Source organism: Crotalus tigris, unplaced genomic scaffold (genome assembly GCF_016545835.1).
Source record: "Crotalus tigris isolate CLP2741 ecotype Arizona unplaced genomic scaffold, ASM1654583v1 scf7180000023746.1698619, whole genome shotgun sequence".
NCBI classification, from domain to species: domain Eukaryota; kingdom Metazoa; phylum Chordata; class Lepidosauria; order Squamata; family Viperidae; genus Crotalus; species Crotalus tigris.
The window spans coordinates 1,585,001-1,698,619 of NW_024100155.1; the positions used below are offsets into that span (position 1 = coordinate 1,585,001).

The 113,619-nt window shown below is 43.8% G+C and overlaps 2 protein-coding genes, 2 long non-coding RNA genes and 1 pseudogene across 12 annotated transcripts in view; 3 read left to right on the forward strand and 2 right to left on the reverse strand.

Annotated features, from left to right (window-relative positions):
* The window catches only part of MEGF9 (multiple EGF like domains 9), a 33,537-nt gene extending 28,308 nt beyond the window's left edge, over positions 1-5,229 (forward strand). Inside the window, exons 3-6 of the mRNA XM_039321472.1 lie at positions 270-409; positions 982-1,125; positions 2,389-2,661; positions 3,741-5,229. Coding sequence (XP_039177406.1) covers positions 270-409; positions 982-1,125; positions 2,389-2,661; positions 3,741-4,186 — 1,003 coding nt within the window. The 3' untranslated portion in view covers positions 4,187-5,229. The remainder of the gene's footprint in view (positions 1-269; positions 410-981; positions 1,126-2,388; positions 2,662-3,740) is intronic.
* Positions 5,230-8,696: 3,467 nt separating this feature from the next.
* On the reverse strand, positions 8,697-10,721 carry LOC120298114. Its single transcript, XR_005553953.1, has 2 exons — positions 10,587-10,721; positions 8,697-10,303 (listed from the first exon to the last, which is right to left on the reverse strand). It is a non-coding gene; the product is annotated as an uncharacterized LOC120298114 (long non-coding RNA).
* On the forward strand, positions 10,674-73,209 carry CDK5RAP2 (CDK5 regulatory subunit associated protein 2). Of its 9 annotated transcripts, XR_005553952.1 has the most exons (38): positions 10,674-10,984; positions 12,484-12,551; positions 13,584-13,651; positions 15,110-15,220; positions 15,464-15,540; positions 16,258-16,381; positions 17,429-17,622; positions 18,464-18,599; positions 19,440-19,493; positions 19,985-20,104; positions 20,722-20,814; positions 21,912-22,130; positions 31,121-31,291; positions 31,494-31,667; positions 32,316-32,413; positions 34,854-34,981; positions 36,074-36,192; positions 37,057-37,185; positions 41,798-41,893; positions 43,074-43,258; positions 44,416-44,869; positions 46,250-46,484; positions 47,580-47,690; positions 49,331-49,892; positions 51,879-52,108; positions 53,279-53,327; positions 54,178-54,296; positions 56,283-56,408; positions 57,879-57,995; positions 59,124-59,337; positions 60,274-60,395; positions 63,005-63,256; positions 65,658-65,893; positions 67,569-67,703; positions 68,412-68,550; positions 69,591-69,637; positions 70,540-70,947; positions 72,576-73,209. XR_005553952.1 is itself a non-coding variant. In XM_039321463.1 (37 exons), the coding sequence occupies exons 1-37, from the start codon at positions 10,932-10,934 to the stop codon at positions 70,594-70,596; spliced, it is 5,622 nt and encodes a 1,873-aa protein (XP_039177397.1). In that variant the 5' UTR covers positions 10,674-10,931; the 3' UTR covers positions 70,597-73,209. The 9 variants fall into 9 exon arrangements, 8 of the variants coding, with proteins under 8 accessions (XP_039177397.1, XP_039177400.1, XP_039177399.1 ...); XM_039321463.1 differs by having other exon boundaries at positions 70,540-73,209; XM_039321466.1 differs by having other exon boundaries at positions 59,127-59,337; positions 70,540-73,209.
* A 22,577-nt stretch (positions 73,210-95,786) lies between these two features.
* Positions 95,787-100,279, forward strand: LOC120298129. Its single transcript, XR_005553958.1, has 3 exons — positions 95,787-96,983; positions 98,013-98,055; positions 100,020-100,279. It is a non-coding gene; the product is annotated as an uncharacterized LOC120298129 (long non-coding RNA).
* Positions 100,280-106,057: 5,778 nt separating this feature from the next.
* On the reverse strand, positions 106,058-110,846 carry LOC120298109 (annotated as a pseudogene).
* Between the last annotated feature and the right edge of the window lie 2,773 nt (positions 110,847-113,619).

Consider the following 113,619-nt stretch of genomic DNA (forward strand, 5'->3'; position numbering starts at 1 on the left):
CTACCTATCATTATCTACCTGTCACATGGCAATTCACGTCTCCCCACAATGTACCCACCAGTCCTCCTCAACGGAATACAACTGATCATGCTGCTTGGCCATTTGGGGGGAGTTGTAGCCCGGCCCTTCTGGGTGTCAATGGCACTGAGAAGACTCCATTCCCCACCCTCTTCCTTCACCCCAGATTTCATTAGTTGCAACAACGCTGCTTTCGGAGGACCCTCCACAATGCCTTTGAGTGCGATCTCTGCTTCTTTGTTTCCAAACAGCCTTGGGAGATGCCAGTGCAAAGCTGGAGCCACGGGGATCAAATGCCTCCAGTGCCAGGAAGGATTTTCCAAGTTCAACGGGACCACGTGCCAACCATGCCAGTGCAACAATCATTCTTTGCAGTGTGATCCTTTGACAGGTAAAACGGGGGTGCCGTGGGGCCGTTTTGTGTGTATGGGGGGGGTGCTCCCTAAGGAGCAGGGTTTTCCAGGAGGAACAACCACATGGCAAAATCTAGCTCAGATCATACAGGAGGAGAAGGCTTCGCTCAAGGCAGGACTGTCCTTCCTTTGGTCATCAGAGGTCCATCTCACCATTCTCTGATGGAACCTAAAGCAGCTTAGATTGGCGAGAAGGACTGAGAGTCTTAGCCTGAGGAACCTCAACCCAAATCACGATAAAAACCCATAATTTAACTGGTGGAACAGCTTGCCTCCAGAAGTTGTGGGTGCTCCAACACTGGAGGTTTTTAAGAAGCATTGGAAACAACCGTCAGTCTGAAATGGTACAGGGTTTCCTGCGTGAGCAAGAGGTTGGACTAGAAGACCTCCAAGGTCCCTTGGTCCATCTCGGTGATTCTGAAATAAAGAATTCAGAGGCGGATATTTTCAGCTCCTTTCCATGGAATGTCTCTTCACCTCCAAACTGCTGCATCATTTCTGTTAAGATTTTGTTTGGTATTTTTTTTTCTTTCTTCTTTTTTGCACGTAGGCGCTTGCCTTAATTGTCATGGAAACACCGAAGGCACTCACTGTGAGAATTGCAAAGGGCAATTTTATCGCAACCACTCCCAGCTCCACGAATGTCTCCGTTGCCCTTGCTCCACGGAGTTTTCCAGCGGCAGCTGTCAAATAAGTAAGGGGGTTTTCTTACAAGGTTTGAAGGGTGGTGGGCTTGAAGAGGTCTTCTCCTGTCTGGTTGGCACCTGATGAGAAGCTGTGGGGATCTGTGCTGGCCACGATGGGCTTTGAGGCTGATCTAGTTTGAGCTTGTAGACATTTAAGACGTCACTCGTACTCTCTGGGAGAAGTAAGTCTTGTGGACAAGTTACTGTGTCCACTCTGTGGGCAGAATAGTCCTTAGCCTCAACAACACGGTGATAGGCTGTTGTGTGGTGCGATGGCTGGATCTTCATCTCCCTCTGCCGGTCATTTGCTCTGCTTGCATTGACCAATCGGGTGGCTCACCCTGGATGGAGAAAGATCTCCCTCTTCTGGCTGGCCAGCTCAGCTGTGTAGAGAAGGATCAGCCACCATTGGGTGGCTGAGACCCAGCAGGATATCCTCACAACATTTTGGTCCAGAGACCTTCTTAGGATTCTTCTCTTGTCAGTTATCCCATCAAGTTCATGTTCAGATCTGGTCTTGGAGTTTTGGGTTGACTCCTCCTTTTCTTTCTTCTATACCCCTCCTTCTCCTTTCCTCTTCCATTCTTCCTTCATTCTCTCTCCGTTCCTCCTTTCTTCTTCCATTCCTCCTCCATTCTTTCTTCTTGTTTCCTCCATTGCTCCTCTATCTTCCTTCTTCCATTCTTCCTCTTCCTCCATTCTTCTTTTTTCCTCCATTCTCCTTCCTTCTTCCATTCTTCCTCCTCCTCCATTCTTCCTTCTCTTTTCCTCCATTCTTCTTCCTTCTTCCATTCTTTCTCCTCCATTCTTCCTTATTTTTTCCTCCATTCCTCCTCCTTTCTTCTTCCATTCTTCCTCCTCCATTCTTCTTTTTTCCTCCATTCCTCCTCCTTCCTTCTTTCATTCTTCTTCCTCCTCCATTCTTCCCTCTTTTCCTCCATTCCTCCTCCTCTTCCTCCTTTCTTCTTCCATTCTTCCTCCTCCTCCATCCTTCCTCCATTCTTCCTTATTTTTCCCTCCATTCTTCCTCCTCCTCCACTTTTTTCCTCCATTCTTCCATTCTTCTTCATCATCCATTCTTCCCTTTTCCCCTCCATTCCACCTCCTCCTCCTCTTTTCTTCTTCCATTCTTCTTCTTCCATCCATCCTTCCTCCATCCTTCCTCCTTTTTTTCCTCCATTCCTTCTCCTTCTTCCTTCCTCATCATGGAAACCAGCATGGAAAGCTCTCCTGGAGCTGTTGAACTAACTAACATCCTCTTCCCCAATCAGAGCCTGGTCAGCAGACCCCAACCTGTGACCAGTGCCGGCCTGGCTACGTCGGCCCTCTCTGTAATCAATGTGACAACGGCTACTACAGCTCGGACAGCGTCTGCCTCAAATGCCAGTGCAATGGGAACGTGGACCCAGCCCTTTCACCAAGAGTCTGCAGGGCAGATACGGGGGAATGCCTCAGTTGCCTCCACCACACAACTGGGCCTCATTGTGAGAAGTGTCAAGAAGGATATGTCAAACTGTTGGAAGGAGGGAACTGTACCAAGGAAGGTAGGGGTTTTTTTTTCTTCTCCCATTGAATTCACACATTCTAGGAGTGTGCTTAAATTACTACAGGGAAGTCCCTGGCTTACGACTATTTGGCCATCATTCAAAGCTACAACAACACAGGAAAAATAGCCACTTAACAACTAATCCTTGCACTTATGACCATCCCAGCGTGTCCAAAGTCGTGGGATCAAACTTCAGGCGCCTGGATTCACTTAACGGCCGTGAAAAGAAAGGTTGTAAAAGTGGAACTTGGCTCCCTTAAGCATCCCCTCACTTACCAATGGGAATCCTGGCCCCCATTTGTAGTCGTAAGCTGAGGACCGCCTGCATGGAGTTGGATGGGTGTGTTGAATAAGCAACAAGGGTACGATTCTAAACAAAAGAGGGGTTTAGACAAAACCGTATTCTACTTTAAAAGGATTTGTGAACCCAGGTTTTGAATGTCTATGGAGATTCTCAGTCACCCAGGTCATGGTTATCCCAAAGATGCTTTTTCAGGAGGCAACTGGACTTTCTTGTTTTTCTTTGAAGAACATTTCACTTCTCATCTAAGAAGCTTCTTCATCTCTGACTGGATGGTGGGGAATGGAAGGATTTATAGTCCTTGCAGACAGCTGGTCATTTGCCTTCTTTGAGAGAGTCGTTGAGGCCACTTGGTGGTTTATCTGTGCCCTCAGGGTCACCTGAGTGGTGCAAATGGATGTGGCGCTTTCTCCACCTACAGGGCAGAAAACATCCTGCAACCAAGAGGGCTCCACACCCATTTGCATCACTCAGGTGACCCTGAGGATACCGGTAAACCTCCAAGTGGCCTCAACGACTCTCTCAAAGAATGCAAATGACCAGCGCTCTGCAAGGAACATAAATCCTTCCATTCCCCACCATCTAGTTGGAGCTGAAGAAGCTTGTTGGATGAGAAGCAAAACGTCTTCAAAGAAAAAACAAGTCCAGTGCCTCTTGAAAAAGCACCTTGGGCCCAATCCCTGAACGTGAATCCTCCGTTGAACGGCTGAGCTGAATGCCTGGTTATCTGCCTTGCCTAATAACCGTTCACTTGTTTTCTTAAAAAAAAAATGTAGAATCTACTCTGGCCCCCAGGCTCATCCCTGCAGCTCCAAAGGTCAGTGCATCAACCATCTCACCTACAGTGGTCTTGAACAGCACATCGGGGCAGACCCCGGTAGAGACGGCTTTCCCAAGTCCATCTTCTGAAAACAGCACCTTGACGTTGGGGGAGGTCTCTTGGGCCCAGTTCAACATCATTATCCTCACCGTGATCATCATCCTGGTGGTGTTGCTGATGGGCTTTGTAGGCGCCGTCTACATGTACCGTGAATATCAGAACCGGAAGTTGAACGCTCCTTTTTGGACCATCGAACTGAAGGAGGACAACATTAGCTTCAGCAGTTACCACGACAGCATCCCCAACGCGGACATTTCCGGCCTGTTAGAAGATGACGGCAACGAGGTGGCACCCAACGGGCAGTTGACGTTGACCACGCCCATGCACAACTACAAAGCGTGACAAATCCAAAGCTGGCAAGCTTTCTAACTTGAACAGATCAGTGCTTTGGGAGAAGACTGGATGATTCCCGCGATTCATGCAGGAGGAACGAGATGTTTTCCTTTTTCCTGGGTTGACCTAGCTTCCGGTCGATTGTTCAACAAGAAAAAGAGCGTCGGGCAACGATGGAGGCGAGTCAAATGAGAAGTACGGATGGGGTTCGGCTCAGCCTTTCTGAGGCCACCGTGGGTATTTGCTTGTATTTTTTTAAAAGAAGCAGCTGCTTGAATAATATATTTTTGTACGGAAGCGTTGGAGATGTCCCTCAGAAATCCTCTCATTGCTACTCAGAAAACCCAGAACCGAATTTTTTAAGCGCTTATTGGAAACGCGATCAACGACAAGAGGACAAGCGGTTTGGGAAAAGAAGAATTTTTTTTAAAAAAAAAAAACGTTTCCCGGTCCGAGTTTTTGCTATTTAAAACGATTGACGGATTCAGACGGAAGAACAGCGACCAAAGTTTTGCCTAAGTCTTTCGTTCTCTTTTCTCTTTTGGTTTTAAGAAAAGGGACCGAGGCGTCCTCTTTCCCTCCTTTTGTGAATAGTTCCTTTCCAAGCTAGTAACCTTATTTAAAAAGTTCAACGTGGCTCTTTGTTTTCCCGTCTTGCTTCGACCTGGATTCCTTCCCCGATAGAAAAGGTGAAAGAAGAACGTCAAGATTTATTTCCAGAGCAGAAAACGGTGTGTATACAGAATGTAAACAATAGATTTCTTCGGCTGCATTTGTAACTATTGTACAAAAAGAAGAAGAAGAAGAATCAGGCGTCGAATTTTAACTGTTTTAAGATTTTTATCTGTACAGGGGTTTGTGGCGTTGTTAAAAAAAAAAAAGCGAGGCCAAATGAAACCAAACCCAAGCTAAGAATTGGGGTGGGAGAAAGTAAGTATTGTATTAAAGTGCTGTAAATTTAGAGGGCGAATGTCTGGAGCTGGGACTCCAGTCAAAACAGGTTTGTGGCTAATATTTCCTCTTCTAATAATACAAGTTGTTTGCAGCTTCAATTTTCAGTTTCCCCTGCTTGTTATTTCAAGGATTGGTACCCTAACGAGACTTTTGTGATGGGGGGGGGGGCGCGCAAGGCTTTAGCAACAAAAGTGCATATAGTCCAGGCCATGGTTTTCCCAGTTGCAATATATGGCTGTGAAAGTTGGACCATAAGAAAGGCTGAGCGCCAAAGAATGGAGTCCTTTGAACTCTGGTGCTGGAGAAGATTCCTGCGAGTCCCTTGGACTGCAAGGCGTTCAAACCGGTCAGTCCTAGAAGAGATCAACCCCGACTGCTCTTTAGAAGGCCAGATCCTGAAGCTGAAACTCAAATACTTTGGCCACCTAATGAGAAGGAAGGACTCACTGGAGAAGAGCCTAATGCTGGGAAAGATGGAGGGCAAGAGAAGAAGGGGACGACAGAGAATGAGGTGGCTGGATGGAGTCACTGAAGCAGTAGGCATGAGCTTAAATGGACTTCAGAAGATTGTAGAGGACAGGAAGACCCGGAGGAACGTGGTCCATGGGGTCGCGATGGGTCGGACACGACTTTGCAATTTAACAACAACAACAACAACAATAGAATTGTTCCCCTGAATACAAAGTCAGTCTAGGACAGTGATGGCGAACCTTTTAGACACTGAATGCCCCAAAACCGCCCCCTGCTCTGCCTCCCGCCCTGCCTGCACCGTCCCCACCCACCCCCTGCCCTGCTGCTGGTGAGGATGGGGCTGCGGGAGGAGGCAGGCCTGGGGTGACGTCGTGTGTGCCCACAGAGACGGCTCCAAGTGCCGCCTCTGGCACGTGTGCCATAGGTTCGCCACCACTGGTCTAGGATATGGAAGGAGAATTCAGATTTTTTCCCATGCTGATTTTAGAATCCGGATTGAATTTGGAATTCCGTCCTTTTGTCAAGTGTCTGTCTTATTTGGTCATTGCATGAAAACCCACTGATCAAAATCAACCCGTTAACGTCGGAATAAAATGAATTATTATAAGAGTGGAACATCTGGCTTTTCCAATTGTCATCTGCTACTTTTTGGGTGGGAGCTTACAGGCTGGCTTGGATTACCAGAAGTTTCTTGCCTTAAAAAAAGAAAAAAAAATCAGGGTTCAAGAGTTCCTTATTCCACTAGACTAGAGGCATGTCATCTGGATTACTTTTTCCTGGCTTGAAATTCTTGACCGAGATGTTCTCAGGATTATCATTAGAACGTCTGTAGAACATGAACTAGAACAGCGGTCTTCAAACCAGACCCTTTTATGACTTGTGGACCAACTCCCAGAATCCCTCAGCCAGGCAGTTGAAGTCCACAAGTCATGAAGGGGCCATAGTTCCCTCATGCTGGCTCAGGAATTCTGGGAGTTGAAGTCCGCAAGTCATAAAGGGGCCATAGTTCCCCCATGCTGGCTGAGGAATTCTGGGAGTTGAAGTCCACAAGTCATAAAAGGGCCAAGTTTGATGACCCCCTGATCTAGAAGAGTGATCTAGAACAGAGCTTGCCATCTGTGGATCTCACTGGATGTGACTTGGTCTCATTTCGTTTCTCTCAGCATTTCTATCCATTGGCAACACTGGATCAAGAACTATTAGCCCAAACCCTCTTCTCTAAAAAGCTGGTTCCTCTCTCTAAATAAATCCAAATAATATTATCTTGAGCACTAGTCTGAAAGTCAATACTCTGAAGGGTCCTTGGTGCTCTCTGAGCTTGGTGATTTCTTGCAGACGTTTTATTACCTAACCAGGAAACATCATCAGTGGTAGAAGAGAGTGGAGTTTGCAGAGAGGAAGAGGAGGAGGAGGAGGAGGAGGAGGAGGAGGAAGACTGTGGGGTCCTTGGTGCTCTCTGAGCTTGGCTGTTTTCTTGCAGATGTTTCATGATCCAACTAGGGAACATCATCAATGATGGGTGATGACCAAGGATAATTATTTTCTTGCAGACGTTTCCATGCACAACTAGGTAACATCATCAGTGCTAGTCAACAATCTTACAAGGTTGGAAAGAGACTTACAATATCTCAGGAATACACACCAATTAAAACACCCACCAGTATTTTATCTTCTTTATCAAGAGCTTTTTTTTAAATAGCTTTCTTCTTGGAGCTGAGAGTTCTGTGTGAATGCACGCATTCGGAGTTGGGTAATCTTATTTGCTCCGTGCACACATCTTATTAACTTAACTGTTAGGCTTCAGGGAGTGCAGGAATTGGACAACCAGATTTCCTCCAGGGCTTGGAGAAAGAAATTGCGTGAAATCACTCCCAACAAAGCATCGCACTTGTTCGACAAAGGAACAGCAACTTATATCAACACGGTTGGTGAAGAACTCATGCACTGTAGACGGCCTAATTGGAATTTGATATTTGGAAAGGATCCCAGATCAAAGCCGATTGGATTTCAGTTGACGGAGCAAGAAACGAAACAAAAATAGACCTTGGGCAAAGATAAAAAACTACTCTTGAGCATTAATTTCTTCCCTCGTAGATCAAAGGAGGAAATATGTTCTTCAAACGTTGAGGCTCACAAAGTAGCTGAGATAAATGAATAAATGATATCTGAAAAGGACGAAGGGGACAATTTAGACTAAGGATATTTTTGTTCTGCAGTTTCAGCGTCTGCGAAAATGAATCCGGATGCCCATTTTGAGCATTTCCTGCTTTGAAATTCAGAGGCTATATATACCATATTTGTGGGGTCCTTGGTGCTCTCTGAGCTTCGTGGTTTTCTTGCAGACATTTCATTACCTAACTAGGGAACATCATCAGTGCTAGAAAGGAATGGGGTTTGTGAAGAGGAGAAGAAGGAGGAGGACTGTGGGTCCTTGGTGCTCTCTGAGCTTGGTGGTTTTCTTGCAGATGTTTCATTATCCAACTAGCAAACTTCATCACTGCTAATGTTTTCTTTAGCACCAAAAAAAAGCAAAGTACCAAAACTCTTCTCTTCAAAAGACTTTGAAAAGCTGACAAGCGCCTCTTTTTGAAAATATTGTAACGGCGCCTCGAGCTTAGAAGTTGAATCAGCCCAAATCATCTTGAACGAGTCTCATGCCAAGAAGCCATGAACACGTTTACTCTCATGGGACCAGAGAGTCCACAAGCAGGCGGTGTCTCCACAATGCAAAAACGGTCACAGTTCCTTAAAGAAGCTGTGAAAAATTAAATAATTTGGATGAGTATCAGAGAGGCGTGCTTGAAGAATGTCACCAGATATAGCTCCAAGAAAATGTACGCAGAGTAAAAACAAACGGGTGAATGATGATTTAAATCATATCCACGAGAACCACGGGCCATTTCAATCCCCGGGGTTGTGGGTTGAACAAAGGGTGAAGTTCCCCGCGACAGCGGTAGCAAAATAGTGTTCAAAATGTAATTTTTACGATTCACGGAAATGGGCCAGTTAAGGCGTGAAGTAGTGACTCCATCCCATGAAGCCCTGGGAAAAATTGTGTCCAAACATAAATAGAGAGGCTTTGTGTGTATGTGTGTGTATCTTTTTTTTTTTCCTTCTCAAAAGCCCTTAAGTTTAATGAAGTACCCCTAGCTAGAAATAATTGCATGAAGTTTTAACTGTAGAGAGATGGCATGACACTGTATAATGAAATAGGTACCGCGATAGACCAGGCCCCAAAAAATATGTTTAAATTTACGAAGCGAGTATGATAATTTTAGCATGATTCGCCAAGCCCTTTTGACACTTAAGGATATGCAAAATAGAGTGTGCGTCCAACAGACGTAATCCATTTAAAAGAAGCTTGAAATACATATCTGTTAATGCAGATATCTTGCAATATTTATGCCTCTGATTCTTTGCATTAAGAGTGGGACTTGCAGAGCCTGAATGCAAGTTGTATGTGCTCTAACATGGCATGTCAACTATATTTTTCAGCATTTTTATCCCAAGCATTTGTTCGGCTTACGAAATGCATTTATTTGAGGGAAAAAAAAATATCCTTCTGTATGGAAGTGCGTGTATGTTTGTATATATTGGAGGAGTGAGAGTATGATCCGAATTTTCCTGGAATTCATACGGAAGATTGTTATTTAAAAAAAAACAAAAACAAATAAAATGTAGACAATTTGTTCCTAACCCAGTTTTGGCTGTTTATAGTTTATTTTGTGGCATGCAACTTCGTCTTCATATCTCATTTCTAGAGGAAGCGGTAAACTGCGTCCAGAGAAAGAACGTATAAGAGGCAAACGGAAAACTGCAACAGTTAAAAAAAATTGATTTTGTCTCTAATATTAGAACCACAGGGAGTCCTCATTTAGTGACCACAATTGGGATGGCAAGTCAATTATGACCCGTTTTTGCCACAGTTAACTGCAGTTCTTACGTGAATTGTATGATTGTTGAATGAATCTAGCTTCCCCCGTTTTGCTAACTGGAAGCTGGCTGGGAAAGTTGCAAATGGGATTCACACGATCCCAGGATGTTGCAAACCATTATAAAAAAATCTGTGCTGGTTGTCAAAACACCTAAATTTTTATCGCACAATCGGGCGAGTGCTGCAATGGTATTAAATGAAGGACCAGTCGTAATTCAGTTTTTTCAGCGCTGTTGTAAGTTCGAACGGTTGCTAAATGGATTGTAAATCAAGGACTGTCAGTTCATATAGAATAGAATATAATTAATACATACTGTATATAAAACATATATTGCACCTCTGGAAGGCTACACAGTTTCTCCTCTCTGTTTGATGATAAATAGAGACTGCTGGGACCAACTGTGGTAGGATGAAACTGTGTCATTCGGATATAGTTAGCTTGAGAACAGTGCCTCTAGGCATGTCAAGAGTACCCTGGCCTTGTAAAATACCAGTTCTGGGCAGTCAGGAAGTGACATTTTTTATTATCATTATCTATTATTAAACTGTTAATGCTGTCCATCTCTGAGCTGCTTACAGGTTGTAAAACAAATAGAAAAAACAATTTAAGCGTATTAAAATGTTGAAACAACACAGATTAAAACTTTTTTTTTTTAAAAAAAAACCACGATATAAAGATGATTTTCTTAGAGAAGATGCCAAAGCTGGCTTTGTTTCTCCAAAGATGAGATGCGTTCTTCCAAACTGGAGATTCAAGAAGCGTTCACCTGAAATAGGAAAAAGACAAGTGAACTCCGGGTCCCATCAGGCTGGGCAGCAGAACTAGAGAATGGGAATTGTGGTCCCGCTCCTGGACTTGATGGACTTGCCTGCTCCCCCCCCCCTCCAGTTTTGGAGAGCTGTCCACATCCAACCTAACTTGAATTCGCATCTCCATCTCCCAAATCTTAATTAGCCCATCATCCTTTTAACTCGGCTTCCTCCCATCCCTGGGTACCAAAAGCCCTCGACAAAGATGGCGCCCGCCTCCCCGCCCTCGCTCCCTCTCACCGCGCAGGCGCGCCCGGCCAGTCAACAACCACGTCCTCAACACGCCCGGCCCCCATCTTTTCTTTCCCTCGAGCGAGATGGCGCCGGGGCGGGCTTCGAGGCCAGGCTTCCCGTCCCTAAGATGGCGGTCGCGCCCATAGGCAACGCCTTGCGCTTCCCGCCTTTGCCCTTCTCCGGGCGACGTCGCCGGCGTCGCCAAGATGGCCGCCGGGGCGGTCCCAAGCGCCTGATGCGGTTGTTTAAAATTCCGAGGCAGCCGCCAAAGTCGGACACGAAGAAGAGGCGCCGCCGCCGCCGCCGCGACCCGTCAGCCGCCTCCCTCTCGCCGCCTCCCGGGGCCGCGCCATGGACTCGACCCCGGGCGAAGACCCCACTTTGCCGCTGGACATCCACAGCAGGTAGAGCCGTTAGGGCCGTTGGCGGGAGGAGGGAGGGGGGAGGAGGAGGAGGAGGAGAAGGGAGGGGGGAGGAGGAGGAGAAGGGAGGGGGAGGAGGAGGAGGAGGGGGAGGAGAAGGGAGGGAGGAGGAGGAGGAGGAGGATGAAGAAGGGAGGGGGGAGGAGGGGAGAGGGGAGGAGGAGGAGGAGGAAGGGAGGGGGGGGAGGAGGGGAGAAGGGAGGGGGGAGGAGGAGAAGGGAGGGGGAGGAGGGGGAGGAGAAGGGAGGGAGGAGGAGGAGGAGGAGAAGGGAGGGGGGAGGAGGAGGAGGAGAAGGGAGGGGGGAGAAGGAGGAGAAGGGAGGGGGGAGGAGGAGGAGGAGAAGGGAGGGGGAGGAAGGAGGAGGAGTTAACCCCTCCCCTGCTGGCGCGCGGCAGACAAAGCGAGGGGGCGGGGCTGAAGCGCCTCTCTGGCTCCTTCCCTCCCTCCCTCCCCTCAGTGGAGCCTCCAGCGCCCGGCGCAGTCTATATTGAGTGGGTGGGAAACGAGCAAGGGCTGCTTGGCCCCGCCTTGCCAGTCTTTGGACCACCCTGCAAGAGGGTTGTTAAGAGGGGTGGAGGGTGAGGAAGGGGTCAGAAGGCATCCTTGCAAGGGGGATGAGGATTGGGTGTGGGCTGTAGATGGGGCTCTTTCCTCACCTCGATGGGGTGTACTACAACTCCCATCCCCTGAGCGTCTGGTCTTGGTTGCCTTTGCGGATCTGATGAGCGATGCTGCAGGAGGGTGGTTAGAGGGGAGGAAAGGAGGCAGAGGGGATCCTTGCAAGGGGGATCCAGATAGGAGTGTAGGTTCCCTGCTGGATAGGGTCCTGATCCCAATGGGGTGTACTACAACTCCCATCTCCTGAGAGTCTTGTCTTGGCTGCCTTTGCGGATCTGGTGGACGGCCCTACAGGAGGGTAGTTAAAAGGGTGGGTGGGGGAGACACAAGACCCATCAGGCCTGGGGTTCATGTTTCTGGCTAGATCAGATTGGGGGACATCAGCAAACCGGGGCGGGGCGGGGAGGGGCGCTTTCCTCATTCAGATGGGGACACACTACAAGCCCCATCCTCCCCAGGTGGAGGAGACAGAGAATCTGGGCTCTGCTAGCCTTAGATAGCTGCAGATTCCCTCTTCCTGGCTCTTACACTCTTTCCCCTCCACCTTGTCTTGGACTACAGTTCCCATCACTTGATTTGGACTACAGTTCCCATTGCTCACCTTCAGTGCAGGGGGGCAAAGCGGAAAGGCGGAAAATTCATTTTTATTTATTTAAATGCACGTATGAAGAAAGATGGAGAGATATTGAATATTGATCAGAGACTGGATAAGCCACGTGCGTCTATCCAGATATTCTCAAAACCCATTGGCACTACCGCTGATGGGACATGTAATCCAGGGCTGTAAAAGCGGGTGGGGGGGGGCACATCTGACCTAGCCTGGGGCCTGCAAGTTTATTTTTTAAAACTTCTTTCCTCCCAGCCTCAATTTTTCCCGGCTTCCAGACGTTTCGGGAGATGAGATTCGCAATCAAGTGGGAGGCGGTGGAGGTAAAAAAAATAAAATAAATCAATCCCCCAAAACTCTCTTTAAAAAAATCCCTTAAATGCAACTTAAATCAAACTTTATAGACTGGCATATAAATACACTGTTGCATTTCAAGCCATGTATCTAAGTAAGTAGGAAAAAAAAACAAACACCCAAATACTTGGAAGAGAAACAAAAGGGAAGTAATTAAGTCTGCACCGGAAAACTTTGTTGCATTCAAGTTTCTTTTTCTAAGTGATTGCAAACAGCCATCCAAGGGAAGAAAAAAAAATAAATAAATTCTTGGAGAATTACACAATCCCTTTTGCAAGCCACAAACTGTGTGTGTTTAATGCCCTTGAATTCTGTTTTTCTTCCCCCCCCCCAGAATTTATCTTGTACTAACTACATTTGTTGAAAATGGATGGCGATTTCTGTCTCTATTTTCAAGCTAGAAACAAAAATGAAAAGATAGTATAGCTAATGTAGTTTAAACCCAAATCTGGGCTTAATGTGTTTTATTAACATTTTCCCCAAAGCCAGGAAAACAAAACCTTTATTGGGGATTTTGGTTCAGCTCCAACGTATTTCTTACTTTGCCAAATTGTTCCACAGTTCAGTTTCTTTTATGTATTTTTGCACTATAATTTGGTGCCTCTGATCTGAAAAAAAAAAAACACTAACAGGCAATTATTTAATCCTTCATAAAAAGCAATTTCTAGATATGAAATATGCAGCACACCTAAAAAAATTATTTATTTTGGGGTTCTTTGAAAACAACTTGTGAAAATAGTCGGAAGTTTTTTTTAAAATGCAAATTTATTTGACATTTCCACTTGAGTTCCTCTCTTTGTACTTTCCTGTTATAAATTTAAAAGTTTCTCAATTAAAAAAAAAATACTGCTGCTCCTTGGGCCTCGTGTTGCATTTTTAGGGGATGTGTGCAAAGAGTTTCTTTTGGGCATGATTTAGTTCAGCGTGAGGTTTATTTATTTATTGTACGTGCATGTACGTGTCTTCGCCAATATTTGCTCTTTATTTGGATTATTTGGCAGCGTTACTTGAGGTGGCCGAAGACACTGTTTCACCAACTAGGGCGCGGACTATGAAGGATTTTGAAAATGTAAGTTGGTGGCTGGTTGTTTGTTGTGTGTTTTTTTTTTTAAGCTATAAAGGTAATCCTCGACTTACAACAATTATCTTCAAGGAAAAACCAGAAAGTCCAGTTGCCTCGTGGAAGAAAAAAGCACTTTTGGGACAACCATGACTTGGATGACGGAAAAACTCCCTAGACAAACCTCTAGGGAAGTTTGTTATGCTAGGCTGCTTTGTAAGCTGAGTAGTTTTTTTATAATAGGAAGGTGCAAGCATCAATATTTGATTAGCAACAAAGGCTGGCAAAGATGGGGAAGATATAGTGGTAGCTGAGTGGGACTGGGACAGCTGCTTTACTTAAATGAATGTTTTACACAGGTCGTTCTCGAACTTACAACAAAACAGTTCATTTAGTACATTGTATATAGTTGTAAATGTTGGATCTATAGTAGTGTGGAAACCTTTTGGGAAAAGTGTATAGTAGAAATGCCACCTTTGGCTAAGTTTCCACCCATTTTTCTTCTAATTTCTTTATAACGGTAGCCTTGTTCGCTTAATAATACTATTTTACATTGCTTTCTGGGCGACCCGTCGACTCTTTGCACCATGACTTTAATTTTATTACATCTTACAAGCTCAAGGAAAGAACACCAAAAAAAACCCAACCAACTTAATAGCCATCACATAACACACTGACAAATGTCCTCCTCTCAGCTTCAATACAGGAGATCAATAACTGGATCCTACTGTGATCTGATTGGCTCATGGCCAAAACAAGATGACACCTGATTGGCTCTCTAAACACTCATTGTACCTCATTGGCTACAGTCAGATGAAGGAAAGCTACCTGAGATCAACCTAAGCAAGTTGTGCTTCCTGTTTCTGGTTCTTTGGCTGCAGCTTTTCATAGAACACAGTACAGATAATTGAACAAACTTTGTTGCATTACATTCTTGATTAAATCACCTTTACATTGATATATAATTTTATGGTACTACTCCCCCCCCAAAAAAGTGGTGTTATTAGCCGTCAAACCTCAAAAATACATTTTTTTCTAAAAGGTTTCTACAATTTTGGCCACTACTGTAGTATGGTTTAAATGTGTGTGTTATGTATGTGTGCACCTTGAGAGCAAGCAACTCAATTTCATTTTTAACGTGTGCCGTCGTGCCCACAGGGGGGAAAAAAATGACGATAAAGGTTAGCTAATCTAAAAGCTAACGACGACACTGAAAAAAGTCACTTGTGACCGTTTTTCAGACTTAACGGCCGTCGCAGCATTCCCCAGGGTCACGTGATCTGAATTCGGACGCTTGGCAACTGACTCATATTTATGACGGTGGCCGTGTCCCGGGGTCACGTGATCCCCTTTCGCAACTTTCTGACAAGCAAAGTCAACGGGGGGGGGGGGGAAGCCAGATTCACAACTTTACAACTGCAGCAAAATTCACTGGTTGCTTGGAAAACCCTTCCCTTCTTTCGCCAGCAAATCACGGAGCTGCGGAAGGAGAATTTCAACTTGAAACTTCGCATCTATTTCCTGGAAGATCGGATTCAGCAGAAGTTTGAGGGTCCCCATGATGACGTCTACCGAATTGTAAGTGTCGGGTGGTGTTCTTTGCGGTTCCTAGTGTCCGTACGGGCCCCGGGGCAGAACACAAATGTGTACCTCCCTTGCCTTGTGTAGATTGTCCCGGTGCCTGCTCAGAGTCTGTCCCTCACCAGTGCCAGCCAAAGTTTGCCCTCCATTTCGGTTGTGGGAATAGGAAACTGCCCTGCACAAATTCCTTGTGGGAGAAAAAAAAACCACCCAAGTTTTTACAACTTTTCTTTCTGTTAGAACATTGAGCTCAAAGTCGAATTGGAGAGTGTGAAACGGGAGCTTCAGGAACGAGAGCAGTTGCTCCGGAAAGCTTCGTGAGTATTTCCCTGCCGTTAATGTGTGGGTGGCCCTCCTTGTTTAATTGTGTTTCTGGTGCGTGTGCCCAGCCTTCCCCTCGGGTCTGTGACAATTGCAGCCAACTCGCCATGGGCAACCCGCCACGGGATGAGAGTTACGCTAAGATCAACGGAAGGGTGGAATAGAATCCTTCAAGAAAGAATGCCAAAGGAGGGACAGAATGAAATGGGAATGGCAAAAATTAAAACAATGTTTAATTTATTTAAAATGATTTAATAGAATTGTTAAATTGTCCTGCAACAAGTTAGCCATGGTGAGGTGGCCGTGGTGAGTTGGCCATGATGAATTGGCCATAGTGAGTTGGCCTTGGTGAATTGGCCATAGTGAGTTGGCCTTGGTGAGTTGGCCTTGGTGAGCTGGCCATGGCGACCTGCCCATAGTGAGTTGGCCACGGTGAATTGGCCATAATGCGTTGGTCATAGTGAGTTGGCCTTGGTGAGTTGGCCATGATGAGCTGGCCTTGGCGTGCTGACCATGGTGAATTGACCATGGTGAATTGTGAATTGACTATGACAAATTGTCCCCTTCCCGTCTGCCAGCCAAGCTGGTGAGGGAGGAATCTCCATCCTAGGCGGAGAAGGGTTGAGAAGGAAGGTCCAGCTGGACAGCAGCTCCCTCCTTCAGTCTTCTGCTGCGGTTCGTCTCCTCGACAGTCCTGTGTTTGGCCTTTGCAGGAAAGCCGTCGAAAGCTTGGCCCAGGGTGGCGATGCTGAAATCCGGCGTCTGAAGCAAGACGCAGAGAAGAAAGTCCAGGAAGTAGAAGCAAGCTTGACTAGCAGGATCCGGCTTTTAGAGGAGGCAAGTCTTGACATTTCCTGGAATTTATGGGAATTTTGAGCCTTTGGGAAGCTTTGGCTGGAGTTGGCCAGCAATCAGAATCCCAAGGAAAAGTTGCAGGTGATGGCCACTTCTTCCATCCTGAGTTTTGGACACTAAGGACGGGGCACTTTCTAAATAGGGGTAATCCTCCACTTACGAACACAGCTTGAGCCCCACATTTCTGTGGCTAAGTCAGACAGTTGCTAAGTGACTTTTGCCCCATTTTACGACCTTGCCACAGTTGTGAATCACTGCTCTTAAGAGTTGTTGTGTGAACCTGCCTTCCCCATTGACTTTGCCTGTCCGAAGTTTGCAAAGGATGATCACGTGACCCACGGATGCTGCAACTGTCCTAAGTACATGCCAGTTGCAAAGCATCTGAATTTTGAACACAGAACCACGGGGATGCTGCAACGGTCATAAGTAGGAAAAACGGTCCTAACTCCCTTTTTTTTTTCAGCACCGTTGTAACTTTTGAGCGGTCACTAAACAAACTTGCAAATTGAGGACTAGCTGCATGAAACTGTGGCCAGTGTGCATAGGACCTCCCATAATTTTTTGGGTCCCAAGGGCTGTGCTCAGTACGAGCGGCGAACTCTGCAGTTATTCCCGACAACGGACGGGGCAAAATGTGTATTTTTATTGTCCTTTTTACGAGGCTTGAGCTCTTAAGATTGCACTGCCTCTGTTTGAAATTGTATTATTTATCCTAGTATGCCATACAGAGGTGGATTGGTTTTTTTTTTTATTGCATTGCCTTTTGATTGCGATCAAACATTTCCTACTTTTATTTTGTTCGGTGTTTATAATAGCTGAGCTTTTAAGATTGCACTGCCTCTGTTTGAAATTGTATTATTTATCCTACTAAGCCTGGCAGAGTCTTTTGATGGAGTCAGAACAGAAATATATTCAATTGGGTGGTCTTTTCTGAGCTGGGTGGTGCAGACTGTGAGCTGGCTTGAAAGATCCCTTGGTTTCAATATCCCACCCCCCCCCTTTTTTTTTTTTTTTGCTTTCCGAGCGCAGGATGTTCGCACGGCCCGGGAAGAAGTAGAGAAAGCGTTTGCTTTGACGGAGCGCGAAAGAGTCCAGCGCCTGGCTGTGGAAGAGCAGCTCTCTTTGATCCTCAAAGATCTGGATGTCGCAGCAATGCTGGAAGAAAAGGACAGGTTGAATGCCTGTGGAGCTTCTGGATCGCCCAAGCCGTGGTTGTCCCTAAGGTGCTTTTCCCAAAGCCAACTGGACTTTGTTGAGGTTTTTTTTGTTTTTAAATTCGCTTGAAAATATTTCGCTTCTCATCCCAGAAGCGTCTTCGGATCCTGGATGAAGAACTTCTTGAACTGAAGAAGCTTCTGGGATGGTCCTGGTGATCCCAAAGGTGCTTTTTTTTTTCAAGAGGCAACTGGACTTTCTTTGTTTTCCTTCGAAGACGTTTCGCTTCTCACCCAAGAAGCTTCTTCAGCTCTGACCGGATGGTGGAGAAGGGAAAAATGTACATCCAGCAGTTCCAAGAAGGCTCCACGCCCATTTGCACCGCTCAGGTGATCCTGAGGACACAGGTAGACCTCCAAGTGGCCTCCAGGACTCTCTGAAAGAAGGCAAATGACCAGCGGTCTGCAAGGAGTATAAATCCTTCCATTTTCCCACCAGCCAGTCAGAGCCGAAGAAGCTTCTTGGAGGAGAAGCGAAACGTCTTCAAATCAAAAGTCCAGTTGCCTCCTGAAAAAAAAAAGCATCTTTGGGATTTGGATGGGAAGAGAACCATTTTTAAGGAAAAGAACCAAGAAAGTCCCAATTGCTTTTTTTTGGAAAAGTACCTTTGGAAAAAGGACAGGTTGGGCTGCTACTTGTTACCCCAAAGGTTTGCTGTCTTTTAGCTAGGTGGGTTTATTGGTTGGACCCTCATGAAGTCAGCTTGGGCCATCCACCCCCATCCCCTCTTTGCAGTCTAGATGGGGAGGCCCTAGCAGGAGAGACTCTTATCCTGCGAGCAAATCAGCCTTTGGGCTCTGCTCGCTTTCTTCCTGCCCGTGGTGTAAGAGGCTGGTGTTGTGCTTGTAGGTGCATAGAGCAACTGAGGCTCTCTCTGGAAAGGAAAAATGCGGTCCAGCTCTTGGAGGAAGGACAGGGGAGACCGTCAGGAGAAAGCCAAGCTCCTAGTGATGCATTGAATGAGGAAGAAGACAAGGCCTTGGAGGTGAGGAAAACATGGGAGATTGCGAAGGAGGGTCTGTAAATTGGTCAGTAAGCTGGATGTCCATCCATCCCATCCCATCCCATCCCATTCACCCCATCCATCCCATCCCATCCATATCATACTATGCATCTATCCATCCATCCCTCCATCCATCTATCCATCCATCTCTCCATCCCTCCATCCATCTGTCGATCCCATCCATCACCATGCATCTATCTTTCCATCCATCCCATTGATCCATCCCACCCATCCACCTATCCATCCATCTATCCTTCCATCCATTCTTCCTATCCAGCCCATTCATTCATCCATTCCATCCATCCATCTCTCCATCCCTCCATCCATCTGTCGATCCCATCCATCCCATACCATGCATCTATCTTTCCATCCATCCCATTGATCCATCCCACCCATCCACCCATCCATCTATCCATCCATCTGTCCTTCCATCCATTCTTCCTATCCATCCCATTCATTCATCCATTCCATCTATCCATCCCTCCATCCCTCCATCCGTCTGTCGATCCCATCCATCCCATCATCCCATGCCATGCATCTATTCATCCATCCATCCATCCTATCCCATCCATACTTCCATCCATCCCATTGATCCATCCCATCCATCCATCCATCTATCCACCCATCCATCCATCCTTCTTATCCATCCATCCATCCATGCTGGGATTATAGGATTCTAGTCCTCATGAATTCACAATACGATTCTCCTCTGTTCCCATTCCTCAGTGTTTTCTGTGCTGATGTGGCAATAACAAACAGTCATCTCTGGTTTTTTTTTTTTTTGTTATTTTGCTGAAGTTAAAAATGTCTTTATTCTTGTAGGTTCCCAGGACTGAATTCAGCAGTGAAAAAAAAGACCTTGAAAAAAGGATTGAGGTATGGCACTTGCTCTGCACTCAGAACTCTGACATGTCCGGAGGGGTATTTTAGATAGCTTTTTCTCTTACAATTCAAATTTCTAAAAGCAAGGAAAATGTTTTTCCTGAAGCATTTAGCTGTGATTCATTCTTCTGCAGCCCCAACATTTTCCTCTTGTCTATTCTGGAGCAATGATAGCAAGAGCACTTAGACTTATAGACCGCTTCACGGTGCATTACAGCCCTCTCTAAGCAGTTTACAGAGTCAGCCTATTGCCCCCCCCCCAACAATCTGGGTCCTCATTTTACCCACCTCAGAAGGATGGGAAGCTGAGTCAATCTCGATCCGGTCAGGATCGAACTCCTGGCAGCGAGCAGAGTTTAGCCTGCAAGGCTGCATTCTAACCGCTGCGCCATTCTGGCTCAGCAACAACGCGGCGCCATACCACGTGTGCATGTTTAACATTGAGTTGCCTTTTGCATTCACATTTTCCCCCAAAAAACTTCCAGCATCTCCAGAACGACCTTCGCGAACGGGAAACGGAGCTTTCTGCCGAAAAGAGAAACGCGCTGAAACGAGACAAGACCATCCAGGGACTCACCCTTGTTTTGAAAACCAAGGAAAAGGAGGTAGGCGTGGCCTTGGAGGTTGAAGAATATATCAAAATATAGAAGTATATTTGGCTGCATCTGACCGAAAGTCCCCTTTGTGATCACTGCTGGTTTCCATCTATGCATATAAGAACGTTTTTCAGACAGACCGGTCTGATTGATTGCACCTTGGCATTTTGACTGCTATACTGCAGCTCTACTTCTTTATAATCTCTTTTGCCTTGCAGCCCCTCCCCCAACTAGGGGCGTTAAGCAGGCTCACGTCACAACTGCGATACGTTACAAGTTCAGATTTCTTTTTGCTGACAAAGAGTTAAAGATTTAAGTGGGAGACTAGTATAGCTATTTCGGACTCATTAGTTCTCATCAGCTACCCACACCCTTTATGGGATTCGAACCAGGGCATCTTCTTCGTGCTCCTCATTCTTCAAGGAGCACGAAGCTGAAAACACCAGCCTGAAGATGACGAATGGGACTTCGTCGAAACGTCGCCAAGACACTTCCAATTTTACACGGGAGAAAACCCGAATAACCAAAGACCTACATACAAACACTCGCGAAAACCTCAGAATATACATACATACATACATACATACATACATACATATATATATTATTCTTTCATCTTGTTTTAGAATGCAGAACTCGCTTCTGAAATAGAAGGCCTGAAAGCGTTGTGGGTCAAGCCTGGAGAGTCCAGTCCCCAAGATCAGATGCAGAAATTCAAGGTTGGGCAAAGGAGACGGAGTAGATAGTCGTATCTGTAGCTCAGGGTGGAATTGTGGGGCCTTTGGTGCTCTCTGAGCTGGGTGGTTCTCTTGCGGACGTCTCAAGACCCGATTAAGTAACACCATCAGTGTTAGAAGGGAGTCGAGTTTGTGGAGTGAAAGGGAAGAGGGGGATGGGGAGGGGGAGGGGGAAGAAGAGGGGCATTGTGGGGCCCTTGGTGTTGTCTGAGTTTGGTTGTTTTCTTGCAGACATTTCAGGACCCAACTAGGTAACGTCATCAGTGTTAGAAGGGAGTGCGGTTTGTGGAGAGGAGGAGGAGCAGGAGAACTGTGAGGTCCTTGGTGGTCTCTTAGCTTAGTGTTTTTTCTTGCAGATTTTTCTGACCCAAATAGGTAACATCATTGGTGTTTTAGAAGGGAATGTGGTTTGTGGAGTGGAGGAGGAGGAGGAGGACGACGACAATGACCTTGGTGAGTTTATTTGTTTTTAGCAGACATGCCATGACCCAGTTACACCATCTGTTCTAGAAGGAACTGTATATAAACAGAGAGCAAACCCCCTCCCTTCTAGCACTGATGCTATTACCTAGTTGGTTCATGAAATGTCTGCAAGAAAACAACTCAGCTCAGAGAGCACCAAAGAGCCTACAGTTCTCCTCCTCCTCCTTCTCCTCCTCCTCTCAGCAAATCCCCCTCCCTTCTAGCACTGATGATATTACCTAGTTAGGTCATGAAATGTCTTCACGAAAACAAGCAAGCTCAGAGAGCACCAAGGAACCCACTGTCATTGTCGTCGTCGTCGTCCTCCTCCTCCTCCTCCAACACTCATAATATTACCTAGTTGGGTCATGAAACGTCTGCAAGAAAGCCACGCAGCTCAGAGACCACCAAGAACTTCATGGAGTTGGCCCACCTTACGAGGGGTCTATACCGCTTCTGATGTAAGAGAAAAGAGTGCCATCCCAAGGCACAACGTTTAGTCACGCATCTATTAAAACAACACCAACACCAACCACCAGCTTTAAAACCAAGTCTATCTACGGGGAAAAGGCTGTCGTAACCTTTTATTTTATTTTATTTTATTTTTTTTCTCCCAGGGTGCCGAAGAGTCTCGGGAAGTGCTGATGGAGAAGGAGAGTCTGCTGGCGGACCTGCGCTCGCAGAACCTGACCAAGGACACCGAGAACCGGAAGCTGCAACGGAAGCTGAAGAGGACCGAGCAGGAGCTAAGCGAGCTTCTTCTTGAGAAGGAGAAGCTGAGCAGAGAATTAGAAGAAGCTCAGCTGCAGAAGAACCAGAGTGACAAAACCATCCACGTGAGTGTGGGGCCACTTTTTTTCTCTCTCTTTCTTTTGCACTTTGGAATAAATAGGATTGCAAGGTTGGCGCCGTTTGATGCCCAAAGCTTCCGGGTCGAAAGTGGACAGTAAGAAATATTTTGGATATCGGAATGTTCTCCTGTGTTCTCTGAAGCACCAAACAGGCCTTTGTCCCATCAAAACATCTTAACACGTTCCTGGAACTTGGGGGACGGTGGGGGTGGTGGTGGTGTTAAAATAAAACACCTCCAAAACAGTCCTTGAATTACAACTGTTCGTTTAGTGATGAAGAAAATAGTGACTTACGACCATTTGCGGTGTCCCTATGTGATCCCCTGCCTTAAAGGACTTTGTTGTTGTTAGTTGCGAAGTCGTGTCCGACCCATTGCGACCCCATGGACCACGTTCCTCCAGGCCTTCCTGTCCTCTACCATCTTCTGGAGTCCATTGAAGTTCATACCTGCTGCTTCAGTGACTCCATCCAGCCACCTCCTTCTCTGTCGTCCCCTTCTTCTTTTGCCCTCCATCTTTCCCAGCATTAGGCTCCAATGAATCCTTCCTTCTTAGGTGGCCAAAGTACTTGAGTTTCAACTTCAGGATCTGGCCTGCCCCAGAGCAGTCGGGGTTGATCTCCTCTAGGACTGACTGGTTTGATCGCCTTGCAGTCCAGGGGAGTCTTCTCCAGCACCATAGTTCAAAGACCTCCATTCTTTGGTGCTCAGCCTTTCCTATGGTCCAACTTTCACAGCCATACATTGTAACTAGGAAAACCATGGCCTTGACTATACGCACTTTTGTTGGCAGGGTGATATCTCTGCTTTTTACTATGCTGTCTAGATTTGCCATAGCTTTCCTCCCCAGAAGCAAGTGTCTTTTAATTTCTTGGCTGCATTAAAGGACTTAGATTGAGCTAATTCAAGAGCTTTGGGTGGGTCTAAAACACAAAAGGCAAAAATGGGCCGGGGAGCTGGAACCCGAGACTCTTATGGCTACGCAATGATTCCAAACCGATGACACATTTGACTCCGCCTTCCTGCTCAGCCTGCTCATCTTCTACAGCAGATGTCCCCAACCTTTTGGGTACCAGGGACCAGTTATGTGGAGAGAAGTTTTTCCGTGCATGGTTTTGTGTGCTGCCTGCGTCCTGCAGATGGGGCTTTGCTTGTTTGTGCGGACCAGTTACTGGCCTGCCACGGACCGGGTGTTGGGGACCCCTGTCCTACAGGATTAGCTATTCCTACGTTGAGTGCAATTTAGGAAAACCCAAAGTCCCATCTTGTAGATCTGCTGCTGTCATCCTACTTCAAGCCAGCAGAGGGGTGTCTCTCTCCACAAATGGCCACAACACGTTCACCCTCTTTTTGCGTGATCTACTTACATATGACTGAAGTACGGGCGCAGTGTTGTTCCTTACTGCAAAGGTTCCCAATCTTTTGGGCACTGGGGACCGGTTCTGTAGAGAAAGGTTTTTCCATGGACTGGAGGGTGTGTGGTTTTGTGTGCTGCCTGCATGCATCTCACAGATGGGACTTTGTTTGTGTGGTTACTGGCATGCAGTTGCTGGCATGCTGTGGCCCGGTACCGGTCCACGGACGGGGTTGGGGACAGGGTTGTTTTTTTCTTTGTTCTGTTTGGGTGAGCCTGCAAAAGGCCTTGAGAAGGTCTGGCCTTTCCTGCAGTTGTGGGCAACAGGAACCTAGGAGCCCATTTCCAGCATCTGAAACGAATCTTTTATCAATAGAGGTCGTCCTTGACTTAAAAACAGTTCAGTTAGTGACCATCCGGCTGAAAAAAAACTGACTTATGACCAGATTCCACACTCATAACCGTGGCAGCATCCCCAGGGTTACCTGATTTACCTTTGGATGCTTAACCACTGACTCACATTTATGACGGTTGCAGTGCCCCCGGGGGAGGATCACTGCGATCCCGTTTTGCGACCTTCTGACACACACACACAACAATAGGGAAGCCAGATCCACTTAACAACCGTGTTACTAGTTTAACCTCTGCGGTGATTCGCTTAGCAAGCCTGGTGTCAACGCTGCTAACATCGGGTGTCAGTTTTCCTGACAGAAAAAGTCGTCGCAAAATGGGGCAAAACCCACTGAATGCACTTAGCAACATAAATTTTAGGCTGGGTTGTGGTCGTAAGATGAGGACTACCAGTGGAGAAGGAAAACTTCAGCTTTAGGAAAACCATCATCCCCTTCTTAGCCACATTGTCTTCCGATGTAAACGGCTTCCCTTGCCAGGGTTTATGAATTCCGAAAAAAATATATGATTATTTTGTTTTGTAAAACTCTTGACGGGCCTAAAGTGGATGAGGAGATAATCCTTGATTTATGACCTGAGTTAAGTCCAAAATTCACATTGCCAAGCAAGGCGATTGTTAGGTCTGAGTTTTGCTCCATTTTACGACTTTTCTTGTCACGCTTATTAAGTGACTCACTGCAGCTGTTAAATCAGACACACGGTTGTTAAGTGAACTGGGGTTCCCCCCCTTGACTTTGTGTGTCAGAAGGTCGCAAAAGGGGATCACTTGACACACACCCCCCAGGACACTGCGACCGTCAACGTCTTCATCAACGATTTGGACGAGGGGATAGATGGGGAACTCATCAAATTTGCAGACGACACCATGCTGGCAGGAATAGCCAACATTCCAGAAGACAGGCTTAGGATACAGGAGGATCTGGACAAACTGGAACACTGGGCGCTATCTAACAAAATGAAATTTAATGGTGAAAAAAGTAAGGTTCTACATTTAGGCAAGAAAAATGCACAGGTGTAGTATAGGTGATACCTTGCTGAATAGTTGTAAGTGTGAGAAGGATCTTGGAGTCCTAGTGGACAATCACTTAAATAGGAGCCAGTTGTGTGCTGCAGCTGCCAAAAAAGCCAACACAGTGCTAGGCTGCATTAACGGGGAGGGAATCAAGATCACGTGAAGTGTTAATACCACTTTACAAGGCCTTAGTAAGGCCACACTTGGAATTTAGCATCCAGTTTTGGTCACCAGATATAAAAAAAGTTATTGGGACTCTAGAAAGAGTCCAGAGAAGAGCAACAAAGATGATTAGGGGACTGGAGGCTGAAACATACAAGGAACGGTTGCTGGAATTGGGTATGTCTAGTTTAATGAAGAGAAGGACGAGGGGGGACATGATAGCAGTGTTCCAATATCTCAGGGGCTGCCTCAAAGAAGAGGGAGTCAAGCTATTCTCCAAAGCCTCTGAAGGCAGGAGAAGAAGCAACGGATGGAAACTAATCAAGGAGAGAAGCAACCTAGAACTAAGGAGAAATTTCCAGACAGTGAGAACAATTAACCAGTGGAACAACCTGCCTCCAGAAGCTGTGAATGCTCCAAAACTGGAGGTGTTTAAGAAGAGACTGGACAGCCATTTGTCTGTACAGGTTTTCCTGCCTGAGCAAGGGGTTGGACTAGAAGACCTCCAAGGTGCCTTCCAACTTTATTATTATTATTATTATTATTATTGTTGTTGTTGTTGTTTTGTTGTTTTGTTGTTTGTTGTTGTATTATTATCATTATCATGGATCATTGCACAGTCAGCCAGATGTTCAGACTGAATTTGGCATTTTGTCTACCTATCAAGTCCTTACCCAGGACCTGGGATAGGCAGATGTGGATGTTTGATGATATTACAGATATTGTCGCAGGATGGAAGCAGTTCCTAGTAAGGCTGCCTTTTGCAATTGACTAATAGCGAATTTGTCAATGCCAATGATGTTCAAGTGGTGCTCCAGTTGTTTTGGGATTGCACCCAAGGAGCCTATCACTATTGGTATTATTATTATTATTATTATTATTATTATTATTAAATATGAGCCAGTTGCAAGCGTCCGGATTTTGATAATGGGGAAGTGCTGCAATATGTTTATTTTGAGCCTTGATTTTCTGCTTTGGGCTTTTTTATGAATTCTTGGAGGATGGAAAGTTTTGGGCATGGAGAGCAGCTAAGCCAGGAGGGCATTGTAAAATGACTTCCACGGGGGAGTCAGCTTGGTGCCGCGGCGTTCGAAGGACTTAATTCAGTCTTATAGATTTTTTCGCCCGTCTCTCTCTTGGCAGCTGGGAAGCAAAGACGGCCCCGAGTTCAAGTTTAAAAATAGCTCGGGGACCCTGTTTGTTCAGTCAGCCTGCCGAAGTGAAGATTGCTTTTGTGGTGTCACTATTGCAAAACTACAGGGGGGGGGGTAGGACCGCTTCGTCTCCTTGGCACTAGGTGTGGCTGAGAAGAGGCCGTTTGGCTTGGCCTATGTACGTGCCGATGCTATGCTGCTCGAATAAAGATTCTTTAAGGTAAACAATACCTCGAAATTCTTTGAAGAGGTTCATCTGTCGGAACCATGACATCTGAGTGCAGAGCTTCCAAGAATTCCCTAGTGCTTTTGGATTTAATGTGAGCAAACAGAGAGCACCGAGGACTCCACAGCTCAACCCTGAGCTCTATAAATTCTCTAATATTGATATTTAGGATATTTGGGGCTGGAAAGGACAGCTGTGTAATTCGCCCAGCCGTGATGAAAAGCTACCAAGTGGCAGATGAGCGCCATGCTTTACAGCCAGGTGCATCTGTGTTTGTGTGCGTACAGAAATCTAATTATATCCAGGATAGAAGCTTCCCGATTATTATTATTTTTTTCTTCCGGGGTTGCTGGGTCTTTGGGTTTTGAAGTGAAATTAATTTTTGAGGGAACCCTGGCCGATAATAAAGTGAATCCAGGATGATAAAAGTTGCAATAATTTCGATTAAAAAAAACACGGTCACCACTAATAAAAGTAACTGAAACAATTAATACAGTGTTGAATTCTCCCATGGAGAGTTGGCTGCAGTGAGTCGTCCTAGACCCAAATCCAATATTTGATCCTGTTCTGTTCTATTCTATTCTATTCTATTCTATTCTATTCTATTCTATTCTATTCTATTCTATTCTATTCTATTCTATTCTATTCTATTCTATTCCCTATTCCCTATTCCCTATTCTGTTCTATTTTACTCTACTCTACTCTACTCTACTCTACTCTTTCATTCTCTATTCTATTCCCTATTCCTTATTCCCTATTCTATTCTATTCTATTCTATTCTATTCTATTCTCTATTCTATTCTATTCTATTCTATTATACTCTACTCTGCTCTGCTCTATTCTTTCATTCTCTATTCTATTCTCTATTCCTTATTCCCTATTCTATTCTATTCTATTCTATTCTATTCTATTCTATTCTATTCTATTCTATTCTATTCTATTCTATTCTTATTTATGGCCTTTGTCTTCTAAGGACCAGCTTGATACCAGAATCTTGACCTCATCAAAGCAAGTGGGCAAGTTAGAACTTTTGAAAAGCTAACGAGACACCCGCCCACTTCTCAGATTTTTCTGTCTGGAAAATTGAACAATATTGCTAGGTTGGTTTCCATGGGTTGCACGCATGTTTTTGGAAAATACACACAGGCAGTCCTCGGCTTAAAACAGTCCATTTAGTGACTGAAGTTACAACAGCACTGAAAAAAGAGACTTGGGACTGTTTTTCACGCCACTGTTGCCACGTTCCCAGGGTCACGTGATCAAAATTCAGAGGCTTGGCCACTGACTCACATTTATGACGGTCGCAGTGTCCCCGAGGGGGGGTGTCACTGATCCCCTTTCGTGTTCTTCTGACGAGCAAAAGTCAATGGGGGGAGATCCCCGACTCATTTAACAACCCTGTTGCTAATTTAACAACTGCAGTGACAAGACAAGTCGTAAAATGGGGCAGAATTCAACTAACCTCTCATTTAGCAACAGAATATTTAGGCTCCATTGTTGTCGCAGGTGGAGGACCGAGCTCCCCACTTGTTTGTCGAAGTGTGCAAAATGCACGCACACGCACACACAGAGTTCCTGATGTTAAATACATTGCAGCAGAGCTCTGGGTGTGAAATCTCTGCTCATTCCGCAGGCAAGGGGAGTTAAAAGCACGCCCCAGTGTTTCCTTAACGGCAATCTCTTTTTGAGGGCTGGTTTTGTGGGAAGCTTCTGTGAGCGAGCCGCGTCGCGTTCCCATTCTATTAACGGCAGGCGAGAGATACAGCTGCTCCGCTGGGTCGCCAGTCCATAAAACTCACAAAATGAACCGTACCCAATTTTTGCTCCTTTACATCTAATTCGGAAGACGGAAGGGAGTCTAAGCCCCAAGTTACAGGCTGGGAAATTAAATGATCTCTGAAATAGAATAACGGTAAGGATGGCAGACTCCATACTTGGTTAGATACAGCAAGCGGCTCCGGTGAGCTCCGAGGATGTTAAGTCCACCTGTGGTTTAATTGTGGGTAGCAGTCGGCGCAGATTCCCTTCCACGAGTCACGTGTGGCTTTTGCTCCTCCAATATCTTTGCCCACCCGAGCAGGTGGACGAGAGGGTTTTGTTCTGCTTGATATTGTTTTGATTTATGGACAATTTCTATCAAACCTTTACTCCCAGAGTGGCAGGCAGAATATAACAGAATAACAGAGGGACCTTGGAGATCTTCTAGTCCAACCCCCTGCTCAGGCAGGAGACCCTACACCATTCCAGACAAATGGCTGTCCAGTCTCTTCTTAAAAACTTCCAGTGTTGGAGCATTCACCACTTCTGGAGGCAGGTGGTTCCACGGATTAATTGTTCACACGGTCAGGAAATTCCTCCTTAATTCCAGGTTGCTTCTCTCCTTGATGAGTTTCCATCCGTTGTTTCTTGTCCTGCCTTCTGGTGCTTTGGAGAATAGGTTGATCCCCTCTTCTTTGTGGCAGCCCCTCAAATACTGGAATATTGCTCATCACGTCCCCCCTAGTCCTTCTTTTCTCTAGACTGGCCCTGCTTCGTATGTTTTAATCTGCAGGCCTTTAATCGTCTTAATTAATTTAGAGAAACATCAAAGCAAGATGCTCTAGCTTGGATTTGTAAAAATCCACGAACATCTTTCCAGCTGGATCATCACATATGTTAAAGCTTATCAGCCCGTAATTATTGGCAGTTTCTGACATTGATGGGTTGCAGATCTGATGACTTGACACTTGTAGAGAATGGTCTGGGTGAATTTGAAATCCACCCTTTAAAATCGGGCAGCAAAGGTCACCCAATCAGAGATTTATGTGGCGGTAGTCAAAAGGCATTAAATGTCCCTGCTGCCGTTCCTCTTGCAAGCTGGAAAAATCTTAATAAAACCAATATACGGCAAGAGTAATAACGTTTAAAAAAAAAAAGCAGAAAGAGCAGATTTAACTTGCTGCAATGACGGAAACCATGTTGGAAGAATTAGAGAGAGGACTTTTGATATTTGGGATGTCATTCAAAGTGACAACAGCCCTGAAAAAAAGCGGATTCATTACTGTTTTTCACCTTTAATAATAATAATAAAGTTGGAAGGGACCTTGGAGGTCATCTAGTCCAACCCCCTGTTCAGGCAGGAAACCCTATACCATTTCGGACAAATGGCTGTCCAGTCTCTTCTTAAAAACTTCCAGTGTTGGAGCATTCACAGCTTCTGGAGGCAGGTGGTTCCACTGGCTAATTGTTCTCACTGTCAGGAAGTTTCTCCTTAGTCCTGAGTTGCTTCTCTCCTTGATTAGTTTCCCTCTATTGCTTCTTGTCCTGAGTTGCTGAGTTCTTTTCCATCTCTTTTTCAGGCCCGGTGTTAAAAGTCATATGTGTGGGTTTTTTTTTTTTTTGTTTAAAAAAGCTGGTATAATTCGTGAGCATCTGCCTGGTGTTTTATCTCTATATAAAAAAACCTGTTGTTGGCCTGTTTCAATGTGCAAAAAATATTTTCAGTCTGGGGAGACGTTTTGCCGATTTGACCCAGAATTGCAATTCTCTAGGGCTATATCTGAGCGAGACGTGGGAGATTTATTTATTTTTTTATTTTTTTTTATTTTTCCGACTGCGCTTGTAACATTTCAGGCCTTTTACCAGATTTCACACCTATTAATGAAATCCGCAGAGAGCCAGCGGCCAGTACAGATTGCCAGATGAGATAAGGCTGCTTCGACAGAATATTTACGAACCGAGCGGGGAAATAAAAGCGATGTTTTGAACATACAGCATGTACAGAACAGAGATTGAGCTGTAGTCGGATTCCAGATTTCAAGGCTTCTCCCCCGGCTACCAAAATAATAATTCTTTTATGATCTATTTCCACCTTAAACCTAAAGATTTTTTAATTGCATTGTTGTTGTTATTTACGAAGTCGTGTCCGACCCATTGCAACCCCATTGACAAGGTTCCTCCAGGCCTTCTTGTCCTCTACCATCTTCTGGAGTCCATTGAAGCTCACGCCTATTGCTTCAGTGACTCTGTCCAGCCATCTCATTCTCTGTCGTCCCCTTCTTCTCTTGCCCTCTATCTTTCCCAGCATTAGGCCCTTCTCCAGTGAGCCCTTCCTTCCCATTAGGTGGCCAAAGGACTTGAGTTTCAACTTCAGGATCTGGCCTTCTAAGGAGCACTCAGGGTTGATCTCTTCTAGGATTGACCGGTTGGATCGCCTTGCAATCCAGGGGACTCGCAGGAGTCTTCTCCAGCACCAGAGTTCAAAGGCCTCCATTCTTTGGCGCTCAGCTTTTCTTAAGGTCCCACTTTCACATCCATACATTGCGACTGGGAAAACCATGGCCTTGGCTATACGCACTTTTGTGGGCAGGGTGATGTCTCTGCTTTTTTTTTTTTTTCAATTGCATACACTGGACAACTGTTGGACCACATTTGTCCCATTCTCAAATTTGAAAAGAAAGGGAGTGTTAGGTTTTAATTATTCAACTCTTGAATAAAAAGAGGGAAGGGGCCATCTTGGATTCTCCTTTGGCAAAACAGGTTGTAAAACTGGGCAGACTTAGCAACCGCCTCGCTTAGCAATGGAAACGCAGGTCATAAGCTGAGAGCTACCTACAACTTATCTAAGATCTCTTCCAATATCCCTGTGGGGGTTTCTTGTCTTCTTTTCCCTGGCCAGGACCTTCGAAACCAGCTGGAAAAAATTCAGAATGAGTTGGCGGAAAAAGAAAAAAGGATGGAGCTCCGTTACCAGGTTCTCTTGAACGAAGGGGATCAAAAGCTGCAGAACCAGGAGCTGGTCATCACACGCTTGACGGACAGCGTTGCTCAGAAAGAGGAGCTTCTCCAGGTAAGGAGAACATCTGCTGACGTGGAAGGCCTGAGGTCATTAACGGGGCAGCATCATCATTTGATTGCAGGGCTGTGGTGCGTCAAGGCTGACATCAATTATTTTGGTCTTCTGAAAACAGAGGGACAAAGAAAACGCCTTTCTAAGAGATCTGCCTGCTAAGGACAGGCAGCACATTGTTTGTTTTGTTTTGTTTGCACAGACTCTTGATGGGGTCGTTAAAGAAAAAGATTTGATGCTGCAGGAATGGTCCACTAAGCTTCAAAGCCTGGAGAGAGATAAAGGGAGTCTTCAGAGACAGAACAAAGTCTTGATTGAAGAAAAATGCTCAGCCCAATCCGAGCAGCTGGTGACCAAAATGATGCACGAATTAGAGGTAGACTTGCCTTATTTGACTGAACTTTCTCCCAATTCTCTCTCTCTCTCTCTCTCTCTCTCTCTCTCTCTCTCATCTATCTATATCTCTATCATATCTATCTATCTATGTATCTATGTATCTATCTATCTATCTATCTATCTATCTATCTATCTATCTATCTATCTATCTATCTATCAATCATCTATCTAAACATTCCTGGGAAATCTGTGCCCCACGTTGTCTTTCGAGGCTATTTCCGAAGTCAGCTGCAAGTAGAAGAATAGAATAAAATCAATAATAATAGAATAAAAGCGAGATACAATCAGCAACACATCTCTCTTCAGACTAGAGTTCTGATCTTCTTAAAATTTCCCCCTCCAAGGCTGACAGGTTGACACCCACCTGACAGCGGTGTCCCCTGACCGTAGTTATTTCAATCAACGTTGTTGCGGAAACACAATTTGTGGAGTTGGGTGCTTTGAAGAAAGAGGAGACCAGACGGGAGAATTGGTCCGTATTCTCCAGAGTGGTCCATCTGGCCCATCTCTAGATCAGAACCGCCGTCCTTGTCACAAAAAAAAAAACAAAAAAAAAAAAAACTCAAAAAACCCATCGATGCTTTTGCTGGAGATAAACAGGCTGTTGTTTTTTTTTTCTCCTTTTCAGAGAACCAAACAGTCCCACTACGAGGAAATGCTCGAAACTCTTCGAAAAGAACACGCCATCTTTTCCACTCTGATCAAGTCCCTGAAAGATGTCGACGGGTGAGCATCTACTTTGCCTCAAAGTTGACAGCTGTTCCCGGAGCACTTTGGGGGTGTGTGTGACCTCCAGGGCATGTTTCTCAGGGTTTCTGAACATACCAACGTCTACACAAAACCCACCCAACAGCTACAAGAGAAGAGGAATTCCTTGGCTAACCTGAGTTGCATTATTACAACTCGGTGGTGATCCTGGTCCCAAATTAGGTTCTGCTTAGGTTCGTGAATGAAAAAAATATGGAGATTTCCAAATATTTCCACCTGGCCTTTATGGGTGAGGAGGGGTGGAGTAGATGGGCTGAAGACCAGGTCTGTAAAGACTCTTCTGATGTTCATAAGGGCTGGTTCTCCTAGGAAGACCTTCCTTTTTATTTCTCGGTTGAGGAACAACTCTTGTTTCAAGAAATCGATCAGTGAAGGAACAAGGGACACAAATTAAAATCATAAAAGAGAACCAGGAGGAGGAGGAAGAGAGGAGGAGGAGAAGGGGAAGAGAAGGAGGACAGAAATACCTTTTAACAACAGTTTGGTTGAGGACATTGAATGAAGATCATAAATTTGTCCCAGTGTGGTCCTGAGCTCAACGGACAGCAGTTTAGAGATGTGTTCTGGTTCCTTTCCGGAGGACCGTTTCCCCTCCTTCCTGCACCTCAGGGTGATGGAGTAAGACTTGGATCCATCCTTTTTTTCTTCCTTTTTTTTCTTTTTCCAAGCATCCCTCCTGCCAAGAGCTGAATCCCAGCAGTGTCACCTTTCATCAAGTAATGCCCTTCATTGAGGAAATGAATTTGCAAGCCTTTTGCCATTTAAGTATTTATTCGTTTTTCCAAGTAATGCTTAATTCTGAGGTCTGTCCTTCCTTCCTTCCTCCCTTCCTTCCTTCCTTCCCTCCCTCCCTCCCTCCCTCCCTCCCTCCCATCCCCTTCCTTCTTTCTTTCCCTCATTTCCTTCCCTCCCTTCCTCCCTCATTCCCATCTCCTTCCTTCCTTCCTTCCCTCCCTCCCTCATTCCCATCACCTTTTTTCCTTTCTTCCTTCCTTCCTTCCTTCCTTCCTTCCTTCCTTCCTTCCTTCCTTCCCTCCCTCCCTCCTTCTTTCTTTCCCTCATTCCCATCCCTTCCTTCCCTCCCTCCCTTCCTCATACTCTTCCTCCCTCATTCCCATCTCCTTCCTTCCTTCCTTCCTTCCTTCCTTCCTTCCTTCCTTCCTTCCTTCCTTCCTTCCTTCCTTCCCATCTCCTTTGTTCCTCCCTTCCTCCCTTTTCCTTCAAAAACCATTTTGGCTCCTTTCATAAATAAAAAGAGGGGGTGGTGGAAAGGTTATTTCATGGAGAATCAGGGAACAGACTTTGAAAAATTGCCTTTGTGCTTTGCTTTTGTTTTCTTGAAAGAACTAAGCGTTTAATAGTATTAAAAGCCGTTTCTCCTTCTTAGTCCCTCCCCCCTTTTTTAAAAAGAAAATTCTTCCCTGGATGAAGGAACTGTAGTTAAAAAGCATCCAGGCAGCTGTTGGATTCCCCCCCACCCACTGTGTCTGAAGAAGGCTGGGCAAACACTTTAGGTATTTTTTGCTTTTCATGTCTCTCCTTTGATTGTAGAAATGAATGCAGTGTTCAGATGTTTGCCTCAATTGCCTAACCGCAATTTGCAAATCCGTCTTGAAGGAGACACGGACAAATCCTCGTGTAGCTGTAAAGCTTATTCAGTCTTCATGTAGCCTTTGAGTTATAGCCAGATTCGTTTCACAGCTGTGGGGAAAATCCCGTAAAATGGGACAAAACTCCCGCGAACCATTGCCTTGCTTTAGCCACGGAAAATTGGGGCTCAGTTCCTGCTTGTGCAGGGGCTTGGACTAGACGCCCTCCGACGTCCCTTCCCACTCTGTTATTCTTTTAACGGCAGTTGTAAACCGAAGAGCAGAGGCCTGTAAACGTAAGGCATCCTGGGCCTAGCCTACCTCGCCCGACTGTTGTGAAGATGAATGAAAGGAGAGAGATTTAGAACTCGGCAGCCTGGGAGAAAAAAATGTCAGTGAAATGAATAGATCTCCCCGAAGGCTTCAGAAATTCCAGACACATTTGTGTCCTTGCGGAGGAAAAAATAATACTTTTGAAGCTCAGGATGTCATCCAAGTTTGAAAGACACCACCGCCATGGGGAACAAATGACGTGCTTGTTGTTGTTGTTGTTGTTGTTTAACTTTGATTTTAATCTTCTATAAAGCTCTGTTTATCCTGCCCTTTCAAGAAGCTTTTAAAAGCCGACTTCATTCATTCTCCTTTTGGAAAGGAGAACTTTTATGTCGGAACAAAAAGTTATGCCGGAGGTCCAGAGCACAATTTTTGCAAATGTTTCGTGAGCCTTGAGCTTTTCTCTCCTTCGGTCTTTCAGTTAAAAATTCTTCTTTCTTCTTTCTTCTTTTCTTTTCTTTTTTTTTTTAAAATAGCATAAATAATCTGCAGGAGGAGCTAAACACCATCTTGGCCCTGCGGAAGCAACTTGAAGAAGGCATCCTGGAGACTTGGAATTTGAGGAGAGCGCTAGAAGAGCAAATCCAGGATAACAGGAAGGAGGGTGAGTAAGAATAGACTCTTGCTCTCCAAAGAGAATAGAGAGGATTGTAGAGAAAGGGATACACGGGACTATCTGTCTTCGTGGCTCCATTTTAGGTAGCATCGATCTTCATGTTCATGGCTGCATCTTAGGTAGCATCCATCCTCACATTCATGGTTGTGTAGCACATAAGCGTTGCTTGAGCAGGGTCCGCAAGGTTGTCTGGGACTTTACACATCCTCTTAACGACCTGTTTTCCTTGTTACCTTCCGGGAGGTGAGGGCTTCGTGGTATCCAAAGCAGAACATCCTGATTCGGTCCCAGTTTTGTTCCATACAGTATCAACCTTGTGAACTCTAAAGCTTCCTCCTTCCATTATGTATTCAAGATGGACAGTGATTAACACTTATATGTTACTTATATGTAAGGGTGTAGGTCTATGCATATGTTGTATATCGTATGTGTCATGGTTCCGATAGACGAGACCATTTAAGAGAACTTCAAGGCAAGGATTTCTTCCTTAAAGAACATTTTATTAGGAGACAAGATATCGGCACGTACAAAGGTGAACCCAAGACTAAAATCCACTCCCCCCTGGTTACAAAGTTACAAATTGCAATTCCCACCCCAATTTACTGTTATAAATCACATTCACCAATTGTTACAAAAGGTGGGCTCCCAGTTCTCCCACCGGCCAAAATGTTATCAACAATGACCTTGGTTTTCACACCTAGGAATTGTTTTGGCTAACTGAGAATAAGACACACACACACACACACACCCTTCCTTCTTCATCTAAAATACCTAAGCTAATATCTGGCAACGAAGACAAAATGAAAATGGCTTCAGTTCGCTTTGTCACAGCGTTGACATTATGTTTAAATGTGTGTACACTTTGAGAGCAAGCAACTAAATTTCATTTGCAATGTGTGCCGTTGTGCCCACAGGAAAACAACGACAATAAAGATTAATCTAATCTAACCTAACCCAACCCAACCCAACCTAATCTAATCTAATCTAATCTAATCTAATCTAATCTAATCTATCCTAGATAGCGTCCTTCCTCACGTTCATGGCTCAACTTAGGTGGCATTATTCTGCTTTTTTCACTAGAGGACACCCATTTATCTTGGAGCAATCAGACATCGTACATGAGCATCTGCTTGCGGGACCAGGATCACCGTTGGGACTGTCAAGTTGACCAGCTCTCTGTGGAGGAGCTTAAGAAGAAGGTATTTGGCTCCGCTCTTCTCTAGCCGTGTCTTCGAGAAAGCTCATTAACATCACCACGTCTTATCTGTCCCTGAGACCGCACGGTGAGTGCCGGTCTGATGACAGTTCGCCATGACCAACTTGCTATGGCCAACTCACATTGACCAACTTGACATGGCCCACTTGATGCGGGACCATTCGCCGTGGGACGAGGGTTGCACTAATATCCAAGTAACGGTGGAATAGAGTCATTAAAGAAAAGAATGCCGGAGGAGGGACAGAAACGCGAATGACAAAAATTGAAATATATATTTTTACAATTTTATTTTGAATAATTCAATCAAACTGTTAAATTTTCCTGCGGCGAGTTGTCCCACAGCAAGTTGGCTGTGTTGAGTTGGCTGTGTTGAGTTGGTTGTGTTGAGTTCCGGTACGGGTTGCTTGATGTCCGCCTGCGTAAGTTTGCAAGGAAATTGCAAGGCATCCGAACGTAGGAGATCCTTGGAGTAGCAAATCTAGAATAACCTTCAGGATCCCGCCACCAGTTCTACAAGAATTGAGAGGGATCCCAAGGAGGGTCAGATTCTAGATTAAAAGAGGCCAAATATGGAGTCTACCTCATCTTTGCTTTGGATAAGATGAATTGTCCCCATTTGGGACATGAACGGAGTAGCCTACCTAACTGATAAGCACCTAATTAACCAGCTATTTCTGGCCGGCTCATCATGGTCCTTTCCAAGGTGAATTCCCTGGATTGTGGGAAACATGAGTCAGGCAGGGCATTGTGACGAAGAACCATCTGTTCAAATGGGAACGTAGGAATTTTCCGGAAGGACGTAAGCATTCCCACCGTCTTTGAGGGCTTCTCTTCACGTTTTCCTCAGTTTGTCGAGCTCCTCGGCGTGGTGAAGGAAATGCATTGGGTCATCCAAGAACTGAAAAAGAAGCCGTTTGACTTCTCCACGTCGGATCCTTTGGGAAACGAGAAGCAGAAGTCCTTAGACACAAGCGAGGTGAGACTCGGGTTTCTTATGCCTCCTAAATCCTCCTGAAACTAACACGGTCCCCTGAAATTGTGGAAGTTTTTACGCACCGCTTGGACAACAGATGGAACAAATCCAGACTGCGTGATCTGAGACGTCTTCAAAAGTCGACTGGGATACGGTGGACAGCGTAAGAGAAAAAGAATAGAATAGAGCTGGAAGGGACCTTGGAGGTCTTCTAGCCCTTGCTCAAGCAGGAGAACCTACACCATCTCAGACAGGTGACTGTCCAGTCTCTTCTTAAAAACCTCCAGTGACGAGGTGCCCATGATTTCTGGTGGCGAGCTGTTCCACTGGTTGATTGTCCTGTCCAGTCTCTTCTTAAAAACCTCCAGTGACGGGGTGCCCATGATTTCTGGTGGCGAGCTGTTCCACTGGTTGATTGTCCTCACTGTCAGGAAGGTTGAGCTGTTCTCTTATCCCCCTCCCTGACATTTCCCCCCCTCATCTTGCAATGAATCGCTGGGCCCGATTGCCCTGTTTTAATCCCTCGGAAGTGCACAGCTTGCTATTTTATTTTATTTTATTTAAGAAAAAGAGCACTGCTCGGATCATTTTTTCTGGATCAAAAACCAAGCAGCAGAATGACATTTTTCTACCTTGAGTGCTTAAATCAGACTTTGTGACTCAAGGAGCTGGAAAATGGAATGCTTGCACAACCTGAATATATATATATATATATTTTTGGCTGTCTCTAGCAAATTTGGGGCATAAAGCAGCTGAACCGTGTGCGCAGGTTTGATGAAGTTGGTGCTGGCTCTGGGTGCAAAGTTGCAAACAGTTGTTGGGGAAACAGAGGGAGGGGATGGGTTCCCTCACCCATTATTCTTCTCTTTTCCCGAGCAGATGTTTTAAAATGGCAGAAAGTTACCTGGGATCCAGGCAGGGCTGCAGGAAATCCTCTCCATGGGAGTCTTCTAACTACCTTCTATCCTCCCCCAGAGAGGGGGTCAAGCTATTTTGCAAAGTCCCCAGATAAGGAATGTAGGATGGAAACTAATCAAGGAGAGAAGCAACATAAAACTAAGGAGAAATTTCCTGAGAGTGAGAACAATTAACCAGTGGGACGGCTTTTGCCTTCAGAAGTTGTGGGTGCTTCGTCACTGGAAATTTTTAAGAAGAGATTGGACAATCATGTGTCTGAGATGGTATAGGCTCTCCTGCTTGAGCAGGGGGTTGGACTAGAAGACCTCCAAGGTCCCTTCCAGCTCTATTCTGTTCTGTTTTGTCTTGTTCTGTTCTGCTTGCTCTGCTGTGCTCTACTCTATTATTATCACTGGAAGTTTTTAATAAGAGACTGGACAGCCAGGTGTCCGAGATGGTATATTCTATTTCTACAGGTAGTCCTCAAATTAGAACAGTTCATTTAGTTCCATTGACGGCACTCAGTGAACTGTACTTACCTGTACTCTTATTAATTCTTCAGCGAATTAAAATCGGTGTATTGTCTTGCATCTTCCTTGGTTTTTAGCTTTACCACCTCGGATTCAATTAAAATCCGAACGCCGACTGGCGATAGGACTCCGATAATGGGGTTTATTCTTATGTGGGGTTGGCCCTCACCCCAAAGGTCTTTGTATCCTTCACGTGGGATGTGTTTTTCGATCAAGCTAAGCTGTTTTCTCAGCTGTTTTGCAATCTGCTGATCCCACACGCTCCTCTCCCTCCCCCCCCCGGCCCACCTTTTTAGAAAGAGTCCAAGGGAGCAATCCTCTTAACCCCCTGGCTTTAAGCCCGTCTAACTTCCAACTCCTTGGAGACCTGCAACACCTGGAGCGGTTCTGGCCTCGGAAAAGTGAAAAGCTTTGCTTTTCTCTCCTCTTCTAAACATCTGCTTTCAAAACCGGGAGCTCTTTCTGCCGAGTCCAGCATCTGGGGCCCTCTGGATGGTTGCAAAAGGTTGGCATCTCAGCAACTTTGTCCAGGAAAAGCAGATTCTCAAGGTTTTTGGAACAAGACCGGATCGATCCTCAGAAGCCCGTCCCTTCACCTTGAGCTGGGTGGGTTTTTTTGGGGTGTGTGTGTGTGTGGATTTGGCCTTTGGATCACCACCAGACTCGGTTTCACGTGGAAATGTGTATTTTTATTTCCCCCTAGTTTTTTTCCCACCCTCTCTGTTCAGGTTGGGGACGCCTGTTTTATATTATTATTATTTTAAAAAAGGGAGGCAGGTAGAAAGAAGAGATTGAGGTTGCCAAAGGCAGCTTCTGTGGCGGACCCCGAATGTGATCTCAGCTCTGGGATGGCTTCCGCTTCGGTTGCTGATCCAAGAGGGAGGAAATGTCAGCTCGATCTCAGAAATTCCTGGGCTGTGCCGAGGATTCAGCCAGCTTAGATCAACGACATTTCTGCGCCCAGCCCATGCCGAAGACGCTCGGCTGATTTCACGCCCGCGTTGGCCGGGCTGCAGAAAGGACATTAGGAGGAAATGATTTGATCTTCCTCCTGGCTGACTCGGTCTTCCACCCACCCAAGGTGGATGCAAGGGGGAAATGGCCTCTGATGCTTTCTTGCTTTGATGGGGTCCAAAGTGGCATTTCAGAAGAAACGGACAGGCCCTGTGTGCTCAGTCGCTCCTTTCCACAAAAGGAGCAGAGCGTGGGCAAACAATGTAAGAGAATAATAAAACAGACTAGAATATAGAATAAAATAGAATAGAAAAGAATAGAATAGAATAAGAGAGAATAGAATAGAATAGAATAGAATAGAATAGAATAGAATGTAGACTAGACTAGACTAGACTAGACAAGACTAGACTAGACTAGACTAGAATAGAATAGAATAGAATAGAATAGAATAGAGAATGGAATGGAATGGAATGGAACAATATAATCTGTTCTTAAAAACCTCCAGTGTTGGAGCACCCACAATTTCTGGATTCCAACTGTCCCATTGTTCTCAATGTCAGGAAGTTTCTCCTTAGTTCTAGGTTGCTTCTCTCCTTGATTAGCTTCCATCCGTTGCTTCTTGTCCTGCCCTCTGGTGCTCTGGAGAATAGGTTGACACCCCTCTGCTTTGTGGCACCCCCTGTGATGCTGGAAGACTGCTATCCTGTCCCCCCTCGTCCTTCTCTTCATTAAACAAGACATACCCAATATCAGCAACTGTTCATCCTACGTTTTAGCCTCCAGTCCCCAAATCATCTTTGTTGCTCTTCTCCGCAATGATGGTGAGGGACCGATCTCATTGCATTAAATGCATCCCAGAAACGCAGAATATTAGCCTGTCGGGGGGGAAACCTTCTCAGTTGATAAGGAATTCTGCATTTTGGGAAAGAGTTAGACCTGTGAGTCTCCGGCTGCTCCGATAGTGGATTCCGGAGACAGGTTGAAGTCTCTGAAAGGAGAACCCCAGACCTGTCCTTCCCTGGAAAAAAATGGGTTATTTAATGAATCTTGTAGAGATCCAGAAAGGCCTCACGGATTCAAGACGCATCTCCTTTTTCTTTGCCTCGCAGCGGATAACTCTTTCAAAATAAAACTTTGGGTGAACAGCTCCATTTTATGGGAATTTTCATTTAAGGAAGCGGGGAAATGGCTCTCCAGAGAATTGGTCTCGTTTAAGCAGCGCCTGGTAAAGTTTCCATTAATCGCTAATTGCTATAATATACCAAAGGAATTCTGGTGGGTCTGGATAGTTAGGCTTTTGAAGACGGGGCTGAAAACAAAGAGGGCGAGTGTCTTTTGTGCCCCTTAAAGATTGATAGTGGTGTTAGTTGTGGATGAAGGAAAAACCACCTTTGGTGGCTTGATGTGTTTGTGGGCGGAGGTTACAACGCCAGCTTGGAAGTCTCCATGGGGTCTTCTAGGGGTGAAGTGACTTAATACCACTTGGAATACTGCGTCCAGTTTTGGTCACCACGGTGTAAAAAAGATGTTGAGACTCTAGTAAGAGTGCAGAGAAGAGCAACAAAGGTGATCAGGGGACTGGAGGCTAAAGCATATAAGGAACGGTTGCTGGAATTGGGTCTGTCTAGTTTAACGAAGAGAAGGACCAGGGGTGACATAATAGCAGCCTTCCAATATCTCAGGGGCTGCCCCAAAGAAGAGGCAGTCAAGCTGTTCTCCAAAGCGCCTGAAGGCAGGACAAGAAGCAACGGGTGGAAATTCACCAAGGAGAGAAGCAACCTAGAACTAAAAAGAAACTTCCTGATAATGAGAGCAATTAACCAGTGGAACAACCTGCCTCCAGAAGCTGTGAATGCTCCAACATTGGAGGCTTTTAAGAAGAAACTGGACAGCCATTTGTCCAAAATGGTATAGGGTTTCCTGCCTGAGCAGGGGGTTTGACTAGAATACCTCCAAGGTCCTTTCCAATTCTCCATTGCGGTCGTAAGTCGAGGACTACCTCTTTTGCTGAAACGTGTGTGAATCAAATACTTTTTTTTTTAAGTATCTTTTGGGATGGCAGTGATGCTAAATAACCTCCTATCTGTTGCTCTTGTTTGCAGGGATGTCTTTGTTTTCCCTTTTTTTTTTTTTGGAAAAAAAAAAGCATTACTTGTTTATACATGCGTCATATCACACCGGTTTCCTTTGACCAATGCAGCGTTTTTTTCATCCCATTCCACACTTTTGCGTAGCTTCTTGAGAGAACGGAGGGAAGTCAGACTCTGCTGGGGGCCTCCGACGAAGAGGCGAGTGGGCCGAGCGGCGACTGCGCGGAGACGCTGAGCGAGGTGGGAGTTGGTTCACTCAGCGGCCTTTTTTTAGGCTTCTCCCTTGCGGGCGTGTGAAGCTCTGCAATGCCAGAGAATGAATGGCTCCGATGGGTCCTTCAAGGATAGGCGGGGCGGTTGGGTTTGAAGTTTGTCTCTCTTTGGTGGCCTGAAGAGAAATGCCCAGCAAGGATTCATGGGTTTACAATTCCATGTACGCCTCGCTGAAGTTACAGGCTGATGGGAGGAAAAAAACTCCAGTTCTTCTGTCATTGCTCTATTAGTGTTCCTCCCCTCCCCTTCCCTTCTTCACCCATTTACTCCTTTCCCTTCCCTTCCCTTCCCTTCCCTTCTTCACTCATTTACTCCCTTCCTTTCCCTTCTTTACCCATTTACTCCCTTCCCTTCTACACTCATTTACTCCCTTCCTTTCCCTTCTTCATCCATTTACTCCTTTCTCTTCTCTTCCCTTCGCTCATTTACTCCCTTTCCTTCTCCTTCCCTTCTTCGCTCATTTACTCCCTTCTCTTCCCTTCCCTTCTACACTCATTTACTCCTTTCCCTTCCCTTCTTCATCCATTTACTCCCTTCTCTTCTCTTCCCTTTCCTTCTTCGCTCATTTACTCCCTTCCCTTCTCTATCCTTCCCTTCTTCACTCATTTATTCCCTTCCCTTCCCTTCTTCACTCATTTACTCCTTTCCCTTCCCTTCTTCATCCATTTACTCCCTTCCCTTCTTCACTCATTTACTCCCTTCCCTTCCTTTTCTTTCCTTTCCCTTCTTCATTTACTCCCTTCCCTTCCCTTCTCTATCCTTCCCTTCTTCACCCATTTACTCCCCTTCCCTTCCCACTTCCCCTTCTCCCTTTTGCCTTCTCTTCTGTTCCACCCCTCCCTTCCCCTATCCCCTCCCCTCCTTGACCCAAAGGGGGAATCCATCATGGGCATTTCTGCTTGGGCTGTTGAGCAGAGTCACAAACCCTGGTGCTGGCTCAACCCAGGACAGGACCCAAGTCTCTGCAAGGCTGGATTTCATTGTCAGCGTCCCAACTCCAGCATCCAGGTGGTTACTACGGGGTCTTTTCTCTTTGGCCAGAGTCAATGGCTCTCCTCCACTTCTCCTGCCTCTAGATTGGCGGACAGGGGCCTACATGCTTCCTTTCTGGCAGTCAAAGACCAATGCCTCTTTTCCTTTCCATCAGATCATCCCTTTAGACTCTTTGGATCAACCTTACAAGACCCTGAACCCGCCGGAGTTTGAAGCTGAGCCGGTGGCTGGCAAATACTTTGACGGGAGCGCAGCGGGCAACCATTGTGAGAGTCAGGAAGAGACGTCTTCGCCTGTGTGCCTTCCGAATGAAAACAGAGCGGCAGAATTGGGATCTCGGTGAGTGAGCAGCTCAGACACGGCAATTTGGACAGCCGTCTTCCTGGAGGAACGAAGGAAGCAATTGCACGGAAAGTCGAAAAGGGAGATAATGGCCCCTTCTCTAATTTACCTGGGAGAAACTAGCTAGCTGCTTCGGAAGGGTTTCAGCTCCTCATGCAATTAAGTAATCAGGAGAGCAAAGCTAGATTTATGGGGCGACTTTCCTTCTTGGCAATTTAGGGGGTGGCGTGGAGGGAAGAGGCTTCCTCCAGGGAGGGGGCCAAGCAGGTGAGACCACCCACGTCAAATTGAATAGAGTCTAATTCTATTGGCTTTCAAAAGCCAATCGGAATTGTCCAGGCTGTCTCTGCCCTGCTGAGCCCGCCAAAAGTCCCATTCTGCCAACGGTGCTGCACCAGTTGAGTAGTCCTCGACTTACGACCGGTTGAGTAGTCCTCGACTTACGGCCGGTTGGGGGCCGCAGCATTAAAAAGGTTGAGAACCACTGAGCTAGACTCTCCTGTGCATCCCCCCCACCCCCCCCAGCATCATCTAACTCTAAAAGCGAAAAAAGAGAAAATGGCTGCATCTCCATCTGTTGTCATCCAAAGTTGGCAACCCTGCTGAGTTGAGGACCGCCTGTTTTGAACGCTTCATTCTGGAAAAAAAACAGCAGAGTGAGTTTGGCGTTTAGCCACTGCCTCCGGAGCCCTTGAGGTTCCTCTCTGCCCTTTTGCGTCTCCACCGAAGCTGCCCGACTGTGATAAATGAGAAAATTATTCCCATTTTCTAGGGGGAAAAAAATGGCAGCTCCCATCCAAGGATTTTGTTGTTGTTGTTTTTTCCTGGCCAGCCTGCTATTTATTTTTAAACCGTCGCCAAATTATACCTAATCGTTTCTGGATAACTGTTTGGATTAAGTGTATTTCTGAATCTCTCCTATTTTGTTTTCCTTTTTTTTTTTTTTTAAAGCAACACCTACTGTTTGGTTAATCCTCCACCCCCAAAGTTTCTCCTCTGATTCTCTTTGAGGGGGTTGGCATGAGAAAGGATTTATTTAGGCTTTATTGTGAGCCTGGAAACTGTTTTGCGGTTTCTTCTTCTTCTTATTTTTTTAAAAAAATCATTTTGTTATATTTCTCCCTCCGCCCCTCTACGCTCCTGGCATAAAAAAGCAGGCAAGAAGAGAAGAAAGCTGCAAATAATCCATTAGAGCCTCAGAAAATCGCCGAGCAAGACAGTTTAAATGATGATCTGGAGAATAAAGAGGAAGGTGATCTTAAGCAGTTGATTATTCAGCTGAGAGCTGAACTTGAACAGCTCATGCAAGCCAACGTCACGTTGAAGCAACAAGGCGAATCGCAACCTGCGCCTGGCCTAGATGGAAATGGGCACGAGTTGGACGTGGAGATGGAATCGTCCAAAGTGGAAGTGAAGGACACGGCTACCCAAACGGTAACCGGGTCGGACGGCACCACGAGGCCCAAGCACGAAGGCCAAAGGACGCCGGTCTCTGAAGATGGAGCTGCCCCCCAATCTTCTTGGTTTGACAAGGATTGCTGGCAGAGGTCCGTCTCTGTCAAGGGCGATCCGCAGAAGTCTCTCCTTCCGGTCAGCAAAGCAAACAAAGTGAGTATCGATTGGAGAAGGCGCCTTGTAGCTCAAGGTTGACTTGCGGGATCCTCGGGGCTCTCTGAGCTGGGTGGTCGTCTTGCAGACGTTTCACGACCCACTAGGGAACATCATCGATACTAGAAGGAAGTGGAAGGTGCTAGTCCCTGATAGCTCTGATGATGTCATCTAGTTTGGTCATGAAACATCTGCAAGAAAGACAGAGGAGGAGGAGGAGTCAACCTTGGTGCTCTCTGAGCTTGGTGGTTTTCTTGCAGACGTTTCATGACGTTTCATGACCCAACTAGGTAACGTCATCAGTGCTAGTGAGTACATGGCAACTACAGAATACATGGAAGAAGAAATCCTTGCTGATCTGGTTGAGTTAGTGTCAGGGGCCGCCCAGTGAAAGATAGAGTCCCATAGTCTCTAGTTGGCCTTGTTTTCCCTATATGGACCTGGATCTCTGCTTTGGAAGACACCAAACACATTTTGCGCTCCGGCCCAACTAAGCTAAATATGTCCAGGCCAGGTGAGAAAGAGACACTTGGTCTGAAGCAGGTGGGAAGGTAGATGCCTTTCCATGAGCCCTGCTCTGCTCAGACACCGTTGGTGGACCTCCTGAAAGATCTGTAGATGTTGTTGGTGGACCTCCTGAAAGATCTGCAGATGTTCAGCTCTTACCACGGAGGATCGCTGGACCATTTCAATTTTTCCCCTCTCTCTTCCCAATCCCCTCACCCCTTACTCAGCGAGTAACTGAGGCAAAGAGATCTCCACTCAGGGTGGGCCTTCAAGGGGGGGGGCTTTGTCCCATCACCACCACCCAGGAGAAACTCTGAAGCAGTGGGAGTAACATCGCTTCTAGCTATTAGCCGTTATTCTCTATTACAGCTAATCAGTCGCTGCTAGAGCCCTTTTCCTGAACATCCTTAATGCGCAGAAATAACGGGCCATTTTCGTAGTTATTGCAACATTCAAGGGTAATTTCTTAAGTTAATGATGCATGGGGTGTCGATGTGCTTCCATTTTTTTTTTAAATCTTTCTGAACTTGCGAGGGTTCACAGGAAGAAAGGGGAGGAAGAAGAAAGGTAGATAAGAATTACATTTTAAAAAGAATCTATAGAAATCCAGCTTGCTAAGTTTACAGGTGGCGCTTCTGCCCAAACTCAGCCCAAACACTCCCTTGTTTTGCAGCCCTGCAAGGCTGATTTTTTTTCTTCTTCTTCTTCAGTTGCGGTGTGTCCTCCCTCCCGCACACCCCCAGACACAAAAGGCACCCCCTTTTTTTTCTCCCCCCTCAGCTTGTCCTGGATTCTATCAGACTGCATTTCCTTCTCCTTCTGGTCTTTATCGAGGTGCCGCTTAATCTTTTCTTGGTCTCCTGTTTTGTGCAGAGCAACTCTTGTTACCAACCTAAGAAATCTCGCTTGCCTGTTTTACTGAAACCCTCAAGATCCATGGGGAGCATCTCCTTAGTGACCCCCCTGCCCAGGCCAGATCTCCAGCATTGTGTCTTCACCCTGGACCAAGGGCTGAAGGGAAGGCCCCTCCGAGAAGAGGCCCAGCAAAGTGAGGCTGAGGGTCATGGCTCCAACCGGAAAGACGTATGGGAAGAAGACAAACAAGCAGGTATGGTGAGATAGCACAGAAGGAAGCCAACCAGACTTTCTCCTCTTCCGTTCCTTTGGTCTAACAAGTGTGTGTGTGTGTGTGTGTGTGTGTGTGTGTGTGTGTGTGTGTGTGTATAGAGAGAGATATAGATAGATAGACAGACAGACAGACAAGTAGAGAAGTAGATAGATAGATAGATAGATAGATAAATAGATAGATAGATAGATAGATAGATATAGAGTTAGATATATAGATATAGATGGATATAGATAGATAGATAGATAGATAGATAGATAGATAGATAGATAGATAGATGATATAGGATAGATAGATAGATAGATAGATAGACGGATGGATGATATAGGATAGATAGATACATAGATATAGTTAGATATATACATGGATGGATAGATAGATAGATAGATAGATAGATAGATAGATAGATAGATAGATACATAGATATATAATATATATATGATAGATATATAGATATATATATAATAGATAGATGATTGATAGATAGATATAGTTATTTAGATAGATAGATAGATAGATAGATAGATAGATACATAGATATAGTTAGATGATAGATACATAGATATAGTTAGATAGATACATAGATAGATATAGATGGATAGATAGATAAATAGATATAGATGGATAGATAGATAGATAGATAGATAGATAGATAGATAGATAGATAGACAGACACTTGTCACGAAAGAGGCAACAATAGTTGAGTTTTATTTTCATTTTGTTCAGTTTCTCCAATTATCATGTTATGCTTTAGATAACATACAGACAAAAGAAGATAAACTTAGAAAAAGTACATGGATAGACTCACGAAAGAGCCTAAAGGAGGTTAAACAGAAAAATACTGTATATATACAAGGAATATGTTATTCTTGTTCCAAGAATGTAATAAACGCTTACTTTTAACAGTTAGTTTAAAACAGTTAGCAGAATCACCATTTCCCCCTTAAAATAGAAAGCGGCTAGTGAATTTTTAAAAAATTCCTTTCTCCCCCCCCTTTTCAAATTTTATTTTCATTTTTAAACATTGTCATTTCCCGCTCACTTAAACTCAAAATATCACCTTTTTTTTTTTTTCAGAAGCATCGGCAACCAAACCAGAAGTCTTTGAAGCAGATGTTAGCCCGCCCAGCATCCAAAGCCCTGTCCAAACAGACCAGGATCAGAGCATCAGCAACTTGACCCAATTAGGTACATTTTCCCCTACTTTGAATTTCTGCAGCTGTTATTATTTTTATACGGGTGCAATTTGCAACGTGTACAGTTTGCAAACCCAACTTACAAAAAAAACAACAACAAAAAAAACCAAAACAAAACCCAAAATACAGGTTAGCCATGTGGTTACTGCTGTTAAACTATTCTGTCTAATAGTTGACTTGCTGAAGTGAATTGTTCCTCTCCAGCCTCCTGTTTGTAGTTTGGAAAAGCAGCTTCTGAGAATTTTTATATATATATATATATATATATATATATATATATATTTGACTTGTCAGCGGTGTATAATTGATGTATAATTGGAGGTATAGCTTCCCTCTGAGCCGGAAGCGATGAAATTCCTCTGATCCTCTCTAATTTTATTTTTAAATTGCCATTAGTGCCTTCTAACAAGCACATTTTGTGAGCTACAAAAAAAAAAATCTCTTTCCCCGTTTCCCCGCCTCCATTTGAATTTCTCAGGACGTAACTGAACAAGCTTCAAGTGGTTCGTACACGGGATTAATGATCATGGAGTGAACCTGCTACCAGATTTTCCATTCCCTCTTCCTAGACATCAAAGAGACCTCCAAAGCTACTCCATCAATAATTTCTTTCATTGCAAAATGGAATAACAAATAGGAAAGGGAAGAGAAAGCGGCTGCATACAAACACCAGCAAAATTAGAGTGTCTTTTTTTTTAAACCTATATGCACACGGACATTTATTTAATTATGTGAAGAACTACAGGTAGTGGGGAGCCTAAGGTGGCAGGCTGAAATTAAAAAGGCACAGGTTGAAGGCTACAGCTCAACCTCCCCACCCCCATGGAAGCTCATTAAATGAGGTTTTTTTTTGTGCCAGTCATTCTCCCTTATCTCGGCTTACAACTCAGGATCGGCAACTAGTGAAAAGAAATTGGTAGCAGGAATGTGATGGATGCCATTTTAAGCGGCTGGAAACAGGCTGGGATATACATCTAAGACATAAAGAAGTGTAAAATGGTACCAATGGAAGAGAACATTCGTAACTCGGGGTTGAACTGTGGGGTCTTTGGTGCTCTCTGATATTGTTTTGTGGCAGACGTTTCATAACCCAATTAGATAACATCATTAGTTTAGAAGGGAGTGGGGTTTGTGGAGAGGAGGAGGTGGTGGTGGTGTGGTGGTGGAGGAGAACTGTAGGCTGTTTGGTGCTCTCTGAGCTGGCTTGTTTTCTTGCAGACATTTCATAACCTAACTAGGTAACATCATCAATGCTAGAAGCTTGTTCATAAATACATTTCACCCTGAACATTCCTGCGACCCGGAACAAACCCTTCCAGCTTTCATCAAGATGGGCAGGAGGGCAAGGAGACAATAACAGAGTTAGAAGGGACCTTGAAGGCCATCTAGTCCAACCCTTGCTCAGGCAGGAAACCCTGTACCATTCCAGACAAACGGCTGTCCAGTCTCTTCTTAAAAACTTCCAGGGTTGGCGCATTCACCGCTTCTGGAGGCAGGTTGTTCCACTGGTTAATTGTTCTCACTGTCAGGAAGTTTCTCCTTAGTTCTAGGTTGCTTCTCTCTTTGATCAGTTTCCAACCGTTGTTTCTTGTCTTCTCTTTGGTTAAATGCCTTTGCCTTTTTCCATTTCAGAAACCGAAAGGAAGACCCCCGGGTCAAGACAGTCTGCTTTGCAAGAACTTCTCCCCCCGGTTGATGTCCCTCAGAAGCAGTGCAGGGATGTCACGGCCACGTTCCGGGATGGGAAGAGCCCTTCTCTTAAGCAGAGCGTCATGAGCTTCGATGTGTTTGATTGCGAAGCTGTGGATGACATTGAAGACTTGAGGCAAAGGATCCGGGATCTGAAGTCCATAATGGAGAAGTATCAGATGCTGCTGGTCCAGTTTGATCTGGTCGAACAGCCTCCTCCCAGCGACCCTCTGGATCACCTTCGGAGTGATGGGGAGAGCCCTTCTCCTGCAGGGTTGAAGGAAAGCGACCCGGAATGGACCAGCTTCTCCAACGAAACGCAGCTGAAGGAAGGCGTGGAGGAGGAGGATGGATCTGGACCCTCAAATGACCAGACCCTGCAGAAGCTCAAAGAGTTGTTGTCGGAAAACGAGGCTGAACTCGAGAAAGAGCAGATGGCCAACATGAAGCTGGTTGATGAGGTCCATCGTCTGCACGACAAGCTGAAAAGCCTGTCCCAGGCCGGGTGAGTAGCCCCCGGCTCACCCTTGGAGAAAGGGTTGTGGTTGAGGGTGCCTACAAATCAAAACAAAACAAAACCGTGGTTATACTCCAGGTAGTCTTCCACTTTGACTTCCATTAAGTCTAAGTGCTGTTGGTATTGCTACCTATCATCTACCTATCAATCTATCTACCTGTCAACCTATCTACCTACCTACCTATCTACCATCTAGCTATATATCTACCTATCAACCTATCTACCTACCTATCTATCAGTCTATCAATCTACCTATCTACCTCTCAATCTCTGTACCTATCTATCTACCTATCAACCTATCTGCCTACCTACCTATCAATCAATCTATCAATCTACCTATCAATCTATCAACCTACCTATCAATCTATCATCTACTTATCTACCTATCAATCTCTTTACCTATCAATCTACCTATCAACCTATCTGCCTACTTACCTATCAATCTGTCCTCTACCTATCTACCTCTCAATCTCTCTACCTATCTATCTACCTATCAAACTACCTGCCTAACTACCTATCAGTCTATCAATCTACCTATCAATCTATCATCTACCTATCTACCTATCAATCTATCTACATCTCTACCTATCAATCTATCTATCAGTCTACCTATCAATTTATCTGTCTACCTATCAATCTATCTATCTATTCATCTGTCTGTCTGTCTATCTAACCCCAATCCTTCCAATTCTGTTTATTCTAATTATCTGCTCTTATGTCAATCTGAAGACTCAGAAACTCTGTATTTTAGGGAATGGCAGAGAAACACCACCTTCAACCATCTTACCTGTCCAGTTTATTCCCCTGTTAGGCTTTTTATTTAAAAAAAAAACGCAGCCTCTTCCCCTTGAGAAAAATCAGCATTTGATTTGCACTTGTCAAAGCCCATGATAGGAAGGGGAAAAAGAACCACAACCACCCCCTCCCCCATTCCTGTAAATGAAATGCAGAAATATATCATCTAGGCAAAGGAATGGAAAAATCCATCCTGGAGCACAGCGGGAAGCCTGTCCTCAATTTTATTTTCTGCGTTAAAGCACATTTTGGTTCGAACCCGGTTAGCCAAGCTGAACCGGAGAAGTGAAAATAGGTTTGCAAACACCCAAATATCATTCTCCATAGCCGGGGCTGAGCTCCTGATCTGCCTCATCTCTCCTGGATAGATACAGGAAGAAAAAAAAAAAGAATATCAAAGGATTGGCAGGACCGATGGAAGGATTTATAACAGTTTCGTCTAGATTTGCAGAGAGTCTCAAACAGGGGCCGGTTCCAACCTTGCTCAACTTGCAACCCTCGTGGACTTCCATTCCCAGAATTCCCCAGCCAGCACAGGGGAATTCTGGGAGTTGACGTCCACAGGTCTTGTGGTAATTCTGGAAAGGGATGAAAATCTCAATTTTGTTTTCCCTATCAAGCACCTGAAAAGGGTGTGTGTGTGTGTGTGTGTTAAGGGATTATTGTTTTTCTGGTTAAACACAGGCAGCCCTTGACTTAACGGCCACGGTTGCAGAGCGAAACATTCGTTAGGTCCATTTTGTCTCATTGTGCAAACTTTCCTTGCCAGAATGGTTAAGGGGATCCCTGCAGCTGTTAAGTTCGTAACCCAGTTTGTTGAGTAAATCTGGATTTCCCCGTTGACTTTGCTTAGCAGAAGGCCGCAAAAGGAGATCACACGATCCCGTCATAAGTACAAGTCAGTTGCCAAGCGTCTGAATTTCGATCGCCTAGTTATGGGGATGCTGCGAGGGTGGGATGAAAAAAACCAAGTCCCTTTTTTCAATCACTAAATGAACTGTTATAAATCGAGGACTTACCTGTATTGGGGGTTTTTTTTTATTTATTTTTTGTTTGTAAGCCGCCCGGAGTCTCTAAGAGCGAGCGGGCGGCCATATCAATTTTCTCAACAAAATAAATAATCGTTTAGAAAGGGCAGCTGCAGAAAGCTTGGCTGGAGCTGTGGCTTTCGTTTCGCAGGCAAGCTCTCTCCCTCTGCCCGTCACTTCCCGAGCGGTCCCAACGCCAGGAAATCCACCGGAGCCACCACATTTGTGCCACGTACCGACAACACCTGTCCAACTTGATCCGAACTTTCGAAGATCTCCTGCGGGACAGCGAAGTGGATTACTACGTGGCCGAGAGCTTCCGGGAGCAGCTCAACCAAAGCGCCCAGCTGTTTGAGAGGCTGGAGCATCAGTGTCTCTATGGTGGGTTGCTGTCACCTTCTTGAGAACTTTGGCGGCGGTGGTTGGTGGTGGTGTCCATCTTCTGATTGTCCCTCCAGGCTTCACCCCCCGTCCCATCATGACTTCGGGTTCTGTGGACCAAAAAAAGAAGGAAAAAAGTTATTGTTAGTTGCGAAGTTGTGTCTGACCCATCGCGACCCCATGGACAATGTTCCCCCAGGCCTTCCTGTCCTCTACCATCTTCTGGAGTCCCTTGAAGCTCACGCCTACTGCTTCAGGGACTCCATCCAGCCACCTCCTTCTCTGTCGTCCCCTTCTTCTCTTGCCCTTCATCTTTCCCAGCATCAGGCTCTTCTCCAGTGAGTCCTTCCTTCTCATTAGGTGGCCAAAGTACTTGAGTTTCAACTTCAGGATCTGGCCTTCTAAAGAGCAGTCGGGGTTGATCTCCTCTAGGACTGACCGGTTGGATCGCCTTGCAGTCCAAAGGAAAAAAAGACAATGGGTCAATTTAGGCCTCCACTCCCAGCCCTGAGTTTCTACTTTCCCCAGCACCGTGCCTTTTAGAGACATGGGACTACAGTTCCAATCATCCCTAGCCAGCCAGCCAGGGTCAGTCTGCTTGGGAAGGATGAGAAGACCCTTCTGAGTGGGCCCAGGTTTGGGAAATCTGCTCTGCCTGTTCCAACTTGCTTTACTGATTTATGTAATCCCTAAATCGGGTCTTCAAACTGGGCCACTTTAAGACTTGTGGACTTCAACTCCCAGAATTCCTCAGCCAGCATGGACCACATAAGCCATTAGTAAACAGCCCAACCAAATAATCTCTAAGACCCCCCCCCACACACACACAGACAGACAGGCAAGACCCCAGAATATAAACCGACAGCAAACAGCACTCCTTACTACTATAGCACTGATGTGACCTAGTTAGGGTAATGAAACGTCTGCAAGAAAACAATCAAGCTCAGAGAGCACCAAGGACCCCGTAGTTGTCGTCCTCCTCCTCCTCTTCCTCCTCCTCCCTTTTAGCACGGATGGTGTCACCTAATTTGGGTCATGAACCATCTGCAAGAAGACAAGCAAGCACAGAAAGCACCACGGATTCCTCATTTCAAACATTTCAACCATGAGCTACACATATTCCCCTTCATTGTAATTGATTTATTTATTTTCTTCTCCCTGGCTTTGTAGGAGAATCAATAGAGGAGGACATGACCAAGCTCTGCCACCTTGCCCAGAGGTAGGTCCTAGAATGGCTTTCTATCAGGACCTTCCCCTGTTTTTAAATGTTGAGATGGAATTGTGCGCTGAGCAAACATCCGCCTGAGCACTCGTCCTCCTGTTTGGTGTGCCTGGGCATTTTGTGGAGATCTGTCTACACAATGACAACTTAAGGAGAAACTTCCTGACAGTGAGGACAATCAACCAGTGGAACAGCTAACCCCCAGAAATTGTGGGTGCTCCATCACTGGAGGTTTTTTAAGAGGAGACTGGACATTCACCTGTCTGAGATGGTATAGGTTCTCCTGCCTGAGCAGGGGGCTGGACTAGAGGACCTCCAGGGTCCCTTCCAGCTTCTATTCCTATAGAGCCATTTATTTTCTTTGGGGGGGGGGCACAGCTCAATCCTTCCCTCTCTTGGTGGTACATCCCAATTCAAACAGAACATCCAGCAAAATACAGGTAATCCTTGACTTACGTTCATTTAGTGCCCGTTTGAAGTTATAACGGCGCCGAAAAAAGGGACTTAAGACTGTTTTTCAGGCTTACAACCGTTGCAGCATCCTCCATGGCCACCAGATCAAAACTGGCAAATGGCTCATGATTATGACATGTTGCAGTGGTCTGGGCTTCCATGCGATTCCCCTTCTGCGGCCTTTTGACCAGCAAGGTCAATGGGGGAGCCATTAGTAACAATCTGATGAGTCCCGTGATTCCCTTAACCACGGTGGCCAGCAACGTCGCAAAGTGGGGCAAAGCTCCAAGCTTAACAAGCGTCTCACTGAGCCACAGGAATTTGGTCATCAACCGTAGTCGTAAGTGGAGGACTCCCCGTATTTAAAGCTTGCCCATTTTCTTTCTCCCTGTAGCTTGTCTGACTTTGAGGTATCCCAGCACCTGACCTCTTTGGAGGTGCCCACGCGTGGACAAGAAGAAGCGGAGAGCGGGAAGGAGAAACCCTCTGCCACCCCAACCAAGTTTCCACCAGGTAAACATTGGTCTGTCTGGCCGATGCGCCGGGAATGCTGAAGGAGTGACAGTCTTGCCGAGTCAGAGTCACCGAATGACAGAGTTAAAAGGGACCTTGGAGGTCTTCCAGTCTGACCCTCTGCTCAAGCCAGCAGGCTGGACTTGGAGGTGACTCTTTGTGCCTTCAAATCCAGCAGGTAAGGAGTTTTCAAAAGGACAGGATGCATTCATGGAGGAGTCCACCTTCTGAGATCCTTACATGGGCTCCAAAGGCTGTTTCGGCTTGGCTTTGACTCTTGAAAGCTCAGAAGCCTATTCCACCCGTGGGTTCCTCTTCACCTGTGGTTTGTGAGTTTCTTTTTAACCCCCCAAAAATGCCCCTAAACTGCCTGCCCAATAATCAGCAGGCAAGGATTAAATTCTAGGCTGTCCAACTTCAGAGAAACCGGTGTCGGCTTTCCTACGTTGCATAATTGATGGGAGCCCTGGCCCAGAAACGCACACCTTGTGCATCCGTTGCCTTCAGGTTGCAATCGGCAGGCTGACAACCGGACAGCGCCCAAAAAAAAAACAAAAAAACATTTGGCGACGGCCACAGGAGTTTAGAAGCTTAGACAGTGAGTGAGCAGAACGACAAGACCCGGGCTGTCAAATGAAGGGAACGACCCCGGAGCGAAGCAGAAATGCAAAGCCGGTGGGGAACGGTCCGTTGCTCCACCCATTGCGCCCTCAAAGGTACAAGAATACAAGCGGGCAGAAGCAGCGAGACCCTCGGTGCTTCGTTTTAGCTGACGCAAGGCTCAAAGCCACGCTCACTTCATGGAATTATTTTTCCAGATCGGGTCAGCGGAAATTCAGAGCATGTTGCAAAGCGAACGGGCCTGAAACAGGAAGAGCGTCTTTAGATGACACTGGATACTGGGTGTCTGTTTTTTCCAGTGAGCTGGATTATGAAAATAACTAAGAATTGGAGAGCAACATTTTTGGGTGGGTCTAGGATGGCTGGTGGTGGGCCTGCTTTTGAAGGACAGGTCCTGGATGGAAGGAGAAAGGAGTTGAAGCAACAGGGGTGCCAGTGAATTGGGATATTGTGGTCTGGGCAGATTTCTTTTAATTACCCAGATGGAGAAAAAAAGTGCCTTTTTTCTCACACAGTTGTGCCCACCAGTATTTTAATGTAGATGGTTTTTGAGGGGGTACCCCATAATTCAGGAGCTAGTTAAGTAGCTAAGCTGGGAAACTCACTTTGTCACGTTATGTTTCCTCTGTAGGGGAATTTTAATAGCATCTAATACTAATCACTTCAGTTGCCTGTCACCCTTTCTACAGGCATCTTGTTCTGGATTGCCATGTGACAGAAATGGTGTAGGGTCGCCTGCTTGGGTTGGACTAGAGGACCTCCAAGGTCCTTTTGAACTACGTTATTCTGTTCTAAGTACTCTGCCTCTTACTCCAGTTTTAGTTTCTTTCTTTTATATACCACTTCCAAGACGCTAAGTGGCTACATTTCTTTATTTACTAACTGGTCTTCCAGATAGCTGGACTGCAGCTATCGAGAAGACTAGTTAGTAAATAAAGAAATGTAAATGTAAATAAAGACTAGTTAGCAAATAAAGAAATATAAATGTAAATAAAGCTGCTGGGTTGCAGCTCCAGGCAGTTTCCTTCCTCCCGTCTATCTCCTGCTGTCCATCTTCGCTAGTTTTTTTAAGCCGTTCTCCTCCTTCTGAAGGGAGGTGGCATCAAAAAAAAAAAAAAGATTGCTTGAGCAGAAGACCTTTTAGGTGGATGAGATGAAGTTGGGCCTGTGCATGACGTGTTTAAGGGATATCGGGTGTCCCATGTGGCCTGGGAAGGGAATTGGACTTGATTTTGAAGGTTTCTTCCCAATATCTGGAGGAGCCATCACTGACCCCAGAAGGTTTGCAGCATCCTAAACTCCACATTGCTTCCCTGCCACCTCCCAACCTAAGCTGATTAGAGCCAATCTCTGGAATTTCTTCAGAGCTGTTGATGGAACATCTCCAAGAAATACGCTTGCTGAGACATCGGCTGGAAGAATCCATAAAAACGAACGAGCATCTGAGGAAGCACCTGGAGCAACAGGTCCCAGTTCCCGGCCCAGACCAAGGTAAGATGCTTTGGTGCCTAAGTCCTCAGAGACCCATGGCCTCTGCTCCCGTGGCAGGGTGTGGCTCACACTTTCGCAGTTTTGGTGCTGCCCACTACCCCATACAAGTCACCCAGAGGACACCAGATGTAGAAGCATCATCAAGGCACTGATGATCATCCTTGGTCATCACGCAGCACTGATGATGTTCCCCGGTTGGGTAATGAAATGTCTGCAAGAAAATCACCAAGCCCAGAGAGCATCAAGGATGACCTCGTCCTCCTCCTCCCTGCAAACTCACTTCCTTCTAGCACTGATGATGTTACCTAGTAGGGTCACGAAATGTCTGCAAGAAAACCACCAAGCTCAGAGAACACCAAGACCCCACAGTCGTTGTCGTCCTCCTCCTCCTCGCCAACCCAACTCCCTTCTAGCACTGATGATGTTACCTAATAGGGTCACAAAATGTCTGCAAGAAAATCACCAAGCTCAGAGAACACCAAGGACCCCACACTCCTCCTCCTCCTCTTCCCTGCAAACCCACTTCCTTCTAGCACTGATGATGTTACCTAGTAGGGTAATGAAATGTCTGCAAGAAAACCACCAAGCTCAGAGAATACCAAGGACCTTCCTCCTACTCCTCTCCCCCCCCTTCTCCTCCTCCCTGCAAACCCAACTCCCTTCTAGCACTGATGATGTTACCTAGTAGGGTCGCGAAATGTCTTCAAGAAAACCACCAAGCTCAGAGAAAACACCAAGGTCCTCCCCCTCCTCCCCCCAGTTCAACCCTCTTCTATCACAGCAGATATACTAACCAGGACACAGACGACCCGTCCCTCTGTTTTGTGTTTGGGCTGGAGCGGCTCCCCTCTAAAAAAAAGAGCTCATTTTGCTTTGCACAGCCGCCCCCGACCTTTTGCAAAAGCAGCCCCCGGCACCAGGATCCTCTCCCTGCCAAGCCCTATCGACCGGCTTCTGTTGAGGCAGCTGGAATCCTGGATCAGCAGGAGAGCTCAAAAAGCAGCCAGCCAACCCTGACGTTTCCCCCCTTCAAAAAAATAAAATGAAATAAATCAAAACCTGCGGGGCAATTTACTAGGTTGTTGCAAATGACAGCAAAGCTGTCTGTTTACAATCTCTGGCTGGTGGCCCAGATTAAATAGAGGAGCCTTGTTTCTCCCCCCCCCCCCACCATTATTAGCCAATAGGCAGCCTGGCTGATATCAGCCCAGGATACAAACTCCGTTTGGGGTGACTTGCTAAAAAAAAAGTCCAGCTGGATTCTTTTTTTTTTTTTTTGCCCTGGTACCCGTGATAACCTTGAGAATATATCGGGGATAAATAGCTTTTCTTCTCTCTATTTTTTTTTTAAAAAAACCTCCCTCCCTGCTTTGTTTAAATGGTTCTCCTCCAGGGGGTGGGTGGGAAGAAGTCTAATCTTGACTGATCCAAAGGTGACTCCTCAATCACTTTTTATGTATATATTGATAGACTTAGCGAAGGTTGGCATCCGGGGATCGGAGCAACTGAATTGCCTGACCTCTGAAATTCATTTCCTGAGGAAGCAGAACCAGACTTTGAACGCCATGCTGGAGAAGGGATCCCGAGGTGAGATAGATAATGTGTGTGTGTGTGTGTGTGTGTGTGTGTGTGTGTGTGTGGAGGCTTGATCATTTTCAGTTGGAAAGCAGTAAAGGCACTATGATTTTTTTTTTCCCCCTTTTCCATTTTTGACCTTGTCTTCCAAAGAAGATGAAGATGTTCACCCGGTTGTCCCAAAGGTGCTTTTTCTTGGTTTTTCCTTGAAGATTTTTCGCTTCTCGCCCAAGAAGCTCCTTCAGTTCTTCAAACTTCCTTTGTTTTTCCTTGAAGAGGTTCCTCCAGTTCTTCGGCAACATCCTCAAGGGAAAACAGAGTCCAGTTACTTTTTGAAAAAGCACCTTTGGGACAAGTTGCTTGACCCGTGTCTGTCTGGAACTGGAGCAAAGACAGGGCTGTCCATTGTAGAAGAAAACGCCTGCATAAAGAAAAAGAAGACATAGAATAATTTTCAATATGGGACGTAGTTTATGCTTGGCCGGAAAAAGGGGGTTGTTGTTGTTAGTTGCGAAGTCATGTCCGACCCATTGCGACCCCATGGACAACGTTCCTCTAGGCCTTCCTGTCCTCTACCATCTTCTGGAGTCCATTGACGCTCATGCCTGCTGCTTCAGTGACCACTTCATTCTCTGTCGTCCCCTTCTTCTCTTGCCCTCCATCTTTCCCAGCATTAGGCTCTTCTCCTGTGAGTCCTTCCTTCTCCTTAGGTGGCCAAAGTACTTGAGTTTCAACTTCAGGATCTGGCCTCCTAAAGAGCAGTCGGGGTTGATCTCCTCTAGGATGGACCGGTTGGATCGCCTTGCAATCCAGAGGACTCGCAGGAGTCTTCTCCAGCACCAGAGTTCAAAGGCCTCCATTCTTTGGCGCTCAGCCTTTCTTAGGGTCCCACTTTCACAGCCATACATTGCAACTGGGAAAGCCATGGCCTTGACTATACGCACTTTTGTTGGCAGGGTGATGTCTCTGCTTTTTAGTATGCTGTCTAGATTTGCCATAGCTTTCCTCCCCAGCAAAGGGGGTAGAGATTAGGAATTTAATGCGTATGATTAAGTAAAAAATATGGACCCAGACAACAGGTTGCTTACTAAGCACTTACGATTTGTAAAAATGGAAAATTAATAAAATGTTATGTATCAGAAGGACTTGAGGCTCACCTGGTAGAGAAGCAGAAAGAAAGTGAAGCCTTGCGAGAATCCCTGGCCCAGAAGAGCCTGGCCGTTGAGCGTCTTCAGAAGGACCAGGAGCACCTCAAGAAGGAGAACGAGAAGCTGCGGGAGCAAGTGGGGAAAGGAGAGGCCGAAAACGAGGGTCTGACCCACGAAATCTACAACGTCCGGAACGAACTGAACAGGTGATCCTTAAATCCACGGTGGGAAAAACAGAGAGAACTCCTCACGGGGCAGAATGGGGATGGTGAACCAGTTGTTTCCTAGAAGAGAATCCAAAGAGTCAACCATCCAGCTTTGGTGCTGCTCAAAAAGGCAACTGGACTTCTTTGGTTTTGGTCCTTGAAATGATTTCACTTCTCATCCAAGTAGAACTGAAGAAGCTGCTTGGATGAGAAGCGAAACGTTTTCAAGGAAATGTCTACGGAGATTCTCAGCCGTCCACGTTCATGGTTGTCCTAAAGGTGCTTTTTTCATGAGGCAACTGGACTTCCATTCCTTCTCATCCAAGGAACTTCTTCAGCTTTGACTTGGATGGTGGGCAATGGAAGGATTTATATGCCTTGCACACCGCGGGTCATTTGCACTCTTTCGGAGAGCGGTGGAGGCCACTTGGAGCTTATCAACCCTTCCTTTCCCCATCCTCCAGTCACAGCTGAAGAAGCTTCTTGGATGAGAAGCGAAACGTCCTCAAAAGAAAAAAAACAAGGAAGTCCAATGGCCTCTTGAAAAAGCACCTTTGAGTTTTCAAGGAGAAACAAAACCCAAGAAAGTCCAGTTGCCTTTCTGAGCAGCACCTTTGAGTTGTTTTCCAGATGTTGCTACAGAAAAACTCTCCACATTGTTCCTCAGTGGGTGGGTGGAAAGTCACAGATCCTTTTCCCATGGGTTGAATTTCACGCACAAGCCTGAGAACTAGAGTTAGAATGCAATTTGGCGTTGTGATCTTGCATAGACCTGAAGACCAAATTAGAGGAACGATCCCAGCATCCACTTCCTTAATGGAAAGTCAGGTTTCAGGTTTGAAGGGGAGAACAAACATGGTTGTTAGCGTGGTCAGATCCCTCTTTGTGAGGTGGAATTGTAATCCCACGTTGACTAGTTTGCTTGGGATGTCCCAGGTTGCAGATGGAGCTGGCCACCAAACAGCATCAGTTGTCAGAGAGCGACAAATTGCTGAGTTCCTTGCGAGTGGAGCTGAAGGTGTATGAAAAGTTGGACGAAGCTCTCCGGAATGAAAAAGGTAAAGGAACCAGAAACAAACGGTTCAAATATAGTATAGGGAAACTGGAGGCTAAAGCATATAAAGAACGGTTGCTGGAATTGGGTAGGTCTAGTCTAAGTGAAGAGAAGGACCAGGGGGGACATGATAGCAGTCTCCCAATATCTCAGGGGCTGCCCCAAAGAAGAGGGAGTCAAGCTATTCTGCAAAGCATCTGAGGGCAGGACAAGAAGCAATGGATGGAAACTCATCAAGGAGAGAAGCAATCTAGAACTTAGAAGAAATTTCCCGACAGTGAGAACAATTAACCAGTGGAACAAGCTGCCTCCAGAAGTGGTGACTGTTCCAACACTGGAAGTTTTTAAGAAGAGATTGGACAATCATTTGTCTGAAATGGTATAGGGTTTCCTGCCTGAGCAGGAGGTTGGACTAGAAGACCTCCAAGGTCCCTTCCAACTATTCTGTTCTGTTCTGTTATCTCTTCTCTTCTCTTCTCTTCTCTTCTCTTCTCTTCTCTTCTCTTCTCTTCTCTTCTCTTCTCTTCTCTTCTATTCTCCATGTTCCATACTTTATTCTATTCCATATTTCTATTCTATTCTATTCTATATTCCAATTTCTATTCTATTTTATATTCCAATTTCTATTCTATTCTATTCTATTCTATTCTATTCTATTCTATTCTATTCTATTCTATTCTATTCTATTCTATTCTATTCTATTCTATTCTATTCTATTGCCAAGTGCTTGAATTTTGATTGTGGGGATGCCGCGGTGATTATCAATGTAAAAACTGGTCATCAATCAACTTTTCTTCAGTGCCGTTGTAACTTTGAATGGCCATTAAGCAAACTGTTGTAAGGTTACCTGAACTCTTGAGGCCTGCAACTTTCAATGCAGCGTCTGTCGTTCCATGTTTTGCATATCTCTGGTGAGATTTTGCTAGCTGTTGAAAACTTGCAAGATTGAGCCTGGATTTCTTTTAATGGGGTAGGGCCACCGGAGCCCACCTTGGTAGCCCCTGGCATAAAGTTTGCTCTTTAAGAATTTTGAGTTCCTTGATTTGGGCGATCAGACATCCTGGTTTCAAGCAGAGAAGCTGCCTTTGTTTTTCGCCTCTGTTCACACCCTCCCCTCCTGCATCTCGTAATTAGGACATTTTTCTTACTGTTATTTAATCTTGAGCAAGCTCGTCTTCTCTTCTCACCAGGCTTTCAAACATCCTTCAGAATTTATAAATCTTCTTCACTCCAGCCCTTTAATATACGTAATTTTTGCTCTGGGTATGCAACATTAGCTTTTATAGTCAAAGTGAAAAATAATTTTTGGCTCTTATTAAATCTTCGGAGAGTGAACGCAATTACTACAGAGGGTTATACGTGCATACATGAAGCTGTGTGTGTGCGCGCATTTGTGTGCATGCATTTTTTTTTCTCTGTAAAATCATGATCTACCTACTTTTGGGAGCTGGCTCACATTCTGCATCGTTCAGCATTTTGACCGCCACCATTTATAATAATAATAATAATAATAATAATAATAATAATAATAATAATAATAATAATAATAATGAGATACCTGGTTGACACATAGGAGGCTGGTAGCAACCTGTGTCAACCATCAGCGCCAGCCAATTTGAATGTTCAGTTGACTGAGGTTCATGTCTAATGAATAAAAGATGATGATGATGATGATGATAATAATAATAATGATAATGATAATAATTGGAGAAGATAACAAAAATACAAAGACCTACAAATAGAAATAGAAAGACTGTGGCAAAGGCAAGCAAGGATGGCACCAATAGTAATAGGTTCCTTGGGTGCAATCCCAAAACAACTGGAGCACCACTTGGACACCATTGGCATTGACAAATTCTCCATCAGTCAATTGCAAAAGGCAGCCTTACAGGGAACTGCTTCCATCCTGCGACAAGATCTGTAATACCATCAACCATCCACATCTGCCTATCCCAGGTCCTTGGTAAGGACTTGATAGGTACACAAAAAGCTAAATCCAGTCTGAACATCTGGCTGACTGTGCGATGATCCGTAATAATAATGATGTAATGGTTCCGATAGATGAAACCGTTTAAAAGAACTTCAAGGCAAGGATTTCTTCCTTAAAGAGCATTATTATTATTTATAATAATAATAATAAATTTAATAATAACAATAGAGTTGAAAGGGACCTTGGAGGTCTTCTAGTCCAACCCCCTGCTCAAGCAGGAGACCCTATGCCATTTCAGACAAGTGGCTGTCCAGTTTGATTATTGATTATTTGATTATTTCAAGGCTATTTTCTTTTCCACTCCTGCCCTTCTAGAACTCTTTGGTGCAATTACATTTTGTCTGGCTTTAGAAGAGTTGGTCAACTGGTTCCATGAAAGAGGCTGATAGTTTGTAAGAACCTTGGAGAATAGCTTGACTCCCTCTTCTTTGGGGCAGCCCCTCAGATATTGGAAGACTGCTATCATGTCACCCCTCATCCTTCTCTTCATTAAACTGGACATACCCAATTCCAGCCACCGTTCTTTATATGTTTTAGCTTCCAGTCCTCTGATAATTGTTCATAATAGTAATGGTTTTCTTTTTTTCTTAAACCGCCCGCCCAAAACAACTAAAACCCTTTAGACCGTCGCCAGAATGGAGCAGACGAATGCTGGAAAGATCAGAACCAGCCTCTTGATTTAGGCGAACTGTTGACTGAAATCCAGTTCTTGAGGAAGCAGCTGGAGCAGAGCATCAAGTCCAACCAGATGTTGCATGAAAAAGTAGAAGAGCAGCTGCGTCTAGGAAAGGGGGAGAAGAACTGCTTGGGGCCAGCTGTGCAGATCAGTTACCTTTTCGGTCACGAGTCCCAACAACTTCAGACTGGGATCAACGGTAGGGAGAAACAGCCTTCGGGCATCAATAAAGGAGAATATTTGTAGGGTTGAAATGAGAGATCCTTGGTGCTCTCTGAACTTGGTGGTTCACACCAAAGCCACCATTACCATGGATTGGGCAGGAGGCATCACCCATACATCCTTCCTAGAGATCCTGTGAGCTTTGGGGTGGGTGAGGCTCATGAAGTCTGCTACTGTTTGGGCTGGGGCTGATTGCGAAAGGGGGTTCGTGTTGACCCTCAAAGGGCCATGTTGTCAACTGTCCTGGGACATGATTTTAACAAGAGTATACTACTTTACTGAAAATCTACATTGGCACAGAAGAAGCGAAACCAGCTCTGGTTTTCCTGCTCCAAAGCTTACTTAATGAAACAGTTAGATTCCCTCACCTCCAGCCATTCGTTGTTCAATAGTAATACTTCTTCTTGTTATGGGAAAAGTCCACTTCTCCATCGAGCATCTGTGTTAGTGACCTTGGCATTCTTGCAGGCTCTCAAAGACGCCTCGGTTGCCCAGATACCATCCCACCACCTTTGCATTTGATTTCACCATCTTGTCAAGCTGCGAGCAAGGAAGAAAATCTAAGTGAAATGATAAATCAGTCCTGTAGGGAGAAATAGCATTCGGGCATCAGTAAAGGTGAATATGCTGTGAAGTTTGCGATGGGTGAGGCTTCTGAAGTCTTTTGCTATTTGAGCTGGGGCTGATTGGATTTGTCTTGTTCCTCAGAAGGCCATCTGAAACCTTTGCTCAATAGGCAGGATGTCATCCCGTCTTTGTGTAACTTGTCCTCACCTTCTTATCTTCTCAAAGATTTAGCTCAAGGAAATTGGTGGAGGAGTTGCCTTCCACCGCCAAGCAGTTTTCTGAGTGGAGAATTCAACGGGTCCATGCAAGGTGGTTAGATGGTTTGTGGGGACAAGCTTGATAGAGATGGACTTCACATACTCTTTGCTCTCCCCGTGGCCCTTCAGAATTTTGAGAGCAGCTCCCGAGATTGGATTCTTTGGGAGGAGATATCTCAGAAACCTCCAACGTCTTTCTGAGATATCTCTTCCCAAAGAATCCAATCTAAGGAGCTGTTCTCAAAATTCTGAAGCACCAAGGTGATGGCAGAGAAGCCCAACTTAAAAGCTGAGTAGTTGAACCCAGTTTCCAGTAAACTTTTTCTGAACTGAATAACTTGTTTAAGACAAGAGTCTTGGCTGTGCATTACTTGGCAATGATCAATATGTACTTTGGAGGGTCCATGAATGAATCAAGAAAATTTATGTTGTGTCCTGGGGGAGCATTCTCTCTACTCCCCCCCCCAACTCCACGCTCCCCCACTGCCATTAAATCAAAGTTTCTAACCACCTAAAGCTTAAGGGGAGACAGAAGCATCGGCGTGCCATACAAATTTGAATGGGGAAGGGAACATCTATTGGCACAGAACATAATGGATGCTCCTTAGCTCAGAAGACTTACCGAATAAATATCCCCACCAAGACAGCTGACTTCATCTGATACTTTTGACCTTGTTGAGCCGAGCTGTGGGGAAAAAAAAAATATCTGGATGAAGCAAGCCATCTTAAAAGATTGCAAAAGTAGGCGTGCGTGTCTCAGAGCCATTAACTCCAAGGGGATTAGGAAATGAAGAGAAAGCTAGGTGAGCCTTTGGCCTCTATAATGGAGATGCCCAGCGTTGGTTTTCTTGTTCACTTGAAGGCAGAACAAGAAGCCGTGGAGGGAAACTCATCAAGGAGAGAAGCAACCTAGAACTAAGGAGGAATTTCCTGACAGTGAGAACAATTCACCAGTGGAACTGCTTGCCCTCAGAAGCTGTGGGTGTTCTATCACTGGAGGTTTATAAGAAGAGATTGGACAACCATTTGTCTGAAATGGTGTAGGGTCTCCTGCTTGAGCAAGGGGATTGGACTAGATGACCTCCAAGGTCCCTTCCGACTCTGTTATCCTGTTATTTTGAATTCAAGGGAAGTAGTAAATAAGAAAAAGGAGGCACTAGGACAGGGGTCTTCAGACTTGGCCCTTTGATGACTTGTGTGCCTGGCTGAGAAATTCTGCGAGTTGAAGTCCACAAGCAGGGGTCTTCCAACTTGGCCCTTTTATGACTCGTGGACTTCAACTCCCAGAATTCCTCAGCCAGCGTGCCTGGCTGAGGAATTCTGGGAGTTGATGTCCACAAGTCATAAAAGGCCAGGTTTGAAGACCCCTCCACTAGGAGGACAATCTAGAAGACCTCCAAAATCCCTCCCAACTCTTGTTATTCTGTTAATTTCATCCAGTTCTTTAGAAGAAGAGGAGCCTTCTCCATAAATGAAGACTTTTGATTGCCACCTCTACAAGTTGCGTAGATGGAGGGTAGCTAACCAACATCCTCTCCCATGCTTCCCCTTCAGAGTTGACGTTCAGCACCCTGGACAGCCCCTCCCATTGCAACCTGTTGACCAACAAGGCCAGAGAGATTTGCCCCGTCCCCAGTCACTGCGTGTGGGCAGACAAGAACGGCCAGCATATTCTAGGCTTGATTGAAGATTACAACTGTCTCCGGAAGCAGGTCACGGAAGGGCGGAAGCAACTGTCCAAACTGGAGCTTCCTCTGAAAGAGGCAGAAGCTCTGGATTCTGCGGCGATGGTAAGTGGCGTCGCCGAGACGCTGAATAGGTGGGATTGTTACGGAACCACAGACTTCTACAAGAGTTGAGGACGGAGGGTCAGGCACCAGGGGTTCACGCGACGTTTCCCTAATGGAGAGGAAGGGTAAAATAAGCTGCCCTTGGTCCAGGCGAGCAAAGGAACCTGGCTAATATCTTCCTAGTTTTGCTGTCCTCCTTAGGATCAATTCTCCGGAAGCCTTGGGTTCTCTTAAGCCAGGGATCTTTATGACTTGAGTTGGGAGTGGGCAGATGCCTGCTGTGACGTTCACGATTTCAGCTTAAGCTTCCCAGCAGAGCGCTGTGCTTTAAATCCAATCGAGGAGAGAAGCAACCTAGAACTAAGGAGAAGTTTCCTGACAGTTAGAACAATTCATCAGTGGAACAAACTTGGAGGTCCACAAGTTGTGAATGCTCCAACACTGGGAGTTTTTAAGAAGAGATTACACAAACATTTGCCTGAAATGGTATAGGAATTCCTGCCTGAGCAGAGGGTTGGACTAGATGACCTCCAAGGTCCCTTCCGACTATTCTATTCTATTCTATTCTATTCTATTCTATTCTATTCTATTCTATTCCTTAATTCTATTCTGTTCTATTCTATTCTATTCCTTAATTCTATTCTGTTCTATTCTATTCTGTTCTATTCTATTCTGTTCTGTTCTATTCTATTCTATTCTATTCTATTCTAATTCTACTTACTCTACTCTACTCCAGTCCACTCCACTCCACTCTATTCTATCCCATCCCATCCCTTATCCTATTCCATTCCTTATCCTATATCCTATATCTATCCCATTCCATTTCATTCCTTATCCTATTCCATTCCTTATCCTATCCTATCCTATTCCATTCCTCATCCTATCCTATCCTATCTCATCCCATCCCATTCCATTCCATATCCCACTCCATCCCATCCCATTCCTTATCCTATTCCATTCCTTATCTTATTCTTTCCTATCCTATCCCATCCCATCCCATTCCATTCTATTCCTTCTTCAAAGGGACTCCCATTCAAACCAGAAGGCTTCTAAGTTGCCTTCTGGACATTCTCCACCCCAAACCTTGATCATGGTTAGTTTCTTTCCCCCTTAACATCCTTCCCCACCCGTTCCTCACTTTGGCACTTCTTTTCCTTCGCTCTCTCGTCCATCTGCCGAGGAGCACATTTGGCCTCGGCTCCCGATAGCTCACTCCCCATTAAATGGAAGCGTTTAGAAGGTCTGCTAAGGGAGAAACATCCATAATGCCCCAAATTGACGTCGGGAGTCATTTGACTTTCAAACGACGAGACGGGGAATGCAAAGCAGGAGAGGAGGGGGGTCTGTTTTTCCACGGAGCCCAGTAAATGTAACCCATTATTAATTACCATTATTGATTAGGCTGCATTTCTGCTCCTCCGGCAGCCCCCCTGCCTTCCTCCCGTTCTTGAATAATGCATCCTTTTGCTACCTTTCTATCGGAATAAATTAGTGTTGCCTGACTCACAGTATTCAGACTCATCAGCCCCCAAACTGTAGCAAATTGGATTTGTGCCATTCATTCAAGCTGGCTTTCCTGTTTTTGGGAGGGAGGGGGTCCACCCCACCTCCCCTTCCCCCCCCCCCGAGATTAAAACCTTTCTCATCTTCTCTCTCCCGATTTCTCCTTCCCCAGGTTCCTCTGAGCAGTTTGTCTGCCACCTTCAGGGCGGTCCAGCAGAACCTGGAAGAAGCGGCCCGCCTGTTGACCCTCCTCTGGAGGGTCTCCTTGCCAATGAAAGTGGTCCACGCTGCAGCTTACTCCCTTCAGGTTAGGCTCCGGGTGGGTAGAAAGGAGGGTGGGTTAGGGTTAGGGGTTTCAAGCCTCCCAAAAGCTGGAGAGAGGGGATCATGATAGAGGCATGATCCTCCTGACCAGATTGGAACTCCTGGACTTCCCCTGAAGTGATTCTAAACCTAGAGCAGGGATAGGCCACCTTGGCTCTTTTATGACTCGTGGACTTCAACTCCCAGAATTCCTGAGCCGGCTATGCTGAGGGGAAAGGGAGAGGTTTCCAAGCTGAGCCATGCTGGCTCAGGAATTCTGGGAGTTGAAGTCCACGAGTTATGAAGGGGCCAAAGTTTCCCTCATGCTGGCTCAGGAATTCTGGGAGTTGAAGTCTTCCCCACCCCTGATCTAGATCATGATTTGATGAATTTAGATCAAGGGTAGGCAACCTTGGCTCTTTTATGTGGTGGACTTCAACTCCCAGAATTCCTGAGCCAGCCACGCTGAGGGGAAAGGGAGAATTTCCAAGCTGAGCCATGCTGACTCAGGAATTCTGGGAGCTGAAGTCCACGAGTCATAAAGCGGCCTAGGCCAGAGATAGGCAACCTTGGCTCTTTTATGACACGTGGACTTCAACTCCCAGAATTCCTCAGCCAGCATCACCTTCCGCCATAGTTGCACCTGGTCCAGCTTTGGGAAGGCCAGCACCCATCGTGCAAAGGAAAGCTAACCCGCCTCCTTGCTCTGCAGGACGAAAGCCTGAAGTCCGAGGTCCTCAAACTCCGTCGGAAAGTGGCCGAACAGGAGAAGAAGCTCTACAGCATGGCCAGGCGCTTGTATTCCACCAGCCAGCTCAAAGAAAACATGGAGAGGGTCATCATAGATCAGTGTGAGTGGGGGAGGGGTCTTCCATCTGCCCTGCTCTTTGTCCTGCTTCTGGGCGTCACAGTGGCCTCAATGGGCACTGAAGGTTGACCTAGATCAACCCCATGGTCTAAACTGGTGCCATTTCCCTTCTGGACAATCATTGGTCTAAAATGGTATAGGCAGGGTCTCCTGCCTGAGCAGGGGGTTGGACTAGAAGGCCTCCAAGGTCCCTTCCAACGCTGTCATTCTATTCCTAATCTGTTCTACTCTACTCTACTCTACTCTACTCTACTCCCTTCCAGCTCTATTCTATTCTATTCTATTCTATTCTATTCTATTCTATTCTATTCTATTCTATTCTATTCTATTCTAATTTCTATTCTATTCTAATTTCTATTCTATTCTATTCCATCCCATTTCTATTCTATTCTATTCTATTCTATTCTATTCCATCCCATTTCTATTCTATTCTATTCTATTCTATTCTATTCTATTCTATTCTATTCTATTCTATTCTATTCTATTCTATTCTATTCTATTCTATTCTATTCTATTTTCTATTCTATTTTCTATTCTATTCTATTCTATTCTATTCTATTCTATTCTATTCTATTCTATTCTATTCTATTCTATTCTATTCTATTCCATCCCTATTCTATTCTCTTTTCTATTCTCTTTTCTATTCTATTCTATTCTATTCTATTCTATTCTATTCTATTCTATTCTATTCTATTCTATTCCATCTCTTTTGTATTCTATTCTGTTCTGTTCTATTCTACCCATTTTTTAATGGCAAATCCCACAGTTGTAAGTCCGAATCTGCTCTCCCAAATGGGTTTTTTTGGGGCCATTAGATAGATAAAATAACTTTTATTGTCCTTTTTTTGTTTTGCTGTGGGCACCTTGGCAGCTGTTAAAAATGAAATTTTTACATAATAATACCCATTAAACATCAAAAAATGTTAGAACATTAAACACCTGGTCGTAAGTTGAGGACTCTCCCCTGGACGCCTAGGGGAAATACACCTTCTCAAGCCAAACCAACTCTCTTTCTCTTTGCAGTGGCGTTGACGCACAACGTTTTAAAAAAGGCCAGAGGGAACCTCGAAGTAAGTAAAAACACTCACACACACACACCCATCCTCCTTCCAATTTTGACTTTCCTTCTTCCTTTTTCTGCAAGTCATCTGGTCTTCTGAATCACCCATCTTGCAAAAAATAAAACATTAAAAAAAAAAGATAATTGGGATCTGGAAAACCGATTCACCACTCCTGTCTTGGAGAAGGAGCTTCAGATTCCCTCTTCTCCGTTCAACCAATCATTGGGCCTCGGTTGTGCTTTCCGACTGGTCCATAACGGTGACGGTTGTAAACTGATTGCCTCTTCCAGGGTCTGCGTTCTCCTTCATTCCGCTTCCTTCTTTGGCGGCCGTCCAGCGTTAAGAATCTTTCGCCCCATAAGTCAAATCATCAACTTTGGCAGGGGGGGAGAAGACGGGATGGCCGAGAAGAAGGAAAATTATTCGACTTCTCAAAAATTAGCAGGCTGGAAAGACCGAAGCTTAGCAATCTAGCATATCAGGGGAAAAAAAAAAGAGATTCCCCCCCTTATTTTGGTTGCTGTTTTTCTACAGAATCTTGGTTGACCCTTTCTGGGGTAGCCATTCTTTATTTCGGCTGGGGTCATATTTATTGGCAAGTTTCTTAAGTCTGAGACGGGCAGATAAGTCTTTTCCCGGTCCTGCTTGGGAAATTTTTCTACACTGGGAGTCTTCAAGCTTGGCCCTTTTGTGGACTTCAATTCCCAGAATCCCTCAGCCAGACATGCCTGGCTGAGGAATTCTAGGCGTTGAAGTCCTACAAGTCATCAAAGGGCCAAGTTTGAAGACCCTTGTTCTACATGGTGGCACCTCCTAGCGCACAGTCAGAAATCCCACTACACCGGAGAAAGAGGTTGTTTAGTTGTGGCTGTGATGGCCCCCTTCATGCCAAACCGTGCTTTATTCCCCAGGTCCAGCCCTCAGAGAACAAAGCCACCCCTTCTAGCCTCGTCAAGAAAAGGGTTTAAGCGAAGGCTCCAGGTCCTACAATAAAGACCATGTTCCTTTGCCGAGCCGATGCTTATGACTGCTTCTTTACCTCCAAGGCCTTAACGTTCCTTCCATTTGCACCTGACTACTCCAGCATTTTCTACCCCGATGTCTTCTGGATATCCAGACCGCGACGTTCTTTTCTTCACCGGCCCCGGGGATGGGTAAATTTTCTCTGGCTGGGCCGGAGAAACGCTGTGTGAAAATGGTGGCACTTTCCATGCCAGTGGCATGAAGACGGATCTACTGGCAGAAATGTCCATGAAGGCACAGTTAATTCGGGCAGGCTGAGTTTTTGATGTGTGGGGAACTTGGAGGCGCGTGTGAAGGTAGATAAAAGCATTGTGATCTTTTGCTTGAAAGTCTAGGCTAAAAACTTAACTTCTGATCTGCATCGCCCCAGCCAATCCGAGCGGGCACCGAAACGAAAAGGAAATGGAGAAGTTGGCTTGCTCGCGACGAGTTGCTCTGATCCCCCCACCCTGCCCTCTCCATCCCATAATTGCAGAATCTTGCATTTTTTCTTTGCAGCCCAGATGGAGGAGTTAGACTCACTTAAACCACAAAAATTGGTTGCTCCTGAGCCCCAGGGGTTCTTTTTCAACTGACTTTCTGATTTTTCTTTGAAGATCTTTTTCGCTTCTCATCCAAGAAGCTTCTCCAGTTCTGCTGAAGATCTGCTGAAGTTCTTCAGAACTGAAGAAGCTTCTTGGATGAGAAGTGAAACGTCTTCAGGGGGGACAAAAACCAAGAAAGTCCAGTTGCCTCTTGAAAAAGCATCTTTGGGACAACTCTGACCTGGATAACTAAGAATCTCCATAGACATTAACCATGTTTGCAAAAGTTAACTGTTGAATATGGGGGGGGGGACCTGCCTTTGAGGTGGAAAAGTCTTTGCTCATTGGGTTGTAAGTAGGACTTTTCCATCATTCAACTGCAAATGACATTCTGCTTCCCCACTAGAGTAACTGTATCTATATTGCCGCTTGTCATCTTGCCTGCTTCGACAATGTGCAACTTTATAAAGTTCCCCCACTCGGATTCCCATGGACCGGAAAAGTAGCCCATAAAGTTGACAAGGTCCATCTTTAAATGCCTTCTCCATCCCAAACTGGAGAGTAGATTCCAGTTGGGCTTTAGATGTTGTCCTTTGAGAAGACCCAGAGTTCCCGATAGTTCCCCAATGGCATGGCTGAAATTTGGAACCCCCTTTTGACCTGGTTCAAAACCACAGGAACCAAACTCCTGCAAAACCTGGGTCAGAAGGTCCAAACATTCCAGGTCCATTGCTGATGAGCACCTCCCATTGTCCTCCTGTCCTCATTAAACTGTTAAAAAAAAACAAACATAATTCAAAGTATGATTTTCATTTAAAAAATGGCCACCCTATAATATCCCTTGCGAGCATTCTTGCATCTAAACCATTCCTGTAGATTATTTTAGGATGTCTTGATTGTCTGTGATATATTTCTTGTTTGCTATGGCATCAGACTTGTTGTATAACTAGCATTTTAGAGAAGTCCTTTTAAAGGTAGGATTTAAAAGAAGTATTTATATGTCGAAGTCTCAGTTGGGTACGCCAAAGTCAATGGAAAATGGGTGATCAAGCCGTCCTAATCAACCTGGATGTTTCTCAGAGTCTTATCCCAATATAATTTAAATTCCATGATATTGCTTATCCCTATCTTCTCCTTCCCAGACTGATAACTTTTTTCATATTAGGAAAAAAAAATAGCAAGTGAAGCAGCCCTTAGGAACCTAGCAAGATTAAACCGTCCTAGGCATCAAAATGTCTTAATTTTTCCTGAGACCCCTCCAGGCAATTAGTGCTAGCAGGAATACTAAGCAGAAATAATTAAAATGATAACTGGATGTTTGGTTGGGTTTTTTTTCAGACAGCCAAGGAAATGTAGAACGCTAAGGTAGAAAGCTACATTTTTTTCTCATTGCATGGCAGATAGGAGAAGGACAACTGAGTCCATGAGCAAATTTGGTGGAGCAGAGATGGTTCTCCTTGGTGCATGTTTCTGGAATTTGCCAGGGGTCTGAATTGCGTTAGTAGACCAGATCAAGGGATCTACATTGGCTTGAGAACAGATGCTGTTGGACCACAGATCCCATCATTTCAACATTGGCCTCACTTGGTGGGACCTTTAATGATACCTGACAGCTTGTGTGTCAACCATCTCTTTGATGCTTTGATCTGTTGAGGACACCTTATTTCTCTCCAGAAATTACTATAAAGGTGAGTAGTTACTGGGGGGGAAAAACTCTGAAAAATCAGAACTTCTAGATAGCCTTCAACTTTTCAGCATGGAATAAATTATTTCCCCATAAAATCTCCTTTCTGTCTCGGCTTACATCTGGACGGCTGGATTCCAGCTTTTTTTTTATTGCTTTGTTTTATACGGTACACAGCTAATATATTCCCTCCCCCCTAACTTAAAACATGTGTGCGTACGGAGGGATGGATGGATTTATGCTCCGGCTGAGTTGTATGTAGTAAAAGTGTAAGACGAGGAAATTGGTTTCAGAAACAAGATGTTAAGGTCCATCTTTACAGTTCAATAAATGGATCACTTGTTGTGCTGTTTGTGTTTTTTTTTTTTTTTGTCTGAAATTACCACGGACCACCTTGAACTTCTCAAAAATCTACATTTGATCCCTTTATTTTTCTTTGTTCATAAATACTTTAAGCCACCTGAAAAGTGTATTTTTGAGGTTTGATGGCTAATAACACCACTTTTTTTGGGAGTAGTACCATAAAATTATATATCAAGGGAAAGATAATTTAAACAAGAATATAATGCGACATAGTTTGTTGAATTATCTGTACTGTGTTCTATGAAAAGTTGCAGCCAAAGCACCAGAAAAAAGGAAGCACAACTTGTTTAGGTTGATCTCAGGTAGCTTTCCTTCATCGGATTGTAGCCAATGACCATGAGTGTTTAGAGAGCCAATCAGGTGTCATCTTGTTTTGGTAATGAGCCAATCAGATCATGGTAGGATCCAGTTATTGATGTCCTGTATTGAAGTTGAGAGGAGGACATTTGTCGGTGTGTTATGTGATGGCTATCAAGTTGGTTGGGGTTTTTTTTGGTGTTCTTTCATTTAGTGAGCTTGTAAAACGTAATAAAATTAAAGTCATGGTGCAAAGAGTTGACGGGTCGCCCAGAAAGCGATGTAAAATAGTATTATCAAGTGAACAAGGCTACAGTTGTAAAGAAATTAGAAGAAAAATGGGTGGAAACTTAATCAAAGGTGGCATTTCTACTGTACACGTTTCCCAAAAGATTTCCACAATTTTGGCCACTGCTGTAGTCCTCGACTTACAGCAGTGCATTTAGCGACCAAAGTTACGACAACGTTGGAAAAAAGTGACTTATAATCACGTTTCACATTTACGACCGTCGCAGCATCATGTGATCAAAATTCAGACGCTTGGCAAATGGTTCATATTTATGACCGTCGTAGCGTCCCTGGAGGGGGGGTCACACGATCCCCTTTTGATCTTCTGACCAGCAAAGTCGGGGGGGGGACCCAGATTCACCTAAGAACCGTGTTCCTAACTTACCATCTGCAATGATTCATTTAACAACGGTGGTAAAAAGAATTCGTGGGAGGAAGAGGCTAAAGAAGCGATTCCTCTGTAATTGCCGAGGAAATTAAGGAAAGGCATTTTACGGAGGGGGGGGGACTTAGCAGGTGGAACTTTTTTCCTTCTTCCCCTGCAAAATTCTGACCTAATTAATTTAAACACCGCCGTGGAAATCGCTCCCACCCACCCACCCCCCAGTGAAAAAAAACCCTGGGGGAAAGAGCAATATTTTAATTTTAATGACTCTAACCTAGAATCGTTTGGCGAGGAAACCAGAAAAGAACGGTTTGGGGAAATCAAACTAGCTTTGAGACCAGACTCTTGACATGGAATAAACGGTGGGGATTTTTTTTTCCCCGGCTATATATATATATATTTTAAAAAACCTGGAAATGCAGCACTTCCAATTCATCCACGCCAATGCACAGGATGGCATAAGGAGCCACGAGAGAAAACACCGCCAAAGTTTCTGCCCTTTAAATATCTCTTGCCTGAAAAATGCAAATCGCTACCTGATTTAAGTATTCATATATCCAACAATTTTACAGCCCTGGAAATTAAAGCTGGGCTCTTCGTGATTAATCAAAGAATAACCAAGCTGAAGGGTGTGTGTGTGTGTGTGTGTGTGTGTGTGTGTGTGTGTGTGGAGGGGGGTATCGGGAAACCTCTTCTGATTAGGTGGAAATGAAAGCATCACAAAACTACTCAGCTCATTGCTAACATGTTCGTTCCTGGGTTGAATTAAGGGCAAGGTAGGATGAGGTTCTAGTGAACGTCCATCACTGGAGGGTTTCAGCAAGAGACTGGGCAGCCAGTTGTTTGGAATGGTCTAGGGCAAGGGTCTCCGAACCTGGAAGCTTTTAAGACCTATGGACTTCCAGCTCCCAGAATTCCCCAGCCAGCCTGGTTGAACTGAAGTCCACAAGTCTTAAAACACAGAACTACTCAAGAGTAAAGAAAATACTGAGCAGAGGTGAGCCCTATTGGTGAAGAGAAAGGAGAACGTAGTAGATCAGGGGTCTCCAAGCGTGGCGACTTTAAGACTTGTGGACTTGGCTGGGTGGGTGGGTAATTCTGGGAGTTGAAGTCCTAATTTTCCATTCCATTCCATATTGTATTCCTTAATTGTATTGTATTGTATTCTATTCTATTCTATTCTATTCTATTCTATTCTATTCTATTCTATTCTATTCCTTAATTCTATTGCTTAATTCTATTCTATTCTATTCTATTCTATTCTATGCTATTCCTTAATTCTATTCTATTCTATTCTATTCTATTCCTAATTCCATTCCATTCCATTCCATTCCATATTCTATTCTATTCTATTCTATTCTATTCTATTCTATTCTATTCTATTCTATTCTATTCTATTCTATTCTATTCTATTCTATTCTATTCTATTCTTGTAATGTAAAAAGCAACACAATCCCTGGCAATCTAAGAGGAAATTATCTCTATTGGATTTATTTCATTTTAAATGCATCGCCCCCTCATCTCCAGCCCCTGCATTAGAGATAGGGCCTTTCATCTATTGAAATGGCAGGACACCAAGAAGTTTATTTGATGCATCGCCTTGGTTCCAGACTGCACGAGCCCATATAACATAATCCAGATGGCTGCTTGATGCCTGTTTATTGGTTTTTTTTTTTTTTTTTACTCTCTCTTTAAGCCAGAGGTCCTGGAATCGAAACCCGGAGCCTTTTGCAAGCCACCGATCCATGGACAGGTGGTGGTGAGTAAGGACGTTCTCCTGCCTTGAGGCCTTCCTGGTTTTGCAGAGTTTTATCTGCAAATGAGGCTGGACAAGCCAAAAGATACGGCTATTCTTGATAAGCTGGTATCCGACAGAGCTTTAGGACGCAAGCTGGGCTGTGCGTCATTCCAGGACGGGGAAGGTTTCGACGTCCAACGGGCGGGAATGGTCAACGCAGACACGACCGCCGCAGAACCGTAGAATGGCAATCTTTAAATTATATTTTTCCCCCAAAGATGCTTAGAACTTACATCATTGAATTATAAAGCGATCTGGCAGCTTTTATTGATGATGTGGAATGCGCCTGACAGATGCATTTACACTAGATAAGCGTTCAAGTAGCTGGTGTAATGCTTATTAGTTTAGTCGTCAGGCAAAACAGCAGATTGAATGAATTGGGGTGTAGGAATGTAGGATATTTGCTGCCTTTCCCCCCCCCCTTGTTTTTTTTGTGGGGTGGGGAGAGGCTGTTTCTCTCCCCCCCCCCATGCTTACCGTCTGCTAAGCAGCTGGGATTTCCAAAAAGGAAAGAAGAAATAATCAAAATGCACGTCAAAACAGGTGGGAATTCTAGACGACCTGCAAGCTGAAATAAAGAGAGAGAAAATAATCAACTCCAGTTCAGTACACAGGAGAGGATCCTAAAGGTGCTTTTTCAAGAGGCAAGGAAAGAGGCCACTTGCTTTGTTTTTCCTTGAAGACCTTTCACTTCTCGTCCGAGAAGCTTCTCCAGTTCTACCATCCTTACATTCCTCACCATTCAGTCAGAACTGAAGAAGCTGCTCCGGATGAGAAGGGAAATGTCTGAAAAAAGCCCCTTTGGGACAACCATGATCTGGATGACGGAGAATCTCCAGAGACACGTAGTAGAGACCTTATTTCAAATAACTTATGGTCCGGTGCGTCAGCAGCATCCTTGGACTCGTGGCTCATGTCAGATCACAATTTAATTGCCACATCTTAAACAGATTTGGCTTATTTCCAGCATCTAAGATGTTTTCTGGTTGCAACCCGTAACCACCACAGCTCCTGGTTGGGTCCTACTTTTGTTGTTGTTAGTTGTGAAGTCGTGTCTGACCCATCGCGATCTCATGGACCACGTTCCTCTAGGCCTTCCTGTCCTCTACCATCTTCTGGAGTCCATTGAAGCTCACGTCTCCTGCTTCAGTGACTCTATCCAGCCACCTCATTCTCTGTCGTCCCCTTCTTCTCTTGCCCTCCATCTTTCCCAGCATTAGGCCCTTCTCCAGGGAGTCCTTCCTTCTCATTAGGTGGCCAAAGTACTTGAGTTTCAACTTCAGGATCTGGCCTTCTAAAGAGCAGTCAGGGTTGATCTCCTCTAGGACTGACCGTTGGATCGCCTTGCAGTCCAGGGGACTCGCAGGAGTCTTCTCCAGCACCAGAGTTCAAAGGCCTCCATTCTTTGGTGCTCAGCCTTTCTTAGGGTCCAACTTTCACAGCCATACATTGCGACTGGGAAAACCACTTACATAAACATCCAGAGTTTCATCAGCAACTATTGAGGTGGGATGGGAACGCGGCCTCTGTTTGACAGTCAAAATAAAAAAAGTTTGACTGAATATATCTTTGCTCTAATCTAACCGGGTTGATAACATTCTTAAATTTTCAGTAGTTAGGTCAATTAAACTGCTGAAAGGATGAGAGAGAGGCAATTTCCCACCTCGCGTAGGAGACAAGTCCCCCCGGCCGTTTAATTTAACGTGGCTTGAAAACCTTTGCCTGGAGTTCTCTACTCAAAAGCTGTAAACAACAACTTCCCCATCACACAGATGTAAGCTGCAATTTTAATGTCGGATGGAGCACCTTCTGGCATTTGCCAGGAGGGCGTCCTTTATAAGTACACATTTCTGTGAGCAATCGTAGCAATTAGTTGCTCGTTTGGAGAGGGTGCCATAATTATGAGGAGAAGCTTCTGCTTATTTATGATATTAAAGATTGGGAAGGAGTTTACAAAAATGGAACTCGCTAACAAAAAAAAAAAAAAAACAGTCAATGTTAATTTTGAGCCAGTTGGAAAACAGAAAAGGAAGCGTCGTGTGGGTGTGGGTGGGATAGCTATCCATCTGACTGTCCATATATCCATCCCTACCATCTGTCTCTCATCTTTCCATACATTTATCATGTACTATCATGTATCATCTATCCATCCATCGTATCTTCTATCTACCAGTTCTCTCTCTCTCTCTCTCTCTCTCTCTCTCTCTCTCTCTCTCTCATCTATATCTATATCTATTTTATCTATATCCATCCATCTACCTCCCTATCATCTATCTCTACCTCCCTCCCTATCATCTATCTATTTTCTTTGGAAGAACCGCCCCCCCCCCCCGGAAGGGAAGCCGGTGCCTGATAGCATTCAGTAAGAAAAGGATTAGCAATGTTTATTTGGCTCAATAACTAAATAAAACATTCTGCAGAAGAGGTTCCGTGCTGGTATGGGAGCTCTCTCCTGTGTCCTTGGATATCAAGTGCCCGGAGAGAAGAAAGTTCCCAGCATGCATTGCTGCTCAAACTCACCTAACTGCATGCTGTTTGCACAGAATTAAGGTTTTATGCCAATTCCCCATAGTGTATTGATTTCCCCTTTTAGTGATTATCTGCCTTTTTTTTTTTTAAAGGGTCAAATATTTGCTTTATCTTATAATTCAATTTCGGGGATGTTTCTGGGAATCAAATTAACTCCTTTGTAATATCTTCATTGAAGAAAGAGATTAATTATGCTTACAAGGAACCTAATTTAACTTATCGGACATTTAATGGTTCAAGGATCAGTAATGCATTTAAATTTAGGATTAGAACGGTGATCTGGCTCCATTAGAGTTGAGCCACCATAATATTTGCCTTAATTTTTATGAATTAGGATGGCGTTTTTTTCCCCCTCTGTTCCTCCACACTCGTACAAGTAAAATTAAAATATTCATTACAAAGGCAATAATTACTCTTCTGGAGTTTTACGAGGGTGTTAAACAGAAACATCTCACACACACGATTATCAATTAAACCTTTGAGAAACAGGCTTCAACTCTGTCCAAAGTCGACCCTGTCTGCTAAAATATCTCTTGCTGGAGCTAAAACGTCCAGGGCAATCTCTGAAAATAAATTGGAAAACTCTTGAATTTTGCACTGTTCGGGAGAAATAATACCCAGAGGTTGGAGAAAATGACAGCCACCTACTAATATTTACACAACTCTTGTGTGGAAGATGGATTTGTTCTTAATTATTCCAGAGAGGTAGGACTGAAAGCAACGGATCGGAATTGCTCAGAAATCCATGTTCATCGTGGCTTGTAGAAAGGGAAAAATCTGTCTCAGAAGAGCTATGGCTTGGCAGATGTGTGAGGTTGCAGGTGACTTTGTAACTTAGCTGGAGTTATTCAAGCAGAACTCAAAAGAAGATTGGAAGAAGTGGAGAAATGTCACCCACAGAATAGCCAGGAGTTGGATGTTTAGTTTAATGAAAAGAAGGACCAGGGGAGATATGACAGTAGTCTTCCAATATTTGAGGGATTGCTACAGAGAAGATGGGGGTCAACCTATTCTCCAAAGTACCTGAAGGCAGGACAAGAAGCAATGGATGGAAACCCATCAAGGAGAGAAGCAACCTGGAACTAAGGAGGAATTTCCTGACAGAACAATCAACCAATGGAACATCTCCAGAAGTTGTGGCTGCTCCATCACTGGAGGTTTTTTACGAAGAGATTTATAGAGTTTCCTGCCTGAACAAGGAACTTGGACTAGAAGACCTCCAAGATCCCTTCCAACTCTGTTATTCTGTCTGCATTATCATTTAAGCAGAGGCTGAAAGTCTACCTTCAGTGGGTTCTTCTTGGGTTCTAGATCCTGCACTGAATAGGTAGCAATTTTCAACCTGCACGACTTTGGTCGTGTGGATTTAAAGTCCCAGAACTGTCAGTAGTGGGTCATGCTGATGGGGGAATTCTGGGAGTTGAAGTCCACACGTCTGGAAGGAGCTACTTCGGTGGAACCAAATGACCCAAGTGTCTCCCGGTGACATGATCTCAATTCTGTCAAAAGGATGCCACTTCTTCCAATCCAATCAGCGTGCATCCAGATGTACACGTTTGGCCCACAAATGGAGATTGGATGGTGATGACCCTTGGCAGCGACGGTCCGACTTCAATAGCCATTAATAACCAAAGATTCTTGGAAGACGCTGGGCTTGTGATCACAACACTGCACTTTTCCTGCATCCTGTGGACAAACCGCATGGTTCTGTTGTCGTCTTGTAGCCTGGCCTGCTGAGACGTTTGCCGATTCAGCAGCCAACCAGACTCTTGGCCATCTGTGTGGTTCTCATTAGCTTCCTTTCCGCTTCCCTGGCCCTGTTCCTCTTCAGAGCGATACTCCGGTTGAAAGGGAGGAAATTGCAATAGCTGCTGGCACGCAAGAGCTTCAGGGAAGAAGTTACGGAATCTACAAGTCGGAAGAAGCAGAGGACAACCAACCATCTCAGCATCAAGTGCCAGTTTTTCAGAAGGCCTTGTTGGCAACATAGGAATCTTCTGGAGAACCAGAATCCTTAAGTTGGTCGATACAATTATGCTGAAGTAGCTAAAGACAGCTGATGGACTGTCTGCTCTTGGGCAGATCCTGCAATTAAAAAAAGCTTGTAACTTTTGGCACCGGCAGACGTAATGTCCATCCTAGGTGGGACATGCCAAATTCTAAGCAAAGAATGGAGCCAGACCTTGGAAACGGGCAGGGTTAAGGCAAACATTATATTGGATTGCTTTTAAATTTAATGAAAACAGACTACATTAAGAGTATTGCTCCTGTATATTTAAAAAGTTCTTTCCTTATTGTCGGAAAACCACAACGGAGAGAGGCTGTGGTTTGTTTTTAAGCATCGGGATACATTTGACACCGACAACCTCAATTTAATTTTTTTTTCCTTGCATGATGGAGCCCCACGCAATGGGAATGAAAAGAATCCAAGTCTCCGTTAAGACCGGGCTCAAATCACAATGGTTTCCCCAAGCTTTTAATGCACTTTGGGGGGGGGGTTGTAACGTGGATTGCGTAGTAAGTTTAAATTACAATAATGGTATTAAGCGATGTCTATAGAGTAGGCTGTAAGCTGGTCAGGACTCTTAGGGGACTGGCCAGCGTGTTAACTTCCTCAGCCAATAAATCAATTAAAATATCAACCCACGATCCCTCCTCTGGCCCACAAATCAATTAAATGAAGAACAATGAACTACATCTCCCGTGTCCTGGTTAACACGTTGTACCTCTTCCCCTTTCCCCAAGGAAATTAGACGTCTTTTTATAAGGAGCCAAACAATCTCCCTTCCCTTCTGCGGCTGCTGGTGTTTTTTTTTTTTTTATTGCTAGAATATTTGTTTCAGCCTGTTGCTTCTGTAGGTTTTATTAGCGCCTGTCTATGGAGTAGATTTGCTCTGAAGTGATAAAACGCTGACTTTAATCAGAAAGCTTTTGTTATCGGGGACAACCGGTAGTAAATGCCACTTTGGAGAAGGCTCCCTTCGGCGCCTTTATTACGGTGATTAGTCTAAGACACTGTGAAGATAGTGACACACCTCAGGCTTAGCTGATTAGACTTGGTTAAGAGGGACTTTTGTGCAGTGATAAAAAAGTAGACCCTCTCCAGGTAGGGCAAGAATCCAAGAAGAAAGCACTGATTAGGGGAAGGGGCTTAGAGCAACGACCAGCCAGGTTGTGTTGAAGTGGAACTTGGGATCTTCTGTGCCAATGGTCTCTTCTCATGGGTTAGTCTTCAATTCTTCCAGGGGATGGCCTTCAGAAGAGGTCCCACCACCATCAAGACCAAGAGCCACTGATCTCTGGGACTTCCCAGGAATTGGTCCAACCCTTTTTGGATAAGCCATGTTCAGTTGAACGGGAGCACTGGATCTACTAACCCTTCCCACAGTTGTCCACCAACTGCACAAGGGAGCCTCCAGTTCTTCCAGCAGATGGCCTTCAGAAGAAGTTTCACCACCATCACAACCAAGAGCCCCTGATCTCCAGGACTTCCAAGGAATTGATCTGACTCTTTTTGGAAGCCCACTAAGATGGTAACCGACACCACATCTTGTTACTGCAAATTCCCAAGTTGAATGATGCATTAGGTAGCAAAATAATTCCTTGACTTTGTACTGACTCTTGGATTGTGGTGAATGCGTGCCACCAAGTTTAAGAGATTAAAAACATGCTTCTTTGACAGATGTTGCCATCTGGATCTTATCCATGCACATGTGGTAGCAGTAACAGGATTACAATACCAACATCCACTCTACACCCTCCTCCAAATTTCTATAATTGGCCTTAGAAATAAAAATTATCACAAATTACATCCAGAACGAAAAGTTGACTAAATGGACAATCTTTTGTCTGAAATAGTATAAAAGGTTTCCTGTTTGAGCAAGGGGTTGGACTAGAAGATCTCCAAGGTCCCTTCCAACTGTGTTATTCTGTTTAAGTAAAAATGACTTTCCCTATAATTCACGTCACGCGACAGGGCAAATGTCGATTTTTCACGAGGAAAACATTTGATGTAAAGAAACTAGAAGCAATTTTAATGTTTATAAATAATTTGATGCAATCATCCGTTGGGTAAGAATGTAGATTATGGAGTTTGGGGGGGGTGTTTTTTAATTATTATGCTTTTCATAAGATTATGTGCATTTATTTTAGACACTGTTGAACTGACGAATCAATATAAACATTACAGAGCGTTGTAACGATTTGCAATCATTCCTCAGGATGACACAGTGATTTTCGCTTAATGTATTCAATTACAATTATGTAATCAATGAAATAACGAATTCCATGTTTTGGCCACAATTGTAATTTTTTCTCTGCTTATTTCTTATTCTTTTATTTTATGGCTACTGGGCCTTTTCCAATTCTCTTTGTTCTTGTACGTATGTCCTCATTTGGTTCATCCTTCCAATATTTTAAAAGAAATAGAGGTTAACAATGCTTTACTGGTAAGACTGTAGATCATCCCTACATCAGTGTAGTTTGGAACTGTACCCAGGTAGCCCTTAATTTGCAACCATTTATTTTGTGACTGTTCAAAGTTACGACATTAAAAAAAAATATTAAAGAGAAAGAATAGAGCTGGAAGGGACCTTGGAGGTCTTCTAGTCCAGCCCCCTGCTCAAGCAGGAGAAAGTATATGATCTCAAACAAATGACTGTCCAGTCTCTTCCTAAAAACCTCCAGTGATGGAGCGTCCACGATTTCTGGAGGTAGGTTGTTCCACTGGTTAATTGTCCTCACTGTCAGGAAGTTTCTCCTTAATTCCAGGTTGCTTCTCTCCTTGATTAGTTTCCATCCATTGTTTCTTGTGATCCCGTCTGGTGCTTTGGAGAATAGTTTGACCCCCTCGTCTTTGTGGCAGCCCCTCAAATACTGGAACACTGCTATCATGTCCTCCCTAGTCCTTTTTTCCCCTCTAGACTGGCCATTCCCAAGTCCCGCAGCCATTCTTTGTATGTTTTAGTCTCCAGGCCTTTGATCCTCTTAGTTGCTCTTCTCTGATTTTTTTTCCAAACTCTCAACGTCTTTTTTGTGATAGGGTGACCAAAACTGGCTGCAGTAGTCTTTAAGCCTGACCTGGCAATTGAAAACCGACACAGCTTCCCCACGGTCACCTGATCAACATTCAGATGATTGGGAACTGCCATGTACTCATGAAGATGGCAGCCTTCCAGGGTCATGTGACCGCCCGTAGTGGACCTTCCCAGCTGGCTTCCAACCAGCTAAATCACTTAATGACTGGGTGATTCATTTAATGGCCGTGATTCGCTTCGCAGCCCTGGCAGAAATGATTGTAAAAGTCTGAACAACTGCTTTGCTTAGCCATGGAAATTCTTGTTCCAACTGTGGTCGTAAGCCGGGGACCGTAATTTCATTTTGTGCCTATTCAGAGCATCCATTCATGGTACGAAAACAGATGCCCTTCACATCTGGTATATTCTGCATTGTTGCCTGTCTTAAAGGCCTCATAAAACCTCTCTTTTGTAGGCATGGCTCAATCTGTGTAATAAAATATCATAAAACGGTGATGGGGGAAGCAAATATAATCTGAAAGGAAGGTAAAGAAAGAAAGAAAGATTGAAAGCAGAACCAGAGGATAAACTGCAGAGGTTACAATCACGGAAGGAGCGGGTTTTTTTTTTTTTTTTTACAGGACCTCTGATTGTTTTGACCAAGACCCAATTTACACGTTGTATGTATGATATAACTCTCAATGATTTTTTTGTTGTCAGTGCGACAGTTTTACTACACGGCTGCAAAAATGGAGAAAGCCTGCGTGAAATCAAGTCAACCGGAATGAACGGCGGGTCTCAAGAGAAAGATCTTTTTGTGATTTTTGTCCAGAACTTGGTCGCACCTTCCTGTGTGAAACAGCCTCCAGTTTCTGGCAGAAGACATTTCTCGTTTCCTGATCATCTGCGGCTTGCTTTTAACTCATTGATTTTTTTTTTTAATGAGGATTCTCACATTCTGCGCCTGACCTTTTTAAGCGTTCACAACTACCTGTCTTCTGTGGTCTCCAATTACAACTTTTTTTTGCCAATTGTGGCTGGGGACAGCTCAGCTGTCAGAGGAGTTAGGAAATAACCACATGCTACGTTGCCTCCAGTGAGGAACAGAGGCAAGTTTTGCTACAAACACTGGTGGGACTTAGTCCATTATAAGCTGAAGGCCAAAGAGAATTGAATCCTGATCTTCATTGTCCACGATGTCCTTGAGATGTCATTCCCAATGACTCCATATTTCAGGCTGGTTGAGCTTTCATGGAGATGGTGTTGTGTGGGTAGAACATAATGAACTTCCTTGGAGCAAGAGCACAATATGTAAGCATCGTCTCCATACCCGTTGACTATCAAGTCAAAAATAGTTCCACCAGCTTCTTAAAAAGTTGGGAATTGTGGGTGATCAAAAGAGGTTGACCTAAGCGGGACCAGCCTGTCACCGATGGAGGTCATGTAGCGTCCTGACAGAAAATTCATTTGGGTTCATCAATAATAGTTGATTGACCTTCATCTCACCACCCAAATGTATGTTAATGAGTAGCTAGGAGACAAGACAATAATGAGGGGTTAAGCACCTCATTATTCACTGCTACCAGACTGGAAAAAAAGGTGAAGAGGAGCAGAGAGTCCCCCCCTCCAATCCTTTTGCTTCTTGTCCACCCCTTTCACGAATGATAGTCCGTATCCTTCTTCAGATGAACAAAAGGGGTTTCACTTTACATTGCATATTGTTGGACTACACCAGTCGGTCCTACTGTCTGTCTGTCTGTCTGTCTGTCTGTCTGTCTGTCTGTCTGTCTCTCTCTCTCTCTCTCTCTCTCTTTACTATCTATCTATCTATCTATCTATCTATCTATCTATCTATCTATCTATCTATCTATCATTTCTCTCTATCATTTCTCTCTATATCTCTATCTCTATCTATCTATCTATCTATCTATCTATCTATCTATCTATCTATCTATCTATCTATCTATCCGCCATGGTGGCATAGTGGTTAGAATGCAGTATTGCAGGCTAACTGCCCACTGCTGGCAGTTTGATCCTGACTGCCTCGAGTTTGACTCAGACTTCCATCCTTCCAAGGTCAGTAAAATGGGGGCCCAGATTGGGGGTGGGGCAATATGCTGACTCTGTAAACCGCTTAGAGAGGGCTGTAAAGCACTGTGAAGCGGTATATAAGTCTAAGTGCTATTGCACTCCCATAACTTCTGACAGCAACTTCTGTTCCATCGGTTGATTGTTCTCACTGGCAGAAAATTTCTCCTTTTCTCTAGCTTGAATCTCTTCTTGACCAGTTTCCATCTGTTATTTCTTGTCCGGCCGTCAGGTGCTTTGGAAAACAGGTTGACCCCCCTTCTTCTTTGTGACAGCCCCTCAAGTAGTTAGGGCTTGAGGATAGCTCTGAAAGGATCTCCATAGGTGTTATTCCCACAGAAGACACTTCTTTTGGGGAAGGCAGTCTCTTTACAAGTGAAATCATTTTGTGAAAGAACAGCAAAAAGAACCATTCTCTGCTTCTGCTGGAGCAAAGTGGCATCCCCATCGCGTTTGTGTCCATGGGTCCTTGTTTAAGTGTTGAGATCTTCAGAAGGGTGTTCAACGATGATTGATAAACAGGCAGTTCCCCCCCCCTTTTCCCCCCTGGACTGTTTCAATGTGCGTCTTTGTTGGCTTTTCCTTGGCACAGACTTTGTATTTATCTTTTTAAAATGACATCTCTTTCCATCACAAAACCCAACCTCCGATGCTGAGCGATTGCCCTTCTCCTAAAAATAACTCGGCAATTTAGTTCACAGGGTTCCGAGCGAAAGAATAAATTAAAGAGAAGCATCCGAAGGATCCAACTGAGTGAGACCTTTGCTCAATTTGTTTAGTGCATTTGAGGTTGATTGGCGACCCAGAGATCAAGAGCAGCGTCTTCCCAATTGACCCGGACTTAAATTTGGAGCTAATTTGGGACAGAACCTGTGAACCACTTGCACTTTCTACCAAAGGAGAAAATAATTTGAAGGGAAAAGACAGGCCAAGATGCACAAATCTCCATCGCCAAGGTCAAGTAGCAATTTTGTTACCTAGTGGTTTTTTTTCCCCTCTTCCCAACTCAGCAAGGATTCTGGGCCTTTAAGAGCTAACAAGAAACCAACTTCTCTCCCCCCCCCTTTTATTTTTTTGAAAACAAGCATTTTCTTGTTCAGCAGCTACAGGCTGAAATGGCTAAAATCAAGTCCAACTGCTCTGTTTGTTTACTGGTGGTCCAGGAGAAGTTGTAGCCCCCCCCCCGAACCTTCGAATGGGTTCTCTTCCATGTTTGAATTTCCACTATGGAAGGGGCTGTAAAGAAACATAGAATCATAGATTAAATGGCTGTCCAGTCTACTTTTGAAAACCTCCAGAGATGGAGCACCTACAACTTCTAGTGGCAAAGCTGTTCCACTGGTTAATTGTCCTCACTGTTAGGAAGTTTCTCCTTAATTCCAGGTTGCTTCTCTCCTTGATCAGTTTCCATCCATTGCTTCTTGTCCTGCCTTCTGGTGCTTTGGAGAATAACGTGACCCCCTCTTCTTTGTGGCAGCCCCTCAAATACTGGAATACTGCTATCATGTCTCCCCTATTTCTTCTTTTCTTTAGACTGGTCAAACCCAAGTCCTGCAGCCGTTCTTCATATGTTTTAGTCTCCAGGCCTTGGATCATCTGAGGTGTTCTTCTCTGAACTTTTTCCAGACGCTCAACATCTTTTTTTTTTTTTTGAATTGTGGTGATCAGAACTGTCCACAGCATTCCAAGTGTGGCCTCACTAGTGCAGTATAAAATGGCAGTATCACTTCTGGAAAGGAATGATGGCTTCGGAGATCGAGTGACATCCAGCCTCCCAGTGGGAAAAGGCAATATTTTATGAGCCAAGATTAATTGCATTTGGCCATAATAATTATTATTCCAGGCTAGTACAGCTGGGCAGCCAGAGGGCTTCAGGAAACTCATTAAACCGAGTTGCAAAATAATGATTCAGCCAAAGTGGTTGTAAGAAGAAGTAAAAACACAGCTGGGAGAATTGGTTTTCAGAGGCCTGTAAGATGTTCCATTAGCGAGGAGGGCTCACGATGGTTTTCTTAAATAAAGAAACAGATAAATAAATTCCACTTAGAGTCTAGGTCAGCTTTTCATTAAGCTTTTTTTTTTTTTAAATTGCAGCCACCTCGGTTTCTTATCCTGTCTTCTACCTTTATCTCTCCTTCCTGGAACAGTCTTTAACCATTTCTATTTTTTTGTTTTTCATACATTCTTCCTTGAGGTCATTAAAATCTGTTCTTTGGAGAGCTTGCATTTGCTTTTATTCGCTTTCATTTTCACTGAATATCAACACTCCAGCCTTAAATTTCTCATTTCCCCCCCCCATTTGATTCTTGCCTGTTCTTTAGGATCAGGTTAAGGCCTATTTCAATGACCTTGATCCCCGATGGCTAGTCAATATTGACTGATCTGAAGGAAACACAAACAATAAAGAGAAAACTTGATCAGCCCTCGTGGGAAGGAACAACGCATGGATTATAAGAATCCCGGTTCAATCCCAAAGCATTCCTCTTCAGAAGCTACATCGGAACAAACCTAAAGGCAAGAAACCATGGATGGAAACTAATTAAGGAGAGAAGCAACCTGGAACTAAGGAGACATTGAGAGAACAATTCACCAGTAGAATGTCTTGCCTCCAGAAGACCTGGGTTAGAAGACCACCAAGGTCCATTCCAACTCTTGTTATTCCTTTGTTCCCATATTTGAGGGGCTGCCCCAAAGAAGAGGGGGTCAAATTATTCTCCAAAGCACCCGAAGGCAGGACAAGAAGCAACGGATGGAGACTCATCAAGGAGAGAAGCAACGTAGAACTGAGCAGAAATTTCCTGACAGTGAGAACAATCAATCAGTGGGACAACCTGCCTCCAGAAGTTGTGGGTGCTCCAACACTGGAGCTTTTAAACAAGAGATTGGACAATTGTTGGTCTGGAATGGTGTAGGGTCTCCTGTTTGAGCAGGGGGTTGGACTAGAAGACCTCCAATGTCCCTTCCAGCTCTCTTATTTTGGTACAAATAGAAATAAATTTCAGATTCCTTCCTTGTCTTCCCTTTGACCTTGGTAGAACAACCATCTGCAGTTCAGAGGGGAGAACAATCTGTCTACGAGGTCTTCTCCGGCATGACTTCCCTGATCCCTGAGAAAGATTGGAGTGAAGTTGTGAAATAATAAAACTGAGCTCAAAGAAAGGTGGAAGGTGAAGGGGGGAAAAAAAAAAAAGACAGCTCAGCTTGGCAAAATCTGATCCAGTAGATTTATTTTCTTGCTTTCCACTGGAGGTCAGTGTAGCCTCGCCGTTTGGGGAATCGTTGGGCTTAAAAAAAAACAAAACACGGTGTCTTCCTTCCTTTTAATCAAGCACCCATCTAAATCCACTCCCCTTCGTCACCCAAACTCAATTTTGACGGCAATACATTTAGGCGTTGCATTTTGATTGGCAAGGACCTCAGTTAGGTGAAGTGAAAATTGAACAAGGCTGAGATGTTATTCTGCTGAGGCCACTGTGGTGCTCAGCCCACCTGGGGGACGAGGAGGAGAACTAGGGGGATGAGAATGGGCTCAGGTTGTCTCTCCCCCATCCCCTTTGTATCTCATCTTCTCTCAATCTTTTTAGCTCTTGGAGAAAAAATCACCTGTCCGAGAAAGGAGTCAGGAGTGAATGAGTTGAGGGGACAGGATGAATGAGTCAAAGGTTGCAGGGAGCAATCTTAATCTTCAATCAACTCTTATTTGGGAGAATCACAAGAGTTGGAAGGTCTCCTGGTCCAACCCTATACTATTCCAGACAAACGGCTGTCCAGTCCTCTTCTTAAAATCGCCAGTGATGGAGCGTCCACAACTTCTGGAGGCCTATTGTCCCACTGATTAATTGTCTTCACTGTCAGGAAATTTCTCCTTCATCCTAGTTGGTTCTCTCCATGATTACTTTCCATCCGTTGCTTCTTGTTCTGCCTTTAGGTGCTTTGGATAAGAGGTTGACCCCCTCTTCTTTGTGGCAGCCCCTCAAAGGAATAGCAGAGTTGGAAGGGACCTTGAAGGTCTTCTAGCCCAGGTCTTCTGGAGGCAAGTTGTTCCACTGATTAATTGTCTTCACTGTCAGGAAATTTCTCCTTCGTCCTAGATTGGTTCTCTTCTTGATGAGCTTCCATCCTTTGCTTTTCCTTCTGCCTTCAGTCCAAACACATGCCCAGAGTCCAAATCGAGTGAAACAAACCAAGAAATAAATAATTTGAGACAGATAGAGTTACAAAGAGCTATAGGAGACGTTGTGTATGTTTGTGATGAGAACCGAGCTCAAGAAAATAAAATAATTGCAGTGAGCATGGCAAAGAGCATTAAAACGATAGCCGTCCAGTTGCAACTCGCTGCATTGTTTGATAAACAGAAAAGAACTCTTAAGCTTGCTGTTAGCACAAACATATATTAAAAGAAATTGTGAACTAACTTGTTTTTTTTTCCTTTTGTGGGTTCAATTTTTCAAAAAGAGTCATATTCTTCTCGGCGCCGAAATCTCTCATTCATAAATATCATTATATATTTCCCTTTCTCCCTTCTTAACTGTTATTTCCATGCTAATAGCCCCTCAAAGCGTTTTAATTGGATTTTTTTTCTTTAGAAAAAGAAAGTTCTTCAAAGTTAATTAAAAGTTATCCCCCCTCTAATTGTGCGAAAGCAGACTTTCTGCTCTGAAAATTAACTCCCATAATTAAAATCCTATATCTGTTGCGGATAAAAAATGGTATGTTTATTGCTCATTTATTATCTTTGGTGATGCAAAGCAATTTACATTTGTTGACACCCAGAGAGGGGAAATCTTATTCATAAATCATTATGTATATATATGCACACATACTTATGAATAACATTCTCCACCCTTCTGTATATATGTTTGTGTGTGTTTACTTACTGGTTTATTAATTTATTTTGGTGTAGGAATCTTTCTAATATTTGGATAAATAATTGCAGGACAGATGTTCCCACCTCTGCAATGGCATAGGGTTATTTATTTCACTGAAATGACAAATGTGACATGAATATTCAGCTTTGCAGGTTCACGCGCATAGGCTTGCTAGTTTAATACCACTCTACAATGCCTTGGTAAGGCCACACTTGGAATACTGCATCCAGTTTTGGTCACCACGATGTAAAAAAAGATGTTGAGACTCTAGAAAGAGTCCAGAGAAGAGCAACAAAGATGATTAGGGGACTGGAGGCTAAAACATATAAGGAACGGTTGCTAGAATTGGGTATGTCTAGTTTAACGACGAGAAGGACAAGGGGGGACATGATAGCAGTATTCCAATATCTCAGGGGCTGCCATAAAGAAGAGGGAATCAAGCTATTTTCCAAAGCACCTGAAGGCAGGACAAGAAGCAATGGATGGAAACTCATCAAGGAGAGAAGCAACCTAGAACTAAGGAGAAACTTCCTGACAGTGAGAACAATTAATCAGTGGAACAGCAGTAAATGCTCCAACACTGGAAGTTTTTAAGAAGAGACTGGAAAGCCATTTGTCCGAAATGTTGTAGGGTTTCCTGCCTGAGCAGGGGGTTGGACTAGAAGACCTCCAAGGTCCCTTCCAGCTCTGTTATGCTGTAATAGTTGAAGAATGAAATCCATCAAATGGGATGAACAATTTTTTTTTTCTAGATGTGTGTGAAAACGAGAGCCACCGGGTCCTCCTTACAACTGAGTGTACGCAGGTAAATTTTTTCCCCCTGAATATTGGGTTAAAGAAAACAACAACAACAATTTGGTCTTCCCGAAACATCTTAATGATGTCTCTTTATCTTCCTTCCTTGCTCTTAAAAGTATTTATACCCATCATTTCTAGGTGGGGTGGACAGGTTCTCAGCGCACTGAATAAACATTTTAGCATTTAGTGCATGGACACGAAGGCGCTCAGAATAATTGCTTAGAGCCCGGCTTTGGAGAATAATGCAAGCTTTGCATTTATTGCCACACAAAGGGAAAAAAGCTGATGGGGGTGAGGAGAGGGAGCCACATCACTGGATAATATTTCATATCTCTCTCTTTCACTCTCTCTTTCTCTCCCCCCCCTCCTTCCCTTTTTCTCCCTCCCCCTCTCTCTTTCTCCCTCTCTCTCTTTCTCTTTCTCCCTCTTTCTCTCTCTCCTTCCCTCTTTCTCTCGCTCCCCCTTTCTCTTTTTCTCTGTCACTTGCTCTCTTTCTCTGACCCCCTCTCTCTTACTCTTTTTCCCTCCCCCTCTCTCTCCCTCTATCTCTCTTTCTCTTTCTCCCTCTCTTTCTCTCTCCTTCCCTTTCTCTTGCTCCCCTTTCTCTTTTTCTCTGTCACTTGCTCTCTTTCTCTCCCCCTCTTTCTCCCTCTCTCTCTTTCTCCCTCTTTCTCTCTTTCACTCTCTTTCTCTCTCTCCTTCCCTCTTTCTCTTGCTCCTCCTTTCTCTTTTTCTCTGTCACTTGCTCTCTCTCTCCCCCCTCTCTTTCTCTTTTTCCCTCCCCCTCTCTCTTTCTCTTTTTCCCTCCCCCTCTCTCTTTCTCCCTCTATCTCTCTTTCTCCCTCTTTCTCTCTCTTTCATTCTGTCTTTCTCTCCCTCTCTCTCTCCTTCCCTCTTTCTCTCGCTCCCCCCTCTTTCTCTTTTTCTCTGCTGCAATGATTCTGGAAGCTGCAATGATTCTGGAAGAGGAGGAGGAGGAGAGAAGAGCAACAAAGATGATTATGGGGTTGGAGGCTAAAACATTTGCAGAACAGCTTCAGGAGTTGGGTATGTCTAGTTTAATGAAAAGAAGGACCAGGGGTGACTTGATAGCAGTCTTTCAATATCTCAGGGGCTACCACAAAGAGGAGGGGGTCAAGCTATCCTCCAAAGCATCTGAAGGCCGGACAAAAAGCAACGGATGGAAACTAATCGAGGAGAGAAGCAACCTAGAACTAAGGAGAAATTTCCTGTCAGTGAGAACAATTAACCAGTGGAACAACCTGCCTCCAGAAGCGGTGAATGCTCCAACACTGGAAGTTTTTAAGAAGAGACTGGACAGCCATTTGTCTGAAATGCTATAAAATGCTTGTGCAGGGGGTTGGACTAGAAGACCTCCAAGGTCCCTTCCAACTTTCTCATTCTGATTGCAATATGTACACCATGCACGGGAGGTATCGTGAACAGTTAGCTGAGCTGGCAGATCTCAGGAGTCTGTCTATCTATCTATCTATCTATCTATCTATCTATCTATCTATCTATCTATCTATCTATCTATCTATCTCTATCTATAGATGAGATAGAGATAGATAGAGATAGATAGAGATAGATAGATAGATATAGATAGATAGATAGATAGATAGATAGATAGATAGATAGATAGATAGATAGATATGGATAGACAGACAGACAGAGCTAGAGCTAGATAGATGTAGATACAGATACAGATATGGAAAAAAAGCACTACAAATTATACAAATTAGCTGGGCTTAAATATTCAGCCATTAAAAAAAAAAAGGATCTGCATTTTCATTTATGCAAATAATTGCTTTTGCTGTCATCCGAAGCTCTCGTCTGCTAATGGTGTTTATTAATTAGAGATGGCAATATATTTAAATGGAAAACTAATTTGGGCCATTTTCCTCCCTATTTGCAAAAATAAATAAATAAATGGGAAAAAAAGGCAGCCCTTCCTCCCGGATACTCCCAGCTTCGTTGCAACTGAGAAATCCTTTTATTGATTACATCCACTCCCTCTTCATATAACAAATGATCCTTGCCAGCAATTAAAGCCATATTAGTCTTTATGTAAGATGCTGATGGTTACATTTAAAGAGAGAGGAACACAAACAAGTTGCCATTTTTGTCCTTCTCCCCCATGCGAGAATGAAAAAAATAAAATGAAAAGACCGATGTTGCCAATGTATTATTAATATCAATAAATGAGAGCTGGGCAAAATTTAAGTCAGGTCATAATGCGTTTTCCTGGAGCGTTGGGGGTTTAAACAAGTTCCAGTTATTGAAAATATGTTGTGAGAAACACAAAACCCTAGCCCAGCTAAAATTAAATATCTTTTTTTTTAAAAAAAGAGGCTATAATAAAAAATGGGATGCATTAACATAGTTTGCCCTGAAAGCTTGACTAGAAATGGTGGAACTCATGGACCGGATCGAAGACGCCATAAATGTTTTTTTTAGAGGTGGGATTTATAATGAAAAAAATCAGGTTTAACTTTATTTCGCAGGACGTACAATATTGCAGCTTCCTCTTAGGTGTGATGATACATTTGGTATTCTTCTCCTCTGTTTCTCCAATTTCTTCCACATTTCATGGCGTAGCCTGAAGGAAATTTTTAGAGGACGTTGTCTCATCAAAATCAGGTCGCAATTTCGGTTGTATAGTTTAGACTGAAAAAGCTGCCTTGAAGTCCCAGGATGCATTAACATTAGAGGGATAGAATCAAGGTTACATGAAATGCTAATAACACTTAATGCCACATTAGGAATCCTGCATCCAATTTTGGTCACTGTGATGTTAAAAAAAGATGTTGAGACTCCAGAAAGGGTGCAGAGAACAGCAACAAAGAGGATCAGAGGACTGGAGGCTAAAACATATAAGGAACGGCTGCTGGAATTGGGTATGTCTAGTTTAATGAAGAGAAGGACGAGGGGGGGACATGATAGCAGTCTTCCAATATCTGAGGGGCTGCCCCAAAGAAGAGGGAGTCAAGCTATTCTCCAAAGAAGCTGAAGGCCGGAGAAGAAGCAACGGATGGAAACTAAACTCCCCCCCCTCTTTCTTTCTTTCTTTCTTTCTTTCTTTCTTTCTTTCTTTCTTTCTTTCTTTCTTTCTTTCTTTCCTTCCTTTTTCTCTTTCTTTCTTATCTCTCTCTCTTTCTTGCTTTTCCTTTCCTTCCTCCCTCCCTCTCTTTCTTTCTCTGTCTTTCTTTTATCCTTCCTTCCTTTCCCCTCTCTTCTTTCTTTCCTTGCTTTTTCTTTATTTTCTTCCTCCCTCCTTCCTTCCCTCCCCGTCCTTCCTTCCTTCCTTCCTTCCTTCCTTCCTTCCTTCCTTCCTTCCTTCCTTCCTTCCTTCCTTCCTTCCTCTTTTTTCTTTACTTGCTTTCTTCTTTCTCTTTCTTTCTCTTTCTTTCTTTCTTTCTTTCTTTCTTTCTCCCTCTTTCTTTCTTTCTTTCCTCTTTCTTTCTTTCTTATCTCTGTCTCTTTCTTGCTTTTCCTTTCTTTCTGTGTAGCTCAGAGTTGAACTGAGGGGTCCTTGATGCTCTCTGAGCTGGCTGGTTTTCTTGCAGATGTTTCACTGCCCAACTAGGTAACATCATCAGTGCTAGAAGGGAGGGGGGTTTGAAGGGAGGAGGAGGTCCTCAGTTCTCTCTGAGCTGGGTGGTTTTCTTGCAGACATTTCATGGCCCAACTAGGGAACATCATCAGTCCTTGTGAGTGTGGCTTGCTCCCTGTTTATATACAATAGCTCAAGAGTGGGATTGTTTTCTTGCAGATGTTTCATGACCCAACTAGGGAACATCATCAGTGTTAGTAGGGAGTGGGGATTGTGGAGAGGAGGAGATGGGTCCTTAGTTACATCAGGTGTGGGTCATTGGGAGGTGGAGTTTGAACCTGTACCTGTACTGTTTGTGATTGTATTTTTCTTGTGTTTTCTTTTGTTGCACTTGCATTTTGGTCTGTGACTGTAAAATAATAATAATAATAATAATAATTTATTATTAATATTATTACCTGTACCTCTGGCTTTGCTAACTTTCCTCCTTGGTGGGTTTGCCCGTTCTGTCTGTCCCTTCCTCCAAAGTCAACAGTCTGTGAGAAGATCATGGAACTGCTGGGTCAAAATGAGGTGGATCATCATCAACGCAAAGTCGTCATTCTCAGCCAAGATCGATTCTACAAGGTCCTCACCCCAGAACAGAAAGCCAGAGCTTTAAAGGGACAATATAACTTTGACCATCCAGGTATCTATTGGGCCACCTCTGTTGAGCTTGGAAGGGTCAGTGGGTGGAAGAACTTCAAAGTAGAGTTCTGGAGGCCAGGGGTGACCTCCGATGCCACCAAATTTTGAGTAGTTCCATCTATGAGACGGAAAGATAACCTTATGGGGTCCTTGGTGCTGTCTGAGTTTAGTGGTCTTCTTGTAGATGTTTCATGACCCAACTAGATAATATCAGTACTAGAGCGGAGGAGGAAGAGGAAGAGGAGGAGGAGAAAGGAAAGAGGAGAAAGGGAGGAGGAGGAGGACTGTGGAGTCCTTGGTGCTCTCTGAGCTTGGTTGTCTTCTTGCAGACACTTCATGACCCAACTAGGTAACATCATCAACAACAAATAAGGCCTTCTTACTAATCACCAATGTCTTAATCCTGCACACAACTTTATAACTATCTAATTTCTATCAATCTTCCTCTTTGTCCAGATGTTATGGTTATAGTCCAGCATTACGTCACCCTGGCACGCTGCCAGGGAAAAAGGCTCTTTGCAAATTTTCTAGTTAGAAAAGAGTAAGGTCGACGTAAGGCTGCATTCTGATGACTTTGCCCCCAAACTGACCAACCTAGCCTGTCCTATCTTGGGAAAGGCTGACTTTTTTGCCCTCTTTGGGCTAAGGAAATATTAGGGCCAGACTTTTGGCCCACTTTGGGGGTTAGAAAAGAGTAAGGCTAACGTAAGGCTGCATTCAGTGGGATTTTAAGGTTATTATTCTGCATCTTTATTATGAGAAGCCCCGTTATTTGTTATTAATAGAACAACGGGAGGCCCAAGGGCTGCAGAACAGGCACAGATGTAGGCAAAAAGGCTCTTTGCACATGTGCTAGTTAAGAAAATTTGCATTCCGATGACTTCGATCCACACAGCCTGTCCTATCTTGGGAAACCCTGGCTTTTTCGCAAACCTCTTTGGGGTAACGTTTATTTCCTCGTGGGGCTGCTATTCCTGCCTTGACCACAGGAGGGCGATGTTAAATGTCCCGTGCCATTAGCACCGAAGCCATCATCGGCTTTTTTAACTCGGTTTAAGGCTTTGGGAAACGGGTTTCCTGCTTCCGTGCCTGTTCTGCAGCCCCGTCGCTCTGTTACGATTAACCGGGGGTATGCAGTTGCCCGTGGCAGGTAGTCCCGCAGCCCCGTTCAGCCAAGCATAGCGGCGGAGGGAACGAGCCAGCACAGGCAAGAACTTGTTGGTAAGAGAGCCGCCCAGAGCGGCAGAATGAGGCAAAGACGCCCGGCTCACTTCCGGTTGACCCGGAAGAGAAAGGAGGAGGAGGTGCGGAGACAGCTGCAGCCGTTGGAACATGGTCAGGCAAGGAAGGCAGCAAGCAAGGATGCATGCCGGCAGCCTTTGAGCCGCTCTACAACTGCTGACATCCGTGCCCGCGGCAGCAAGCAACAGGCAAGAAAGGCAGCATCAACAGGAGGTAAGGACCTGGGGAGGGAGATGGAGAGTGGAAGGATTCTTACGTGCTTTTGTGACTCGGAAGTTCTGGGCTTTGTGCAAGGTGGGCTTTGCGTGCTTAAGGAGTGTTTGGCAGTTTCTGTTGGGCTGGTGGTGTTAGCTTCTGTCGCTCTGCTATTGTGAGCTGTTAGTTTTGCTGCAAGGGGTTTTGCAGTATTTTTCTCCCGAATGGCTTTTGCCTGGAGCAGTGTTTCTCAACCTTGACCATTTTAAGGCATGTGGACTTCAACTCCCAGAATTCCACAGCCAGCATTGCTGGCTGTGGAATTCTGGGAGTTGAAGTCCACATGCCTTAAAATGGTCAAGGTTGAGAAACACTGGCCTGGAGCATTCCTTTACTTATGAATGGAGCCATTTGGGGAGGCTGCCTTAGCGGGCAGCAAGTATTTGTTTACGGGTTTTTTTTTTTCTTCCTTAAGTGCCAGCTGGTAGCCAGTCTCCAATTCTTAAAGGGGAATGTGCCTTTTTAAGCTAGTTCCCTCAATGGCTTCTCTTTTCTGTCTCTGGAGGCTTTTCCTTGTTTGATGAATATATGAAAGAGGGAAAATATTGGGGGGGGGGTATTATTCTGCATCTTTATGAGCCTGTAGGTGGCTATGTGATTTTTTTTTTTTTTCCAAAATAAAATAAAAAAATTGTGACTGTTTTCAGCCCGGCTTCCCACCAGCAAAGTTCAGTGGGAGAAGCCGGGTTGGCTTAAGGATGACATGAGTCATTCACAACTGCAGTGATTCGGTTAACAATTTTGGCAAAAAAGGGGTCATAAAATGGGGCACCTTGCTTAACAGTGGGAATTGTTTAATTTGTAATCGTAACTCCAGGACTATTGGTAGAAGTTGAAGCTTATTGAGTGCCTGTTGGAAGAAATCTAAGCCTGTTTCCTTTCTTCTGGCTAAGATCACTTCTGAACAGATACTTGCTTAGGCTGGGTTGTTGTCGTTGTGTGTTTTTTGAGAATTGTGACTTTTCTTCTTTTCCCTTGCAAACCAAGAAATATGCGGATGTCATTATCCCTCAAGGCGTGGATAATACGGGTAAGAATTTTAAAATTTATAGAGAGAGGGGAGGGGGATTATCCAATCCAGGGGTCTTCAAACTTGCCCATTTTATGACTTGTGGACTTCAACACCCAGAATTCTTCAGCCAGGCATGCTGGCTGAGGAATTCTTGGAGTTGAAGTCCACAAGTCATAAAATGGCCAAGTTGGAAGACCCCTGCTATAGACTTTAAGAGGAGTGGACTTCAATTCCCAGAATTCCTCAGCCAGGCACAAGTCCACAAGTTATCAAAGGGCCAAGTTTGAAGACCCCTGGTCTTTAACTCCCACAATTCCTCAGCCAAGGAATTCTGGGAGTTGAAGTCCACAAGTCATAAAAGGGCCAGGTTTGAAGACCCGTGCCATAGATAATGAAGGAAAGAGTATTCTTAACTTTTTTTAATTGTACGTTTTCTTTCACCAGTAATCAGTAAATTCCTGGATAGGCTTTGCCCTCTGGAACTGCTTTTTTTTTTTTTTTTTTTTACAAATTATCTTTGAGACACTTTCCAGAGTCTCAACAAAATCCAAATCCTGCAGGTACTTTTAAACGCTGGGCAAAAATTGCTGGGCCACACATCCTTTTTTAAAACGTTGTGGCTTTAAAATGTTACAGCAGCTGAATTCTTAAGAGTGAGCTCAGCAGCCAAAGGTGGGGCAGGCTTCTCTTTGAAATGCAAAAAGTTTGGGGCGGTTTTTTTTTAATATAGGTTACTTTTTTTATAGTTTCTCTCTCTCTCCAAATGTATTCATTGGCTGTGCTGGCCAAGTGGTTTTTGTTAATTTATTTCACAGTTGGCCCTTCATAAACCTCAGCTAGGCTTTTAAATTCCAAAGGCGGTGGGGAAACTAGCATTTAGTAAGATAAGTGCAGAAATGGAGTTCAAAGGAGGCAGGTGGTGGGCCTCATTGCACGAGGAGGTTGAAATACAAGTGGGGGGGGGGAAATCCTGTGCTCCTTTTTCCCTTTTGCTAGTGAGTCACTGATAGATAGATCCATTATACTTTCAACGGAGCCACGGACTTTAATTTGGTGGGTTAGAAACAGAATCTAACAGAACAAGAGATTCAGGCTAGAAATGAGGTGAGAACAGTCAACCCGTGGAACAGAAGTTGCCCTCAGAGGTTGTGGGAGCTTCATCACTGGAATCTTTCAAGAAGAGACTAGACTGCCATTTGTCAGTAATGGGTTAGGGTCTCCTGCTTGGGTGGGTGGGGGTTGGACTAGATGACCTACAAGGTCCCTTCCAACTCTGTTATTCTGTGCTTATCTGGGGCCAGATAAGTGTTAACAGAATCAGAGAGTTGGAAGGGACCTTGGAGGTCTTCAAGCTGGTCCCCTTTGATGACTTATGGACTTCAACTCCCAGAATTCCTCAGCTAGGCACGCTGGCTGAGGAATTCTGGGAGTTGAAGTTCACAAGTCATCAAAGAACCAAGATTGAAGACCCCTAGTCTAAACCTTTTTTTTTTTAAAGCTGGCAACTTTAAGATGGGTGGACTTCAACTCCCAGAATTCCTCAGCCAGGCACACGGGCTGAGGAATTCTGGGAGTTGAAGTCCACAAGTCATCAAAGGGCCAAGTTGGAAGACCCCCGTCCTATAACATGTCAGATAAATGGTTATCCATGTCTCCTTAAAAACTTCTGGAAGCAGATTGTTTCATTGATTAATTGTTCTCACTGTCAGAAAAATTCTCCTTAGTTCTAGTTTGCTTCTCTCCTTGGTGAGTTTCCATCGTTGCTTCTTGTCCTGCCTTCTTGTTCTGCTTTGGAGAACAGCTTGACTCCCTCTTCTTTGGGGCAGCCCCTGAGATATTGGAAGACTGCTATTTGGTCACCCCTAGTCCTTATCTTTATTGGACTAGACATACTGGAACAAATCTAGTGTGTTTCAGGTAAAAATTAAAGCTGGCTTGCCTGCCTTTTCAAATCTCTAATTTGTCTCTTCTCTTTATTACAGGAGAATCTACACAAAGGCTATAGACGATGAGGGGAAGGCTTCCTGTTAACAGTTTCCTGGGTTTGAATTGCAAATGGGAAAACAGCGATCGCAACTGAAAGATTACACCACTTGGACTGATCCCAGGATGACAAGAAGGCCATCTTACCTTCCTGGTCTTCACCGTTGACACGCAACAATCTCCATCGTCATAGTTGCAAAAGGCTCGGTTGTTGACCGGATCACAATAATTGTCTCCCCCAAAAGGCTGGAAAAGAAAAGAAAAAAACAAAAAGATGAGGACAATGTCTACTTGCTTGTTAAGTGAACATTGGGAATCGGCTACAATTGCCGGCCGTGAAGACTCTGGAGAATGAGAAGGAAGAGAAACGAATCTTATTAGTGGACAATCCAGAACTGTTCCAGTTAAGCTGCCTAGAGCAGGGGTCTTCAAACTCGGCTCTTGCATGACTTGTGTACTTGTACGTGAGCTTGGCTGAGGAATTCTGGGAGTTAAAGTCCACAGTCATAAAAGGGACAAGTTTGAAGACCCCTGGTATAGTTTCCTGCCTAGAACAGGGGTCTTCAAACTTGGCCCTTTCATAATTGTGGATTTCAACTCCCAGAATTCCTCCCTCCTTTAATTCATTCCTTTCTTCCCTCCCTTCCTCTTTTTTCTTCTTTTCTTTCCTCCCTTATCCTTTTTTGTTTTTTCCTCCCTCAGTCTCTTTCCTTCCTTCCTTCTCTCTCATTCTATCTATCTTTCTTTTCCTTCCTTCCTTCCATCTCTTTTTTCTTCCTTTCTTTCTTTTCCTTTCTCTTTTTCTTTCTTTCTTCCTTCCTTCCTTTTTTCTTTTCCTTTCTGTCTTTTCGTTCCTTCCTTTCATCTATCTATTTCTTTTTCTGATTTCTTTTCTCTTTCTTTCTTTTTCCTTCCTTCATTCACTTTTTTCTTTCTTTCCTTTTTCTTCCTTCCATTTCTATCTATCTATCTATCTATCTATCTATCTATCTATCTATCTATCTATCTTTTTATCTCTTTTCCTTCCTTCCTTCTCTTTCTTTTTTCTTCCTTTCTTTTCCCTTTCTTTTCCTTTCTTTCCTTCTCTTTCTTCCTTTTTTTCCTTCCTTCCATCTATGTTTTTCTTTTTCTTTCTTCGTTCACTTTCTTTTTTCATTCCTTTTCTTTTCCTTCCTTCCATTTCTATCTATCTATCTCTGTCTTTTTATCTCTTTTCCTTCCTTCCTTTTCCTTTCTTTCCTTCTTCCTTTCTTTTTTCATTCCTTCCTTCCATCTGTTTTTCTTTTTCTTTCTTCCTTCACTTTCTTTTTTCTTTCCTTTCTTTTTCTTTCTTTTCCTTCCATTTCTTTCTATCTTTATATCTGTCTTTTTATCTTTCTTTTCCTTCTTTCCTTCTCTTACTTTTTTCTTCCTTTCTTTTTTCATTCCTTCCTTCCTTCCATCTATCTTTTTCTTTTTCTTTCTTCCTTCACTTTTTTCTTTCTTTTCCTTCCTTCCTTCCATCTCTTTTTTCTTCCTTCCTTTCTTTTTCCCTTTTCCTTTCTTCTTTTTTTTCCTTTTTTCCTTTCTTTTCCTTTCTTTTTTCGTTCGTTCCTTCCCTCCATCTATCTTCTTCTTTCTTCCTTCACTTTCTTTTTTCTTTCCTTTTTCTTTTTCTTTCTTTTCCTTCCTTCCATTTCTATCTATCTATCTGTCTATCTTGCTTTTCCTTCCTTCCATCTCTTTCATTTTTCTTTCTTTCCTACTTCCCTTTCTTCTTTTTCTTGATTTTGTTCCTTTTAGTCTTCCTTCCTTCCTTCCTTCCTTTCTTTCTTTCTTTTTCTTTCTTTCTTTCCTACCTTCCTTCCTTCCTTCAGTCTTTCATTTTTCTTTCCTTCCTTTTCTTCCCTTCTTGCTTTTTTCCTCTGGTTCCTTCCTTTCTTTTTCCTTTTTTTCCTTCTTCCCTTCTTTCTTTCTTTCCTTCATTCCTTACATCCTTCCTTCTCTTTTCTTTTTCTTTCTTTCCTTCCTTCTTTTTCCGTTTTTTTTTCTTTCCTTTCTTCCTTCCCTCCTTCCCTTCCCCTGGCTGTTGTGAACATATCTTTGGAAAACTTGTAAATGTGTTTAATGCCATTTCCTTGATTTATTGTTTGACTTAAAAATTGTTTGTTTGACTTTGTTGACTTCCATCTTTCATTTTTCTTTCCTTCCTGTCTTCTCTTTCTCCTTTCTTTCTTTTCTTCCTTTTATCCTTCCTTCCTTATATCTTTTCTTTTTCTTTCTTTCCTTCCTTCCATCTCTTTCATTTTTCTTTCTTTCCTGCTTTTTTCTCTGCTTTCTTTCTTTCTTTCTTTCTTTCTTTCTTTCTTTCCTCTTTCTTTTTTCTCTTTTTCTTTCTTTCTTTCTGTCCTTTCTTCCTTCCATCTCTTTCATTTTTCTTTTTCTTTCCTTCTTTCTTTTCTTTCCTTCTTTTCTTTTTTCATTCCTTCCATCTGTTTTTCTTTTTCTTTCTTCCTTCACTTTCTTTTTTCTTTCCTTTTTCTTTTTCTTTCTTTTCCTTCCTTCCATTTCTATCTATCTATCTGTCTATCTTGCTTTTCCTTCCTTCCATCTCTTTCATTTTTCTTTCTTTCCTACTTCCCTTTCTTCTTTTTCTTGATTTTGTTCCTTTTAGTCTTCCTTCCTTCCTTCCTTCCTTCCTTCCTTCCTTCCTTTCTTTCTTTCTTTCTCTTTCTTTTTTTCCTACCTTCCTTCAGTCTTTCATTTTTCTTTCCTTCCTTTTCTTCCCTTCTTGCTTTTTTTCTCTGGTTCCTTCCTTTCTTTTTCCTTTTTCCTTTGCTTCCTTCTTCCCTTTCTTCTTTCTTTCTTTCCTTCGTTCCTTACATCCTTCCTTTTCTTTTTCTTCCTTTCTTTCTTTCCTTCCTTCTTTTTCCTTTTTTCTTTTTCTTTCTTTCCTTTCTTCCTTCCCTCCTTCCCTTCCCCTGGCTGTCGTGAACATATTTTTGGAAAACTTGTAAATGTGTTTAATGCCATTTCCTTGATTTATTGTTTGACTTAAAAATTGTTTGTTTGACTTTGTTGACTTCCATCTTTCATTTTTCTTTCCTTCCTGTCTTCTCTTTCTCCTTTCTTTCTTTTCTTCCTTTTATCCTTCCTTCCTTATGTCTTTTCTTTTTCTTTCTTTCCTTCCTTCCATCTCTTTCATTTTTCTTTCTTTCCCGCTTTTTTCTCTGCTTTCTTTCTTTCTTTCTTTCTTTCTTTCTTTCTTTCTTTCTTTCTCTTTCCTTCTTCTCTTTCTTCTTTCTCTTTTTCTTTCTTTCTTTCTGTCCTTTCTACCTTCCATCTCTTTCATTTTTCTTTTTCTTTCCTTCTTTCTTTTCTTTCCTTCTTCTTTTCTTTTTTCATTCCTTCCATCTGTTTTTCTTTTTCTTTCTTCCTTCACTTTCTTTTTTCTTTCCTTTTTCTTTCTTTTCCTTCCTTCCATTTCTTTCTATCTTTATATCTGTCTTTTTATCTTTCTTTTCCTTCTTTCCTTCTCTTACTTTTTTCTTCCTTTCTTTTTTTCATTCCTTCCTTACTTCCATCTATCTTTTTCTTTCTTCCTTCACTTTTTTCTTTCTTTTTCTTTCTTTTGCTTCCTTCCATTTCTTTCTATCTGTCTTTTTATCTTTCTTTTCCTTCCTTCCTTCCATCTCTTTTTTCTTCCTTCCTTTCTTTTTCCCTTTCTTTTCCTTTCTTCTTTTTTTTCTTTCTTTTTTCCTTTCTTTTCCTTTTTCTTTCTTCCATTTCTATCTATCTATCTGTCTGTCTTTTTATCTCTTTTCCTTCCTTCTTTTTCCTTTTTTCTATTTCTTTCTTTCCTTTCTTCCTTCCCTCCTTCCCTTCCCCTGGCTGTCGTGAACATATCTTTGGAAAACTTGTAAATGTGTTTAATGCCATTTCCTTGATTTATTGTTTGACTTAAAAATTGTTTGTTTGACTTTGTTGACTTCCATCTTTCATTTTTCTTTGCTTCCTTTCTTCTCTTTCTCCTTTCTTTCTTTTCTTCCTTTTATCCTTCCTTCCTTATCTCTTTTTCTTTCTTTCCTTCCTTCCATCTCTTTCATTTTTCTTTCTTTCCTGCTTTTTTCTCTGTTTTCTTTCTTTCTTTCCTTCTTCTCTTTCTTCTTTCTCTTTTTCTTTCTTTCTTTCTGTCCTTTCTTCCTTCCATCTCTTTCGTTTTTCTTTTTCTTTCCTTCTTTCTTTTCTTTCCTTCTTTCTTTTTCTTTCATTCTTTCCTTTTAGCCATCCTTCCTTCTCTCTTTCTTTTCTTTTTCCTTTTTCTTTCCTTCCTTCCATCTTTTTTCTTTATTTTCTTCCTCTTCCTTTTATTGCTGTTTTCGCTGCTTGCTTCCTTTCTTCTTCCTTTCTTTTTCCTTTTTTCTTTCTTTCCTTCTTTCCTTCCTTTTATCCATCCTTCCTACTCTCATTCTTTTCTTTTTCTTTCCTTCCTTCCTTTCTTCTCTCTTTTTCTTTTTCTTTCCTTCCTTCCATCTCTTTCATTTTTCTTTCTTTCCTTCCTTTCTTCTTTGCTTTCTTCATCTTTCTTTTTTCCTTCCTTCCTCCCTTTCTTCTTTCTCTTTCTTTCCTTCTTCCCTTTCTTCTTTTTCTTTCTTTCTGTCCTTTCTTACTTCCATCTCTCTCATTTTTCTTTTTCTTTCCTTCTTTCCTTCTTTCTTTTTCTTTCCTTCTTGCTTTTTTTCTCTGGTTCCTTCTTCCCTTTCTTCTTTCTTTCTTTCCTTTGTTCCTTACATCCTTCCTTCTCTTTTCTTTTTCTTTCCTTCCTTCTTTTTCCTTTTTTCTTTTTCTTTCTTTCCTTTCTTCCTTCCCTCCTTCCCTTCCCCTGGCTGTCGTGAACATATCTTTGGAAAACTTGTAAATGTGTTTAATGCCATTTCCTTGATTTATTGTTTGACTTAAAAATTGTTTGTTTGACTTTGTTGACTTCCATCTTTCATTTTTCTTTCCTTCCTGTCTTCTCTTTCTCCTTTCTTTCTTTTCTTCCTTTTATCCTTCCTTCCTTATCTCTTTTTCTTTCTTTCTTTCCTTCCTTCCATCTCTTTCATTTTTCTTTCTTTCCTGCTTTTTTCTCTGCTTTCTTGTAACTGTAACTTTGTAACTTTGTAGTTGTGGGATCTGAAAATGCAGAGGTCTTTTTTTAATGGTGGAATATTTAAGGGAAGGTAATTTGTATAGTTTGTAGTTCTTTTTTTGCACCGCACGGCACGAAGGCAAGGCAACCAACAGGTAAGTTCTTTCCTTCCTTCCTACCTTCCTTTCATCTTTTTTCTTTATTTCCTTCCTTTCTTCCTTGTCTTGCTGTTTTCTCTGCTTGCTTCCTTCCTTTTTTCCTTTCTTCTTCCTTTTTTCCTTCTCTCATTCTTTTTTCTTTTTCTTTCTTTCCTTCTTTCTTTCCATCTCTTTCATTTTTCTCTCTTCCTTTCCTGCTTTTTTCTTTGCTTTCTTCCTCTTTCTTTCTTTCCTTCTTCTCTTTTTTCTTTTTCTTTCTTTCTTTCTGTCCTTTCTTCCTTCCATCTCTCATTTGTTTTTCTTTCCTTCTTTTCTTCCCTTTCTTTTCTTTTTTCTTTCTTTCCATCTCTTTCACTTTTCTTTCCTTTCTTTCCTTCCTTTCTTCCTTTCCTGCTTTTTTCTTTGCTTTCTTCCTCTTTCTTTCATTTTTCCTTCCTTCCTCCCTTTCTTCTTTCTCTTTCTTTCCTTTTTCCCTTCCTTTTCTCTTCTTTCTTTCCTTCCTACCTTCCTTCCATCTTTTTTCTTTATTTCCTTCCTTTCTTCCTTTTCTTGCTGTTTTGTCTACTTGCTTCCTTTTTTCCTTTCTTTTTCCTTTTTTCCTTCCTTTTATCCATCCTTTCCTCATTCTTTTTTTTCTTTCCTTCTTTCTTCTCTTTCTTCTCTTTTCTTTTTCTTTCTTTCTTTCCATCTCTTTCATTTTTCTTTCTTTCCTGCTTTTTTCTTTGCTTTCTTCCTCTTTCTTTCTTTCTTTCTTTCCTTCATCTCTTTCTTCTTTCTCTTTTTCTTTCTTTCTGTCCTTTCTTCCTTCCATCTCTTTCATTTTTCCTTTTCTTTCCTTTCTATTCTTTCCTTGTTTCTTTTTCTTTCATTCTTTCCTTGTTCTTTCCTTCCTTTCTTCCCTTTCTCTTTCTTTTTTTTCTTCCTTTTATCCTTACTTCCTTATCTCTTTTCTTTTTCTTTATTTCCTTCCTTCCATCTCTTTCATTTTTCTTTCTTTCCTTCCCTTCTTCCTTTCCTGCTTTTTTCTCTGCTTTCTTCCTTTCTTCTCTTTCTTTCCTTTTTCGTTTCCTTTTCTCTTCTTTCCTTCCTTCCTACCTTCCTTTCATCTTTTTTTTTATTTCCTTCCTTTCTTCCTTTTCTTGCTGTTTTATCTGCTTGCTTCCTTTTTTCCTTTCTTTTTCCTTTTTTCCTTCCTTTTATTCATCCTTTCCTCATTCTTTTTTTTCTTTCCTTCTTTCTTCTCTTTCTTCTCTTTTCTTTTTCTTTCTTTCTTTCCATCTCTTTCATTTTTCTTTCTTTCCTCCCTTTCCTGCTTTTTTTCTTTGCTTTCTTCCTCTTTCTTTCTTTCTTTCTTTCTTTCTTTCTTTCTTTCTTTCTTTCCTTCTTCTCTTCTTTTTTTCTTTCTTTCTGTCCTTTCTTCCTTCCATCTCTTTCATTTTTCCTTTTCTTTCCTTTCTTTTCTTTCCTTGTTTCTTTTTCTTTCATTCTTTCCTTGTTCTTTCCTTCCTTTCTCCCCTTTCTCTTTCTTTCTTTTCTTCCTTTTATCCTTCCTTCTTTATCTCTTTTCTTTTTCTTTATTTCCTTCCATCTCTTTCAATTTTCTTTTTTTCTTACTTCCCTTCTTTCTTTTTCTTGCTTTTGTTCCTTTTATCCTTCCTTTCTTTTTTTCTTTCTTTCCTTCCTTTCTTCCCTTTCTCCTTTCTTTCTTTTCCTTTTATCCTTCCTTATCTCTTTTCTTTTTCTTTCTTTATTTCCTTCCATCTCTTTCATTTTTCTTTCTTTCCTACTTCCCTTCTTTCTTTTTCTTGCTTTTGTTCCTTTTATCCTTCCTTTCTTTTTTTCTTTCTTTCCTTCCTTTCTTCCCTTTCTCCTTTCTTTCTTTTCCTTTTATCCTTCATCTCTTTTCTTTTTCTTTCTTTATTTCCTTCCATCTCTTTCATTTTTCTTTCTTTCCTACTTCCCTTCTTTCTTTTTCTTGCTTTTGTTCCTTTTATCCTTCCTTTCTTTCCTTCCTAACTACCTTCCATCTTTCATTTTTCTTTCCTTCCTTCCTTTTCTTCTCTGGTTCCTTCCTTTCTTTTTCCTTTTTCCTTTGTTTCCTTCTTCCCTTCTTTCTTTCCTCCTTCCTTTTCTTTTTCTTTCCTTCCTTTTTCCTTTTTTTCTTTCCTTCCTTCCTCCCTTTCTTCTTTCTCTTTCTTTCCTTTTTCCCTTCCTTTTCTCTTCTTTCTTTCCTTCCTACCTTCCTTCCATCTTTTTTCTTTATTTCCTTCCTTTCTTCCTTTTCTTGCTGTTTTATCTACTTGCTTCCTTTTTTCCTTTCTTTTTCCTTTTTTCCTTCCTTTTATCCATCCTTTCCTCATTCTTTTTTTTTCTTTCCTTCTTCTCTTCTCTTTTCTTTTTCTTTCTTTCTTTCCATCTCTTTCATTTTTCTTTCTTTCCTCCCTTTCCTGCTTTTTTCTTTGCTTTCTTCCTCTTTCTTTCTTTCTTTCTTTCTTTCTTTCTTTCTTTCCTTCTTCTCTTTCTTTCTTTTTCTTTCTTTCTGTCCTTTCTTCCTTCCATCTCTTTCATTTTTCCTTTTCTTTCCTTTCTTTTCTTTCCTTGTTTCTTTTTCTTTCATTCTTTCCTTTTTCTTTCCTTCCTTTCTCCCCTTTCTCTTTCTTTCTTTTCTTCCTTTTATCCTTCCTTATCTCTTTTCTTTATCTTTTCTCTATCTTTATCTTTCTCTCTTTTTCTTTCTCTATTTGTCTTTCTTTCTATCTCCCTTTATCATTCTCTTTCTCTCCCTCCCTTTTTCTTTCTCTATTTTTCTCTTTCTCTTTCTCACTCTGTTTCTCAATGTCTCTTTTTCTATCTTTCTATCTCTCTCCTTCTATCTTTCTTTCTCTCTTTTCTTCCTCTCTTTTCCCTCTTTCTGTTTCTTCTCTTTCCTCTCCCTTTCTTTTCTCTCTCTTTCCTCTCCATCTCTTCCCTCTTTCTCTCTTTCCTCTCTTTCTCTTTCTATCTTTCCTCTCTCTTTCTCTCTTTCCTCTTTTTCTTTCTCTTTCTTTCTCTATCTGTATTTCTCTATCTCTCTTTCTCTTTCTTCTCTTTCTATTTCTCTCCTTTCTTTCTTTCTCTCCTTTCTTTCTTTCTATCTCCCTTTATCATTCTCTCTCTTTCTCTCTCTCCCTTTTTCTTTCCCTCTTTATTTCTTTTTCTCTCTTTCTCACTCTCTATTTCTCAATGTCTCTCTTTTTCTATCTCTTTTTCTTTCTTTATTTCCTTCCATCTCTTTTCTTTTTCTTTCTTTATTTCCTTCCATCTCTTTCATTTTTCTTTCTTTCCTACTTCCCTTCTTTCTTTTTCTTGCTTTTGTTCCTTTTATCCTTTCTTTCTTTCCTTCCTTCTTTCTTTCTTTTTCTTTCTTTTTATTTCTCCTTCATCTCCCCTTCCTCTCTCTTTCACTCTTTCCTCTCTCTCTTTCTCTCTTTCTATTTTTCTTCTCTCTCTTTCTGTTTCTCACTTCTCTTTCCTCTCCCTTTCTCTTCTCTCTTTCCTCTCCATCTCTTCCCTCTCTTTCTCTCTTTCCTCTCTTTCTCTTTCCTCTCTTTCTCTTTCTTTCCTCTGCCTCTTTCTTTTTCTCTTTCTCTTTTTCTTTCTTTATCTGTATATCTCTATCTTTATCTTTCTCTTTTTCTTTCTCTATTTGTCTTTCTTTCTATCTCCCTTTATCATTCTCTTTCTCTCCCTCCCTTTTTCTTTCTCTATTTTTCTCTTTCTCTTTCTCACTCTGTTTCTCAATGTCTCTTTTTCTATCTCTTTCTATCTCTCTCCTTCTATCTTTCTTTCTCTCTTTTCTTCCTCTCTTTTCCCTCTTTCTGTTTCTCTCTTCTCTTTCCTCTCCCTTTCTTTTCTCTCTCTTTCCTCTCCATCTCTTCCCTCTTTCTCTTTCCTCTCTTTCTCTTTCTATCTTTCCTCTCTCTTTCTTTCCTCTCTCTCTTTCTTTCTCTTTCTTTCTCTATCTGTATTTCTCTATCTCTCTTTCTCTTTCTTCTCTTTCTATTTCTCTCCTTTCTTTCTTTCTCTCTCCTTTCTCTCTTTCTTTCTATCTCCCTTTATCATTCTCTCTCTTTCTCTCTCTCCCTTTTTCTTTCCCTCTCTATTTCTTTCTTTCTCTCTTTCTCACTCTCTATTTCTCAATGTCTCTCTTTTTCTATCTCTTTTTCTTTCTTTATTTCCTTCCATCTCTTTTCTTTTTCTTTCTTTATTTCCTTCCATCTCTTTCATTTTTCTTTCTTTCCTACTTCGCTTCTTTCTTTTTCTTGCTTTTGTTCCTTTTATCCTTTCTTCCTTTCCTTCTTTCTTTCTTTCTTTCTTTTTTTCTTTCTTTTTCTTTCTTATTTCTCCTTCATCTCCCCTTCCTCTCTTTCACTCTTTCCTCTCTCTCTTTCTCTCTTTCTATTTTTCTTCTCTCTCTCTTTCTGTTTCTCACTTCTCTTTCCTCTCCCTTTCTCTTCTCTCTTTCCTCTCCATCTCTTCCCTCTCTTTCTCTTTCCTCTCTTTCTCTTTCTTTCCTCTGCCTCTTTCTTTTTCTCTTTTTCTTTCTTTATCTGTATATCTCTATCTTTATCTTTCTCTTTTTCTTTCTCTATTTCTTTCTTTCTATCTCCCTTTATCATTCTCTTTCTCTCCCTCCCTTTTTCTTTCTCTATTTTTCTCTTTCTCTTTCTCACTGTTTCTCAATGTCTCTTTTTCTATCTCTTTCTATCTCTCTCCTTCTATCTTTCTTTCTCTCTTTTCTTCCTCTCTTTTCCCTCTTTCTGTTTCTCTCTTCTCTTTCCTCTCCCTTTTCTCTCTCTTTCCTCTCCATCTCTTCCCTCTTTCTCTCTTTCCTCTCTTTCTCTTTCTATCTTTCCTCTCTCTTTCTCTCTCTTTCTTTCTCTTTCTTTCTCTATCTGTATTTCTCTATCTCTTTCTCTTTTTCTTTCTTCTCTTTCTATTTCTCTCCTTTCTTTCTTTCTCTTTCTTTCTATCTCCCTTTATCATTCTCTCTCTTTCTCTCTCTCCCTTTTTTTCCCTCTCTATTTCTTTCTCTCTTTCTCACTCTCTATTTCTCAATGTCTCTCTTTTTCTATCTCTTTTTCTTTCTTTATTTCCTTCCATCTCTTTCATTTTTCTTTCTTTCCTACTTCCCTTCTTTCTTTTTCTTGCTTTTGTTCCTTTTATCCTTTCCTTCCTTCTTTCTTTCTTTCTTTCTCTTTCTTTTTATTTCTCCTTCATCTCCCCTTCCTCTCTCTTTCACTCTTTCCTCTCTCTCTCTTTCTCTCTTTCTATTTTTCTTCTCTCTCTCTTTCTGTTTCTCACTTCTCTTTCCTCTCCCTTTCTCTTCTCTCTTTCCTCTCCATCTCTTCCCTCTCTTTCTCTTTCCTCTCTTTCTCTTTCTATCTTTCCTCTCTTTCTCTTTCTTTCCTCTGCCTTTCTTTCTCTTTTTCTCTTTCTTTCTCTTTTTCTTTCTTTATCTGTATTTCTCTATCTTTATCTTTCTCTTTCTTTCTCTATTTGTCTTTCTTTCTCTCTTTCTTTCTTTCTATCTCCCTTTATCATTCTCTTTCTCTCCCTCCCTTTTTCTTTCTCTATTTTTCTCTCTCTTTCTCACTCTCAGTTTCTCAATGTCTCTTTTTCTATCTCTTTCTATCTCTCTCCTTCTATCTTTCTTTCTCTCTTTTCTTCCTCTCTTTTCCCTCTTTCTGTTTCTCTCTTCTCTTTCCTCTCCCTTTCTTTTCTCTCTCTTTCCTCTCCATCTCTTCCCTCTTTCTCTTTCCTCTCTTTCTCTTTCTATCTTTCCTCTCTCTTTCTTTCCTCTCTCTCTTTCTTTCTCTTTCTTTCTCTATCTGTATTTCTCTATCTCTCTTTCTCTTTCTTCTCTTTCTATTTCTCTCCTTTCTTTCTTTCTCTCTCCTTTCTCTCTTTCTTTCTATCTCCCTTTATCATTCTCTCTCTTTCTCTCTCTCCCTTTTTCTTTCCCTCTCTATTTCTTTCTTTCTCTCTTCTCACTCTCTATTTCTCAATGTCTCTCTTTTTCTATCTCTTTTTCTTTCTTTATTTCCTTCCATCTCTTTCATTTTTCTTTCTTTCCTACTTCCCTTCTTTCTTTTTCTTGCTTTTGTTCCTTTTATCCTTTCTTTCTTTCCTTTCTACCTTCCTTCCTTCCATCTTTCATTTTTCTTTCCTTCCTTCCTTTTCTTCCCTTCTTGCTTTTTTTCTCTGGTTCCTTCCTTTCTTTTTCCTTTTTCCTTTGTTTCCTTTTTCCCTTTCTTCTTTTTTTCTTTCCTTTCTTCCTTCCCTCCTTCCCTTTCCCTGGCTGTCGTGAACATATCTTTGGAAAACTTGTAAATGTGTTTAATGCCATTTCCTTAATTTATTGTTTGACTTAAAAATTGTTTGTTTGACTTTGTTGAATAAAAGAGATTAAAAATTGTATCTCTCATGTGTTTCATATTATTTGTAAGACCTTTCTTGGCACTGTGCCAAGGCGTGCCCCAGAAATAAAAAGATGATGTCATACTTGGCACTGTGCCAAAGGGACGACATCATTTTGGCACTGTGCCAAGGCTTGCCCCAAAAATAAAAATTGATGTCATATATCATAAAAACACACACACACCAATCCATCAATCATAAAAACACACACACACATAAAAACACACACACATCAATCATAAAAACACACATCATAGACACATGTCTGAAAGAGACATCAGTGTGACATCATGACATCAGTGGGCTTGGGCTTGGGCTTGGGCTTGGGCTTGGGCTTGGGCTTGGGCTTGGGCTTGGGCTTGGGCTTGGGCTTGGGCTTGGGCTTGGGCTTGGGCTTGGGCTTGGGCTTGGGCTTGGGCTTGGGCTTGGGCTTGGGCTTGGGCTTGGGCTTGGGCTTGGGCTTGGGCTTGGGCTTGGGCTTGGGCTTGGGCTTGGGCTTGTGCTTGGGCTTGGGCTTGGGCTTGGGCTTGGGCTTGGGCTTGGGCTTGGGCTTGGGCTTGGGCTTGGGCTTGGGCTTGGGCTTGGGCTTCGGCTTGGGCTTGGGCTTGGGCTTGGGCTTGGGCTTGGGCTTGGGCTTGGGCTTGGGCTTGGGCTTGGGCTTGGGCTTGGGCTTGGGCTTGGGATTGGGCTAGGGCTTGGGCTTGGGCTTGGGCTTGGGCTTGGGCTTGGGCTTGGGCTTGGGCTTGGGCTTGGGCTTGGGCTTGGGCTTGGGCTTGGGCTTGGGCTTGGGCTTGGGCTTGGGCTTGGGCTTGGGCTTGGGCTTGGGCTTGGGCTTGGGCTTGGGCTTGGGCTAGGGCTTGCGCTAGGGCTAGGGCTTGGGCTTGGGCTTGGCGCTTGGGCTGGGCTTGGCTTGGGCTTGGGCTTGAGGCTTGGGCTTGGCTTGGGCTGGGCTTGGCTTGGGCCTTGGGCTTGGGCTTGGGCGTGGGCTTGGGCTTGGGCTTGGGCTGGCTTGGGCTTGGGCTTGGCTTGGGCTTGGGTTGGGCTTGGGATTGGGCTTGGGCTGGGCTTGGGCTTGCTTGGGCTTGGGCTTGTGTTGGGATGGGCTGGGCTTGGGCTTGGCTTGGGCTTGGGTTGGGCTGTGTGCTTGGCGCTTGGGCTTGGGCTTTGGGCTTGGGCTTTGGGCTTGGGCTTGGGCTAGGGCTGGGGCTTGGGCTTGGGCTTGGGCTTGGGCTTGGGCTTGGGCTTGGGCTTGGGCTTGGGCTTGGGCTTGGGCTTGGGCTTGGGCTTGGGCTTGGGCTTGGGCATGGGCTTGGGCTTGGGCTTGGGCTTGGGCTTGGGCTTGGGCTTGGGCTTGGGCTTGGGCTTGGGCTTGGGCTTGGGCTTGGGCTTGGGCTTGGGCTTGGGCTTGGGCTTGGGCTTGGGCTTGGGCTTGGGCTTGGGCTTGGGCTTGGGCTTGGGATTGGGCTTGGGCTTGGGCTTGGGCTTGGGCTTGGGCTTGGGCTTGGGCTTGGGCTTGGGCTTGGGCTTGGGCTTGGGCTTGGGCTTGGGCTTGTGCTTGGGCTTGGGCTTGGGCTTGGGCTTGGGCTTGGGCTTGGGCTTGGGCTTGGGCTTGGGCTTGGGCTTGGGCTTGGGCTTGGGCTTGGGCTTGGGCTTGGGCTTGGGCTTGGGCTTGGGCTTGGGCTTGGGCTTGGGCTTGGGCTTGGGCTTGGTCTTGGGCTTGGGCTTGGGCTTGGGCTTGGGCTTGGGCTTGGGCTTGGGCTTGGGCTTGGGCTTGGGCTTGGGCTTGGGCTTGGGCTTGGGCTTGGGCTTGGGCTTGGGCTTGGGCTTGGGCTGGGGCTTGGGCTTGGGCTTGGGCTTGGGCTTGGGCTTGGG

What these genes read in the sequence shown, in the direction of transcription:
- CDK5RAP2 (XM_039321463.1), top strand. Translation starts at nt 10,932, where the DNA reads ATGGACTCGACCCCGGGCGAAGACCCCACTTTGCCGCTGGACATCCAC. An exon ending in CTATGAAGGATTTTGAAAAT is followed by an intron (nt 13,652 to 15,109) that starts GTAAGTTGGTGG and finishes TTCTTTCGCCAG; the next exon opens with CAAATCACGGAGCTGCGGAA. An exon ending in GCGGCAGAATTGGGATCTCG is followed by an intron (nt 43,259 to 44,415) that starts GTGAGTGAGCAG and finishes GGCATAAAAAAG; the next exon opens with CAGGCAAGAAGAGAAGAAAG.